Raw genomic sequence first — 121,896 nt, forward strand, 5'->3', positions numbered from 1 at the left:
GATTAAAGCCAAAAATGTATAAGCAAATTTATTCTTTACTCTCCAAACAGATAGCTATTACACATTTGGTAAGAAAAATTAAAATACAGTCATGATTGCTAGCTGGATGTAAATCATTTCCTAGTCCCACAAAAATCAAGCAAACAGCTATTAAACACATAAAAATCTAAAAACTAATTTGTAAATGACATTTTCTCTAGAAAGCTTGGGTGGTCCAGGAGGCAGTAATGTAATGGCCTTCTACAGATTATCTCCACTGCCCAGTTCGCATCTATTAGAGCCATAGTGTACCTGTTGAATGTAAGTTACTTTAAGAACAATTCCTTCCCCAAAGTCAACAGGCTCGATATTGAAATAGTCATCTACTCTGGGGCTTGCTAATATCACAGCATCTTGATTTTCCCAGATGGAAAACAGTGCATATAATTTTATTTATGTATATTAAATATAAGGGAATAGGGTTTTTTTTTAACCTAGACAAGTAGGTTAGCCCTTAACTATTTCCCACCAGCACCTATAAACTCAGGAATGAGATTAAATAATTATTAATGACTCATTAACACAATCACCTGAGTAATTACTATATTAATGTACATAGGTTCATTGGAATGTGTAAACAAGGTGAGAAACCTAATTACATTCATTCCACTAAGTTGTTCTTTTTTTTATCAAAGTAAAGGATCTCCAAGGTAAAATTTTTGCTTAAATAACAGAACAAGAGGCAATAAAACAAAGCATTCTCCATGGACCAGAGTGTTGATTCCTTTAGAGAAGACACCATTCTGTAGAGACAGACCAGGTAAAATGGTTAAAAAATAAATAAAAGCCCTGGTTTCTTCCCAGCACACTTTTGGCACCTGCTCACTCAAAGAGCACACGTGTGTGTGCACACACACACCCAATGTGCCCTGGATACGCCTCTTTTCCTGAAAATTCAATGCTACTTTCATTTACCACTGCCTCTAAACTTAGTGTCTTCAGAATCTGATCTATCCAGAAGCTAAAGAAGAAGTCAATTGAATTATTTACACCAGCAGGAAAGGGCCTGATGGGTCTTCTCCAAAGGACAGTTGCATTCCAGACATAAAAATCTAATAGTAGACCCTCAGGCAAAATATGCTCTGTTAGAAGGGCCTTTCTGTCCTCCTCTAATCACATTCTCTACTTATTTTTTTAAAAAAAAGCTTTATCAATTTTTTTTACTGTTCTCTAACTAAGGCATTTTACCAAAACATTCCACAATACATCTAGACAATATTACAAGCCAAAAACTTTCCTTAACTATTGAACAGTGTCAGTTAATGCTGCATGAAATGCAACAGTTCTCCTTGTGTGTAAATGTCAAAGGCCTGAGCTATTAAAGGGTCATAAAATTAAACAGAACTCTCAAATGTCCCTCGTAGAATCACAAAAAGAAAGTGCTTGTGGGTTTGCTTTTTGGAAACAGGTTGTGCAAAGAAGCTAATTTGGGGAAATCTTGATCATCCAATCCAATGGAGAAGAACACCAGAGTAGCTATGCTGAAGCTGTGAAGCCAGATACCCAGTTGATTTAGGAATGAGGCCTTTTGTATAGACCTGGGCAAAGCTTTCTAAGCAGAGAAGACAATAATACAAATGCCCTGAATGGGAATTGAGTTTAACTTCTCACAAAACAAAAAAGGAGATTAATGTGCAGACAAGCAGAGAGCAAGAGAGAAACTTAGGGGAGAGGAAACCGGAGGGCTGGAGAAAGATCCAGAAAGTGCAACACTTTATAAGCTGATCACTTAACACCTGGGCTTTCAGGATCCTTCAGACAAAATGCATGCCAAATCAATCAGGATCCTCTTTAGATACCAGAAACTATGCTGAATCTTAAAAACAAAGAAAACTCTTTTGGGGAGATTGATTAAACAGATAATCAAAGAGCCCAGAAAGCAAAGAATGAATGGCAAGGCCACAGCAGGAATCTCCTTCCACCCGGGGCAGGAGGACTCGTGCAAGGAAGTGTCATTACCAGAGCCCAGAAGCATAGGCATATGAATAGTTAGGCCTGGAGCTTGGACCTCCATACAGAAGCTGGGCATTGATGTGGACCCGGCTCATAAGGTCTTCGACATAGTGGATGTGACACAAGACATTCACATGAACTACCGGGCCCTGTGGAGGAAAAGGGAGAACATGGCTTTTTCTCTCAAGGGGAGCAAAAAGCCACGGCCTCTGCCATGACAGGCCTTTATTTGGTTTCTCTGCCCATTACATCATGGTCCTTATTTACTATGCACAGGTTGGCTTTAGGTGGTTACCTTTTACAGAAAACAAAGATGCCACTAATCACATCACAGAAGAAGGATATTTGCAAATGAAAAGGCAAAAGTGGTTGAAATGGTTATACTCCATACTGGGGAGTTTTAGCATGGATTTTAGAAAGTTACAGTAAGCACTTGCTGTCTCAATTCAGGGGGAGGGAGTTTTAGCAAAAGCAAGTCTCAAAGCGGCCTAGGTACATGCAGGCCTGATTCCCCATGGGTGAACCTATCCATGGGCTTGGGTCCTGTGTATCTCTGAGTGGGAGCTGGGCCCACACCCCGAGAAACGGTCTCCTACAGAGCATCATGAAAGAAGCTGTCTCATGGGAGAGGAGCCTCAACCAGCACAGGGCAAGAGAAGAAATACCTGACTACTTCTCTCTGGCTCTGTAATTTTCTACCAGTTCCTCCCACTGGCCCAACCTATCTGGAAATTATAATTAATTCCCTGTGGTGCAGAGCAGATCAAGGGAAGTGTGGGAATTGGATCTGAGAGCAAACAGGCAAATGGCAGGCACATGGGTCAACTCTAAGAGGAAAGGTAAATTCCTCCTGCCCTGACCTGATCTAACCATGCAACTCCCAGCAACTCTTGTCTATCTGATTCCATCTGTCTGGCTACACAACTTGAGGACAGAACCAGAGGGACCAGTTCCTATCTATCATCAGTGTGGTAGATTTTGTGTGGTGGGTGGTTCTGTTCTCTCCTAGAACCAGACAGTTGCCATTCCTTATTGACAGAGGTGATGGTATCTGTAGTTGCAGAAGGAGAGCAAACTTAGAAACAAGTTCTACCCAGCACACTTAAATAAGGGTTAGAAATCTTCTAAAATCATCTGAATGTACCAATTAGTTCTTTTATTCCCATAAAACCAAACTCATGTAACTGCTCCTCCCTCAACAACAGCATTATCATCTATCAGTTCTGTTAGCTCAAAACTTGGAGGCCATACTTGTCTCTTCTTTTTCTCCCAACCAACTCTGTTGGTGGTTTAGCCTTCAAAATATATTCCAAATCCACCCATTCCTACTTCAAAATCCTTTCCATAGTCCTATTCACCTTCACCTCTTCCCCAGATCACGGCAAATGGCCTCTCAACCTCTGGCCTGCTTCCATTCTCAGGCACTTGCATCCTCCCTACCCCAAGTCCTCATATGGTGGCTCTTTCATTATTCACATCCTAGTTCTAATGGCATGTCCTCAGAAACGCCTTCACTGACTACATATTGAAAACCACCCTTTATATCTATCATGTCACTCTCCTTTATTTTTGCCATAGAATTCTCAATGTCTGAATATCTTGCTCTTATATTTGTTTCTTCTTAACTACTCCATTAGGAAGGAAGGAAGCTACTGAGGGCAGTGGCTGGTCTATCTTAGTCACTGTGGTAACTTCAACATTAACAAAAGCCCTTAGCATAAACCAGCACTTGATAAATATTTATCAAATAGATAAAGAACTGATTCTGCTACTGTACCTACTAGATTTCCCACCTTGATCCACAATTTAGACAACAGAAACCCATAGTCTAGGACAAATTTATACATTAGAGTTCCACACGTGTTTTGAAGAGCTTATAAAAAGTAAAACTTACTCCCCCTAAAAATGTTTTAAGCCAATTGATCGATCTTAGTCAACCTGGGACGCCATAATGAAATACCATAGTCTGGGTGACTTAAATGACAGAAATTTGTTTTCTTGCAGCTCTGGAGCCTCGAAGTCTGAAGTCAGAGTACCAGCACGCTGGGTTCTGACCCAGCGTGCTGTCTTCCGGGCTTGCAGAGGGCCACTGTCTCACTGTGTCTACGTGACAGAAATAGGTATTTCTCTCTTTCTTCCTCTTATTATAATGGCACCAATCCCATTATAAGAGCTCCACCCTTGTGACCTCATCTAATCCTAATTACTTCCCAAAAGACCCTTTCCTAATACCATTACCATAGGGGTTATGGTTTCAACATAAGAATTGCGGGGTGGAGGGGAGACAACTCAGTCCAAGCATGGCCATTAGAAGGAAATCCAAATGTTATCAGTATGGAATTTAAGAACCTTAGTGAGTTGCCCCCAGCCTTTCATTCCAGCCACATTTCCTGCCACCTGCACAGTTTCCCTGGATTCTAGTAATTCAAAACTCTCTGAAAATGACACACTTTTCCTTATCTCTGCCTTTGCAAATTCCCTTCCTTCTGCCTAGAATACTGTTCTCTTTTTTTCTGTCTGAGACCCTTCAAAATTCAGTGCAAGAGTCACCTTCTCCTAGAAGCCTTCCCACTCTATTCTAGATGGAGGTAGGCATTTCTCTTTTAATGCACTTAGGGGATCTAGCCCAGACCTTTACTCTAGGTTTACCTAGATTTGCATAATTCATCATTATTATGAATGAACATATCTGTCTCATCAATTGGATCATATGCTCTTTAAGGGCAGATGTCATAATATATTCACTTCTGTATTCCTGGCACCCAGTTTTTAGATGCTTAACCAGTGTTCAGTGAACAAACAAATAATTCATCCCTAGACTAGGAATGTCAGGGGTCTAATCTCCAGAGAGTGCATTATATAAGGAATGTGGTGTTTAAAAGACTTGGAATCGTAGCATATTGCCACCCATACCTTTCAACACTGACTACAGGTTACAAAACTAAGAAAATGTGTTTTCTAAGAAAATCCTTTTTCTTCAGCACTCTTCTCTGATGAGCTTTTTTTCACCACCACATCCACCTGTACACATGTTTATAACATGAGAACACTGTAGAGTCTCTTTTATTAATAAAGCTCTCAAATTGCAGGCATGTTACCGTGCTATGCATTTGCTCTTCTGTCACCTTGTGTAAGTGGGTTGAAATTACTTCTCTGATGAAATGCCCATGAAGATTTTTCTCTCTGCCTTGTGCAGTCAGAAGGGAAGAAGGCAAAAGCAACCCCTCCCAGAAGACTGATGTCCTTCCTGAGATCCCCATCTACTTCTGCTTCTTAATAAGTCAGTAGCCATGGCAACATCCAGGGAGCCCCAGAAAGCTGGGAGGCTGCCTGCACGAGCCATCTGTTTTGCTCCATGGGCCTCCTCCCAGGGGATTCAGGCCTCGCATCTGGCTGAGCCACAGGCAAGAATACAAACCCTTCCTGGGGTCAGTCTCTCCTCGGCATGGCCACTCTGGCTCAGGAACTATTGTGGTTGCTTCAGACTTATCTTTGACCATCAGCTTCTTCTTCCTCATTGGCTTCTGACTATGGCTCCCATTTGCTCTTTACTGTTTTCTGAATTTGCACTAAGCCCTTACCCAAAATGCTCTGCCCTGGGTTCCCAGTGTCTGGCATGATACTCCTAGTCCTGGTTCCAGCCTTTTCTCCCCTGAGCTACAGCTGCCCAAGCCTTCGCCCACATCCCTTTAACCCTCACCTCCCTCCAATGACCATCCATCCTGTGTCTACCAGTTACCTACCTGTGCTGGGACCATAACACATAGCTGAGGGAGCATTTCACACCACACCATGAATGAAACAAATGTTCCTGTTTAGACATTTCCATCAGCCAAGATTATACCTGACAAACCCTATCAAGAGCACCATCTCATATCCAAATATATATGTACTTGACTCTAGACTTGATTCTAGACTCCTGGATGTGACCCTTCATAAATGATCATGGAACATATAGCTAAAAAGACCTTTGACTTCATAAGTCCTTAGGTAAAGATTTCTCCACTTTATCAGTGGAAAATTACTCAAAGCTTATGATTTTTTTAATGAAAACATTTTTAAAGATTTTATTTATTTATTTATTTGTTTGTTTATTTATTTATTTATTTTTAGAGAGGAGAAGGTAAGGAGAGAGGGAAAGAAACATCAAGGTGTGGTTGCCTCCCATGTGAACTCTATGGGGACCCAGCCTGCAACTCAGGCATATGCCCTGATGGGGAATCAAACTGGCAACCCTTTGGTTCGCAGGCCAACACTCAATCCACTGAGCCACACCAACCAGGCTCAAAGTTTAAGATTTTAATTTAAGATAGCAAAACTGAGTATTACTCATTTTTATGTTTCAAAAAAAAATGGCATAGTTCCAGCTACAGGGTGAGTACCAAATATTTGACAGTAGATGGAAGAAAGGAACGAACTTCAGGAAGGGAAATTTGGGGAATGTAATAGAGTTGGGTGGAGGTACAGGTAGCACTGTAGAGATGAACCAGGAGTCAGTCAGGAGCCAGGCGCTCTAAACCTGACTCCACCACAAACTTGCCATAGAACTTGAGACATTCTCTCTGGTCTCACTGTAGCCTCAAGGACTGAGAAATGGAATACAGATTTCATCAGAGCCACTGGACCTTCCTGTCTTTTCTAAGTTTCCTGGAGCTTAACTGATTTTAGACCACGTTTGGTTCTTTCTGGACAGATCATCAATCAACTTCAGAGAGTCCCTGAGATTTGGAACTCTACCCAAGCTTTCTTATAGCACCTGCCTCTCAGAAATATGACCCCAACTTGTTAAAGGCCAGCCAAAACCAGTCAGTTCCACGTCCAAGGAATCTAGCTCTGCCCCTCTCTGTCATCCTAAAGGGTTCTAAAAAAGTGCCCCCAGAAGCTTCAAACAGCTATTACTGATGGCCCCTGAATGAAAAACAGAAAATACCAGCCTCTGGGCTTTTAGCCCCCATTTTATAAACTGCCTACAAATCTATAATTTCCCTTTGAATTTAAAATTCTATTTTCTGTTTTCTAGTCTTATGTTAAAATGACTTATATGTTTTTAGGAATCTCTCGACAGCTTTATGTAAGCCACAGGCAGGAGGAAGGATAAAGCACTCATCAAGAGAAGCTTGAGCTCATCACAGTGTCATGAGGTTGTATTTCAGAGATTAATGCTTTTATCTACCTTAGAGCCTTTCATGTTGGGCCCCAGTGGAGAATCATCTTGTTTTTTATAGGCATTTTATTAAGGAAACCATTCATAAACCCTAAGTACAAAGAAAACAAGGATTCTTGGGCTTTCGTTCCTTCCCCCTTGAACTATTTTTCCCCTCTCTGGCTGTCCTAGGTGATGACCCTCCCAAGCACACAACAGGGAGGGCAGTGCCAACTTTTATACTTTGCAGCATGTGCCACCCCTTACAGCCTTGGGAGAAGTCCTTGGGTGCACACAACCTTAGGCTGTAAGATGAATGCTTGTTTCACAGAGCCAGGACCACACCCAGCCCTCAGAAAAAGATGAGAAAGAAAAGACTGCCAAAAAATTAACATCCCAGTGATACAGGCATATATGATATACAAAGGGACAGTGCAAATATTTGTTCATATATATATGAACCATATATATGTGAACCATATATATATATTAACCGAATATGTGTGTATATATATGATTTTTTAATTACATTAAATTTGGGGGAGGAAACTACTTTTTGAAGCTTTGACAAAGGTAAGTTCTAAAGCCCATCTTCAGACAGAGCCCCATCCTCAGTCAATGAGGAAGAGAATGGGACAAACCCATGATATAGGCTGCTGGTCACAATGTGTTCAAGATTCCAACAGTGACTGTAGGATAAGGAGTCTCAACCCTACCACTTCAGAGCCCTTTCTAGACACTCTAGGGCCCTTACAGCTCCTTCTCATCTCCAGGCAACACCATAGGATCCCTTAAGTGCTTTTTCCTTGTATCTCAAAATGTAATTTCTGTTACCACTCTCAGACCCTACTCATCTTATCTGACTTCAGATGCATACCCTTTGCTTCAGACTCTGTCTTTGACTCGTTGCCATCCCCCTTTGGACTTTAGTCTTTGAACAGTTCTTATGAACCTTGGACTATACTTTACCCAGGATGTTGTCTTCATTCCCCTTGGCTCCACAACTGTCACTGTGGATCAGTCCCACTATACATCCACATCCAGCTTCAGAATTGCAGACTGTGCCAGAACCCCAGAATTTTCATAGTCTGGACTGAAAAGTTCACATTGGCTATGCTCAAACACTAAATGGCTCATGTCCCCCTGATACAGAGAGATCTAATCAGACCATGGGGAGGAGAAGGGAAAGGCCATAGGAGGAGGTTGCCCAAGACAATGGTAAACAGTATAGGATGGGATTGGCTGAGAAGCTGGATGCCTCCAGAGCACATGGAATTATGGGCCAGAAGATTTAAATAGAAGGAGGCAGAGATTCACTTCTTTCACTTCCTTGGGGTTGCCTGGATGATCGTGCTGTAGCCAACTGCATGTCCCAAAGGATGGTGTTTTAAATGGGAGAAGGAACTCCAGGTACAGCCCAGGATTGGCCTGGCCTGGCAAAGGATGGCAGTGTTATTTTTGGGGGGTGCTCTAAAAGAGATGTACTGAGTCAGAAGCCTGCCATTCTTCTTAAATTGAGTAGCTTTTGTTTTAGTTTATAAACTAATCTTTAGGAAATAAAGTAATTAAAAACCAGCAAGAGGAATGATAGGGGAACTCAAGAGTCAAATATTTTAGCCTTAGTTAATAGGCTTACATGACTAATGTGTGTGGAAAACTGTTACTCTAAAATTGTGTAGCTTTTGAATAAAGACTCCTTTCCTTTTTCACCAAACATCTGCACCCAGAATTTTGCTTAGAGGGTGGTAGCAGGCAGCAGGATCCCACTTGCTGTTTGGTAAGAACCTCTCAGGACCTAGAGGCCACTGACCAAATCCTATGGGCTTGGGATTCAAAGAAAATCTGCTTTCGACACAGCATGTTCAAATTGGAATCCTCAGAACTCCACAGCTCCCACAAAGATGCCTCAGTGGTTACTCTAGAGTCCAGGAAGGGTGACAAATGAAACAGGCCCTGGCCAGCCTGCCTTCACCTAAAGCAGCAACTCCTTGATCTGTCTTGCATGTTTGCCATTCCTGTGTAATTTTATTTCAAGGAATGACTCCATTTTGGGATTCATTACTTACAGATTACTACTTAAACTTCTTCATGTAAATAATTAAAACCAATTTGAATAATGGCATTTTTCCTCACTTTTTTTTTAACATGACAGTTGCTCTCTATTTTTTTCAATTGCTCAAACTACTACTAAGTGGACTTGGACAGACTCTTCTATCCACCTCAAGTGCAAAGCCAGTTGTTTGAAGTCATTGCTGAGTAGGATCAGTTACCCTGTTTTTGCCTCATTATCACAAAAAAAAATTATTTTCTCAGCAGAATTGATAGGGAAATGCAAGAGTTAAAAATTTTAGCTGTTAGCCCTGGCTGGCATAGCTCAGTGGATTGAGCACGGGCTGCGAACCAGTGTCACAGGTTCGATTCCCAGCCAGGGCACATGCCTGGGTTGCAGGCCATAACTCCCAGCAACCACACATTGATGCTTCTCTCTCTCTATCGCCCTCCCTTCCCTCTCTAAAAATAAATAAATAAAATCTTAAAAAAAAAAAATTTAGCTTTTGCTATAGCTGATAGGCTTAAGTGATTAATGCATGCCGAAAGCTGTTATTCAGGAAATGGAATGCATGACCACAGGACTCCAGGAGGTCCAACAAGCAATTCAACCTTTGTGCCCTGGGGATCCTGCAAGCCATGGAGAGGGTATTTGAGCCATTATGTTCCAGGGAGGGCACATCTGTGATACAAATAAAGAACTATGAATGAACAGATAAAGAAGTAGTAGAAAAATCACAGGTAGGACTGAAACTCTTATCCAATTAATCTTTTTTCCAAACCCCTTACCTACCTTTTCTTACTATTATTAAAAGATAGGCTTGACAGGAGATGTTAAGATGGTTTTTGAGGGTACACAACCCACTGTCTTCTCAGACTGGCAGCCTCTGAATTAGTGCCCATAAAGATTCCATCTTTGTCCCTATTTATTGGTTTCAGTAGTGACAGGCAGCACTGATTTCTCTGGTTTCAGGATCTCTTTAGAGTGTTCATATTTATAACAACATAATTATAACCCATGAGAGAGAAAAACAAAATGTTAATGACTATTTTTCCTGAGAAACAGAAAGTCATTCAATGTTTGTGAATAAAATGCTATGTAAATGATCTTAAAAAAAGATGCATTTAAATTTGAAATTGACCTTTGTAGCAGCTATCCCTGGTTTTCTCTCAGCTGGGAACAGTATGCATAGACATCTACAGCGTGCAACAGCATTTCACTCTGGAAGCCTCCTTCATGTGTGCCGCCCCTGAGCTGCCAATGTAATCCTCATGAAAAGGTGCCACCTCTTTCTCCTTGCTAGTTAACACATCTTCACAGAAATAAGAGAGAAATTAATGTTCCTTTTCCCCCCACCGTGAACACAGAATACACAGTTATCTGAAGGAGACTCAGTGGGAAAGAACAAGCCCCGTTTTCCTAGAGTTGGCAGCTGGCAGGAAGGAAAAGAACTTCAATCCCCCAGGCTGCCTTGCCACAGCTCAGCATTTCCCAGACCACAAACCTTGTCAAGGACCAGTGCGAGGTAAAGGATTACAAGTCTACACAACTGCACATTGGTTCTCTTTCCTAAGTTCGGGGTTCACAACCCAGAGTTACTCACTTGCAAAAAAACATGATCCTTCCTCATTGTATGCAAGTTCACAAAAACAAGTTCAAGGCAGCAGTAGTTCTGGCTTCATTCACTGCAGCCAGCTGAGAAGTCTTCCTCAGCCTGGGAAGAAAGGCTTCCCTCCTCTCCTTCCAGTTTCCAAATTCACCATAACCATGGACATCTGCTTCTTGGAGCCCACTCAGTGTACTGGACCCTTTTTAGTGGCCAGAGTTCCTTCTGATAAGAACAAAAGAAAATCTTCTCTTTATGGGGTACTTTATCTCCCTGCAAAGTACTTATTTTTATCTCATTGTAAATTCTTATCTTTAGCATAGACGATAATCCTAGTCCAGTCTTCCTCCTTCTGGAATTCAAGTGATGGTGTTACAATTGCACCTTATTTTCCAACAACCATAATAAAAACCCTAATATTTTGTCTTGAAGTAATTTTTAATGGTCCTGTGATCCTGGACCACAAGATTATGACTTTATTCTTTATATCTTCAAAGTATATTTCTCAGATCCCCAGGGTACTGCAGAGTGATTGGGTAGGAGATGGGAGTGTCTTCCTACCAACACAGCCCTGCTTTCATCTATGTAATGCGCTGGTGTTGTGGATCTATGCCCTTAACTATTGGAAAAGCACCAAGATACAACCATTTCAAATACATTCACAAAGAACCCATATTTAGATAATCACATGCATACAAAAACAGAGATTGGGAAAAACAACTCTTTAGTCATCCCCTGGGTCCTAAGTCCACCAGAGGTTTTTGTCAGAGGACCCAGCCCTTCTGTTCTCCTTCCCTCAGCTTCTCCCCTCCTTGTCCCCTCCATCTCTTCAATCCCTTCCCTCCCCCTAGAATTCTACCTCTTGTTCCCCTCGTCTCTGGCAAAAGGGAGGGGATGTGAGGGGGAGGCACTACACGTCCAGTGCTCCTGTTGGTAGAGAAGATGAAGAGCAAAGAACTCGCTTCCAAACTCAAAGTGAAATGTCCACAAGATAAACTTTGTTCTGCTAAGGCAACCATGCAGAAACGTCATTTCTTTAATAAAACATTTTCTCCTTCCTTTCTTTTGGATTCATAATGGCCTAATACAGCACCCTGATCCACTCACTTCCCTCTCCCTTGGTCTATTCCCTTAATCATTAAGCCCTCGGGACAATGAAATTCTGATCAGTATCAGCTAATCTTAGGAATAAAGCCTTGGGTCTGTTGATAACAAAAACAGAGTTTTCTTCAAACTAGAGATAACATCTAGGCCTCAGTTGTGTTTCAGCAATAGAAAATATCTACTAACCACATCCTTGTGCAACCAGATGAAGCCACAGCCGCGGCTGAGATCAGGACCAGATGCAGTGATGAACTACCCCACCCTAGCGCCTACCATCAATAAAGGCCATAATAGTAAATATGGCCCTAACTCCCATAATCCCCTATAATTCCCTCCCCTGGGAGCCCTCAGGGAGCCATGTCTTTATGCACTAACTCCCCTATGACTCTGGGAGTCAAATGGTATGGCACCATTTCCTCAATTAATAAACCCTTACTTTTTTGGCTGCAAATTCCTGTTCCCATCATTTTGGGCTTTGACATGCACAGGCAAACAGACTCCTTTAGTCCAGTAACACTAACATCACTCACATTTGTAGCAAAACGACGTGTTATCTCACCAACAGAGATGCTAAAGTTTTCACCTTTGGCAAATACCCTTTCCTTTTATCCCAACCAGTGTTTCAGACTGGAGATCTCATGCAGAAAAAGAATAGGAAGAGGAGGAAACCATGGTCTACCACACTTTGAACGAGGAGTTCTATTCAAAATAAAAAGTCAATTTGAAGTTCTTTTACCTCTGCCAAGAGAAGGCTATAGCTTTAGCCCAAAAGCCAGAATGAAGAAGATACTTGAGCAGGACCACTAGTTAAGAGCTCCCTTTGACCCAGAGTTGGTATACTGACACAGCATGTAGCAAGAATTGAGGCTTTCTTGTTGCAATCCACTGAGCTATGAGACTGGTTCCTCTGCACTATACCTGGAAAAGGCTAACAAATAAAGAAATGAGCTGCTGCTATAACAGCAAACAAAAACCTAAACTATGTGGCATTATCTTTGGAACCAGGTGACAGGTGGTGAGAAACTTTTTTTGAAGTGGCATGTGCCACCTCTGAGCAGAAACTCAAAAGCCATTGCATAGGTCCAGCCACCATTGGCATATTTTTGTTTCCTCTGCCACAAAAACCAAGATTGGGGAAGCTTCTCAGACTAGATTCCAGAACAAAGAAGACACGCAGGGTCAAACACAGAGCCATGGCCATGACATGGACTGGGCAATACACCCCTGTTGCTTTAAGGATCCTCCAAAAAAGTTTGAGATGATATATTTATACATATATCTTTATTATATCTGGCAGAAGAAGGAGGGAGTGGGGGGAGAGAGAGAGAGAGAAGGAAGAGGAAGAAAATGTTTAGGATATCAATGACAAGAGAAATCTTAAAGAAAGTGGGATGTTTGGCATATTGTCTGTCACCAAATGGACTCAAGTAAGACATGGACAGATGGAGTGAGAAAGGAGAGAATTTCAGCAGAAACTGGGTAGGCAGGTCGATTGGGACAAGCAACTGCTGCTCCTGGCCTAATTGATCACAGTTCTCAAGGAGACGTCACAGTGAACAAGTGAAAAATCATCACACGAGCTTTTTGTCAACAGTACTCCCAAGCAACCTCCTCCCTCCCCTCCCCACTCCACCAAAAATCAAAGCTCAACCTAGAATACGTATAACAGCATAAAGACTCTAAAGGCAACGTGATCATTTCCTCACAGTGTAAATGCATCATGAAAATCTTTCTAAATGTGAAGTCCTCGGGAACAATGTCAGTAAAAATTTCCAGGGTGCACTATAAAACCCAAAATCTTTCTCACTTCCCAATGATAAGTGAGAAAGATTTTTTCACACCATCATCAAAACAGGTAGTGGGTGGGGATGAAGCTGAGAAGCAGCAAAGTCTGCAGAAGGGGAGGCTTGTGAGATTGTGTTAGGCCAAGAGGGGCCAGTATTCTTAAGGAACAATTAGAGTTAGACAACCCCAGATGATAAAAGGCAGAAAAGTCATTCTTTTTTACTTCATTGGGGTGACATTGGTTAATCAGATTATACAAGTTTCAAGAGTACAATTCTATGATACATGGTCTGTATATTGCACTGTGTGTTTCCCACCCAAAGGCAACCTCCTTTTGTCACCATATTTGACCTCCTTTACCCTTTACAACCCCCACCCCCTTTCTCTCTGGTAACCACCGAGCTGTTGTCTGTGTCTATCAGTTTTTGTTTGTTTGCCCACTTTGTTCAATTGTTACTTTCAGTTTTATATTCCACATGAGTGAAATCATATGATTCTTGACTTTTTCTCTCTGACTTATTTCACTTAGCATTGATTCTTGATTCCTCTTTCCTGCTTAGGCCCTATATTTAATCAGTTACCAATTTCTACTAATTCTAACTCCACAGCATGCATCCCATTCCATTCACCTCCAGCTCCACCTCACTTCCCTGACAGTACTGAACTCACAGCAATAGCTCTTCCTGGACCATCGCAGTATTTCCAAGCCAGCTCCCTGCTGCCCTCCCCTCCCCCATCCATTCTACACAGTGCTGATGAATTAATCTTCCTAAAATGCTGTTCTGATAAAACCACTCCCCTGCTCCCTAACTCTATGAAGAAACTTCCAAATCCCCATCCTAGCTTCCAAACTCCTCTCTAATCTTGCCCACTGTTCCTTTCACTTACTTAGAAATCTGACCAAAATAAATGATTCATTCCTTTATACAACTACCATATGTTTGTGTGTGTGTGTGTGTGTGTGTGTGTGTGTGTACCTTATTTGAGCTCTTGCCTTCCCTTTATCTCAAATGTCTAAATCTTACAAATCCTTCAGAACCCAGTCCCATTACCACTTCCTCCTTGAATCCTTCCATTGGCTTTCCAGTTAGCAGTCATTACACTCCCCTCCGACCCCAAGCTCACAGATCACATCATCTGAGTCTCCTCTAGGACACTCTTCACTCCCACTGGGGTCACTTTTGTGCATACTTTCCTCCCCCTTATAGTTTGCTGCAAGGCAAGGTCTGTCTTGTTCTTTATAGTAGGAGCAAGAGAAGGAAAGAAGGTCTCTGGTTAGTGATCTGACACCTAAACAATCCAAATGCCCTAGGCAGTCCCCTAACTTAGTCTCTGCTCTTCTGCTTCTCTAGATTTCCCATGTCTTTCTAAAATGTGATGTGGTTATGTTTTCTACTTTCTCCTCCTCTAACTACCCAACACAGTCCCAGACAAGGCTGCCAGATCCTTAAGCATGGGGTCAGCAGTTTCTTGATGACATGAGGGGGAAAACCAAGGAATAGAACAGAAGTCTTAGGAAGAGTCAGACTGGGATGTGGACAGGATAGGGAGGTCACACAGTAGATCGAGGGACTTGCCTGATCATGTTATGCCAGAACCACAAAGTAAAGGCACCGAATTAATTCACATGGCTGCCTCTGCACTACAGCATCAAAAGCAAAACAACCAGAGTCCCAACTTTCCAGGGACAGAAGTACACAGCTCAGAAATGAAGAGTCCTCCCTTAGCTCGGCAGGCATGCTGTCCCAGGGGCATCCATGGGGAATGATAACACTTTGCTGTGTTCCAGGCCCTTTGCCAAGGGCTGCATGTGATTTATTTAATTTAATCCTCAAAATAGCTGCCATTTTCCAGATGAAGAAGCTGAGGCTCCATTCTGTAGCCCTCTCACAGAGATCCAGTTTTCTGGAACTGTGCTTTTCCTTCCCGCAGCTTTGACAGGATACATGCCAGCAACTCAGGTGGCAGGAGGGCCCCTGCCTCCCCAACCACCACTGCCACCCATTTTCCTGGGAAGATCCTCCTGGGAGGTGAGTCTGTTTCAGCTCAGCCCCTTGCATGCAGTCTTTTATTCCATCACCTGTTTTGCTCTGCCAGCTGGCACTTTCAAAGCCCCGGCGCTGACTGTGAAGCTCCTGTGTGACTTCATACATTCGATTAGTTTTGAGCACAGAAACAGTGGATGCCGTCCACCTTCCATCTGCTGTTATCTTTTTTTCTGGACCTACCACATTCCTGATCACAGGGGTGGTCACTGCAGCCAACAAGCACACTCTAGTCATTCTTGTTGGGTTTTGGTAGCCTGTCATTCCACAGCCAAAATTTTATTTCACACTGCCTCCCATATCCAAGCTCTCTCTACTCATCCTGTATCCAGTCGCCAAATGAATCTTGCTCAACAACTTTCAGTGGCTCCCCATTGTCTCAATAATTGTGGGCAAGGGCTATGGACTAATGTTTACAACCCTCTCTGTTCGGGTACAACCCACTTTCTAGCCTCTCTCCAGTGTTTCCTGTGCACATGCTCTCGAGTCCAGCTGAACCAACCTATGGTCCTCTCCTCCAAACTCTACAAAGGCTGACCGCATCCTCCCTCTCCATTTCCATCTCTAGAAATCCCAGCACTACCTCAAGACTCAGCTAACATGCTGGATCTCCTCAGAACCTCCTTCCCGAGCTCTATCCTGGTTCCCCCTCAGGAGCAGGATTTTCTCGGGCCCTCTGATTCCACGGGGCTGTGTTTCCTGAGCCTGCGCAGCATGCTGCCCCCCACCACGGTTGCCCGTGCTTTCTTTCAGCTTACTCTATTGTCCATCCTGACTTTATAACAACCCAGAAGTTTTATAAATATCCCTTAATATACAAGTGATTTGAATATTCTTGGACTTTCCAAACAAAACTGTATCCATGTTGGGGAGATAAAATGTGGAAGATACTGAGAAAGGACTTCTTTTGTTTTCTACTGTGTCCCTTTTACAGCCTGGAAGGCCAATGAGAAGCAGCACCCTCTTTTTATTCCAAAGCTTGTCGTATAGGTTTCACACTTTTCCTGGGTTAGAAAAATTTTTAATTACTTTTTTATCAAAAGGAATGAACTCCAGGCTGCAAGGGTAGATATATACATTTAAAAAGATGAGAAAAAAAACATTAAGACCTCTTCTGCTTGCCTGCCTCACTTCACTGCTTCATCGTGCTTTCTGGGATAGCCTCCTACATCAAACTGAATGCAGAGCCGTGTTTCAGGGTCTGCTGGGGGAGAAACGCAGATCAAGATGGCCAGGCGGAGAGCAGAGAGGGGCAGGGCTGACAAGTCCTAGCAATGAGCTAACTATGGAAAAGATCAGAAACTGCTGCTTACAAGATAACGCATAATGGTTTATGTATCTCTGTTCTTTGCTAGTTTTTAATAAGTTCCAGAATACTTTGACTCTTCTGGAGGAAACTAGGAGAAGGGACTTTGCTTGGGTATGAATCAGAGCCTATCAGGGGAACCAGAATTACTGTAGAGACTCAAGGGCTGTACGGTCTGATGGGTCACAAGAATCAAAATGGGAGCCTCTTGCCTCCGAGCACCTCATGACCAGCAAGCACACTATTGGAGGCTCAGTCTGAGAGGTTGGGGTTTTACCTTAAGAAAAAGATGTTTCCCAGAATTTGTTTCTCCTAATCCATCACTTCCCTTTTTCTCAAGCAAGTTTCCTTAATATGCTACCGAGGTAATAAAATTTATGCTCAACAAGGTTGAGTGCAATTTAGTCTGAGTTGACAGAAATGCTTAAAATGATGAACTAGAACACAGTTGTTGGATAAAAAATTGTGTCTTCTGCTGTGAACATATATTTAGTCCAGCTGCTTCTTTATTCTTTAGTACCTGGCTCCCACAGTGCAGGCACCCACTGAGAATGCGGCACCCATGCAGCTTCCTTCTGAAGTGGTTTACTGCTACATTAATATTTTAGCTCACTTGTTGCAGATTTCACACTAAGCCAAACGGGTGTGCAACTGATAATGTATTGTTGTTGCTCAACTTCCTTCAGATAATTATTCACCTTGAGAATGTTCAGATCAACTTTCCTGCTGGGCTGTCACGTCTAATCCTTTGATCTGGTTTTTTCCATTGAAGTTTCCTTTTTTATGACACTTGCTAATTGGATTTAGATCAGTGCCTATGGTGTCTCTGAAGAAAGGAACTTGGGGAGAATACTTAAGGATATAATGATAGTTCTCTCCCCACATGGCATTCATCGTGGTAACATCAATGGCTTCATTATTACAAAGACATTAGCTTGTAAGGTCTGGGTCTAGGCTTAGGGCCCTAGAAGTGCAGGCAGATTTGGTGTATTGTTTACCCAGAATGGATAAAAACTATGTCATTAAGAACACAAAGTAAAATCTTTGGTCAAGAACAAAAATAGAAAGCAGCCCTGGAGAAGCAGGTGCAAACCTTAGCTTGAGGAGAAATACAGCTTGGGAGGTATAAGTCAGTCAGGAGTCACAAGCTGGGGCTCTCAGGAATGGCCTGGAAACAGAATGTTAAGCCAGGTGAGCAATTTTGTACTGAGGCCATGAACAGTGCAAAAGGGACAAGAGTGCATTTTGAGGTGAGCTGGTCTCATGGCTATGGCAGTAATTGCTTCACGAATTATATGTCAATTATTCCTGGGTCTCTCTGCTCCTGGGAACAGTGTTGAATTGAACTTTCTGGCTCCCTTGTGGTTGAGTAAAGTCAGTTGACTAATTCTGAGCCATGATTAAGCAAATGCTATGTTTCCCTTCCAGGTCAGAGCATTTAATTGCAATTGCAAAACTCACCAGAGCTCCTTTTTCCCTCTGGAATGGAGATTGGCAACATTCAAGGTGGTGACTACAATATCAGCCTGGCCATCAAGTAAGAAAAGGTGGAGCAAGGTACCCAGCTAACCTGCAATAAATGTGTAATATGAGCAAGAAATAAACCTTTGTTGTTTTAAACCACTGAGATTTGGGGGATGTTTGTTACCACAGAAGAGTCTCACTGAACTGTTTAACACAGTGACAAAAAGGTAAGTTTGTTGCGTTCAAAGAGATGAGTTTGCTCCAGAAGTATCATGATGCAGTGAAAAGAACATTGGACTAGGACAGTGGGATGCGTGACTAGGTAAGTGGATGAATAGGCAGACAAGAGATATATAAGATGACTAAATACTAATGGCTGGAGCAGAGCACTAAGACAGGAATTCTGGGTTTACTCCCATTAACTGTGTAGTCTTGAATATCAGTTCATTTCACCTCTCTAACTGGCGGTGTGTCTTCACTGGTATAACAGAGGTAAGAATATCTACCCTTTTTTCTCAAAGGACTAAACTGAAAATTATATGGATAGACTCCAGGTGAACCACTATGATCTCTTTTTCCTGGTGTCCTTGCCTTTGTTTAGTCCCCTCTCCTTGAGTGTGAGCAGGACCTGTGAGCTGCTTCTAACCAATAGAATACGGTGAAAGTTACAGGAGGTCACTGTGGGATTATATTGTGTAAGACTCCATCTCGCCACTAGGCTCTCCTTGCCAGCTAGATGGAGCCTATGGAAAGTAGAAAGTCCCAGCTGCCAAAGAACTATGGGCAGCCTCAGGGAATGCAGTGTCCAGGAGCTTGAGGTCCCAGCAAGAAATCAGGCCTACAACCACAGAAAATTAATTCTACCAATTCCCTGAGTAAGCGTGAAAGCAGATTCTCTCCCAGTTGATCCCCCAGATGGGAATGCAGCCTCTCTAACACCTGAATTTCGGGCTTGTGAGACTCTACACAGGGGTGCAGCTAAATGGTGCCCAGACCTCTGACCCACAGAAACTATGAGAGAATAAGTGTGTGCTGTCTTAAGCTGTCAAGTTGGTAGTAATTTGTTATGCAGAATAGAATAATTAAATGCATTAAGGTATTTCAAAGCATTTAGTAAGCTGAAAAGTACTAAATACAGCCTCAAAGTACAGGAAAAACTTCCTGGAGACTCTACAGGGCACACAGTCAAAAGAGTTACTCAGATGTTTTTGGGAGTCCACAAGTCATTTTTTTAAATACTTCACATAATCCTCTCCAATTTTTCTTTAATTTAGTGCATCTACTCTTTTATTCTGACCTTGGCATGCTGAGAACTATGCCACTCATTGCTTTCTGGCCTATGATATGTGTAACTTCTATATTGCTGTCAATAAAGACAAAATCTGCAGTTTAACTGCTCCTCCTTAGGGAACCATGAAAAGCCCAGGCTGTTTCAACTATGATCCAATTGAACAGGCTTCAGTCTGTATTTCGATGCAATGGATACTTTCAGCATCTTTGTTCTTTTCCTACATGTTGCCATGACTATGAAGAGCATCAGTGGGTGCTCGTACTTTGTGTCTCAGTGTTTCATCTGGAGGCTTTAAAAATGGATATTGGAGTGATATTGTCCATGCCAGATTCATCTCAATTACAGGAGTATAAACAATACACTCTCAATTTCTGTTAGAGTAATAACATTCCTTGCCTTCTGTGGTAAATCTCCTTCCAAGGACCACTGACCTATGAGCAATCAATCAGCTTTGTGGCTCTGGGATAAGGCAACATAGTGCTTTTCTCAGAATCATTTCAAATCTGCAGCATGATGATTATAATGAGGCCCAGGAATGAGTATGCTCTGGGTACCAGGCTCTTTGCAGACAGCTTATTTAATTCTCCCAACAACCTCGCATAGTAAGTATTTCATTTCCATTTTACAGATCTGGAATCTCTGGCTTAGGAAGAACAATGTTCTTACCAAAGGTCACATATCTCTAAGTCATTCAACCACTATTTTATTTCAGCTATGTTAGATCACAAAGTTCACATCTTTCCTCTGTACCCTGCCAACCCCTCTAACAGTGAAAACTGTGAACACATCATCACACCAATTTATTTCCCAGTCTTCTTCCATTCATTAACATTCTCTTAATGTTCCAGTCTTTTTTAGGTGGTACCTCTACAATCATCAGTTCAAAAATAGAGTGGTGCCCAGCTCTATAAAGGGAAGGGGGAAGGCTCTTATGTTAGTTAGGATTATACTTGGCTGTGAGTGATAAAAAATGCAAAGTTACATTGGCTTAAATAAGACATGAGTTTACTTCTCTTTCACATAAGCAGTGTATGAATTTGAAAATTATCAAATCCAGTACCTAACTCTCAGAAAATCTGCAATCTAAAGAAAAAATAAACAACTACTGATAATGTGAAACAGAATGAACACTTTGCTATAATAAAAGTAGGAGAAAAGGACTGAAGAGCATAGAAGTTAGTTTTAATTAGCAGAATCCAGGAAGACTCCTGTGAAGAACTGACATTGAATTAAGCTCTAAAGGTAAGAAAAATTTCAGTACACAACAAAGGAGTTACAGAGATATGTGAAATGCAAGGTGAAATAAAGAACATTCCAAGCTAAATAAACAACATAAACAAGAGTAAAGAGTCATAAAAGTGTTAGTCTATTTCCCATTTATAAAGAGGAGTATGAGTCTGAAAAAGGTTCTTTTATTTAGTTCTCCCAATATCTATTCTTCCTTTTTTCCATAATAATAGAATCTTTGGCAACATACATGGCCACTCAAAATAAAGATTACATTATCAGGTTCCCATATAGCTAGGTGGTCCATGTAATTAAATTCTGATTGATGGGATGTGTGCAGCTGTATCACAAAGCAACCTCTGAAAATCATCCTTAAGAAACCAGCTAGCACTGCCCTTAGCCTCTTCTTCTTTCCTTTTCTTTCTGCTTTCTAGATGGAATGTGGTTGATGCTTAAGCAGCCATCTTGAACTTGAGATGATCTTGAGCATGTAGGTTCCATCATCCTATAATTTCCATAGGAGCCCCCCACAGGTTTAAATTGGTTTTCAGTTAGGAATGGGGTCAGCAGGGAGAATACTTCATGTAATGCCTTGAGATCAGCAATGAGAATGAAAAATGTGCCCTGCTGAAGGCAAACCTTCAGAACAATGTGGAGAAGAGACACAGGCTGCATGAAGCAGACATCAATTCCAGATGAGCTCACATTCTCAGCTGTGTTTTTGAGCACATGAAGAGGATGGACACCTGCTCACAGCAACACTTGTTTAAATCTTCCTTCCCTTCATATCTACTTCCTCCCCCACAGCTCTGTTCTCCCTCAATCTCTAAATTTCCCCAATTTTCCTCCAGAAAGGCCTTCTAGTAACTTAACCCCTCATGCCATTCCTCTTTCTACCCTTCTGAAGACCCCAGGCACGCCAGCAGCACGGAAGTTTTCCATTTCATAAGAATCCCAAACTAGCAAGAAACACAATTTGTCTCACAAAATGTTTCTATACTTCTGTTGGATTCGGTAAGCAATGTGTTCTATCTTAGTCTCTGACTGCAACACCTGAATGTGTCTCCAGTTCAATTAATAGGCAACCAAACAACTTCTAAAAAATAATAGAAAATAGGTGCATCAGACAAAATTGCTTGCCTCCCCAAGAACCATTTCCCTTTTTACCTAACTAATAACACTTATTTTGTTCAGATTTGAGGGGGCAATGTGCTCAACAAAGTTTAGAACCCACCTCAGCCCTGAAAGATTAAACATAATCAGCTAAGCCAATCAAGCTAATCCCAGTTTTTCTACCAGTGATTGGTATGTGAGTGAGTATATGACCCACTCCTACTCAAAAAGGTCTAAGGGAAACTCACTAGTGATTTCTCAGAATAAACTTTCTACATAATATAAAGAAGATGATGAAGACAAAGAGGAAAATGAAGAAGGAGGAGAAGGTGAAGAAAAGAAGCACTGTCCATCCTGTCTGAATTCAGTTTGTGTGAGATTGTGATGCTTGAAGCTGTGGCAGCCACTTTGTGACCATGAAAGAAAAATCAAAAGAAGCACAGAGAAGCTGACCCATAACCCAGACAATAACCATGCTGCTGAATTAATAAATTTAGGAACCACTTACTTCCAGATGTGTGTTATATAAACAATTTATTTTTTGCTCCATTAAAGATTCTATTTCTTAAAGCAAAAAGCATCTTAACTGATAAAATATTCACAAATGACATCCAGTTGCTTCCTTTTTACTCAATATTTCAGTTATTGAAGTTATTATAAATAAAATTATTGAATACTATTATCAATAGAATCTTCACTTATACATAAGTATAATATACATTAGACAAAATTTACACTATTGATAATATTTGATGGCTACAATTAAAGTTCATGGGCATATGAAGCTAAATTTTTATGAAGGTCATCACAGCCAGGTCATTTTACAATGTCTAAAGAAATTCCTTACCATCTCATTTTTATTTCCTCATCTGACTGGCTGAGCCCATCAGCTGCTTAGCCAAGAAGATTTACGGCCATGTAGTACGCCCATTGTGTATGAGCCACACCCTTGATGTTTAACTTGAAACGAAGCATATAGATGGTTCAAAGCCTCTCAACAGAACGAAAAGCCAAGTGGTCAAACTGGAAGATATGCACACAGGGCAAAAGTGTTCTCAAGACCCTTGTTGAAACACTACAACTTTGACATTGGAAAGTTTGAGATGAAAAACTAATGACAATAAGTCTGATCTGCCTTTTCCCAACTAGTGCCGATTTTATCGGAACCCTAGGACATGTTATATGTTTATATGCCGCCTTCTTCCCAGCCACTTTTCATTACCATTGGATCGGGAATATCATACACCCAGCTGTGTAACATACCTGCACTAATGTGCAATACATTTATTTTTAAATGCCATTTGTAGATTATTTTCTCTCAAGCCTGCAAAGGACATAATGAGATAATGTGGTGGAAAGCACTTTGTAAGCTGTGAAGTGCTATAAAAATGTGTCTATTTTTATTATAACTCTTAAATTTTTTTAATTTGAAATTGTTAAAGTGAACAATAGCTTTGTGAAAAGTGCCTCATGGTCGCAGAGAGGCTGACACTCAGACATCAGGGTACACACCTAGAGACAAATCTGTGCTAATGGTTTCCACCACTTTTATAGACTGAAATTCTGTCCAAGAAACAGAAACAGTTCAGGAGGCCTACCTTCCTCTGTTTCTTAGAACAAATAAATATGTAGTGAACACCACCAATCCTGGGAAACAAAAGCAGGTAGCCCTTAGATCATCTGTAAAATGGATGCAACACGGGATCCCTATGTTCTGATCTCATTATTTCATGGGACTAGTTCAGTCAAGCATGGGACTGCCCCAGTATCCAGCTCAGCAGGGGTTCAATAAATATGTGTTGAAATGAGCTGAATTCATGAAAGAATATGCAACTTCTTCTACTCAAAGTCTCATCCATGGACTTGCTATGTCAGCATCACAGGGAACTCGTTAGAAAGGCAGAATCTCAGGTCCCACTGCAGACCTACCAAATCAGAATTTATGTTTTAACAAGACCCACAAATATTTGTGTTCACCTTAAGGTGTAAGAGTTCCGCTGTAGTCAACATGGTCTGTGCTGTGTTCACGTTCTTCAGCCCACCCAGAGATGACTTGAGACCATTCCTGTACACACTTCCCTGCACATCTACCCCTGCCAGCGCTCTCTGACCCAGGAAACCTGCTGGTAGGCTGGTGTGTGCCAGGTAGGCCAGAAATGCTGGGAACTTAACACCTTCACAGGGACAGTGAGTTGGTATATGAACATCAGAGTTTTACCATTCTTCAACAGGGAAATTCTCAGGCAATTCCACATAGTCTTCCAGAGGGGCCCCAGGGATACAGAGCTCCAGCTGACCACAGTGAGAACCCATAGTGCATACTGGCTTTGCTATCTTCCTGTCTCCCTTCTGCATACCCTCAGCATTGATTCTTGGGCTTACCTCCCAAATAAACTATTTTCACTCCAATCCTTGTCTCAGGGTGTGCTTTTGGAAGAACTCAAACTAAGACAAGTGACCTTCCACTTCTGACAGTCTATGCTCTGTATTCTAGCCCCTTGTATTCATCAGCTCAGACTGATGTGACAGAATACCATCGACTGAGTGGCTTAAACAGCAGACATTTATTTTCTAAGAGTTTTGGACACTGGAATTCTGAGATCAGGGTACCAGCCTGATCATTTTCTGGTGAGCGTTCTCTTCCTGCTTGTGGAAAGTTGCCTTCCCTCTTGCATCCTCACAAGTAAAAGAAAAGCCCAGTAGATCAATGAGATCATGTAGATGAAAACAAAGAGGGAATTTAGCCACCTGGCTTCTGATTCTCGTTCCACCACTAAGCTCACTGGGCCTCTGTTTCCTCAAGTGAAGTATCAGGATGTTAGTTAGACGAGGTGAACACTAAGGTACCATAGGGCTGAGTCCAGGACAGGAGAGCAGGTCCATAAACCAGGTCTCCAGGCTCCATGACTAGGGTCCCTTCCAATATACCAAACTGCTTTTCCTACCAATCTTCAAAAGCAACAAAAAAGAAACCGTTATAAAATTAAACTAAAAAAAAAAATCAACCTCACTCTTTTGTTCCTCAAATCTAAATCACTTTGATTAAACCAATTCATGACAATTCACACTAATGACAAAGAGCATTGGCATAAATAATTCAGAAACTCACTAATACTCTGCCCAGCTGTAAGACACGCCTGCCAAGGGAGGCATCCCAGGAGGCCACCAGCCGGGGAGGTGGCAGGCAGATCTCCCAGTGCATACAGATGGTCTGCAGTGGATCTAACTGAATTCATCCTTAGTGGTGGAGGTATATATCTTTGTTCTGGACTCTCTCACAACTTGGAGCTCAATTAAACCTATTTTTACTATCCCTGACCCATAGAAGAGCACATTTTATACCACCACAGTCCTCTGAAGACATCAGCCACCACATGAATTTATACTGAAAACATATTTGTATATGTGGCACTAGCCACAAAAATGTAACTAAGCATTCATTTAGGTAAAACACTGAATAATTGTGTGGCCTCTAGTCTGAACCCCAACATTTGTGAACATTTGATGAAAGGAACTGAAGAGAAACTGGGGCACCCCAGCCAAGACAGGGCTATCAATGCCTCATGTTGGTGTGATTTGAGACCAATAATCCAGACTTTAGGAAATCTTCTATTGCTTGACTATTGTGTGATGATTTGTTGGGGCCACATAACAAGATCACATCTGTATCTGACACCTTTTATGCCCAGTTCACATCTTCTCCTCCCACCTTTTTATTCATCATCACTGAAACAATCAACAGTGCTCAGATACAACCTGATCATACATTATGTCATCTGCCCCAGGTACATTGCCCACTTTCTGTCCCCATTGTTCCCTGCCACTGTGAGGCCATGTGAGATGCCTGCAGACCAGCCGTTCTGATCACACAGATGGCTAGTAGTGGGAGGAAGTTAACACCAGGGAGCAACCCTTGGATAATAGGGAATGAGAGGCAGTAGATACATTCTGTCCTCATCTGTCTCTCAGAGAGAGAATTCTAAGGATCTTTTCATGTGGTTTCTCAAAGGGTTTCTGGGAGAACTGAGACAGAATGCAAGAGATGCAAGAGAGAAGGCAACTTTCCACAAGCAGGAAGAGAACGCTCACCCGAAAATGACCAGGCTGGTACCCTGATCTCAGAATTCCAGTGTCCAAAACTCTTAGAAAATAAATGTCTGCTGTTTAAGCCACTCAGTCAATGGTATTCTGTCACGTCAGTGTCTCACACTAGAGATCATAATTCACCCTTGGACTGACTTCTCCCCTTCCTTCTTTTATGCTTCCCAATATAAATATCCTGAATGCAAGACCTCGTCTCAGGACGAACCTAGGCCAACACAGCTATTACCAAAAGTGGCCCTAGAAAGCAGACCTTCAACACAGGATTCTGGAGCTGAATTTCCCATGATCGGGCGAAGTCCATAGAGGTGTTAAGTCAGGAGATAATGACCCCTGGCATGCAGTAGCATCACAACCACCAAGGGGTTCCTGTGTGGATTGAGGAAAGGATCAAAAGGAAGTATTGGGGTATGCACTAGCAGTACACTTAAATGGTATGGGGCCCATTGTAATTATAATAATTATAAATTATCTGGTTTTATTTAATAAATTTAGAAACATTGACAAAAGAAACTTTTAAACCTTGACAGATTAGCTAGCTAGCAATTCAAGGAACACTGTGAAAGGCATCAAGTCTCCCTTGCAGAATTTAAAGAGACCTTTAAATCTTGCAGTGTGTGCTACAGAGCAGAGATAGGATTTAATCGTAAGGGTGGCAAAGTTGCAAAGAAAGCCAATTCACAGTCTCAGTAGGTGTCCTATGCCAAAGTCAGGGCCCTGGCGTAGAGAGAGTGGGATCTTGGGATACAGAAGAGACTCAGCATGGAGATACAGCAGGAGGTGGGGACAGAAAGACCTGTGGGCCCCTCTCTGTTCCTAAGGACACATGTCGCAGCCCCACATACTCAGAACTAAGTTGGAACAGTGTGACCTTGACTATAAAGCTAGTGGAGGTGCCTATCACTTCACTGTAGTTTGACCTACATTTTATAAATACATCATTATCTTCCTCATATCTTCCCCCAAATTACCCTCAGGCTTCATTGCATATATATAAATATATTCAATCAATACATTTTAATTTCAAGGGATTAAAAAAAAAGAGAGAAGGACTAGTAAAGGAGATAGTTTAGGAGATTAGAAAGAACAAAGTCTTTAAAACCATACAGATGAGAGCCAAGCATAACAGTTTCCTCACCTGTAAAACGGGGATGATCTTGTTGTGATATTAAACAGCATAGCCCTGGCTGGTGTGGCTCAGTGGATTAGGTGCTAGCCTGCAAACCATAAGGTCACCAGTTTGATTCCCAGTCTAGGGCACATGTCCCCAGTAGGGGGCATGCGAGAGACAACCACACACTGATGTTTCTCCCCCTCTCTTTCTTCCTCTCTTCCCCTCTCTAAAAATAAAAAAATAAATAAATAAATAAAATCTTAAAATAAAATAAACAGCATAAAGTATATAAAGCTCCTAGTTCATAGGAAGCATTCAATATATCTTATCTATGTTTTTTTCACTATGTGAACAATTGAGCCACGTCTTTCAACATAGAGTGAGCACTGGCAATTATGAATTTTGTATGTTTGGTGTAAACCAGGGAAATGATTCAATTTACTGGTCTAGATGGATTGTTCCTTATTTTGAGAATAAAATAAGCCAATTTTATCATAGTAATAATAAAGCAATTCCAACCTGGTTAATTTACATATACTAATATGTGAGTCAGTTAAACTCATCTTTAATAGCAAAGCTAGCACAGAGAAATTATATTAGAAACACTTGATTGAAGGTTTGGCTTCATTTTTATGGCATTCGATTGCTGAAATATTTGGACTGTTAACAGTTTTTAATAATTACTGTCAAGGTTGCAAAGCTCCAAAATTGGCAGAAGTGTTATTTTACTCTCCATGGCATAATGTGGAGCAAAGATTTGGCTGTTGTCCAGGGAATCTGATCTTATACACAGCTACATAGGCCAAAAATGTCTACTCTGTAGCTAAAACTACGGCAGCAGACTTTGAATTAGCCATTTCATCCTGAATTTCTCTGGGCAATAATCATGCCGAGGAACATGGATGAAAAGAAGGCTTGGAATAGCCAGATCAGACAGTGAGAAATTGTTGCATAATTCAGTTCAGAGACCTTTCACAAAACAAAGATCTACAGGGGACTGAGTCAGTATTCTCTAGCATAGAGGCCCCCTTCAGAGAAGCTATTTGTAGAGCATTTCTATAGGGGTAATCACTAATGAGAAAAGTCCTGCCAGAGGAAATGTGCGATTCAACTGACAAATCTCATCACTTACGTGAGTGAATCTGAGTATTTAAAAATCATCTTAAGTGAATGTTTCCCCCAACTAAGAGAATCCAAAGCACAAGGTATTTAAAAAGCCATAGTGGTAGGTTAGAAAAGGAGCATAGAACAGGTGATAGAAAGGGAGTTATTGAAAATACAAACCCTGTCTTTTTTCCCATAGAAAATGCAGTGCCCTTCATTCTTTCTTTCATTCAACATATGTTTATGGAAAGTGCATCATGTACCAGCGTCAGAAAAGTAAGGACAAGTAAAAAATAGTCCTGGCCTTCCAGATCCTCACAGTCCCCTCTGTCTAAAGACAAACTGATAAAATATTATAACATCATCTATACCTGTAAATAGAATGTAAAAATATCAAGGAGAGAGAGAAAACAAAGCTATCAAGTCTTATTGACTTTTATACACAAAAGATGAGAACAATAAAAGCTTCATTCATTGGCCAAACACAAGAGGACATCAGAGAACACCTGTACTGGGAACTGCCTTAAATAAAATTGCTAATTACATTGGTTTAATAGGTTAAAATGCTGTGGTGTGGTTATGGAGTGGTGAAAGTATTTTAAAAATTCTTTTGAGAGGAAAAAGAGTTGAGGAAGTTACCCATGCATGATAGAAGAGAAGGTAAAAAAAAAAATTAAAAATACGGAGGCAGTTATTCCTGTAGCATATTGATTCATTTGCACATTTGGACTACAGGAGAATATTTTACCAAAGCCCAAACATGTTCCCTTCAGAGAATTTTTGAACAAGGACCCAGCAATTCCAGTCAATCAAGTGTTTTTCCCACCATGTGCTGGAAGAGTCAGAATAAATCGATTATCATAGAGAGAGGACAATAAAGCAGAGTGAGAAACGGAGTTGTGAGACTAGGCAACCCCAGGAAAAGAAAAAAAGGGGCAGGTTTCAAAGTTCCACCTGAGGCCTAGCTATACTATCTGCCTGTATAGCAGGAAAGAGCCTTGCATCCCTCCAACAAAGTCCCCACTTTGGCTTAAGCCAGGGTAATGATTTATAATAATAAATAGTCTCTGAAAACAACACATCCCTCCAGTAAAACTGATCTGCTCACTAACTTCAACATGCTGTGAGCATTTCTAAGAAATGCAAATTCATCCTATCCTTCAGAGTCCCACCTGTCACTCAAGTCCCTTGCACTCAATAAAGTCTACTCCAATCACTGTAGCCAACATGCCTCCATAACTTTTAGGCAAACTCCAAGGAAGAGGTTGAAGCTGGAAATTAGATTTTTAAGTCTTACTTCACATTACATCTTCCAGATGCACTGCAGTGTGAAAGGCCTTTGAAATTCTGTATGCATTTTCTACTTACAGCACTTTATAATTTGCACTAGCCACAGTTCAAGTTCTCAGCCGTGACATTGGCTAGTAGCTAACCATATTGGCCTGTGCAGCTCTAGAGTTTGAATCCAGGCTCTGCCACTTTCTTATCAGGTGACACTGGGTAGATTACTTAACCTCTCCAGGCCTCATAAAATAGTTTTGTGCATTAAATGGTATGTTATTTGCAAATCCTTTAACATAGTTCTGATACATAGAAAGCTCTCAATAAATTTTAACCACTAATTTTATCACAAAATACAAAGGTAAACAGAAGGGACAGTCAGAGAAAACTCATACTTTGATGACATTCAATAAAAGGATTTAAATTAAAGTAACATGTGAATAAAAATCCTATTATGACTGTTACAATTTCTGTGTGTTTTCTGGTGCTTAAGAGCTAGCTTGAAATTCAAATCTTGATTCTGCCACTTATTAGCTATATGAATTTGGGAGATTTATTTAACCACTTGATATTTCAGTGCCTTCATCTGTAAAATGAGAATAGCAATGGTACCTACTACATCTGATTGTGGTGAGGAACAAATGAATTGATAGATGTAAAGTAATTAGAACAGGGGCTAACAGTAAAAGATAAGTGGTAGCTATCATTATCATTATTATTATTATATCATTATCACTATTGTTATATTACCATACAAGATACTTAATGACATTATAATCATTGGGTCTCAGATCCCTAGTGTTCACTAAATACATGCTGACTTTTAGTTGACCCAAAATCAAACAATCTATTGTACATATAGTCATGAATTTTTGCCTATATGTTATACATATATAGCCAAACAAGGGCAAAAGCGTAATTACAAGATGCATTAGAAATATACAGCTCATACACTCCACAGTCCAATTCATAATTACAAGAATTGAGAAATAAAACCAGGTTCTGGGGACCAGGCTAATACAATGACTGAGGGACTTCTGGTCAAGATGGTGGCATAGGTAAACATGGCTCACCTCCTCATACAACCACATCAAAATTACAACTAAATTATAGAAAAAAATATCACTCAGAACCATCAGAAATCAAGTTGAATGGAAGTCTCACAACTACAGAATTAAAGAAATCACATCTGTCCAGACTAGTAGAAAGAGTGGATATGAAGAATAGGCTGGTCCCACACTCATGTGTGGTGAATAAAAATTCCAGAGGGATGTCTCGGGAACAAGGAGTCCCAGACCAACACCAGGCCCCCAGCCCAGGGTTCCAGCGACAGAGAGAAGTTCTCAAAACTTCTGGCTGCAAAAACCAGCAGGAAGAAAACTTCTGTCAGCAGAAGAAACTTCTGGAGACTCAAGCAGTTCCTATTAAAAAACCCACACACAGACTTACTCAGATGCACTCCCTCTGAGCTCCAGCACCAGGGTAGCAGCTTAAAAGGCATCACTGGCATACAGAGAGAAACTGAAGTATCTGTATCAAGGAAAGAGTTGGGGATAAGACTCTTGGCCAAGATGGAGGCCTAGGTAGGCACACTGTGCCTCCTTGCACAATCTAAATAAGGACAACAACAATTTAGAAACAAAACAACCAGTACTCACAGAAAATTGAACTGTATGGAAGTCTGACAACCAAGGAATGTGTCTATTTTAGTAGACACATTCATCCAAACTGGTAGGAGGGGTGGAGTCAGGCGGCCAGGTGAAGAGGAATCATGGCAAAGCAGTGACTGGCGGGCCCTGGGTGCGCAGGGTGGTGGCTGGTGGACCCAGCAAGGTGAGGGATTGTGGAGGGGTGCAGTGCACAAGGCAGCTGGCTGGTGGACCAGGTGGTCCCACATTGTCACGCAGATAAACCAGGCAAAACTGGGGAGCGAGATAGACCACACAACCCAGGGTCCCAGCGCTGGGAAATAAAGCCTCAAACACCAATTGAAAACACCTGTGGGGGTTGAGTTGCCAGCAGACACTCCCAGCCTCACAGGACAGTACGTTGGAGAGACCCACAGGGTCCTAGAACATACACAAACCCACCCACATGGGAATCAGCACCAGAAGGGACCAGTTTGCTTGAGGGAAATGGAGGAAGTGACTGGAATCCAGCAGAGAGTGGAGCAAGTGCCATTGTTCCCTCTCGGAACCCTGTCCCACAAACGGCGTCACAACTCAGTGACTGGGTTGCCCCACCCTGGCAAACACCTAAGGCTCTGCCCCTCATACATAATAGGCATGTCAAGACAAAAAAAAAAAAAAAGGCCCAAACAAAAGAACAGATCAAAGCTCCAGAAAAAAATACAACTAAGCAATGAAGAGACAGCCAACCTATCAGATGCACAGTTCAAAGCACTGGTGATCAGGATGCTCACAGAATTGGTTGAATTTGGTCACAAATTAGATGAAAAAATAAAGTCTACACTAAGTGAAATAAAGGAAAATGTACAGGGAACCAATAGTGATGGGAAGGAAACTGGGACTCAGATAAATGGAGTGGACCAGAAGGAAGAAAAAACAACCAAACAAAAAAGAATGAAGAAGCAAGAATTCAAAAAATGAGGAGAGGCTTAGGAACCTCCAGGACATCTTTAAATGTTCCAAAATCTGAATTATTGGTGTACCAGAAGAGAAAGAGGAAGAACAACAAGTGGAAAGTTATTTGAACAAATAATAAAGGAGAACTTCCCCAATCTGGCAGAGGAAATAGACTTCCAGGATGTCCAGGAAGCTCAGAGAGCCCCAAAGAAGTTGGACCCAAGGAGGAATGCTCCAAGGCACATCATAATTACATTAGCCAAGATTAAAATGAAGGAGAGAATCCTAGAAGCAGCAAGAGATAAGGAGGCAGTTACCTACAAAGGAGTTCCCATCAGACTGTCAGCTGATTTCTCAAAAAAGACCTTGCAGGCAAGAAGGGGCTGGAAAGAAGTGTCCCAATTCATGAAAGGCAAGGACCTACATCCAAGATTACTCTATCCAGCAAAACTTTCATTTAGAATGGAAGGGCAGATAAAGTGCTTCTCAGATAAGGTCAAGTTAAAGGAGTTCATCATCACCAAGCCTTTATTATATGAAATGTTAAAGGGACCTATCTAAGAAAAAGAAGATAAAAAATATGAACAGTAGAATGACAGCAAACTCACAATTATTAACAACCACACCTAAAACAAAAAAACAAACTAAGCAAACAACTAGAAGAGGAACAGGACCACAGAAATGGATCACATGGAGGGTTATCAACAGGGGAGTGGGAAGGGGAGAGAGGTAGAAAAGGTACAGAGAATAAATTGCATAGATGGTAGGTAGAAAATAGACAGGGGGATGGTAAGAATGGTATGGGAAATGTAGAAGCGAAAGAACTTATAAGTAAGTATGACACATGGATATGAACTGAAGGAGGGGAATGTGGGTGGGAGGGGGTGTGCAGGGTGGAGGGGAGTTAAGGGGGGAAATGGGACAACTGTAATAGCATAATCAATAAAATATATTTCTTAAAAAGAGAGATAGTTGGGGGTCAGCTTTCTCCCAGACAGAAAAGTAGGTAGAGGTCATTGTCCCTTTTCTGAACCCTCACCCCACGGAGACACAGTGCATGTAGGCAATGCCCTATCTGAGACTCCATCAACCTGACTAACACTGTTTGCCCTGCCCTAGAGATCCCCTGACTCCATCATACCCAACTTACAGGCCCACCCAAGCAGTTAACAGTGAATTTTTCATATGAATCGCTGGTCTTGGTTCATGCTTCACAACTTACTAAGTCCTATCAAACTAGGAACAGCTGGCCTCAGTAAGCCCTCAACCCCCATGCCTCTGCTAAGTGACCCCAGCCCACTACCAGCAGCCAGGTGAAACTCATAGCTTGGCTTTACCTAGGAAACTCCAAGCCCAGCACAAGTAGCAGCCATCTCAGATTGCTTTACAGCTCATGCAGGGTGTCCCCAAGAGGAACACAGGTGGGAGCTGACCTTGGCCTGCCCACCCAGGAAACCCCAGAGACTGCACACCCAGTGGACAACTACCAACCACGTTGGAGAACCACCACCCTGTCTCTGCACAGCTGGTCCTCCATGGATGGCAGGATTTGGTGGTCAATAGTCAGTGGTTACAGCCAGGCCATGCAGCTGAGTGGCCTGGGTAAATCCCTCCCGTTGACCTGCCAATAGCAATTAAGGATCAACTACAAGAAGGTGTACTGAGTCCACATGAAGGGCACACCTCAAGTCCCCAGCTCGGGTGATAGGTGAAGCTGTGCCACTGGACCCAACAGGAAACCTACTACATTAGGCCATGCTTCCAAGATGAGAAGTCACAGCAACTCTACTGACTACACAGAAACAAACAGAGAGAAGCTGCCAAAATAAGGAAACAAAGAAATATGGCCTAAATGAAAGAACAGATCAAAACCCCAGAAAAAGAACTAAACAAAATGGAGATAAGCAATCTGTCAGATGCAGTCTACAAAACATTGATTATAAGGATGCTCAAGGAACTTAGTGAGGACCTCAGCAGCATAAAAAAGACCCAGTCAGAAATGAAGGGTACACTAATTGGAATAAAGAACAAGGAAAAACAACAAGAGAGTGGATAAAGCCAAGGATCAAATCAATGATTTAGAACATAAGGAAGCAAAAAGCAATCAAGCAGAACAATGAGAAAAAAGAATCCAAAGAAAGGCAGACAGTATAAGCAGCCTCTGGGAAAACATCAAGTGTTCCAACATTTGCACCACAGAGGTGCCAGAAGAAGAGAAATAGTAAAAAAAAAAAAAAATGGAAACCTGTCTGAAAAAATAATGAAAGAAAACTTCCCTAATTTGGTAAAGGAACTAGACAGCCAAGTTCAGGAAACAGAGAGAGTCCCAAACAATATCCAAACAATATGGATGCAAAGAGGCCCACTTCAAGACATATCATAATTAAAATGCCAAAGGTTAAAGATAAACAGAGAATCTTAAAAGCAGCAAGAAAAAAGTTACCTACAGAAGAGTTCCCATAAGACTGTCAGTTGATTTCTCAAAGGAAACTTTGCAGGCTAGAAGGGATTGGCAAGAAATATTCAGAGTCATGAAAAGCAGGGACCTCCAGTCAAACTGCTCTACTCAGCAAAGATACCATTTGGAATTGAAGGGCAGATAAAGAGCTTCCCAAACAAGAAAAAACTAAATGAGTTCATTATCACCAAACCATTATTATATGAAATGTTAAAAGGACTTATTTAAGAAAAAGATCAAAACTATGATCAACAAAATGGCAATAAATACATGTCCATCAAAAATTGAACCTAAAAAAGAAGCTAAGCAAACACGAACAGAGACAGCATCATAGGTACAGAAAGCATTTTGATGGTTGCCAGATGGAAGGGCAGCGTATAGGAATGGGTGAAGAAGTGAGAGGATTAAGAGGTACAAATAGGTAGTTACAGAATAGCCATGGGAATGTACAGTAAGTACAAGAAAGGGAGTAATCAAAAAAACTTATATGCATGATTGGCCTATGGACATAAACAATGGTGTGGGGATTGCCTGAGGGAATGGGAGGTGTTGGTTGGGTTGGGCAAAGGGGGAAAAAAATGGGACAACTGTAATAATATAATCAATAAAATAATAACAATAATAACAGAATGAATGATAACCAGGTATTGTCTGTTGGCCCTATACTCTTTCCTCCCCTTCTCTCTTCTCTCTGTATCACAAGGGCTGAAAGTCTGGGAACTAAATGTCACATACCCAGTTGTCAGCAGGGTACTGTGAATGGTTTAGATAACAACAAGGAGATACACTCATGCCAGACTTAGAAGGCAGAAAAGGGGTAGAATTATTCTACTTTCTCTGCTAGCTTAAACAGAAAAAGAGGCTTCTCAAATGGGGCTTCTCAAAAAAGAGGTCTTTTTTTACCTTTATTGGGGTGACATTGATCAATAAGATTATACAACTTTCTTTTTTTAATATTTTATTTATTTATTTTTAGAGAGGGAAGGGAAGGAGATAGAGAGAGAGAGAGAAACATCAATGTGTGGTTGCTGGGGGTCATGGCCTGCAACCCAGGCATGTACCCTGACTGGGAATCAAACCTTCAACACTTTGGTTCTCAGCCCGAGCTCAATCCACTGAGCTACGCCAGCCAGGGAGATTATACAACTTTCAAGTGTACAATTTGATAGCACATTATCTGTATATCGCATAATTGCGCAGCACCCAAAATTTGGTATACTTCATCACTCCTTTCCCTCTTCACCCTACCTCCACCCACCCTGCCTGTCTAATAACCACCATACTGTTGTCTGTGACAATGTGTTCTTAGTTTGTTTTATTTGTTCATTTGTGACTTTCTGTTTTATATTTCACACATAACTGAAATCACATGGTTCTTGACCTTTTCCATGTGACTTATTTTGCTTAGCATGATAAAGATCCATCCATATTGACACAAATGGCAGTATCGAATGGGGTTTTTATTTTTATTTTTTAATTTAATCTTTCTTAAACATATTGTATTAATTGTGCTATTACAGTTGTCCCAATTTTTTCCCCTTTGCCTCCTTTTGTCCCTCTCCACCTAGTACCTGTATTTCCTCCAGCAATTAGTCCCCTTAATTCACGTCCCTGGCTCATGCATATAAGTGCTTTGGCTTCTCCATATCCTATATTATTCATAACATTCTCCTGTCTATTTTGTACCTACCTGTTTATCCTTCCTAATCCCTGCACCTTTTCCTGCATTCCTCCCCTTCCCCCTCCCCAATGATAATGCTCCAAATGATTTCCATGTCTTTGATTCTGTTTCTGCTCTGCTTGTTTGGTTCATTTATTCTTTAGATTCAGTTGTTGATAGTTGTGAATTTGTTCCCATTTTGCTGTTCATAATTTTCATTTTCTTTTTCTTAAATAAGTCCCTTTAACATTTCATGTAATGAGGGCTTTGTGATGATAAACTGCTTTAGCTTTACCTTGTCTGGGAAGCACTATATCTGCCCTTCCATTCTAAATGATAGCTTTGTTGGATAGAGTAATCTAGGTTGTAGGTCCTCACTTTTCATCACTTTGAATACTTCTTGCCAGTCCCTCTTGCCTGCAAAGCTTCTTTTGAGAAATCAGCTAATAGTCTTACTATTGTAGGTACTCCTTTGTAGGTAACTCTCTGCTTTTCTCTTGATGCTTTTAAGATTCTCTCTTTATCTTTAACCTTTAGCATTTTATCTGATGTGTCTTGGGGTGGCCCTCTTTGGGTCCAATTTGTTTGGGACTTTCTGTGCTTCCTGGACTTGTATGTCTATTTCCTCCACCAAATTAGGGAAGTTCTCTTTCATTATTTTTTCAAATAAGTTTTCAATTTCTTGCTCTTTCTTTTCTCCTCTGAAACCCCTATGATTAAGATGTTGATAACTTGGAGATATTCCAGAAGCTCCTTGGACAATCCTCATTTTTTTAAATTATTTTTTTCTTCTTCCTGTTCTGATTGAATGCTTTTTTCTTTCTTATGTTCCAAATCATTGATCTGAATCTCAGTTTCATCTCCTCCACTGTTGGTTACCTGTAGATTTTTCTTCATTTCACTTCATGTAACCTTAACTTCTGCCTAGGTCTTTTTTATGCTGTTGCCATACTCAAAGAGTTCTTTGAGCATCCTGATAACCAGTGTTTTGAACTCTTCATTTGATAGGTTGGTTATTTCTATTTCATTTAGTTCTTTTCCTAGAGTCTTGTTCTTTTTTTCATTTGGGCCATATTTCTTTGTCTCCTCAATTTGGCAGCCTCCTTGTGTTTGTTTCAATATATTAGGTAGAGCTGCTTTGACTCTGTCTTAGTAGTGTGGCCTATTGTAGAAAAGGCACCAGTAAATTGTGTGGGGTGGAGCCTTAGGTAATCACCAGTGCGGGGCAACCCATTTTACCACTTTGTAGCTCTTTGTGGGGGGAAAGCTCAAGGAGGAGGCAATTCCAGTGCCTGGTTTCTGGAGGCTTGACAAAAGAGACCTGTCATCCAGCACTCACCCTCTTTCTAGTTGCTTCACTTTCTACCCTTATGCCACTGGTGCCCTTCCAGCTATTGCCCTGGTGCTGAATCCCAGAGGGGGTGGGTCTGCATAAGTCCTAAGCCCCTATAGGTCCTTTAAGAAGACTCTCCTGAAACTCCAGCAGTTTCTTCTGCTGCCCCAACACCCACTGGTCTTTATAGCCAGAAATTATGGGGATTTATCTTCCTGGCACTGGAACCCTGAGCTCTATGGTCTGGCCTGGGGCTGGGATCCCTCACTCCTGAGGTATCCCTCCTGGCTTTTATCCACAACACGTTGTAGGACCACCCATTCTGCCACCTCTCTGTGCCACACTGTGTCTCTGCCCCTCCTACCCATCTGGATGAATGTGGCTTCTTTAAATTCTGGGTTGTTAGACTTCCATACGGCTCAATTTTCTGATGGTTCCCATTGATTTTGTGTGTGTGTGTGGTCTAGTTGTAATTTTTTTCTGTAGTTGTGTGAGAAAGCAAAGCATGTTTACCTATGCATCCATCTTGACCATAAGTCCTCCCTGATTTAATCTTTATTGTATTTTTTTCCACTACCAGTTAGTCCAATTATACCCCACGCTCCCTAGTAATCACCACACTGTTGTCCATGACCATGAGCCCTTTTTTCTTTGTGCTCAATTCTTCCACCCCTTAATCCCCCTGTTATCCTGCTCTCCATCTATAAGCCTGTCTCCACCAAATAAGCTTTTTTTTAAATAATAGCTTCCAAGTTCCCTAGAAATTCACTCCCATAATGCTGCAGAGGAGCTATGAGGCCAGCAGTGTTCCTGACCTCTTCATGGCATTAGAATGTCTCTGGCTTCTTGGATAGTCCACAGCTGTGGTTTTCCTCTTGACTTTCCTTCTTCAGTACTCTCAATAATTGTTGTAGACACCTTAGTCTCCGTATTAAATCTTGTTCTGTTTGAAATACCTAGAGTGATTTTTATTTTCCTGTCTGAACCTTGGCTGACATTGCTTTCATTTGAAAATGATTTTGACTCCCAAACCTACCTTTAAAAGATGCAGGTAGTAAAATTGTCAGGAATTATCTACAGAAATCCTAATTCAGTGGCAAAGTTTAATTTCAGCAATAGCAACTACAATGAAATACAGAAGACATTGTTAATTCTAAATGGTAACGTAAATAAGTTTTTACAATAAAAGAGACCTTTTTCACACTGTGTCTGCCCTTCCTTCAAGAGTCAGTCAACCTAAGACCATCTGTTGTGAACTGAACATTTGTACCTCACCCCCATATACATTGTTACCCTAATCTACAACATGATGGCATTTGGAGGTGGGGCCTTTGGAGTGTAACTAGGTTTAGATGAGGTCATGAGGGTGGAATCTTTCATGATGGAATTAGTGCTTTTAAAAGAAGAGACCGGAGCAGAGCTCTCTCTCTTTTTCTCTCTGCCATGTGAAAACAGAGCAAGAAGGCAGCCGTCTGAAAACCTAGAAGACAGCTCTCACCAGACACTAAATCTGCCAGCGCCTTGATCTTGGACTTCGCATCCTCCAGAACTGTGAAACATAAATGTTTGTTACATAAACCACTCAGTCTATGATGTTTATTATAGCAGCCCACACTGACTAAGACAAGACACTGTCTTACACCAAAGTCCATGCTCTTATCCTGAAACCATATCTATCACATTACACTGTAACTGTCACCCACTGACGAGATAGCCTTGGGCCACATGGATGCCTGCACTCAGACTCCAGAATCAGTGCCATCCCCATGGAGAGATACCACATCCCATAACTCCTCTACTTAAAGTCTTGCTTCCTTGACAATGGAGGACATTAGCTGTGAGTTAGCATAATCATTCCCATTTCTGAGAACAAAGAGGTTAATAATACTAAAAGAACCTACAGGCTCAAAATAAGTCTGAGTTTAAGGTGGATCTACTTGATCTTAGATTGAAATAAATATGTGGTATGCACGATTCCAAGCAGTCCTTTTGAAAACCCTATGACACAGAAAGATTCTGTTTGATCTAATTTAGCAAACCTTACCTAAAATACCCCAAGATTCCCACTCACTCATGAAAAAGTCCAGGGGTGGGGCTCTTCTCTAGAGAATTGGATTGAACAGATATGTGGTCACAGCCTCCTGTCTCACTAAGCTCCTTCTGCTACTGAGACAAAAAGCAGATGGATAAAGCAGCTGAGATTAGAACAGGGTGTTCTTTGAGGCTTTGCACTCTGTGTTTCCACAGCAACGTCATACCTGGAAGAAAGCAACCTTGTGATGAAGCCCAGCTTGGCTGTCTCCATAACAACAAAATCATGGCAACTTGGCCATGACTCCTCCCTCTTCCTTCTCAACAGTGACTGCAGTAGCTGTATAGTTATACAATACACCCTCACATTCCAGATAGACAACTTCACCTCTGAACTTCTTTGAAGGATGTCTTAGTCAGGTTCCCCAGATGCAGACCCTGACAGGATTTGTGTGCCAGTGATTTATTAAAGAAGTGCCCCCAAGGAAAGCCAGAAAAGAAGGGATGGTGGGATGGGAAAGGGGAGAAAGTCAGGCAACAATGTCATCACAGGCACTGTCCTGCAGAAGGTAGCCTCAGCCTGCTTCTACAGAGTGGCCTGTACCCATCTGTCATTAGTTAAGGGTAACACCAAGATGTAACTCCCATGTATTTTCAGTTCTTTGCCTTTATGAAACACCAGGTCCCAAGAGCCAGGATTTCCAGAGAAAAGCTGCAAGTACTGGCTCTGGAAAGCACAGCAAAACCAGGTGGTGTACAAAAATAGTAAATGGTATCCAAGGGGAACTGAACATAGCACCACCATTATCTACTACATTGGAGAAGACTGAAGAACAGGGGAGAAATGGATATAAAAGAAAAGGTGAAGTTGGCAATATTCTCTTTTATATATCTCAGTATTTGCCTAGAATTATCCAAGCAGGCTTTAAATACCAAGGTCTACTGGCAGCTACTGATCATCAACAATGTGCCTTGCACAGAAGTGGAAAACACAGAAACATTATATAACAGGACATATTGTTCCATGCAATAAGCTGAGATTTATGCTACCCTGAAAGAGATCATGTTTTGGTGCAAGAAGCAAAAATTAGGAATGATGCAGTTTTTTTGCATGGCCTCAGTGATCACCGCTTGACATTGGAGAGAGGACTCAAGTTATCAGAAAATATGCTGAAAAAGAATCTGAATCTATCTAAAGACAAACTGGTAAAACCCTGACCTTCAGAATGTCACAGCCTGAGTATGATCTTTCCCTGTCCCTCACTTCCTATGTGACCTTGGAAAAGTTCATTAACATCTTTGAATATCATATTTTTCTTCTGTAAAATGGATATGTTGTAACCTACCTTGGACCTTCAAAGAGAGTAGGCATTGTTTTCTCTACTCCTTCCACTGAGTCTAACTGAAAATCCCAGACATTAGATAGAATAAAACTAATAAGAGACCCTGAAAGGTGCAGAGGAAAAGGCGGACCAACCAGGGGCCTCAGCACTCAAAGACACAGTGGTGAATGCCACAGGTTTCCTTTTTGCCTCATTTATCCCAGACTTGGAGCTGAAGAAGATGGCAACCCAAAAACACAAATAAGCACAGACAAAAAAAATAAAAATAAAAATAAAACATGCTCACACTAGCCAAAGGACCAGGAAAGTGGAAATCTAGCAAGATAAAAAAACTTTCAGACAGTAACTACTATAGTCCAGCCCAGATACCCCAGAAAATGCTGTGGCCCCACCACCATCCACTCCAGAGAAAATAAAGTGGGGACCTGGACTTCCACCCTTACAAGGTTGTAATGAGGGGCCCTACCACTGCCACCAGAAGCAGAAAGCCACCTAGGGAGCCATGACTTTCATTATCACCAGGCAATAAGAAGCTCTCTCTCTCCCACTGCGTCACTGGGGACTAGGGGTTGAGTCAGAACTTCCACCTCCACCCGGCAGGAGCAAGGTATCCATCCCCCTCTTCCTCACTGGGGTGATATCAGAGCAGACCTAGTGGAGAGTCAGAAATTTCCTCATACCCAACAATAGCAAGGCCAACCCATAGTTGTGTCAGTAGAGACCACCTGGGGAGATTTAACTCCCACCCCAACCCAGAGCTGAAGAGGAGCCCCCACGCTAACTTTGGTATCAGTGGACAACAGATGGAGAACCTGGACATCTACCTCTGCCTAGCAGAATGAGGTAGCACCCTCATCCCCCTGCCAGAGCAGTGTCAGAAACTGGTGTGTAAACTCTAGGCTCTGTGTGATAATGGTGTGTCAATGTAATTTCATCAATTGTGACAAAAGTACCACCCTGGTGGAGGACTTTGTAAATAATTTTTTTTATTGATTGATTTCAGAGAGGGAGGGGAGACACACACATTGATTTATCATTGCACTCACTTACGTATTTATTGGGGTTTTTTTGTATGTGCCCTGACTGGGGGTCAAACCCACAACCTTGGTATATCAGGATGACCCTCTCACCAACCAAGCTAGGAGGCCAAGAACTGGTGTAAGATTTTGACAATGAGAGAAGTTATGCATGTGTGAAGCAGGAGGTATATGAGAAATCTTTGCACATTCTGCACAATATTGCTATGAACTTAAAACTGTTCTTAAAAATAAAGTTTATTTTGAAAGAGAGAAAAAAGGAAGATAAAGAACAAAGAAAAAGAAAGGAAGGAAGGAAGGAAGGAAGGAAGGAAGGAAGGAAGGAAGGAAGCAAGAATATTTCAAACAAAAATAGACAGGTTTAACACCAATTCTATACAGGCATGTTCATTTTTTTAAATATATTTTATTGATTATGCTATTACAGTTGTCCCATTTTCCCCCCTTCACTCCCCTCCACCCTGTACACCCTCTCCCACCCATATCCCCCATTTTAGTCATGTCCATGTGTCATACTTATAAGTTGTTTAGCTTCTACATTTCCCATACTATTCTTACCCCCCCCTATCTATTTCAACCTACCATCTATGCTACTTATTCTCTGTACCTTTTCCCCCTCTCTCCTCCTCCCACTCCCCTGTTGCTAACCCTCCATGTGATCTCCATTTCTGTGGTTCTGTTCCTGTTCTAGTTGTTTGCTTAGTTTCTTTTGGTTTTGCTTTAGGCATGGTTGTTAATAATTATGAGTTTGCTGTCCTTTTACTATGCATGTTTTTTCTTTATCTTCTTTTCTTAGATAAGTCCCTTTAACATTTCATCAAATAAGGGCTTGGTGATGATGAACTCCTTTAACTTGACCTTATCTGAGAAGCACTTTATCTGCCCTTCCATTCTAAATGAAATTTTGCTGGATAGAGCAACCTTGGATGGAGGTCCTTGTCTTTCATGACTTGGAATACTTCTTTCCAGCCCCTTCTTGCCTGTAAGGTCTCTTTGGAGAAATCAGCTGACAGTCTGATGGGAACTCCTTTGTAGGTGACTGTCCCCTTATCTCTTGCTGCTTCTAGGATTCTCTCCTTCATTTTAATCTTGGCTAATGTAATTATGATGTGCCTTGGTGTGTTCCTCCTTGGGTCCAACTTCTTTGGGACTCTCTGAACTTCCTGGACATCCTGGAAGTCTATTTCCTTTGCCAGAATGGGGAAGTTCTCCTTTATTATTTGTTCAAATATGTGCTCAATCTGTTGCTTTTCCTCTTCCCCTTCTGGTACCCCTATAATTCAGATGTTGGAACGTTTAAAGATGTCCTGGAGGTTCCTAAGCTTCTCCTCATTTTTTTTGGATTCTTATTTCTCCATTCTTTCCTGTTTGGTTGTTTTTTCTTCCTTCTGGTCCACTCTATTGTTTTGAGTCCCAGTTTCCTTCCCATCACTATTGGTTCTCTGTGCATCTTCCTTCATCTCTTTTATGGTAACCTGCATTTTTTCATCTAATTTGTGCCCAAAATCAACCAATTCTGTGAGCTTCCTGATCACCAGGGAACTGTGCATCTGATACCTTGGCTATCTCTTGGTCGCTCAAAAGGATGAGTCCTGGGGCATTGATCTGTTCTTCTGTTTGAGACATGTCTCTGTCTCTTTTTTTGGTGGGGGGGGGGGGGTCTGGTCATCCTATTATGGTGAGGAGCAGAGCCTTAGGTGTTCCCCGGGGCTGGGCACCCCAGTTGCTAGATTGTGACATTGTATGTGGGGGCAGGGTTGGGGGCAGGAGGGAACAATGCCAGTAGCTCTGTTCTCCTGGGACCTCAGTCCCTTCTCTGGGACCCTGGGTTGCGTGCTCTGCCCTGGTCCACAATCGCCACCTCATTGGGTCTACCAGCTGCTGCTTGCATACTCAGGGTCCACCCGCTGTGATCTTGTGTGCCCCAGATGCCTTACATGCTCCCGGTTGCCTTATGCACCCAGTTCTCCTTGTTCTCCGTGCGCCACAACCCACGCCTGGCTGCTCCTCTCCACCCCTCCTACAGGTCTGGATGAACGGGTCTACTTCAACTTCTTGGCTGTCCGACTCCCATTCAGATAAATTCTCTGTCAGTTCTGGGTGTTATTCTACCTCTAAATTGTTGTTGTTCTAATCTTGGTTGTGTGTGGAGATACGGTGCATCCACCTATGCCTCCATCTTGCCAGAAGTCCCTGCGTGTTCATTTTTTATTGTACTACATTTTATTGTGCTTTGCAGATACTGTGTTTTTGTTTTTGTTTTTAACAAATTGAAGGTTTGCAGCAACCTTGCCTTAAGCAAGTCTATTGGCCCCATTTTTCAAATAGCTTTGTGTCTGTGCGTCACATTTTGGTAATTCTCACAATATTTCAAACTTTTATTATTATTATAGTTGTTATGTTGATCTGTGATCAGTGATGTTTGATGTTACTATTGTATTGCATTGGGGCTCCATGAACCACGCTCATATACCATGGTGAACTTCACCTATGAATGTTTTGTGGGTTCTGACTGCTCCACTGACTGGCCATTCCCCCATCTCTCTCCCTCTCCTCGGGCCTCTCTGTTCCCTGAGACATAACAACATTGAAATCAGGCCACTTAATAACCCTATGATGGCTTCCAAGTATTCAAGTGAAAGCAAGAGTTACAAATTTAAATCAAAAGCTAGAAATAATTAAGGTTACTGCAGAAGGCATATCAAGCCAAGATAGGCTGAAAGCTAGGCTTCTCATGCCAAACAGTCAGCCGATTTGTGAATGCAAAGCAGAAGTTCTTGAAGGAAATTAAAAGTGCTAGTCCAGTGAACACACAAATGATTTTTTTAAAAAGTGAAACAGACTCACTGCTGACATGGAGAAAGTTTTAGTGATCTGGTTAGAAGATCAAACCAGCCACAACATTCCCTTAAACCAAAGCCCACTCCAGAGCAAGACCTTAATTCTCTTCAGTTCTGTGAGGCTGAGAGAGGTGAGGATGCTGCAGAAGAAAAGTCTGAAGCTAGCAAGGGTTGGTTCATGAGGTTTAAGGAGAGAAGCTGTCTCCATAACATAAAATTACAAAGTTATGCAGTAAGAGCTGATGTAGAAGCTGCAGCAAATTATCCAGAATATCTAGCTAAGACAATTGATGAAAGAAGGTGGCTACCCTAAATAAATTTTCAATTTAGATGAAAGAGCCTTATATTGGAAGAAGATGCCGTTTAAGATTTTTATAGCTAAAGAAAATAAATCAATGCTTGAATTGAAAGCTTCAAATGACAGGCTGGCTCTCTTGTCAGGGGCTGATGCAGCTGGTGAAAGTTGAAGCCAATGCTCATTTTGCCATTCTGGAATTCTAAGGGCCCTTAAGAATTTTGCTAAATCTACTCTACCTATGCTCTATAAATGAAACAACAAAGTCTAGATTTTAAGCCCACTATTGAGACCTAGCTCAGAAAAAAATTCTTTTCAAAGTATTACTGCTTATTGAGAAAGGCATGTGGTCACCCAAGAGCTTGAGCATAGATGTACAAGATCAATGTTGTCTCCATGCCTGCTAACTCAGGGTGCATTCCAGAACCCATGGACCAAGGATAATTGCAACTTCTAAGTCTTATTAAGAAATACATTTCATAAGGCTATAGCTGCTATACATGGTGATTCCTTTGATGGATCTGGGCAGAGTACATTGAAAATCTTCTGGAAAGGATTCTCCATTCTGGATGCCATTAAGAACATTAATAATTCATGGAAAGAGGCCAAAATATCAACATTAACAGGAGTTTGGAAGAAGTTGGTTCTAACCCTCAGGGATGACTTGGAGGGAGTCAGGACTTCAGTGGTGGAGACAGCTGCAGAAGAGAACATGAACCAGAAGTGGAGCTGGAAGACGTTGACTGAATTGCTGCAATCTCACAATAAAATTTTAATGGATGAGGAGTTGCTACTTACAAATGAGCAAAGAAAGTGGCTTCTTCAGATGGAATCTACTCCTGATGAAGATACTGTGAAGATTCTTGAAATACCAACAAAAGATTTAAAATATTACATTCCCTTAGTTGATAAAGCAGCAGCAGCTGGCAGGGTTTGAGAACACCAACTCCAGTTTTGAAAAAGTTTTATTGTGGATAAAGTGCTATCAAACAGCATCACATGAAAAATAATTTGTGAAAAGAATAGTAAATGGATGTGGCAAACTTCATTATTGTCTTAATTTAAGAAGTAAGTAGCATAATGTTGAGTAATAAAAGCAAGTCTACGAAGACTGCATTTAACATGATATATGCTTTTTTAAGTTTAAAAGACAGATAAAAACATATTGTTTACATGTGATACATACATATGATATACATATATATGTATACATATATAAAACTTTTAAAAAACAAGGCAATGATATACACAAAATTTAGGAGAGCTGTTGCCTTGGAGGGAAACAGGTAAGTGGGGTGGGGTGCTGGCAGGAAGAGAAGCACATAGGTAGATGTAATCATTAGTGTTTATTCTTGAGTCAGATGGTAAGTTAAAAAAATTAATATTTTTAAAGGATTTTAAAAAATAAACTATTTAGACATTAAATGAATCTAGTATAGAAATTTTAATCATAGACAAAAATGTATAAAATGAAGAACTTCATACGGGATAAATAGGAGTGCTATATATTGGAATTAGGAACAAGAGACCAAGAAGATTTAATGACCATGAACATATATGTACTTAGTAATAGTAAGCTTAAAAATATATGGTACAACAACTGACAGAACAATAAAATTTATCAATTAATCTTCTACTTAGAGATTTTTAAGTCACCATTTTCAGAAACAGATAGTCTAAGCAGAAAAAAAAAGAACAAAGATATAGAATATTTAATTCTAATTTCAGACTAAAACTAAAAAAAAAATCTTACTAAATATAAATGCAAAATTTATATAACCCATTCCAAACTGTGAATTTGGGGATTTTCAGAGCTGCCCCTTTTTCTTTTCACACATTTTAACATTTAGCCTTGACAAACTAGATTCTGCTAACTCTGGTAAAAAGCCTTAGCAAGTTAAGGAGCAAATATTTCCTCTTCCCTCTGAAGCTGCCAGAAAAAGCACAGAATATTCTGCATCATAAAACTGGCCTGACAACTTTAATTCTAACAAAGATTTGTAAGACATCCAGGCTTTAGAAACTGTTATTATATCCCAAGGAAATCGTTCCTCATCTCTAAAAGGCTTATACTGCTGATTGGTTGTTTTACAACGTGTTGCCTCGGAGATAATATGTAAAATGGCATCTTAAAGATATAAATACTTGTTGACTTTCCATGTTAAGCCAGAAAGAGACCACTGGCACTTTACATGACTGGAGAAAACAGGTAAAATGACTTTTAGAATTCTGTTTTACACCGAATTTGATTGAAGATCTTGTCTTAATTCAGTAAATGAATAATGCTTGGGTTAAACAGAAAGTCATGGGGGAATTATAAGCTTCTTAGAACTTAATGACAAAAGTGCTCTATATCAAGATCTGTGATCCCTGTCTGGTGTGGTTCAGTGGATTAAGTGCCAGCCTTGAATCAAAGGGTCACCAGGTCGATTCCCAGTCAGGGCATATGCTGGGGTTGCAGGCCAGGCCCCCAATAGGGGGCACACAAGAGGCAACCACACATTGATGTTCAACTCCTTTTCTTCCTCCCTCCCTTCCTCTCTCTCTAAAAATAAATAAATAAAATCTTAAAAAATAAAAATAAAATCTGTGAGATACACCTAAATAATACTTAGAAATTTATATCTTTGATTATACTGAAGGAAGATTACAAACAAATTATTTCTGTTCTTACTCCTCTGCCTTTCCCTTCCATTTTTTTCCTGCCTTTTTTTCCTGAGCAATTCAGTCCTAAATTTATTAGATGAGACCAAGAGAAGTATTCTTGGTCATAAGATGGGGAGAGGGTGAGCCATGGTGGCCCAGAGCTAAGAGTTGGCCTCTGAAGAAGATTAAAAGGCAGGTGTCTACACAGGGGAGGGGCTCAACTTAGACAAGGAGGGTAAGAAGTCATCTCCACCCTGATGGCACAGCGAGTCATAGCCCCAGCAGGGTGAGGAAGGCACCCCCGTGGAAGGGTAGCCTGGCCTTCAAAGAGAGGAATGGGTAGAGTAAGGAAGACAACCCATGGGGTGGGCATGGTGGCAGGGATGCAAAATTGGTTACATATGGGGGAATAATCAAATAAGTAAATAAAGGGTATCCCAGAAGTCTTCATGCAATTTTAAGTTTTAATAACTCAGAACCATACATTCTACCAACTTATAAAAATGAGTTTTAATGTTGGAATACCGAAATTTCTTCTATATTTATTTAACTTTGTGAACTTCGAAGGATATTTAATTTAAAATTTCTGTTTCAGTCTCTCTGAAGTTGGTAAATGTTGAATAAAACAGAATAAAATGTTAAATGTATTCAAAATTTATAAAAATAAATAAGTATAAAAGAAATTTGAATAATTAAACTTTCAAATGATGATAGAAAGGAAAAAAGCTAGATCATACCTGTGATGTTAGATTGGAAATGAAGATACTTGTGCAAAATCATGGTTCTCAATTTATAAATAAAGAAATTAATAGATGTGTATGAGGGACAGAGAGAGAGAAAGAGAGGAGGGAGAGAAAGGGGAGGGGAGGGGAATACAAATATTCCCCAACTCTGTCCATGAAGACTGGAGACAGACAGCATTATGCCCAAATCAGTGCGTGTACCTAGTACCCAGATAATACCATTTTCCATTAAAAGGAACCAAGACTGCTTGGCAAAATGGCTGAATCAGGACTGGGGCAAGGCAAATGCAGAGATGGTCCTGGATCACACTGTTGTGTCAGAAAGCAAGGCAGCGCTCAAAGAATGATGGAGACATGCAAAAGAATACATGCGCTATCTTGAGAGGACTTCCACTGACCAACAGGGCATATTTTGAACACCAAAATAAATGATAAACAATAATATCTCACTGAAAAATTTGGCAGAATTAGTTAATACAGATATAAACATAAATAAATTGAAAGTTGGATGAGAAATGGGTGAAAGGCATAGCTTTTTGCACAGCTTCAAAGAATCGTCACAGAATATTTATCACATAAAATGGGAGAAAGAATTACTTCAACGTGGAGAAGCAGGGCAGACATCACATTAATCAAGCAATCAAAGTTTGTATCCTTAATAATGGGACAAATATTATGCATATGCCACCTGGTAGGACCCAAGAACAGAAAACCAATTCAGTGGTGTTACTGCCAAAGATACATAACCTGAATCTAATTATGAAGAAACATCAGGCAAATCCAAATTGAAGGATGTTCTATCAAAAAGATAAAATAAAACAAAAATTTTAAAACCTTGCCTGTAATCTTCAAAAGTATCAAGGAAATGAAAGTCAAGGAAAAACTAAGGAATTGTTCTAATTTTTTTCTTTTTTTTAAATATGAATCTCTTTTTTTTTAAGGTTTTATTTATTTATTTTTTAGAGAGGGAAGGGAGAGAAAGAGAGAGAGAGAGAGAGAGAGAGAGAGAGAGAGAGAGAGAGAGAGAGAGAGGGAGAGAGAGAGAGAGAGAAACATCAATGTGTGGTTGCTGGGGGCCATGGCCTGCAACCCAGGCATGTACCCTGACTGGGAATCAAACCTGCGACACTTTGGTTTGCAGCCCGAGCTCAATCCACTGAACTATGCCAGCCAGGGCGAATTGCTCTAATTTAAAGGGACATGACCATTAAATGCAGCACATGATTTACACATTGGTCCCTTTTGTTATAAAGGACATTACTGGGACAATTTGTGAAACTTGAATGGAGTCTGGGTTGAATGGTAATGATATATCAATGTTATTTTCATGAATTAAGTGGTTGTATTGTGGATGTGTAGGTGAATTTCCTTGTTTATTAGAAATAAATAATATACAAGACTACTTATTTCTCTGGTTTCCTGTCAGCAATAGATGTTATTGACTTTACATTTTTTTCCAGTATGATAGATATTGATATCTCACTGTTAATTTAATTTCCATTTCCTGACTGCTCATGAGTTCAGTCGTTCATTTGATCATTGTAACTTGAGAGAAAAACAAAAAACATAGATATACACATGTACATACATGTATAATACAATTTCTGAATTTCTAGTCCTATTTGAGATATTTTCCATCCCTAGATTGTAGATTATTTTCCTACATTCTCCTGCAGAATTTTCATTATTTTCTTCATTTACATTTTAAACAATTTTAAAATTATATTCCCATATATGGGTCCAATTTTACCTTTTCCTAGATTTCTACTACATTTAGTATTAAATAATTCTAACTTCTCCCAACAGAGTAAAATAGCAGTTTATTGCATTTTAAATTTTCTTATATGCTAAGATCTATTTCTGTATTTTCTATTTTGAGGGAGGAAGTCATGAATATCTTCACAGAGGTAGTCCAAAGACCCATCCTGAGGCCAGAGTCAAAACCATGAATCACGCCTCACCCACAGAGAAAAACACAGTGGAAATTCTTTCCTGACAAGAATAATGTGACACCACAAGTGTACCACCAATTTAGAGAAAAGGAAGCCTGTACCTGGCCCTCTAACTGGAGTACTGCATGCTTGCAGGGCAGAGAGATCATTTCAAAGCACTTAACATAATGACAGGCTGGGAAGCACAATTATCTCCTCTCTCCTCGCAACCCACTGCAAGCCGGGAAATGGCTGCCAGGGTCAACTGTAAGCTAAGGTGGCACTGAACAGCAGCCAGAAGGAACCTGCCTATTTCAACATATCCTATGGGAATGCATTTCCAGAGCATCTGACAAATGATGCTAAGTGTCTGGGAACGGCAGACTGACAGGCAACCCATCAGTTCCTGATCTACTTCAGCATCTGAGCAGTGCTTTCCTTTGGTCCTGTCAAGAGCACTTGGCTGCCCATAGATGAGAAGCAGGAATGGATGTTTAAAAAGTGAAAGCAGGCAGTGGGTGCCTGGAACTTCGCACAGTACCAACTCCTACAGAGACTATGTTTTTCCTGTACCTAAGACAAAGTTTAATTTATAAATTTGGTAAAGTAAGAGATTAACATCAATAACTAAAAATACAACACTTCAATATTATAGTGCAATAAAAGTTATGTACAGGTGGTCTCTCTCTCTCTTTCTCAAAATCTCTTATTGTACTGTACTCACTTGCCTTTTCACTTGAAGTGCTTTATAGCTTCTCTTTGGCCTATCCGAATTGCCAGCATCATTACTCTTGTTCTTTGAGACCATCAGTCGGTGAAACAAGGATTACTGGAACACAGACAGTTGGTCTGATAACCAAGAGGGCTACTTAACTGACTAACAGGCAGGGAGCGTATACAGCATGGAGACGCTGGTGGAACAAAGTGAGTTGCACCAGATTTTATTACTACTCAGAACAATGCACAATTTAAAACTTATGAATTGTTTATTTCTGAAATTCAGAAAATTGAGGGGAAGGGGAAGATAAAGTAGTATTCTCATCCTAACAAAGAAGTAGGTATTTTACTGATTTTTATACAATTTTAAAGCAATAATTTATAAAATAAAAATATCAAGCCACAATTATTTACATTACCAAATTGATGTGGGGAGCTTTCTCCTTATTGTAATGTTCCTGCTAATAAACAAAAGATGATTAATAGGCTAATCTTCAGCCCCTAATAAGGTAATGGATCCTAGACATTGATCACCAATGGCTGTCAGTCACTGTGTCTCAAAATGGAAGAGCAAAATATAACCTACCAGTTGTCTTGACAAAAATTTATCTTAAATCTGATCAAGCTCTAGATCAAGCTACCTGTTTACAGGAAATATAGGAACTAGAAGAACATTGTAAATCATATACAGGGATACACTGGTAATATTGATATTCAGATTCTAATTTAAACACTTACTATATATTTAATTATTCATTTGTTTATTTCTTTCAGTGTGATAGTAGTATTATGTTTTTTTACTATAGTCCTTACTTTTTAAAGCTATATCTAAAATACCTGAGGATAATATAACATTGTGATTGGGATTTGCTTCACAATAATGTGAAGGGTGAAACTAAGGGTATAGTAAGGCTGGCCATGAGTTGATCATGTTGAAACTGGGCAATGAATATGAGGTTCATGGTATTTGTTGTTTCAGTTTGGCATGTGTTTGACATTTTCCATTAAAGTTAGAGAGCGGAGTTGTGGAGGCTACAACTGTGGGCTTGTTTTTAAGAACAACAAGATAGGAAGTAATCTGGCACTTCACAGAACCCTGATAGTCATGCTTTATCATAGACTCCCTAATTGGCTACCCTAACCTTGATCTTGAATCTTTCTTCTGTGCTCAAACTCCTTTCTGCTACTAGCTTTTAACTTTGGAAATGCATCTTTGACTTACTCTTATCCCAGACCCTCTGGCTGATGGACCCTAACTTTGTAGTTCAGTTACTATTGCTGAGTAAAAATCACCCCAAAAGTTGGTGAATTAAAACAATGATGATCATTTTCTTATTATCTCTTATGGTTCCGGGGGATTAACTAGATTGAGCTGGACAGTTCTACGCTGAGAGTATGTCATGTGGTTACAATCAGGAGGTGACTGAGGATAGAGTCCTCTGAAGGCATCCTCACTCACAAGCCTGACAATCAATGCTAGCTGTTGGTTGAGATTTCAGCTGAGGCTGTCAGCCAGAATACCTACATGTGGCCTGTGCATGTAACCCGGGCTTCCTCATAGCATGACAGTGAGGTTCCAAGAGCTAGCACCCCAATATATCCTAGATAGAAATTCTATCCCCTGTATGACCTAGTCTAGGAAACATCACTTCAACCACAGTCACTGGGCATGCACATTCAAGGGGACAAAAAATGTTCCATCTCTTAATGGAAGGAGTATCAATGTCACATTGGAAAATGAGCATATGGAAGGGAGATCTTGTTGCAGCCATCTTAAAATTTCAATCTGCCATACCTTGGATCCCCCTTCATATGCACATTTGTTTCTCTGGCTTCACCAGTTCCCAATTATCAGCAAGCCAAATAGCACTTTTCAACTTACAACTATCATCCATCTGGTCCTGCTCAGCTTGAAGGTTCCCTGTGGCACCAAAATTTGCATCACTCCAACATAGGTGCTGCCTGTTCCCAGAGTTCTTCCTCTGCCCCTGACCCCTCACCACTGTTCCTCCCTTCTCTCTTGCCCCAAAATGTATAAGGATATAACATTAGCAGATAACACTGGTCATACACTCTTGAAAGTATTCCACATTTACACATCTGACCCAAAGATTACAAACAGGCAAAAACGAAATATGATAGTAATAAATATGCTTAATTAAAATTTGAAACTGAATTATTCAATGACTGCACATTTTTGGTGTTTGTTTGTGTCATTCTTACATAAGGGACAACAAAAGTACTCAATGTCAGTATACTGGAAAAGCTCTTATCTTTTAAGTACCAGGTAGGGAAAAAAAAGCGTTCTGCACAAAATATTGCTGTCACCAGAAACACTGTGGCACCCTCTGCTGTCAGGAAACAAAGTTTAAAGGTAACCTGGGTCCATTTTGCCTGCAGGATTTGCCAGCTCCCTTGTTCCATAGGCTGCCAGTCACCTTTATCCAGATGTAAAAGCATAAATCAGAGAGGAGAGGAAAGTATGGTACTTAATTCAGCTGAGATGGTGAAGGTGAAGAATGAACATCCAATCAGTGTGTGTAGCTGAATGGCAATAAGTAGAGAATATTAATAGGTAACAGACATGAGAAACGTCCTAATACAGCTCTCTTTGTCTAAACCCTTTATAGAAGTAGGGCTTCCAGCTAAGATGGAGGCATAGGTAGACACTCTTTGCCTCCTCACACAACCAAAGAAGGATTTCAACTAACCTAAAAACAAAAAATATCCAGAACTGCCAGAAAAAAATCAAACCGTATGGAAGTCTGACAACCAAGAATTTAAAGAAGAATATTCATCCAGACAGGTGCAACAAGAGAGGAAGTCAAAGTAGCTCTACCTAGTACACAGAGGTGAGCACAGGGAGGCTGCCAAATTGAGGAGACAAAGAAATATGGCCCAAATGAAAGAACAGATCAAAACTCCAGAAACAGAGCTAAGCAAAATGAAGATCAGCAACCTATCAGATGCAGAGTTTAAAACGCTGGTGATAAGGATGCTCAGAGAACTCACTGAGTATGACAAACACATAAGGGGAGAAATGAAGGCTACACTAGGTAAAGAAAAATCCACAGTGAAGGGAAGTCAAGGTTCAAATAAATGATTTGTAACATAAGGAAGAAATAAATAGTCAACCAGTACAGAACAAAGAAACAAGAATTCAAGAAAACCAGGAGAGAAGAAAACTTTGGGATAACTCCAAACATGCCAACATATGAATCATAGGGGTGCCAGAAGAATAGGAAGAGCAAGAAGTTGAAAACTCATTTGAAAAAATATTGAAAGAGAATGTCCCTAATCTGGTGAAGGAAATAGACATTTAAGATCAGGAAGCACTGAGTCCTAAACAAGTTGAACCCAAAGAGGGCCACACCAAGACACATCACAATTATGCCAAAGGTTAAAGATAAAGAGAGGGGAGGAACACAGCACGAGAAAAGCAGTTAGTTACCTACAAAGAAGTTCCCATAAGAATATCATCAAATTTCTCAAAAGAAACTTTGCAGGCAAAAAAAGACTTGCAAGAAGTATTCAAAGTCATGAAAAGCAAGGACCTACATCCAAGATCACACTATCCAGCAAAGCTATCATTTAGAATTGAAGGGCAGATAAAGTGATTCTCAGATAAGGTCAAGTTAAAAGAGTTCATCATCACTAAGCCCTTATTATATGTTAAAAGGACTTACTTCAGAAAAAGAAGATCAAAACTATCAACAGTAAAATGACAAGTTTACAACGATCAACAACTGAATCTAAGAAAACAACTATAACAGGAACTGAACCATAGAATCAGAGATCGCATGAAGGGTTATCAATGGGGAGGAGGAAGGAGGAGAATGGAGGAAAAGGTACAAGGATTAAGAAGTGTAAGTGGTAGGTACCAAATAGGGGGGTGTTAAGAATAGAATAGGAGGAACCTCCAGCCAAGATGGAGGCATAGGTAGATGTACTTTGCCTCCTTGCACAACCAAAAGGACAACAAATTTAAAAACAAAAAATAAGCAGAGCTGCTAGAATATTGAACTATGGAAATCTGACAACCAAGAAGTTAAAGAAGAAACATTCATCCAGACCAGTAGGAGGGATGGAGATGGGCAGCTGGGGTGGAGTGGACTCATGGCAAGGCAGCAGCTGGTGGACCAGACGGTCCCATATTGGTATGCAGATAAACCAGGAAGAACAACTGGAGAGTGAGACAGACCCCGCAACCCAGGGTACCCACACGGGGAAATAAAACCTCTGGCTGTAAAAATCTGTGGGGGTTGTGTCAGCAGGAGAAACTCACAGCCTCACAGGAGAGATTGTTGGAGACAACCACAGGGTCCTATAACATAAACAAACCCACCCACCCAGGAATCAGCACCAGAAGGGCCCAATTTGCTTGTGGGTAGCAGAGGAAGTGACTGAAAGCCAGCAGAAAGATGAGCAAGTGGCATTGTTCCCTCTCAGAACCCTCCCCTACATACAGTGCCACAATGCAGCCACATGAGTTGCCCCGCCCTGGGGAATACCTAAGGCTGTACCCCTTACAATATAACAGGTACGCTGAGACAAAAAATATGGGCCAAGTGAAAGAACAGATCAAAGCTCCAAAAATAGAACTAAGCGATGAAGAAATAGCTAACCTATCAGATGCAGAGTTCAAAACACTGGTAATCAGGATGTTCACAGAATTGGTTGAGTATGGTTGCAAATAGAGGAAGAAGTGAAGGCTATGCAAAGTGAAATAAAGGAAAATGTGTAGGGAACCAACAGTGGAGGGAAGGAAACCAGGACTCACATCAACAATCTGGAGCACAAGGAAGAAATAAACATTCAACCAGAACAGAATGAAGGAAAAAGAATTCTAAAAAATGAGGAGAGGCTTAAGAATCTCTGGGACAACATTAAACATTCCAACAGCCTGCTCATAGGGGTGACAAAAGGGGAAGAGGAAGAGCAAGAAATTGGAAACCTATTTGAAAAATAATGAAAGAGAACTTCCCTAATCTGGCAAAGGAAATAGACTTCCAGGAAGTCCAGGAAGCTCAGAGAGTCCCAAGGAAGTTGGGCCCAAAGAAGCACAGACCAAGGCACATTGTAATTACATTACCCAAGATTAAAGATAAGGAGAGAATCCTAGAAGCAGCAAAAGAAAAGGAGACAGTTATCTACAAAGGAGCACCCATAAGACTGTAAGCTGATTTCTCAAAAGAGACCTTACAGGCACGAAGGGGCTGGAAAGAAGTATTGGAAGTCATAAAAGGCAAGGACCTACATCCAAAATTACTCTATCCAGCAAAGCTTTCATTTAGAATGGAAGAGCAGGTAAAGTGCTCCCCAAATAAGGTCAAGTTCAAGGCCAAGGAGTTCATCATCACCAAGCCCTTATCATATGAAATGTTAAAGTGACTTACCTAAGAAAAAGATGATCAAAATATGAACAGTAAAATAACAGCAAACTCACAATTATCAACAACTGAACCTAAAAACAAAAACAGAAACAAAAACAAACTAAGCAAGTAACTGGGATGGGAACAGATTCACAGAAATAGAGATCACATGGAGGTCATCAGTGGGGAGCGGGAGGGGAGAGAATGAGGGAAAAGGTACAGGGAATAAGAAGCATAAATGGTGGGTACAAAATAGACAGAAGGTTAAGAATAGTATGGGAAATGAAGAAGCCAAAGAACTTATACGTAGGACCCATGGGCATGAACTAAGGTTGGGGAATACTGATAGGAGGGGTGATACTGGGCAGAGGGGAATAAAGGGGAGGAAAAAAATGGGACAACTGTAATAGCATAATTAATAAAATATATTTTTTATATTTTAAAAAAACAAATGTTAATCTTCACAAAATATCCCCAAAGAAATACATCAAGTCACAAAGAAAACAGCCAAAAAATAGAGAAATTCTGACAAATATTACTCTTTGCCTAGGACATCAATATGATGATTGAAAAAAAAAAAAAAAGTGCACAGATTACACCAGCCAGCACTGCTTCACTCTCAAAATGAGAGTGGGTTTTGGATTTGCTTGGTGCCGCAGACCACCAACCACAGAGGTCAGGGAAGCTTTAGAGTCTATACCAGGTAGAGGTTATTTATCTGCAAATTACATCATCCAGCCCACATGATCTGACCAGATCTAGATTACCTTCCATCCAAAGGATGCCAGAACAACACGGCCGTTTCTGGGTTTTGGAACAGGGATTCCTCCATATTCTTGTCTCAGCTAAACAATTCTACTCCCTTTGGAAATACAGTTGACCCTTGAACAATGTGGGGTTGAACTACATGGGTCTATATATGAGAGGGTTTTCTCAATTGACCAACATTGAGTCAAGAGGAAGCTGAGAATGGGACGCATACAGAGGACTTGCTGATATAACACCTGGATTTTCAACTGCATAGCCAGTCCGGGACCATTACCCCCACATTGTTCAAAGGTCAACTGCATTAGAAAGCAAGCCTCTGTCCTTCTCTCCTTGGCTTCCCCATTTATCCCACCCCATCAGAGGCGTTACCTGATAGTGGTGAGATCTGGGGAAAAGCCATTGCATGTGTGTGGCCTAAGCCCTTTCTAGGGTCCAGCCAGGCCCCTGGCAGCTGCATTATTTAGGCCTCACCAACCTCCTCTCCAAAGCAGAGCCTCTCCTGCAGATGGGAGGCCTGTAGTCAGTGACTGTGGTAGTAAATTCAACTTAGAATAAGGAGGAGCAAACTCAATTTAGCCTTGGTTTCAAGACACAATCTCTTTTCCCCATTAGCAGTGATATCTTACTCCCAAGTTTACTTCTCAATTGATTCAGAACTCTGGAGGAATATAACCCTTTAAAACTTTAAGAGAAGACACAGATCTTATGGAACTTACTAAGTTCCATATCAGGCACTATACCACATGTTCTAAAGGAAATTCAAATTCAACAAGAGAGATTAACATGTAAATAAGCAAAGCAGACTGGAACAAATGCCAGAGACTTCAATCAAATGTTATGGTGCCAAGTAGCAGGTGGGGGTTAGAGGGTGAGGAACAGCAGTGAGGGACAATCAGGGATGGTTTCCAAGGGATCTTCTGAAGTAACCAGGCTCTAGAAGACCCAGAACTGTTTCTTTCCAGACTTGGGCAGGTTCAGCCCCTCAGAGTGCCCACCCAGGAAGAGCAGGAGCCAACGGCCAAGCCCTACCTAAGCCCACTCTACAGGCAACAGTTGGAACTGGAGCAGCTCTAGACAGGTTAAAGGGCTGTTCATCACACTTACCTCATGCTGAATGTTGACTCTAAGAAAAATAGAATATGGAAGAGGAGTGAGAATGGGACAATAGTTGGAAGCAGGTGGGTGGTCAAGGGAAGTTTTGATTCCAATTTGAGTATCATGTGTGTTTGCCTCTGGAAGCAAGTGCCACCAGCCTGATGCTCTGACCCTGATTGGAAGTTTACTGGAGTAGATGCTTGGCAGACCTAAGCAGCAAACTCTGGACAAGGACAATCCTTAATAACTGGGGAATGGCAGGCATTCCAGCAGGGGCCCCGAGTATAACAAATCACAGAGCAGGCCTGTTGACACCCATAGGAATTTAAGCTTAACTACTTATTCTAAAATAGAGAACATGTAAGTCACAGGCTAACACACCTCCCAAAGACGATACTTTCATGTTCAGAACCTGCGTGGCAGAACCGAGCCAAAAGGTTGTCCCGAAGAGGCTGTTTCTAAGGGCTCCTCACGTACTGAGCCACTTGACACCGCTGCTAGAAATCAGGAAAAGCACTCCTGTTGCACTGCCACACACCTACCCACCCTGGGCCAGGAACTTGAGGTCATTTACTCTTACTCATTTTTTTTTAAATTTCATGTATTTATTTTTAGAGAAAGGGGAAGGAAGGAAGAAAGAGAGGAAGAGAAACATCATTGTGTGGTTGCCTCTCACGTGGCCCCCACTGGGGACCTGACCTGCAATCCAGGCAAGTGCCCTGACTAGCAATTAAACTGGCGACCCTTTGGTTCACAGCCTGCGCTCAATCCACTGAGCCACACCAGCCAGAGCTCTCTTTTATTTTTAATAACCTGGCACATAACTGGTACAAAATAAAATTTGTTATATGGGATAAATTCCAGCATGACTTGATTGATTCCTTGCTGGTCTGAGGAAGGTTTGTGATACCATCACATTTTAATCAATACATTCTAGTACTAAACACTTCTGGGGGTCTTTTCAAGGAATTTTTACATATATATGTATATATACTTCTATCAGATATGTAACATATATGTATGTACTTCTATCAGATTCTTAAATACAGTGAAAACTTGGGAACAAGATTTTTTTTAAATCCCACTAGAAATCCAACAAATTCTTATGAGCAAGGTATGAGATAATAATCCTCACCGTGTCCTCAAAACCAGGCCCTTTCTCCCACCCACGCCCACCTTCTTACCTCTACCTTTGCTGCCGTCAGTTTCCGCCCATGTTTGTCTTCCACAAGTCGACTGCTAGAGGGCTTTCAGTTTTCGTTGTGCCCCCAACCCCACCCCTCCTGTGTCCACAGGAAACTTCATATATACTGCTTCACATACAATGTTGAAATGAGAAAGGGTGAGGCAAAAACTGAACCACAGTAAAGGAAATGCTAAATCCTTTAAGACTGCTACAAGTGCTGTAGTGTATGAGAGGGAGAGGTTACAAAAGAATTTTGGATGTGAATTATCATTGACAGTGAAGGTGAACTTTGAGCTGGATTATGAAGAGGCAGGCCTTTGACAACAACATTTTTCTAAGAATTATTGCTCTACAAGGAATCTATGTGTGCAAAGACAAGGACAAAACTTCAGAGGTGTATTTAAGAAATACTGAATATGTTAAGTCAAAAATAAAACTAAAAAGATGAAATTAAAACATTTTGTAAAGATTTCAAAGTGAGGAATCTGGACTTAATTAAATGCACAGTTGGGAACCTGTATGTTATTTTGATCAAAATTATAACAAGTCTAAGCCTAGGAAAAGCAATCTAGTAGGATGGATATGAAGGTAGAGAGTGAAATCAGCTATGAGACAAGCAAGTAGGTATAAAATTACCGGTATTTGGGGAATGAAAAGGGATGTATAAGAACCAAAAAAACAGACCTGTCAAAAGGTGGCATATATGCCCAGGCTGTTGTGGCTCAGCAGTTTGAGCATTGGCCTATGAATTGAAAGGTCATCAGTTCAATTCCTGATCAGGGCACATACCTGGGTTAGGGGCCAGGTCCCCTGGTTGGGGGTGTATGAGGTAACTGATTGATGTTCTCTGGCACATTGATATTTCTCTCCCTTTCATTCTCCCTCCTTTCCCTTGTCTAAAAATAAATAAATAAAATCTAAAAAAGATGGGAGGGGAGGGGGAGGGGGAGGAAAAAGGTGGCATATAACCCAAAGGATTACATGGATAAACACAAGGTAAAAAATCTACACGAAAATGACAGTAAGAAACAAGTTCACTTAGGAAGAAACATTTGATGAATATGATGCAAACAGCAAATTTTCAAAGAGAACTTAAGCAGAGGTGATTATTTAAAGGTGGCATAGATTAAAATATTTAATATCCACTTCAAATTAATTCATTTCAAATTAACTACTACAGAACACCTACTAAGTGCCAGGCACTTGTAGGGATGTTGGCTCCTTAGTACTCACATTCATTTTGATTCGTGACCAAAATTTTTAAAAATTAAAAGAAAACTACACACATATGCAATATGGAAGCAGGTTTTCATAAAATAAGCCAAGGTTGATTTAAAAATCTACTACTCCATAAACATACTACTTCAAACATGAACTAAAGTTAATACTCTACAGAGCTCCATATACTGGGTAGGAAGACTCCAGAAACTACAAGAGATTTTTAAAAATAACCTATGCACACTTCTTTAATGATAAAAGTGGCCAATGAGCTTCTATGCACTAAGAAATTAAAAAACCAGTTACTGGTTTTTAAAATAAGTACACTAAGATACAAACTCTGTGGCAGGGCAATCTTACTTCGGGGACAGACAATTTTACCATTCCTAAGACCAGAGTATGCATCTGACATTCCTGTAAGCTTTTTAAACATCCCTATAAACAGGAAAAGAAAAGAATGAAGCTGCCTATTAAAATGTTAACAGTAGTTATCTCTGGAACATGAGAATTTGAGGGGTTTTTTTTACCTCCTTCTTACATATTTCCCACAATATATTGTTGAATCAGAAAAAGCCAAAAATATTTAAAACTTTCCATTTTAAGTTATTACAATCTGAATGCTTAGGAACTCATGGTGAATGGGAATTGTTAAAGAATTTTAAGCACTGAATTGACATTTTATGAACGAATCCTTGAAGAAACCCGGAGTACTGTAGCCTAGACTTGAAGGGCCTTTGAAAACTGCTTCAGGAACATGATTGGGTATCATAAACAAGCAATTACATACTAATTCTTCATTATTTTTGACAAATCTGGACCCTGACCTGAAGATACAAGTAATCAGATTTTGAATTAAAATAAAACATCTAAAAATGGAAGATCTATCAAATCATGAGCTCCTCCATAATAGATGACTTAGCTATCAATGGTAGTTTAGCAAAACAGAAGTTTGAGTCAAAGGCATTGTTACACAGTGGGTTGGGGGTCATACACCTGGAACTGATTCCCAGCTCCAACATTAGAATCTGTCATTTACCTGAGGATGTCATGTAACCTTTGAACCTCAGTTTTCTCGTTTATAAAGTGAAGACAACACCTACCCTACAGAATTATTGTAGTGATTAACGCTAATGCACAAGCCTGACACACAGCAAATTCTCAAAACACAGAACTTTGGTTATATTCTCACTCCTACTCAAAGATTCAATGATTATGATTAAAAGTAGTAATATGATTTAACTAGTTTAGTAAGATGAGATAACAGAAAAAAAAGTATTACAAGTAGAAAACTAGTTTTTCCTCATCTGTATACCAAGTGGTAACACTTAGCAAGATATCCCACCCCCTCCCCAAACCAAGATGGGCTCCGCTGCTCTGCCCAGGCCAAGGAGATGAATAAAGGAAGAGATCACAAGAGGAGTAGACTATGGAAGACAGAAAGGCAAGAGAGAGAAGACCTGGACCCAAAACTGAAAATCCATGCTTCTGCCTTTATCCAGGTAAAGAAATTTCAACAAAAGAAGAAATAAATGTACCAGAAATGTTAGGATCTCTAGTTATAACACAATCTTCCTTATTCACAAAAGATTCAATTAGCTCAAAGTTAGAGATGTAGTAAGTGTTGACCGATAAGTATACATTTTACCTCCTAATCTAAAGCTTTTTATGAACAGGCTAAGTTGGATACTGGGATACTACTGTAAAACTTCAGTATCATCAAGCATTGTCATGTGCATTGGTCCTGAACTAAGAGGTATATTTAATCCCATTACATGAATCAAAAAAAGTATTATAAAAACAGACATCTTGCCAGGAATATTCGGTGCCCTTTCTACTCATCTTACTTTCAAGCATTCAAGAAAGAATGAATCCAACCACTTACAACAAAGACAACCACTGCACACATAAAGAAAAACAAGGAAAAGAATGGACCACCACAAGGGCAGGGACTTTTGCCTATACTGTTCTCTGTTACCTCTACAGCACAAAGTAGTTGCTCACTGAATACTAACAGAATAAATTATTCTTTGAAGAAATAATTTTGGGCAACCAAAACAAAATTATTTTCAATGTTGATGTTTTCTTAAGGCTTAAAAGAGTTCTGTTATTTTACATTTTTACCAACTACTCTTATGGAAGAATACTTAAAAAAAAAGGAAGTAAGAAAAGAATATTTATTTTACATTATAAGAGTACATTGCCCTAATTGAGCCAAAAACTGATAGCCTTGGAAAAAAGTTTCTATAAAACACTGTTTCAATAAAATTTTATTAGCAGTTATTATGTCAAAATTCACATTTGAAGATCCAAAGGACTGTTTTAGAAAATTCTAAAGCATATGTAGATAAAATTTAACAGTAAGATAGAACATATCCTTATTATAGTACAGCCCTTAAAAAGTCAGGAATAATACTGAGAATTAAGTACAGTTCTGTCAACTTGAAGTGAATCCTGCGTGCGCAGTGCCACTTAAATCAAAGTTCCATGAAAATATAACACATATCTATGAATGTGAATTTCAGTGGCAACATCACTGGCTTCCAAACAACTGACACTAAAGGAATTTTCAATCAAAACACAGCACAGTGGCTTTTATTAAACATAGAGCTATGACAATTCTATAAAGAGACCCTGAACCCTTAAGTATTTGTAATGTGACTTTATGCTGTGAGACTAGTACAAAACCCATCAACTCTAATGCATAGATTCGAACACATGATGACAATAGGATACTAAATATAGCCTTTTTCTATCAGAAAATGTTGAGTTTTCCAGTGCAGTATAGGCTGGTCATTGCTGATCTAGTGAAATTCTACAGCCTCCAGCTTGAGCAGTATTGTAGGATTCACAAATATTACACTTCATGCCCAATATATGGAACTGGACTGTAGATCTTCCATTGCAATCATTGCAGAGAATCTAAAAAGTGAAGAGATGGATTCAAATTAAGTATATTAAACCTTATGGATATAAAGTGACATTGCTCAAAAACAATTCCTCAAAAATCATACTGAAGATGTGAAAATACATATATATGTCTAAACATTTCTGTAAGTAAAAATACCTTTTTTTGTTGTTGTTCACTGAAAGCTCTGAGGCTACTTTGAATTCAGAGAATGAAAATGTGGATTTGTGCCAAGAAGTTTAATTTAAAATAACTCCCAAGTAGTATATAAATAGTACTAGCATGAAAATTAACATAGGCATAATCAGATCATCATCTATATAGATGCTCCCAGACTTATAATGGGGTTACATCCTGATAAACCCATGATAAGTCAATATTGTAAGTCAAAAATGCATTTAATATACCTAACCTACTGGACATCATGGCTTAGCCTAGGCATTTAATACTGAAATGTGTATTGCTTTTATACCACCGTAAAGTTGAAAAACTCTAAGTCAAACCATCATAAGTCCAAGACCATCCATACTTACAATTCAAAATAATACACATGAATTTTTATTATTTTCATTGACACTTAGAAAATTATACTAGTTAATAAAAAATGTTTACATACTTATAACATTTTTGCTTATTCCTTAGGGTTTTTTTCTTTTGTTTTGTTTTTGCAGTGGAGAAATTAGAATTACTTTATTGCTAGAACCACACAAGGAGAACGGGAAAGCTGTTACTCAACAAAAGCCCAAACTCCTCAATGGCTTACATCAGAGGGTTTTAAGGAGTCAGGGAGAACAAGTATGCAGAAACACTAACAGGGCAAGTTTTAATTGGAGAAACTTGGAACTTGGCCACTTATGGTAAGGGACTTCAGCACCAGGTTTTCCTGGACAGTAAACACTCTGCTTCTTATTCTTTAGGTTTAATACCCTAAATTCCTAGTCTTCTATGTCTCACGAATAAATTCAAGTTCAAAAGTAGTTCTTAAAATTGAACAAAGAGAAGCTTTTGACTCATCCCTAAAATGCCAATAAGATGCCACTTTCAGAATCAATCTTTTCTAGTACTGAGATTCTGAAAAATAAAAAAGGTGTTCACCTGACAACTGATTAATATGATGTGAGAAAAGCATTAGCTTTAGAACAGTCACACCTCAGTAAGTAGAAAACTTCCAAATGTATTCTAAATTACAATTTGGAAATAATTCTCTGAAGAATGTAATCTAAATGTAGAGAATTGGATGAGTGGTTGCCTAGAGCTAGTGAACTGGGGAATGGCTACTAGTGGGTGCAGGGATTCTTTCTGGAGTGATGAAAGTATTCCAAAATCGAAGGTGATGATGGTACAACTGCAAGAATATACTAAAAGCACTGAATTGTACACTTTAAAAGGATGAGTGAGTAATATGTGAATTATATCTATTAAAGCTGTTATTTTAAAACATCATCTACATGGAACATAGCACACTGCAGCCTCTAGTAAAACATCACATGGTTATCAGTTAGTAATGCAAAAGTGGTCAATGACCTTACTAACAATTCATTATCCACATGAACTATAAAGTACTCCAGTGTGAATAAAGTAAAAAAAAAAAAAAAAAAATTATTTGGATTTCTTAAGTCGTTCTGACCCTTTTATGTATAAGTATCTGAATTAAACTGATTGTGTTTAGAAAATTTAGAGATGCCCAATAATTATTAAAGCACCAGAAAGCTATCTAGAATTCTAATTCTGATCTGTAATTCAATATACTATGCTGAGAATAGATAGCAGCACATCTCAAGAGAAAAGATGATCGTTCTCCATAAGGCAAAAGGCAGAGAAAAACTTCTATATTTTATGTTGTAGGCTAATAAGACCAAATTTAAAAAGTCTAAGATAGAATGAACAGGGTAATAAATATTTAATACTAAACGCAATCTTCAAAAGTTAGTAAATATGTTTGTGTGAAGTAAATTCAAAATAACTGAAAATGAAACAACAAGCCAGTAATTCATGTCTACTCAGTCACATTACTGACTGATTCTGGCAAGTAAAGTGTAAATAATTCAGAGTAAAGTTTCTGCCTGCCATCTAGTGTTGGGAAGAACTGCACAAAAGTATTCACAGAACTATTTTTTCCTGGTCTTTTAAGTTCAAAGTAACTAAAATTTAAAGATTATTTTGTCCAACCTTCCATTAATCATCACATTGCCATCTATGCCAAAGCAGTATTTTTTAGACAGATTTGATCAAAAGGACAAAAATAAACAAGAATATCAACAAGGAATTTGAAAAGTTTCCACTCACATCTACAGTCATGTTCTGATATTCTGACGGCATAGGAGTCTGTGCCACCTCATCGTCCAGCTGTCTCCAGTACCTGGTCATATCTACAGCAGAGTGCATGCACAATGGACATCTGTAGCCTCTAGAATTGAACAGTTATTTTCCAAACATGAAACTCAGGTATAAAAGATACACGCTAACTGTTATATACACCATCCAAGAACTTCACACTATAAAAGTTCTCAACTAAATCCTGGCACTTTTTAAATGTATTTCTTTTTTCTCAGTTCTCTAAAATGGAGAAGAATTAGTTCATAGTCTTTGTAGAATACACTTTATATTTTAAAAGTCAATTAAGCTGCTTTTTAGTTAAATAACTTTAATTTCTAAATATATTCAAATATAGAAGACACTATAGTCTTTCCAATTTATTCAATTATTTCTTAAAAATTCTGAAAAAGTTTCCTTCTATCTGTAAATCACAACTTCTGCTCAACAATTTGCTGAGCCAAAATACATTTTACTGTGTCCTCTTTCCAAACTCTTTTTATCTCAATTTAACACCCTTCCCCCACAATAAGTCTAAGCTGTAGATAATCTCATCTCTAGCTTTCTCTGCAGGTCATTATGCTGGGCAAACATGATTTAACAGAATTTTGAGCAAAATGCCTCAGCATTTTTACAAAGCTATGACTGCCTCTAGCAAAGAATGTGATCCATGATGAGTACAGCCAGAAAATCAGAGGTTATCTGTCTCAGTCTATAGGATTAGACAACATGGGTACAAAGACGTAGCCCTGCATCCCCCAAGATGCTCTGCCCAGTTCAACCCTACTCATTTACTCTACCCATCTGAGATAAGTATGTGCCATGCCCAATATGCTAACAACAAATCAAAAAAACCCAGACATCTGACATACAATTATAACATTTTAAAATCCCAAATACTCACTCTTTCAACATTTCTTCATAACATGTTCTGAAAAAAATAACATTATTTCAGTTAAGCAAAAATTATCTCCAATATTTTCAAACATTTTGGAGAAAAGAAACCAAAGTTACTTTACCTATGTAAAAGATGTCCACATGGCAAGACATGAGCCACAACACGAGAGGTGTGAATGTCCTGTAAAAAAAAAAAAAAAAAGTTAGTGCTTACATGAAGGCAATGTAAACAGCCAAATATTTTAAATTCAAGATGGGATATTTCCAAAGCAAAAAATATTCTAAGCTACTACTGAGACTTCCAGCCAAGATGGAGGTGTAGGTGGACACACTGTGCTTCCTCGCACAACCAAAATTAAGGACAACAAAAATTTAGAAACAAAAAAACAACCAGAACAGACAGAGAATTGAACTGTACGGAAGTCCGACAACCATTCATCCAGGCCGGTAAAACAGGTGGAGTCAGAGGCCAGAGGAGAGGGGTCACAGCAGGAAAAAAAGCAGTGGCTGGCAGACACGGGCGTGCAGGTGGCGGATAGCAGACACCAGTGGCAGACCCCAGATGCAGGGAGGCAATGAGCAGACCCACTGAGGCTCACAAGGCAACTGGCTGTCCACAGTCACACATTCGCGCACAGATAAACCAGGTGAAAAAGGGCAGTGAGACAGACCTCACAACCCAGGACCCAGTGCTGGGAAATAAAGCCTAAAAGCACTGATGGAAAACACTTGTGGGGGTTGAGGTGCCAGGAGAGACTCCCAAGCTCACAGGAGAGTTCAGTGGAGAGACCCACAGGCTCCTAGAACATACACAAGCCCACCCACCTGGGAACCAGCACCAGAAGGTCCCAGTTTGCTTGTGGGAAGTGGCAGAGGGGACTGAAATCTGAGAGAGCAGAGCAAGCGCCATTGTTCCCTCTCTGACCCCACCCCCAGATACAGCGTCACAAGCCAGAGACTGGGTTGCCCTACCCTGGTGAACACCTAAGGCTCCGGTCCCTCATATGTAACAGGTGTGACCACACCAAAAAAAAAAAAAAAAAAAAAAGGCTCAAACAGAAGAACAAATCAAAGCCCCAGAGCCAATACTTTTAAGTGACCAAGAGACAGCCAACCTATCAGATGCACAGTTCAAAGCACTGGTGATCAGGATGCTCACAGAATTGGTTGATTTTGGTCACAAATTAGATGAAAAAATGAAGGCTATGCTAAGTGAACTGAAGAAAAATGCACAGGGAACCAATGGTGATGGAAAGAAAACTGGGTCTCAAATCTATGGAGTGGACCAGAAGGAAGAAAAAAACAATCAGAAAAGAATGAAGAAATAAGAATTCAAAAAAAAGAGGAGACGCTTAGGAACCTCCAGGACATCTTCAAATGTTCCAACATCCGAATTATAGGGGTACCAAAAGGAGAAGAGGAAGAACAAGTGGAAAACTTATCTGAACAAATAATAAAGGAGAACTTCCCCAATCTGGCAAAGGAAATAGACTTCCAGGAAGCTCAGAGAGTCCCAAAGAAGTTGGACCCAAGGAAGCACACTCCAAGGCACATCATAATTACATTACCCAAGATTAAAATGAAGGAGAGAATCCTAAAAGCAGCAAGAGAGAAGAAGACAGTCACCTACAAAGGGGTTCCCATCAGACTGTCAGCTGATTTCTCAAAAGAGACCTTACAGGCAAGAAGGGGCTGGAAAGAAATATTCCAAGTCATGAAAGGCAAGGACCTCCATCCCAGATTGCTCTATCCAGCAAAGCTTTCATTTAGAATGGAAGGGCAGATAAAGTGCTTCTTAGATAAGGTCAAGTTAAAGGAGTTCATCATCACCAAGCCCTTATTTTATGAATGTTAAAGGGACTTACTTAAGAAAAAGATTAAAAATATGAATAGTAAAATGACAGCAAACTCACAATTATTAACAACTACACCTAAAACAAAAGCACACTAAGCAAACAAATAGAACAGGAACAGAACCACAGAAAGGGAGATCACATGGAGGATTATCAACAGGGGAGTGGGAGGAGGAGAGAGAAGGGGAAAAGGTACAGAGAATAAGTAGCATAGATGGTAGGTAGAAAACAGGGGGAGGGCAAGAATAGTAAGGGGAATGTAGAACCTAAAGAACTTATGACACATGGACATGAACTAAAGTGGGGGAATGTGGGTGGAAGGGGGTATGCAGGGTAGAGGGGAGTGAAGGGGGAAAATGGGACAACTATAATAGCATAACCAATAAAGTATATTTAAAAAAGAAACTATAAAAAAAAATATTCTAAGCTTACCTCCAAACATATTGGGCAGTTCTGGCGAGAAACATTTTCAATACACTGTTTAAAAGAAAAAGTCAAGTTACCAAAAGTTTAATCAGATGTAAATAACAGATAAAACAATGTTATTAATAAACACTAACAAATAAAGGAAACAATATCAATTTACTAAAGATAATTAACATGTAACATGTTTCCTGTATGTCAGTCAAGAACAATTTAACTCTCACAACTAATTCAGACTTGGCATATTACCTGAAACAATGAAATTGTTCAATCCATCTTAATTATTCATTATGTTCATTTTACAGATAAGAAAACTCAGTAAATCAAGACCTATCAAAATTGCAAAGATAGTAACATTTGGAACCTTTCTATTTTATATGTGTTTTACTCCAAAGCTAAACTACTTAATATTGATAATAATAGTTCATATTATTAAGATTTTACTATATGCCATATGCTGAGTTCATTACCTATACTAGCTTAATTCTCAGAATTCTCAATGAAATAGGTATAATTATTATCCTATTTTACAGATGAGTACCTGAGGCCTAGAGAAGCTAAATAACTTCTAAAATTACATGCTCGTAAGAAATGGAACTATATTTGAGCTCCAACAGGAGGATACCTCTGGGGTCTGAGTTCTTAACTTGACCAGACAGTGTCTGATTAGAAGATATGGGGAGGTTTGGGAAAGTACCAAACCACAGATGACCTATGCCCAGGTTTTTAAAGTCAGCACTAGAGTAGATGGTGGGGCCAGTTACTAATACAGACAATAAAAGATAACTGAGAAACAAAACAAAAATATCCTGAGAGAAAAGTGTACATAACTTTTGAAAGACAGCATAGCATATTTTGCTATCACCCCAAACTCAAGCTACACAACCCTTTTACTTAAAACAAATTCACAATCTATTAAATAACTACCATAAGCCAGGGCTAAAAAACTTGAAAGTCATGCTTACTCAGCCCCCTTTTTCCTTCTATCACATCTTGTCACCATATCCCACATAGTCATTATTCACTTCATTTCTTTTACCACTTTACTATTTTAGGTCAGTCATTATCTTCTCCCTATTTTAAAAACCCTCACTAGTTTCTCCATTCTCTAAACTCTTATATTAGACTACAAATAATAGTTTATTACTTTTTTCCCAAATACTGAAAAGTAATTTTAAAGGGTCTGGGATCATGATATAATTGCTACATCCAGATTAAAAATATGTCTAATTATGAAAGAAAATATAAAAAGTTTATGAATTTTCCTGGAAAGCTGGGTTCTAACAGGTCACATTGCTCTATATTTCTCCTGTACTATGCATTTTAAAAGCTATTCTTTTTTTTTTAATTTTTTATTATATTTTAATCATTGTTCAAATAGTTTTCTCCTTTTTAATCCCAATAAAAGCTATTCTTAAAACTACTAGTACCAGTGATAAAAGTCCGTGAGTCAATTTAGAAGTTGTCAACAATATACTAACTGATATAATTATTCTTACATACTAAAAAAAGGAATAGATCAGATATTCTGAGGCATGTAATTTGGAACATCTACTACTTAATACTGCTTAGAAGTAAAAAGTGACATAGTTGTACTTGGTAATATTGAAAATTAAGACTCATAGATGGACAGCAGAATGACAGCTGGGAGGGAAGAGCAGAGATGGAGGGATTGAGCAGAAAAGGAAAAAGGACTCATGGACATGGACAACAGCGTGGTGATTGCTGGGGGAAGGGGGTATAAGGGAGCTAAATGGTAATGGAAAAAAATACTATAAAGATTAAATTAAAAAAAAAAAGAAAACTAGTATGCTTCCAAACATATTAGGATTTCTGCTGGTTTTGAAAAACATTCTTAATACTTTTAAAATTATGCAAACTAATACCTTGTGCTTTCCTTGGAGATTCATAGCTAGGCATAAGTTACATTTCAAACAGTGGAAAAAATCTTCCTTTGGACCAATCCTAAAAAAAACATGTGAAAGCCAAAAGATTAGTTTTTTAAATATATTTTATTGATTATGCTATTACAGTTGTTCCAAGTTTTCCCCCATTGCCACTCTCCACCCAGTAACCCTCACTCCCTTTGGTATTCTCCCCCTTAGTTCATGTCCATGGGTCATGCATATAAGTTCTTTGGTTACTCCATTTCCTATACTATTCTTAACATCCCCCTATCTTTTCTTTCCTATACTGTTCCTAACATCCCCCTTTTCTTTCTTTTGTACCTACCAATTTGTGCTTCTTAATCCTGCACCTTCTCCCCCATCCTCCCCCTCCCCACTCTAAAATTATAGGTAATCCTTCAAAGATCTCCATATCTACAATTCTGTTTCTGTTCTGGTAGTTTGCTTAGTGTTTCTCTGATTAAATTATTAACAGTTATAAATTTGTTGCCATTTTAATGTTCATAGTTTTGATCTTTTTCTTAAATAAGTCCCTTTAACATTTCATACAATAATGGCTTGGTGATGACAAACTCCTTTAGCTTTACCTTGACTGGGAAGCACTTTATCTGCCCTTCAATTCTGAATGATAGCTCTGCTGGATAAAGTAACCTAAGTTGTAGGTCCTTACTTTTAATCACTTTGAATACTTCTTGCCAGTCCCTTCTTGCCTTCAAAGTTTCTGTTGAGAAATCAGTTGACAGTCTTATGGGAACTCAACTGTAGGTAACTATCTGCTTTTCTCTTGCTGCTTTTAAGATTCTCTCTTTAACCTTTGGCATTTTAATTATGTGTCTACCCCGGCTGGCGTAGCTCAGTGGATTGAGCTCGGGCTGAGAACCAAAGTATCACAGGTTCGATTCCCAGTCAGGGCACATACCTGGGTTGCAGGCCACAGCCCCCAGCAACTGCACATTGATGTTTCTCTCTCTCTCTCTTTCTCCCTCCCTTCCCTCTCTATAAATAAATAAATAAATCTTTTAAAAAATTATGTGTCTTGGTGAGGTCCTCTGTGTCCCATCTTGTTTGGGACTCTCTGTGCTTCCTGGGTTTGTATGTCTATTTTCTTCACCAAATTAGGGAAGTTTTCTTTCATTTTCTCACATAAGTTTTCAATTTCTTTCTCTTTCTCTTCTCCTCTGGCACCCCTATGATTTGAATGTTAGTGGGTTTGAAGTTGTCCCAGAGGCTCCGTACCCTATCCCTGTTTTTTAAAATTCTTTTTTCTTCTTGCTGTTCTGATTGAACTTTTTTTCTTTGTGTTCCAAATCATTGATTTGATTCCCAGCTTCATCCACTCCATTGTTGATTCCCTGTAAATTGTTCTTTATTTCCCTTAGTGTAGCCTTCATTTCTGCCTGAGTCTTTTTTTGTGCTGTTGAAGTACCCAATGAGTTCCTTCAGCATCCTAATAACCAGTGTTTTGAACTCTGCATCTAATAGATTGCTAACCTCTTTCATTTAGTTCTTTTTCTGGAGTTTTCATCTGTTCTTTCATCTGGGCTGTATTGTTTTGTCTCCTTACTTTGGCAGCCTCCCTGTTTGTTTTTGTGTATAATGTAGAGCTGTTTTGACTCCGTCTTAGTAGTATAGCCTAATGTAGAAAAGGGCACCATAAGTTGGGTGGGGTGAAGCCTTAGGTAATCGCCTGGGGGGGGGCAACCCATGTGAACCAGGTTGATGGAGGCATAGATGCGGTGTCACTGCTCTGTGTGGGAGAGGGCTCAGAAAAGGAACAATGGCTGCTGCTGGCCCCTGGAGTTTTATCTGGAAGGAACCTGTCCCCTGGCACACCCCCTGATGCCAGACACTTCAGTTTCTCTCCATATGCCACTAGTGCCCTTCAAGCTGTTGCCCTGGTGCTGGAGCCCAAAGGGAATCAGTCTACATAAGTCCTAAGTCCACTGGGAACCCTTTAAGAGGAGACACCTGAGAATCCTACAGTTTCTTCCGCTGCCCTGGTTTTTACTGGAAGTTATGCGGACTTATCTTATTGACCCTGGAACCCAGGGTTGGGTGGTCTGGTATGGGGCTGGGATTCCTCGCTCGTGAGATATCCCTCCTGATTTTTATCCACCACAGGTGGGTGTGGGGCTGCCTGTTCCACATCTCCGCCCCTCCTACATGTCTGAGTGAATGTTACTTCTTTAATTCCTTGGTTGTTGGACTTCCACACAGCTCAATTCTTCTGACAATTCTGGGTGATAGCTGTTTTGTAGTTTAGTTATAATTTTTGCTGTGGTTGTACAAGGAGGTGAGCCATGTTTACCTACACCTCCATCTTGACTGGTAGTGCCAAAGATTTAGTTTTTACTACATTGATAATTTGTTCATCCTAACACAGAGACAGCAACATTTTAGACCAGGGTTTCTCCACCTAGGCACAATTAACTATTTGGGCCAGATAATTCTTTTTGGTGGAAAACTATCTTGTGCACTGTAGGATATTTAGCAGCATCTCTGGCCTATAACAAGTAGATGGCAATGGCAGAATATCTCCCCTCCCAACCCAGCTGTAACAACCAAAAATGTTCCCAGATATTGCTACATATGCCCTGGACAGGGAAAAGGGTGCAAAATCATCCCCGTTTGAAACCACTGCTTAGACTCTAATAATGATGGTGAAAATAACCACATATGCAATAAATCAGGTTACGGTTTTCGGATGCTATCTAGATGAATGGTCTCACTCAAGAAAATCAATTGACAGTATATTTCTAAGGACAAAAAGAAATATGAGCCCTGGCTGGCATAGCTCAGTGGACTGAGCGCAGGCTGTTAACCAAAGCATCGCAGGTTCAATTCCCAGTCAGGGCACATGCCTGGGTTGCAGGCCATGGCCCCCAGCAACTGCACATTGATGTTTCTCTCTCTCTTTCTCCCTCCCTTCCCTCTCTAAAAATAAATAAACAAAATCTTTTTTAAAAAATACTTTAAAAAATAAATAAATATGATACCCTCATCTGGTTACTCAATAGAAAGGACTTCAAGTCACAGCATTTACTAAAAAGAATCTGGACCATCCCATTTTGTTCTAGGCTTTAAGTTAAGACCACTAAGAGACCGTGTCCCAGGAGCCTGAGTATAAGGGGAAACAAAATAGAACAGGACTTAGAAAAACTTAGCCACTAATTATCTCTATCCTTAATTGGATTAAGGTGGTCTATCTCTATATTAATTGCCTACCAACAGAAAAGTAAATTGTCTTCGCAAAATAGTATCCTGAAGTTATACAATTTTTTACATACCATGTCCAACTAAAACAAGTCTCAAGCATACCAAAAAGCAGAACCAAAGAATCAAGCACCAATGGAGAAAAAAATAAAAAACAGAACCGACCCACAAGTAACCAAGATATTGGAGTTATCAGATACAGCCTTTAAATTATATGCAATTAATATGTTCAAGAAAAAAAAGTGAAGAATTTCATCTAAGAACTGGAAACTTTCAGGAGGGGGGATTTAAAAAAGAAAATTCTATTTAAAAAAAAAAAACTAAAATGAAAAAACAGATTTAACAGCAGATTAAACACCGTGGAACAGAGACCTAGAAGAAACATTAATAGAAACTACTCAATTTAAGCATGAAGAAAAAAAAAATGGTAACACAGAAAAAAAGATAACAGGAATATGGGACACAGTGAAAAGGTCTGTACCAAGAGCCCCGAGAGAGGTAGAGAATGGGGCGGAAACATTATCTGAAGATAATTAGCTGGCTAAGAATATTTCCAAGAACATTATCTGGCCAAGAACATTGCAAAACTGACAGAAGACATCAAGCCACAGATTCAAGAAATTCTACAACCTGCAAAACAGATAAATATCATTCACATACCTGAATACACCATGAGAAAACTACTAAAAATTAATGACTTAAAAACATTGAGAGGGGCATAAAACACAGATTACCTTCAAGGAGGCAATAATAATCCTGATAGGTGACTTAAATAGAAACCACTGCACCAGAATAAAGTGCTGAAAGAAACTGTCAACTTAGAATTCTACACCCAGCAAAGATAAAAATTTCAAATGAAGGCAAAATAAAGCATTTTCAAAGAGACAAAAAAACAGAATTTGTCACCAGCAGAGCCTCACTAAAAGTAATACTAAACAGAATTCTTCAAGCAGAAGGAAAATAATCCCAAAAGTAAAAAGAAGAGAGAGACTTGGGTCAAGATAATGGTATAGGTAAACACAATACTCGTAACCTTCCACAACCATATTAAAATTACAACTAAAATACAGAACAATAAGAATTCCAAACTGCCTGAAACCAAGCTGAATTCCTACAACTAGGGATTTAAAGAAGCCATATCAATACTGGTAGAAGAGGCAGAGACTCAGAGTGAGCTGGTCCCACACCCACATGTGGCAGATAAAAATCAGGAGGGATATCTTGGCTGCAGAGGTCCCGTCCCCCCAGAAGAATGAGGGTTCCCAGCCCCACACCAGGCCACCTAGCCCAGGATTCCTGTGCTAGGGAAAGAAGTCCCCATAACTTCCCCATAACCAGTGGGAACTGAGGCTGAGTGAGGAGGGCTTCTAAAGTCCTAGGCAGCTCCCCTTAAAGGACCCACAGAGAATTACTGTGACTCACTCTTTCTGAGCTCCTAGCCTGGGAGAGCAGCTCTTAAGGCACCAGGGACATATGGGGTGGAAATGAAGTGTCTGATATCAGAGCAAGAGCTGGGAGCAGCTTTCTCCCAGACAAAAATGCTGGTTGAGGCCATTTTTCCTTTGATGAGTGTCCCCTCTACAGAATTGGCAGGCAGGTACCATATCTGAGTCTCCATTGACCAGGCTATTATTATTTGCCCTGCTCTGGAGATTCCCTGAGACCCCACCTCATCAAACTTGTTGGCCCACGCACCACCCTAAGTATTTCCAACAGCTTTTTCATATGAATGGCCTGTCTGGGCTCCCACTTTAGGCTTTCCTAAAATCTATCAAACAAGCAGCATCTGGCTTCAGCATGCCCTGTACCTCTTGATAGCGGGCCCCAGGCCAGGCACTAGCAGCAGCCAGCATGTTTCACAGCCTGGCTTCTCCTGGGTACCTAACAAACCCAGCACAAGTAGCAGGTGGCTGGAGATCACTGTAGCCCAGGCAGAACATAGGCAACAGTTGACTTGGCTTATATCTCCCAGGATATCTCAGAACCAGAGCACCTGGTGGACAGCATCAGAACACTACAAAACACCACCCGCCACCTCCACAATGATACACTCAAGCAGCAGACTCAGTGGGCACTAAAGCCCTGCTGAAATAAGTCCTGCTCTGTGGGGTAGGCCCCTGCACAACTGATCTTCCATGGTTGCCAGTGGTTGTAGCCAGTACTTGCAGTTGATTGTCCCTCCCAGTGACATGCCAACAGCAATCAACGCTCAATTACAAGAAGAGGGTATATATAGATCCTACAAGGGCCATACCTCAAATGCCCAGCTTGGGTGATTGGGGAGGCAGTGCCACTACCCTACAATAGGCCATTCTATCCAGTCTGGGAGATGTGGCAGCTCCACCTAATACACAGAAATAGAGACAAGGAGGCTGTCAAAATGAGGAGACAAAGAAACATGTCCCAAATGAAAGAACAGAACAGAACTCCAGAGAAAGTAGTAAACAAAAAGGAAACAAGCAATCTACTACTAGATGTAAGTTTCAAAACACTGGTTATAACTTTGCTCACTGAACTTAGTGAGAACTTCAAACAGCGTTAAAAAGGACCACTCAGAAGTGAAGGATACACTAACTAAACTAAAGAATAATTTACAGGAAACAACAGTAAACTAGATGAAGTCAAGAATCAAATCAGCAATATGGAATATAAGGAAGCAAAAAAAATACCCAATCAGAAAAGCAAAAAGAGCCCTGGCTGGTGTGGCTCAGTTGATTGAGTGCCAGCCTGTAAACCAAAGGATTGCCAGTTCCAATCTGTCAGGGCACATGCCTGGGCTGCAGGTCAGGTCCCATTTGGGGGCACTTAAGAGGAAACTGCACATTGATGTTTCTTTCCTGTTTCTCCCTCCCTTCCCCATTCTCTAAAATAAATAAATAAATAAATAAATAAATAAATATTTTTGGAAAAAGCAAAAAGATAAAAGAATTCAAAAAAGGAAGATAGTGTAAGGAGCCTCTGGGACAACACATGTGTAGCAAAATTCACATTATGGGGGTGCTAGAAGAAGAGAGAGCAAGAAATTGAAAACCTATTTAAAAACATAATGACGGGGAAAATGGCGATGGGAAAATGGAGACAACTGTATGTAAACATCAATAAAAATAAAATAAAATAAAAAATGACAGAAAATTTTCCTAATTTAGTAAAGGAAACAGATATGCAGGTCCAGGAAGCACAGAGTCCCAAACAAGAAATAAGATGAACCCAAAGAGAGCCTCACTAAGACACACTGTAATTAAAATGCAAAAGGTTAAAGACAGGGAGAATCTTAAAAGCAGCAAGAGAAAGGCAGTTAAGTTACCCACAGAGGAACTCCCATAAGTCAGGTGATTCCTCAATAGAAACTCTGCAGGCCAGAAGAGATTGGCAAGAAATATTCAAAGTAACCTACAACCAAGATTACTCAGCAAAGCTATCATTTAGAATCCAAGGACATATAAAGAACTTCCCAGACAAGGAAAAGCTGAAGGAGTTCATCATCACAAAACCAGTATTACATGAAATATGGAAGAGTCTCTTTAAGAAGAAGAAAACAAAGATAAAAATATCAGATGGCAATAAATACATATTTATCAACAAATGGATCTAAAAAAACAAAATAAATAAAGCAAAACAGAAACAAATTCATAGATATAGAGAACATTTTCAGTCACCAGATAGGAGGAGGGCTGGGGGCATGGGTGAAAAAGGTGATGGGGTTAAATAGTATGAATTGGTCATTACAGAATACTCATGGAGATATAAAGTACAGCATAGAAAATACAGTCAATAGTCTAATAACTACGTACAGTGTGAGATGGGTACTAGATTTATAAGGATGATCACTTAGTAAGTTACATAATGTCTAATCACTGGGGTGTACACCTGAAACTAATATTGTATGTCAACTGTAATTAAAAAGTAAAAAATGATTTAAATTTAAAAAAGCAAAAAAAGATGCAGAAAGGATAAAAAGCAATTGAAATTGTAAATACACAGATTAATATAAGAGTACTGACTGTTCAAAACAATGTCTTATAGAGTTTAAAATATATATAGATTAAAGTACATGACAATAATAGCACATAAATCCTCTTAGTGTTTAAGATTCTTGCAATGTCTGGGAAATGGTAAATGTATTACATGAGTAAGCCAAGGATGTATATTATAATTTCTAAAATTAGACACTGAGATTAATGAAAGAATGTGCAACTGATAAGTTTATAGAGAATAAAAATAAAATAGAAAAGCCTGATTAATCCAAAAGAAGGTAAGAAAGGAGAGATAAAAAAGACAAATATGCAGATACTTTGGCAACAGAAAACACTAAAATTGTCAACTAAGTATAATTATATTAATAAATGGACTAAATAGTTTAATTTAAAAATCAGTCTTTATCAAACTCAATAAAAACATTCTTATATTCTGCTTACAAGATATACAGCATAAATGTAAATATACAAAATGTTTGACAATAAAGAATGAAAAAGCAAAACAAAGCTGATACAAGCAAAAACTAATCAAAAGAAAGCTGATATAGATACACTGGATCTTAAGGCAGGAAACATTACTAAAGATAAAACCAGACACATAATAATAAATAGGTCAATCATAAAGGAAAATATAACAAGTCTATGTAAGCACCCAATAATATTGCCTTAAAATATATAAAACAAAACACAAAAGAACATGTACAAAAAGTCAGTGGAGAGTGGTTATCTTGGGGAAGTAATGACTTAGGGCAAAAGGAAGTCTACTCAAGTATTATGAATACTCTATTTTTTTAAATCTGGGTGGTAGTTAAAAGAGTGTGTTCATGCCCTGGCTGGTGTACCTCAGTGGATTGAGCATGGGCTGCGAACCAAAGCATCACAGGTTCAATTCCCAGTCAGGGCACATGCCTGGGTTGCAGGCCACGGTCCCCAGCAACTGCACATTAATGTTTCTGTTTCTCTCTCTTTCTCTCTCTCTTTCTCTCTCTCTCCCTCCCTCCCTCCCTCCCTTTCTTCCCTCTCTAAAAATAAATAAAATCTTAAAAAAAAAAAGTGTGTTCATAATCAAACTCATAATGCTGTTTATGATTTTTGCATCTTTCAGTGTGTTTGTTATCCTTCCTTAAAGACAAACTATAAAACAAAATCAAGAAAGTGATTTAAAATTTTCAAAACAGTCATTATCTCCAATGGGAATATAGAGAAAGGGTTAACATAGAACACTAGAAGTATCAACAACATTAGTAACATTCTATTTCTTAAACTGAGTGGCTTTGCTTATTACTATACTTCAAAACATACATACATCGCAGATATGCTTTTGTATAATTCAGGGTTTTTTAGAAAGAAAAAAATTCCTACACACCAACATGTCAATAGCAGCTTGTCAATGAGTGGTTGGAATGTAAGCTCTTTTTCCTTTTACTTTTCTGTATTTTCTGATTTTTATCAAAACTTTTGATAATCTTTTTAAAAACTAATTTAAAAAGGAAAAATTCTCCCTGATTTTCTACCTCAGTTGCCTGCCAAACCCTTCATATACAAACATATTTTATATCCCAATTAAAATGTTAAATAGCCACACAATAGTTGGTGGGCTAATTAAATGATTATTACAAAAAAGCATGAAGAAACTTTTTAGAATGGAAAATTTTCTTTTATCTTGATTGTGCTACTAATAACATAGATATAGATATTAGTCAAAATTTACTGAATTGGACACTTAAAATGCATGTATTTTACTAGATGTAAATTATATTCCAATAAAGTTGATTTTTAAAAACTATTATTGTCCAGATACATTAGAATTAGAAAGGAACATTTTACATACAGTACCTACAAATTCCACAGCTTTCACAGTGGTACTGCTTCTTGTCTTTGTCAAACAGATGGCATATACTGCAGTAATATTCTCCAAACAATGTGCTACATTCTTCACAAGTCTGTTGGGCCTAAAAAAAGGTACATATAATTAAAAATTGGGATAAATTTACCAAAACATTTTGAATTATATTTGAATATCCAGAATTTATGTTAAAGTGTATGCAGTTTTATTTAAACAAGTTTTTAAACCTTTTAAATCAAAGGTATTGCCTATTTTGAGAGTTTTCTTACTTGGCAATACTTGATTGAATTTTTAAACCACTTCAGTAAAAATTTTTTAAAAATAAAGAAATAGAAATGTGGTAAAATCTTACATGTTGAATTTTTTCACAGTTTATGCACTGCACTTCCTTTACTTTAAAGCGATCTAGCTGATGATCTTCCTTGTTATCATGACACAACCGGCAAGTATACAACTTGTCGCAGCAAGGCGCCTAATGACCAGGGGGGAGAAAGAGTTAAAAGAAGCAAGAGAAGACAAGTTGGCAATGCAAAATGAAATCTTCTAGTGTCGCAGGTTCGATTCCCAGTCAGGGCACATGTCTGGGTTGCAGGCCATGACCCCCAGCAACCGCACATTGATGTTTCTCTCTCTCTCTTTCTCCTTCCCTTCCCTCCCTAAAAATAAATAAATAAAATCTTTAAAAACAAACAAAAAAAAGAAATCTTCTTCCTCCTCCTGGAACAAGATCGAAGATTGCAACCAATGGATTTATTGGGTAAGCTAATCCTAAGCATAATATTTCACTATTTCTTGGTATATTTTAACTATTCTCTTCAACATCTATATGTCTGTATGAAGTTGAACACAACCTTGTCCTTAAAGACAAAACAATCATGATGAATAGAAATCCCTAGACTGAAAAAGTAATCCTGCAACACCCTGAACACATTCTTAGCCTAAATGGCAAGCCACCAACTTCTTATAGACATTTCCAGATAAATTCATTTACTTACTTCAGTACCTAAACATTAAATATTGTAAAGATTGTATTTTAGTTCATTTGTGTTTATTAATCAACTACATGCCTGATGTTTTAGAGGATACAATGTATGTGACAAATAGTCCTTGTTTTCGAGAGTGGCAAAGACTGTGAGTTGTCCACCAAAATTTGTTCCCTCCTTCCTCCTGGGTACATGACTGCCCAGCTGTACTATAGTTCTCAGCCTTCCTTGCTGTTAGTTGTGGCCAAAGACATCAGTGTCACCCCTGGGTCTGAATATTAACAAAGTAGGCATGACTCTTCCTTCATGCTCCCTTTTCCCTTTCTGTAAGATGAAACCTGGACATGGAGTAACTCAGCTGTTGACTATATGCCCTAAAACATGGCAAAATAATACAATGGTAAAAACTGACCCTGGAGTGATCACTCACCTTGGAATTGTAAATGGAAATAAACTCATTCTTTAACCCACCTTACTTGAGACTTTTTGTTACAGCAATGTTGCCTGACCCTAACTAGTACATTAAGTCGTTTCCAGGCTACTAGACTAACCCAATACTTTCCAGTACACTGTGACCTTTTAGCTCCACTCATTTCTGAAGACTTCCTGTGCCATGACTTACCATAATACAGTTCACTCTTTGAAGTCTTTAACACTCAACTGGCTACCTTTCTCTCCAACACTCTCTTGTCCTAAATCTTAGTGATTTGAACATCCACAATGATAATCCTTCCAATGCCATGAACTTTCAATTCCCTGACTTTCTCACTTCCAATGGCCTTGTCCTCCAACCTCCTCAGCCACATATGCCCAGTCACACTCTATAACAGTGGTTCTCCAACATTTTGGTTTTAGGACACTTTTACACTCTTAAAAGTTGAGTGTCCCACAGAGCTTTTATGTGAATTATATCTATTAATACTGTATTATAAATTAAAACTGACAGGTTTTAAAAATATTTAATACTTTTTAAAATAACAGTAACAAATCCACTACATCTTAACATAAATAACATTTTAATAAAAAATAAGTTGTATTTCCCCAAAAAATAGCTGGATTCTCAGTTCTGCTTCTATATTCAATGAGTTTTGGTTGAAGTACATGAAGAAATTTTGGACTCACACAAATAAGTACATGGAAAGGGACTACTTTAATAGTCTTTTCAGAGAATTATACTCTTCTCTGATACTACACCAAAACTCAACAACTCTTACAAATGGTTGGTTGCAACACAGACTCTGACACCACATCAGTAAACTTTTCCCCATTACATTAAAACCCACTGACCTATCTTGAACTTTGAATGTATCTTTTGCTCATGTGGAAAGTATCAGTTCACCAAATTATGCAGATCTTTCCTCTGTTAACATATTTGACATGCAATATCGAAAAATCACATGTTAATATCACTACCCACTTCATCAGAAAATTATTTAGGTATTGGGAAATATTCAAGCTCATTGGAGCAGAGATAAAATCCTACTTTGTACATGAAAACTCAAATTTTATCACTGTTGGTTGTTTACCTTGTAATGGCAATCTCACTTCACTTTTTGAGAAAATGTCCTCCAAACACTCAAGCTTCAATAACCATAGTTCAAGTAAAAATATGCTGTACTATGAAAAATGCAAATAGTTCATTCATAATTCAAATGCACAACAGCTTTTCCTCACACCAAACTACCTAATTTCAGTTTGCAGAAGTCGTTGATGAAAACATCCCATTTCCTCAAACATGTGAAAAGACGTATTCAAGGGACAAGATTTTATAAAATCAGTAATTCTACTGCTGTAATTTTATCAATGACATTCTTGAATGAACCTGGCTTATTTTATTTTATTTTACTTTATTTAACTGTAGGTGTAGCACAGTTCAGTGCCACTGCCTTGCTTCCTGCTATAGTGCCAGAAGCTTTAATCATTATTTTTGCACATACTAAAAAAAATGAAACACAAATAATGCCTTAGTATCATTATCAAAACGTAGTTTTGACTCTGAGGATCCCCAGAAAGGGCCCCAGGAATCACCATGGGTCCATTTCACACTTCCAGAACACAGCTCTAGAACAACTGAATACTATTTGTAACTTAATCACAAGCGTGGACTTCTCTAAACATCTCTTTCTAACTCACTCCAGTCCTTCCTTTCTAGGAGTTCCTTCTCTCTTCCTCTACATGCTCACCAACCCAGAATCTCAACTGGTTAAATCCAAGTCTCTCCTATTTAACGTATATATGAACAACTGAACACAGCCGAAGAAAAAGCACTCCAACACTGACTTGTCTCACTTTAAAGTCATAACCACTAAAAAAAACAGTGAGCTCTTACTACCATGTTTCCCCAGTTGCCCTCTTTCTTTCAGAGTTTAGGACCTGTCTTAAACCTCAAACACCTCTTCCTCCCTCTTTACAATCTGCTGATGAACGACCTTGCTTATTTCACTATGAAAACAGTAGAAATAACAGAATATCCTCCCACAGATTCTATCAACCTACTTACAAATACACCTCATACTCTATCTTCCCCTCTGTTACAGAACCAACAGTCCATGTTATTATTTAAGGCTAACTCCTCCTCTTGTGCACTGGATTCCATATTCTCTTTGGATGCTCAAGAACAGTGCCCCTACATTTTCCCCCCTCCCTCCTGCATTATAAAATAATTCTCGCTTTATTGGGTCATTTCCAAGAATATACCAACTTGCCACAATAACTCCCATCTTAAAGGGGGGAAAATCCCATAAACCCACATCTCCCAGCAACCAGTTTCATATTTTTGTTCTTTTACAAGAACGCTCCAAGAGTTGTCTATAAAGATCGCTACCAGTTCCACTACTCCCATTCTCTCTTGAATCCACACCTCTAAGGCTTATCCCAATATCTGCACAGGATCACAGTTACCTCCTCCTTGATCAATCTAAAGGTCAATTTTTACTTCTTATCTTACTCAAACAGCACCCCTTGATTTAGTTGGTTACTTCTTCCTAAAAACTCTTCACTTGGCCTCTGGTATTTATGGAAGACAGAGGGAAAAAGACAAAAAAGCATTTGATAACTCAGAGCCCAGTTATCTTAGTACTATGAAACACAGAATCAATATCTGCATAGTTTCTTGGGGTTTGAAGAGAAGACCAAGATGTTGAATTCAGTTTTAGATCTCAACCTTGGAAGAGTAGCAGAACAACTCAGTGGAAATGAAATCATAAGGATAGTATTTAATTCCTTACACAACATTGGGTGAATGACCAACTTTCAAAGAGCTCATTTAGTGCAGCAGAGGAATATTCACCAAACCATGGCCTGCAAAAAGGTTTTAGATTGTCCCTAAAGACCTCGTAGTTCTAATGAAACAGGAACTTCTATTACTCGCATTTTACATATGGGGCACTTAAAGGGTAGTTTGCTCAAAATCACTGCGTTATTTACCAAGCAGTGCTAAGATTTCGGTGTACGGCTGTGGGACTCCCAATCTCAAGCTTTCTAAACAAAATCTTTAAACTGTTTCTTGCACGAAAAATCAGGAAATTTGAATTAGATGGGTGCCAATTTTAAAAATTCTAGACTGACTAGGAATTTTTCTCAAAGTAAACAGCAAAAATAACAATATATGCATACCGGGTACTGCCCTTTCCATAATTTTCTACTTACTGGCAGTTAAATGACTGTCTTACTATCTCACACATACATTTTCTCCTTGGCAGGTTTGAGCACACTCACTGACTCTAAAATGAAGCTGGCAAGCCGTAAAACTTATCTACTACAGGTGCTGAAATCATAGGCCGAGTCTCTACTTGCTTATCCCGTTTCCATTATTTCATCACAGCCCCGAAAGGGATCCTGGGGAAAAGAAAGCACAGGCCCAAGGCTGCCTCAGTCTACTTCCAGCAGCGAAAAACCCACTCATAAAATTATCATTGTGCAACCCAGGCTCTACCCAAGCAAGAAGGGCTCTGCTTGCAAACTACAAAACGTGAGGTGAGGTAAGGTAAAGCCTGTGGACGCCTTGCCAAGAACGTTCTCCGCAGTAGAAACCCAGTTCGAGGTGGAGAATGTAGCCTGACAAACAGCCTAACCTCAAATTAAGCCCAAACCTAACCCCTTCGCCCACCCCGCCCCCAGCCCGGCCCGGCGGAAGCTCGTAGAGGAAGAGCCCAATGAAGTCGTCACCTTCAGGAGACATCCTCTGTCATAATGCTCGCAGCCCCGCCGCCCTTTCTCTGGGCCTCGGGCGCCATCTTCCCGCACCAAGGCCGCCATCTCCTCTACCTCCCCTTACACTCCAAGGACCCTTCTCCTAGGATGAAAACTACGCACAGAGAAGCAGTGCCGCCCTAGCACACCCCCTCCCGGAGACAGCTGCCACCAGAGCCAGTATGGCGACTGAGCACGTGACCCGGGGCAATCGGATTTCCGGCTGACGGACGGAAGCAAAGGAAGACGCAATCTCTGTCGTCGATGTTAGTCTTTGCCTTCGCTGCTAACGGTAATAACTCTTAGGTTGCCTCTTCTTTCCCCACCCCATGGCTTCCCGCCCGAACTCTGGGCGTGGTTGGGGCGAGGAGGACAGCAGCGGTGCGGAGATGCCCGGCGACGTCCGGCGACCTCCGGGGAAGGGCCCCTCTCCTGTCGCGTCCAAGCTGTTGACAGGGCGGCCCCTCCCTCTTCCCCTGCGGGAGCTGGGAACCTCGAGAAAGGGGCGGAGCTCGGCCCGCCTCTCGGCTACGAGTGGAGCCTGAGCGCGCTCCGCTTCTGCTCGGCACCGCCGCACTCGTGCGTGGGGCTGCGTTTTTCTTTTTGTCCTCCCCTACCCCTGTACTTGCTCTTCATTCCTTCAAAATATGTATTAACATTTACTGTGTGCCAGTCACCCGCTAGGTCACGGGGACAAACAGTGAGGAAGAACACGCCTCACCGTGCCGTCAGGGAATTTACAGGCTGGTGGGGGAGAAAGACCTCAGAGAATATCTGAAATAAATGTAAGATTACAACTTTGAGAAGTGCTAGAATGAAGTGTATGCTCTACGAGAGCTAATGCCAGGGGGGATCTGATTTAATCTGGGAGTCAAGGAAGGTTTCCCCGGGAAAGCAACAGGGGCTGAAAGTTGAGGATGGGTTAGAATGCCAGGAGAGGTTAAGTGTGCTAAAGCCCGTGGAGAGAGAACGTGGAAAGAAGCAGTGGAAAGGAATTGTACAAATAAGCCCGTGGAATTGAAATCATATGCTTGAGCACGTGCATAGCTAAATAGGACTTGCCTTATTAAAGGGCCAAACCCCTGGAAATTTTTATGAGCAAAACTGCAGGTGTGGGAAGAAAATTTTTGCCTTTGGCTGTCTAGCATGATTTCACTTTACCTGAAATGTACTGAGAAAGGTAAATATGTTCCCCTTAGCTTTGAAGTTACTAACTCTGAACTTTAATTTTCTTTCAGTTCTGTTATGAGTTGCTAAAATCATGGTGAAATGTTGCTCGGCGATTGGATGTGCTTCTCGCTGTTTGCCAAATTCCAAATTAAAAGGACTGACATTTCACGTGTAAGATTTTGCTGAAGTTAAGCCAAGTACTTTAAAAAGCAAAAAGCAGTTTTACTTAATATTTCAGTTTTGAACTTTAGTTCCCAAGTTCTTTTAAAATAACTTTTTAAGTTAAATTTGAAGTGGCAGTGATACCTTTACATTTTTATAATTTAAAGGTTTAAAATACCTGCCAAGGTATCTGTCTGGTTAACAAAAATATCATCCAAGTCATGTTTGCTAGCATTACTTTGCACTTCAACATACCTACAAAGAAATGCAGTGTTGTTTTCATGTAGTTTCTAATTTGAATGAAGGATCTTTGCCCAAATATATTCTGTCCTTTAAGTTTAGAAACATCAAGTTTAGGCTGTAGAGAGAAAATATAAATTACAGTTTCAGACCAATAATTCTCTAGCTGTATTGCACATAAATCAAGATTATTCTAATTTAGTATTTTAGCCACTCTTCTGACAGTATAGGAGCAGTAAAATTTAATAATTATTCATTTGCTAAAGATTTATTTTGCTGCTTTTGTGCCAGGCACTGTGCTATGTGCTAGAGAAAGATCTAGTAAGTACTCTGCTTGGTATGAGGAAATCAAAAGTGAGTATGTGTCCTCTACCTTATTCTGGAAAGGATTTGAACCAGCTTAGAAAACTAGAAAAGGTATAAGGTTTTTGGCCTCTAAATCTCAAAATAGTTCTGATCCCAAGAAGGCCAAAATGCAGGTGTTCCCTGCATTCATTCACTAAGCTCTTACAGACTAAGTTGTGTATTAAATGCTTTACTTTGCAATGCTGACACAATAAAAGTACCAGGGGCTCTTTTCCAGGATAAATTCTGGATATGACTTCAAATAGGAAAAGGCCCAAGTGATATTCTTTATCATCTATGGATAAAGACAAACCTTCAGCTGTCTTTATTACTATATTACTACAGAATATTACTATACAGTATTAAATATCCTTTGAAACTTTTTTATAACATGAGAAAAATTTAAATGGGGGTCATTAATCTACAGTATGATTAGTAGAAAAATCTATTAAAACTGAAAGCATGGATCTTGATGGTTTCCATAATATTTCCCAAGAGTAATAACAAACTAGTTAAGGAATTAATTTAGTCACAGCCTTAATAAAAAATAATATCAATAGTATTTAATTTTAAAATACTTTTTCTATTTTTTTTTCTAGATTCCCCACAGATGAAAATGTCAAAAGAAAATGGGTATTAGCAATGAAAAGACTTGATGTAAATGCTGCAGGCATTTGGGAGCCTAAAAAAGGAGATGTGTTATGTTCAAGGCACTTTAAGAAGACAGATTTTGACAGAAGTGCTCCAAATATTAAACTAAAACCTGGAGTCATACCTTCTATCTTTGATTCCCCATCTCACTTTCAGGTTTGTTTATGAGGTACCATTCACCATCATGACTCACTCTTTATGGTACTATTAAAGAAGCTTCACCATACTTGCTTTGAAATCCTTAAGCTTTTAAATATGTAAAGTGTTGCTTCACACTTTGTAACATGTAGTAGGAGTATTTTACCAGTAATATTTTATCTGAAATATTTGTACTTTACTAAGGTTTGGTGAAGTGGACCCTAGGATTTAGCATAACTCAAGATTTGTAACTGAAACAGAGGAACATCAGAGGGTGGACAGCCCTCCTCACACTTGAGCAGAAGTCAAGAGCAGAGCCTCAATCAGGACCAAAGTATACTTTTAGAGCCACATACATTCAGACTTAAAGCCTAGGTAGGACTGAAAGAAGGAAAACCAAAATGTGATAAGAAAAGGAGAATGTAAGTAGTTAAGAGGTCAGAAAAAGAAAATAACAGAATTGGGTAAGTAAATTCTAGTTGAATTCTGTTTTTTCTCAGTTATATTAGTGCCATGGGCTGGCTGCCTCCTCAATACCTTTCCTGACTTCACACACCTAGAAATGTATTTGCTTCCAAAAACTAAACTGCCTGATTCCAGTGTGGAAAGTTTCATTTCAATAGCAGGGAAAGGCATCTCCTTCCTGGCTGCTGGAAACAAGGGCAGTAGTCCCCAACTGTGAGCTGCACCCATGCGGTCTTGGCCGCTTCTGCAGTCGTTCCCATTGTGGCACCTGAGTTATCGAATCGAGACTGCCTCACTTTCTTTCCTGCTAATAAATGTGCAGTGTCTTGTGCAATTTTCTCTAAAGGTCTTTTCTGTATAGTAAGGTGTCATCTATCTGTAACGTTAAAAGGATCTTAAGTAATGTGGGCGTAATCATCCAAATAAAGCCTAAGCTACTAACTTTCAAAAACTATTTCCTAGTCACAAAATGTAGAAATAATACTGTTAACACTCTGTTGGGTATGTTTTCAGTCATTTGTACATCTGTGTTTGTGTATGTCCTCTTTCTTATTTGCTTCTATTTCTTTTTTTGAAAAGAAATTACTTATGTTGTGCCAGGCATCATTCTAAGCACTTTACATATATTATTCATTTAGTCCTAACAACAGTCATATGAGATAAATACTATTATTATTCTCATTTTACCATTGGGGAAACTGAGGTCCAGAGAACTGGAATAGGTCACACGGCTATTAAAAAGGCAGAGGCTGGAACTGAACCCAGGTATTTTGGCTCCAGAGTGCACTCTTAACTACTATTTTCCATGATGTTAAATACAGACTGGGGCAAAAGTAGGTATACAGTTGTTCCTGTGGAAAGTAATACAAGAATAAACTGTTTCACATACTAACAACTGTAAACCTACATTTGCCCTCGTCTGTATTTTTTCACAACAGTGGCTTTCAACTGCTAGCCTATGTAAGACTTATCCAGAAGCTTGTTTAAATGCAGAATCCTTTGCCCCTCTTTTACAGAATTTGATTCAATAAATTTGTGTTAGAGTCTAGGTATCTGCACTTTACAACAAGCACCCTACATGCTTGTGTTGCAGATCTGTAGATCACAGTTTTAAGAGAATACTTATATAGAACATCAATTTTTTAACTAAACTTTACATTTAAGTATAACATACATGGAAAAGTGCACAAATCTTAAATATATATACATACACACACACGCACACACATAACAGTGAACTTGCACAAAATGAACACTCATGTAACTCCCCTCGGACCAAGCTATAGGATGCTACGAGTGCCCCAGAAGCCTCCCTCACACTCTTTCCCAACCCTACACCCACAAGGGTAGCTGCTGTCACTGTCAGTAGTGTAAATGGAGTCAGACAGTGTATGCTCTGGCTTCTTTAGCTCAACACTTGGTGTGATTCATTCACATTGTAGCATGTGACAGTAGTCCATTTAATTTTTTTTGCACTATAATACTCCATTTTATAAGTAAATTATAATTTCCCCATTCAACTAGGAACATCTTAGTCTATGTCCTATGATGCACTTATGTACACTTTTTTAAAGAGTATGTGCACACTTCTGTTGGATGTGGGATTTCTGGGACCCAGGGATGTGTATGTAAATCACTGCTATAGGACATAACTTCCCTCATTATCACTCTTCTTTTTTAGGAAAATTTGTGTTTCTAGATGAACTTTAGAGTAATTTGGGGAAAGTTCCTTTAAAATAATTTCAGTGGAATTTAAAATTTGCTGACTTAATAGCAGTTTCCATGAAAAGAAATGTATTAATTTTACTATAGTTAAGAAGGAATAAAAACTTTGAAAGGACAGAAGTATCTACCATAATTGTTATTAACAATTCTCAACAGGAGAAAAGAGAAAAACTTCACTGTAGAAAAAACTTCACCCTCAAGACCCTCCCAGTCACAAACCACAACCGCCAGCTTGTTGGTGCTTCCTCGTGTATTGAAGAATTTCAATCCCAGTTCGTTTTTGTAAGTAAAATTACTTACTGAGCTAATGTTGGTGTTTTTAAGATGAACTTCTCCTCTCCATTAGTATTAAAACTTTTGAAATCTTATCCAAAAAATTAGGCATTTGAGAATTACTTTTAATCTGTAATATCCAAAAATAATAGTGTTTCCCTGGGCCGTTATAATGCAATAATAATATAGAGGTAGTTAATCCTTCAGTTACATATCTAGTTCAGATAATGCTTTCACAAGGATATTTCAACCAAGAAGCTACAGTAATTACTTCCTCCCCTTAGGTACTATAGTTTTGTATGGAAATATCTAATTTAAGAAATAGTTACATCTTTAGGTTTTAAAGAACAGTCATACATGTGCAGAGTAGTTAATCTTGCATACACTGATTCATTTTACTGTGTGTTCATATTAGAAGCAGGTCTGGAGTCCACATCTCTTTTACTACCTTGATTACTGTAGCTTTATGATCATTCTTTAAATCAGGGAGTCTTCCAACTTTGTTCTTTTTCAAAGTTGCTTTGATATTCTGTGTTCTTTGCATCTTACTTGATGAATTTTAGAACCACTTTATAAATGTCTACCAAAAAGCCTGCTAGAATTTTGTCTGGGATTATGTTGCATCTACAGATCATTTGGGAAGAATCATCATCTTAATAAGACTAATTTAAGTCTTTCAGCCCATGAACTGATTATATCTCTTCATTTACTTAGGTTTTTAACTTTTCTCAGTAATGTTTTAGAGTCTTCAGTGGACAGATTTTTCACTTCATTTTTATAAATGGTATTGTTTTATTTACTGCTACTATATGGAAATACAATTGATTTTTATATATTGATTATGGTATCTGGAAAACTTGCCAAACTCACATGTTAATTGTCAAAGCTTTTTGTAGAAGCCATTAGATTTTCTACATCATGGTGTGTATCATTAAAAGCAGTCTTAATTCTTTCTTTAAATATGAATAACTTTCATTTCTTTTTCTTGGTTTGTTGTACTGCCTTGAACCAAGCGCTATGCTGAACAGAATTACTAAGAACTAATCTCTGTGCCTTGCTACATTTAATTTTTAATTTTTATTTATTGATTTTAGAGAGAGAGAGAAACATCGATATGTTGTTCCACTCAGACATTCATTGGTTGATTCTTGTATGTGCCCTGACCAGGGTCAAACCTGCAATGTTGGCATACTGGGATGATGCTTTAACCATCTGAGCTACTTGCCCATAGCTTCATGCCTTGCTCCTAATTTTAGGAAGAAATTCTTAAAATTTCACTATTAAAGACATTAATATGATATTAACTATAGTTTTTATAAATGCCCTTTATCAGATTGAGGACATGCCCTTCTATTCCTAGTTTGCTGAGAGTTTTTTATCAGAAAATAATGTTAATTTTGTCAAATGATTTTTTATATCTATTGAGAGATCATATTGTTTTTCTTTTTATGTTGTTAATGTTTAGTTACATCAATTAATTTTTCAATGTTAAACCAGACTTGCATTCCTAGAATAAACCTACTTCTTAATGATGGATTATGTCTTGTAAATATAATTGGATTTGATTTATTGAAATTTTGTTTAGAATATTTTCTTGTATGTTCAAGAGTGACATTGGCCTGTAGTTTTCTTTCCTTTGTGTTTTTGTCTGGTTTCAGTATCAGAACAATGCTGAACTCAAAAGAATGAGTTCGAAAATATTGCCTCCTTTTTTGATTTTCTTGAAGAATTTGTATAGAATTAGAATTAATTATTTCTTCTATAAATATTTGGTAGAATTCCCTAGCAAAGCTATCTAGGCCTGGAGTTTTCTTTGTGGAAAAGATTGTTTGGTAGCTTGTATTTTCCAAGAGATTCGTTCATTCTATGTCAGTTGACATGTTTATTAGCTTAAAATTGTTCATAATATTTCCTTATTATCCTTTTAATATCTATAAGATCACCCTGGCTGGCGTAGCTCAGTGGATTGAGCACGGGCTGGGAACCAAAGTGTCCCAGGTTCGATTCCCAGCCAGGGTACATGCCTGGGTTGCAGGCCATAACCCCCAGCAACCGCATATTGATGTTTCTTTCTCTCTCTCTCTCTATCTCCCTCCCTTCCCTCTCTAAAAATAAATAAATAAAATCTTTAAAAAATATATCTATAAGATCTATAGGGATATCATCTCATTTCTGATATTGATAATTTGTTTCTATTCTCTTTTATTGCTGATCAGTTTACCTAGAGAGTTATCAATTTTATTAATCATGTCAAATAACTAGCTTTCATTTTCTCACTTGTTTTTGTTGTCTTTGTTTTTTACTTCACTGATCTCCACTCATCTGTGTAATCTGATTTCTGCTTATTTCAGTAAAATTTTGTCATCTTTTTAGTGTCTTTAGATGGAAGCTGAGGTCATTGATTTGGGGCTTCTTCCTTTCTGATATTGGTATTTAGTGATATTGATTTTTCCATAAGTATTGCTTTAGCAGCATTCCACAAATTAAATGTTATATTTTCATTTTTATTTAGTTTAAAATGCTTCTAAATTCAATTTTGATTTATTCTTTGATCCATGTGTTTAGAAGTTTGCTATGTAGCTTTCAAATATTAGGGAATTTTCAAGATAGGTTATTAATTTCTAATTCTGTTGTGGACAGAGAATATACATTGCATGGCTTGAATCCCTTTAAATTTTTTGAGGCTTATAGCCCGGAATATGGTCTATCGTGGCAAATGTTCTCTGTGCATTTGCAAAGAATATATGTTCTGCTCATGTTAGCTACAATGTTTTATAAACGTCAGTGTGATCGAAATGTTTGATAATGTTCAGGCCTTCATCATTACTAAATTTCTGTCTATGTGTTTGTTATTGAGAGGTGTTTAATCTTCTAGTATAATTACAGATTGTCTAATTCTTGCAGTTGTCAGTATTTTCTCCTTACTTTGTGCAGCATTGTTATTAGGTACTAAATATTTAGTATTATTATAGCTTGATAAACTAACCCTTAATTATTAAGAAATGACCTTCTCTATTCATGGTAATATCCTTTGTCTGAATCTACCTTGTCTGGTAGTAATATACCCACTGTAGCCCTCTTTTTGTTAGTGTTATCATAGTATATCTTTTCCCACTCCTTTACTTTCAACCTATTTGTGTCTTTTTATCTTTGAAGTACATTTTTTGTAAGCAGCATATGCTTTTGGGTCTTGAATTTTGTTAATGTAATCTGACAATTTCTGCCTTTTAATTGGGTTATTTAAACCCTTTACACTTAATATGACTATTGATATGGTTTAGTTTAGGAATCTTGCTAACAAGTAATCTGTAATTGTAGTCATCTCCTATTTTTTCTATTTATATTCTTTGTTCCCATTTTCTTCGTTTTCTGTTTTTTAGTGAGGGGGGATTAATTTAATTCTTTTACGATTCCATTGTATCCCCCTCCTTTTTATTTTTACTCATTAGCTGTAACTGTTCTATTTTAATAGTTGCTTTTAGGTCTATAGCATCCATCTTTAATTAGTCACAGGCCACATGATAAGTAATATTAAACTACTTAACATTTAGTATAAGAATCTTACAATAATATACTTTATCTCTCCAACCTTTGTGCTACTGCTTGTCATACATTTCATTTTTACATATGCTATGAACCCCATGCTGCATTATTATTACTTTGTTTAAATAGTAAATTATCTTTTAAAGAGATTTAAATAACAAGAAAAAATCTTTTATGTTACCCACGTAATAGCCATTGCCAGCGGTTTTTATTCCTTTGTTGCAGTCCGTGTCATTCTGTCTGTCTTTAACGTTTCTTACAGTGCAGCTGTGCTGGTGATAAATTCTTTCAGTTTCTATATGTCTTCAAAAAGTCATTATTTAGTCTTTATTTTTGAAACATGTTTTCACTAGATATCAAATTCTAGGTTGACAGTTTCAGAGTTTGTTGATTTTAGTTCTTTAAAGATGTTGCTACTCTGTGTTCTCACAAACATTGTTTCTAATGACAAATTTACTGTTATACTTTATCCTCTTTACCTACATTTCTTTTTTTCTTTGCTTTTAAGAATTTTTCTTTTCCAATGTTTTTTAATAATTTGATTATGATGTACCTTGGTTTAGTTTTCTACACATTTCTTGTGCTTGGGATTTGTTGAGTTGTTTTGTCTGTGGGTTTATAGTGTTTATCACACTTGGAAAATTTTTGGCTATGATTTCTTCAAATATTTCTTTTACCTCAACTTTTCTTCCTTCTCCTTTGGTGAATCTAAGTACATGTACATTAGGCTGTCTGAAGTTGTGCCACCACTTACTGATTCTCTGTTCATTTTTTTTAAATACTCCCTTTTCTAACCCTGTAGTCCATTCTGGACAGTTGCTATTACTATATCTTCATCTTCAGTAGTCTTTTTCTTTTGAAATGTCTAATCTGCTGTTAATTCCCTCCAAAATATTTTTCACCTCACACCTTATATAGTTTTTATTTCTAGATGTTCTGTTTGATTTTTTGTATATCTTTCATGTCTCTACTTAACTTTTGAACATACAGAATACAGTCTTAATAACTTTCTCAATTCCCTTGTCTACTAATTCTAACACATGCATCAGTTCTGGGCTGGTTTCTGTTGATTGGTTATATAGTACTGTGGCTCATATTTTCCTACCTCTGATGCCTGGTAAGTTTTGTGTGCTACACATTGTGGATTTTACTCAGCTGGATGCTGGATAGTTTTGCATGCTGTATTCTTGACTTTGTTCTGGGATATAGTTAAGTTATTTGGAAACAGTCTGATCCTTTCAGGTTTAACTTTGGTAGGCAGGACCCGAGCAGTGCTCAGACGTTTTTGTTCTCCACTGCAGAGGCAAGACCCTTCAAATATACTCTGTGCCCCACGAATCTTGAAGGTTTCTAGTCTGGCTGGTGGAAGCATGGCTATGCCCTGTGAGCACAGTGCACTCCTAATCTTTTTTGGTCGTTCATTCTTCAGCCTTGAGCAGTTTCCCACACACGTGCTCTGATCTTACTCAGAATAATGTTGTGGGTGGAGACAGGGAGCTTCTGTGGATCTGCAGAGCTCTCTCTGTGCAGATCTCTCCTCTCTAGTTCTTTATCCTGTGAACTGTAGCCACCTCAGGCTCCCTGGATGCTTTGCACTATCTTTCCAACTCAGTTCACCAGGCTCTGTTGTGTTTCCCTTCCCTGCACTGAGACCTACAGTCTCTCTCAAGGGAGTGAGCCACAGCGGGCGACCAGAGGGCCAACTCTTTGTTTCCCATCTCTCCACCATCGCTTCCTTCCTTGCCTGCCGTTCATTATGTCAAAATGTTTTTTAGGTGGGAGTCACTCCAGCCTCTATTATTTCTGGCTGGAAGCAAAAGTCCTCCTCACTAATTTTAATATTAAATAAAAAACTTTTCAAAATTATTATATAGTACCTTTATAAATGTCAGTGTTATTTTCCCTATTTTCAAATTAAAAAAAGGTATACCCAGCAAACATAAGCATAATCATAATAAATATTGAGAGAACAAATTATCTCTTCAGAAATTCAAGGCCAGAGTCCTCTCTAAACCCATAACACCCAGCCCAAGGACCTGCTTCAGTCAATGCTCCTTCCCTTATAAAGTCAAATATTCATCAAAATAAAGTAACTCATTTACAAGTTTAAGAATGGAAGTTTGTTTTATAGATGAAACTTAAAATTAGCAGCCCCACACTTAGGGAACAAAAGCTGTGTAGTCATTGTGAGTACCATGGTGTTCATAAGCAGATACCTACCTCCGAAGGAGAAGTTCATCCCACCCAGGTACTCTGCACTCCCCAGGTCTACCTAGGCTTAGCCCAGAGAAAGAGTCCCCAGGCACCTGAAACACTGCTGCTGCCCTCATCCTCTCCTTCTGTTCTTTAAACTTCTTACTGTCACCAACTTGGAGACCTTCTGTAAGCACAGTAAATTTGGAGAAACAGCTGAGCCTAGTTATAAGCTTTTAGGTACTTGTCTGTCTGGTTTACTAACTTGGTGTTTATGTTTTTAGGAACATAGCTACAGTGTAATGGACAGTCCAAAGAAACTTAAGCATAAATTAGATCATGTGATCAGCGAGCTAGAGGATACCAAGAAAAGCCTGCGGAATGTTTTAGACCGAGAGAAACGTTTTCAAAAATCGTTGAGGAAGACAATCAGGGAATTAAAGGATGACTGTCTCATCAGCCAAGACACAGCAAATAGACTGGAAGCTTTCTGTTGGGAGCATTGTCAGGAGAGCATAGAACGAGACTATATTTCATGAATAATCTTGTGTTATGTTCTGCCTAAAGTTGACATTGGTACAGCTTTTTAGAAAGTAATTCTTATTTATCATCATTAAACAATATCCATCATTTAGAGTGCTTCTTTGGATCCTCTGCAGCATTATGCATCATAGTTGGTATCCAAAGACTTTTTTTTGAAGACATACAGAAATATGTGCTAGTTATCATGTTTTTGTGTGACTTGTGACAATTATGTTTTTATAGATCTAAACTAGTGCCAGGTCACTATTGTAAGGTGTTAAAAAATCAAGAAAATTTCTCAGGACTAAGGAAGTCATATCAAATCAGCCATAGTAAGCTGTAATAATGGGAAGGAACTGGGTACTTCTTCAGCAGCATCAGATTTTTTACTTCAAAGGAATACTTTATTATTTTTTCATTATTGAAAAATAATGAATTTTTTCATTATTGCTTAGGTACTCTTTATGGTAAATATGTTGAATTATACTTTTTTTGAATTGTACTTTAAATGCATCTTACTTCATTTATAACAATGTCAATCTTGAATCTAATCCAAGGTGCTTTTGTTATCAGTAATACCAAAAAAATACAAGACACCCTATGGTACTGACCCTGAGAACAGCATATGGTACAGATCTTTTGGCTTTCAAAGTCATCTAGAGACAAGCTATTTCCAATATAGTACACTATTCCTCCTCACTAGGAGCACTTTGATGTTAACCTGCATAGCTTTAAAATTTTTTAGAAAGGGTGATAAGTCTGATTTTTTAAATAGCTAGTTATTCAGACACTTCTTCTGAACATTTGGCTTTATGACTTATTTCATCATAGAGATACATCTTCAAAATCTGAATGCCAGTACTAGATGAACTTTTAATGCTGCTTTGTATTTTACAAAAAGTATTGTAATATTGCCGACATTTTAAAAAATACAAAATACAGAAGAAACCATTAAAAATAATGATGTGGCTCTTCCAGTTGAAATAGGAATTGTAGAAAGGCTTACACTGTTTTTCTTTAACTAAGAGAGTAGATTACCATCCAAGAGCTTTTATTTAGCAAAATAGGTAAGAAAAACAGCAGCTTTAGAATAGTTTCTTACTGTACATACAGATAATAACTCTTAACTATTTTCTGATTGAGCCAAATGTCAGAAATTTTGGTTTTTTCCCCCAATTTCTTAGAAAAGGAAACTGAAATTAAGAGTCATAAATATTGTGGATTAGAATAAAATTTACTAGCCCAAAGTCAAATTCTGCTTTGAAGCATATGTACATATATGAGTCTCATTCAGACATCTATGCTATAGTAATTAGAATTTGAGTATCAATTGTTTCAGTGTTTTAACTAGAAATGAAGTGCATTTTGTGCTAAAGTGTTCATTATTCTTTTATTTGTGTTATATTAATATCAGTAAGGATACATGGTCACTTGAATTTTTTATATTTAAGAATTTTTTGTTTTAATGCATGTTATGTTTTTGTGTAGGATTCCAAACCTTCCTTTTGAATAGGGTTTTACCCACATTTAAGAGATCAGCATTATGCTAACAAATCACTAAGGTCATATATTTTTACTATCTTAAAAAAAATTTATTAGCTACCCGTTATTTATTTTAGTTATTTAATTTTGAATTCATAATGGACACTCTAATTAGGAAATTTGGGTATGACCTTAGGTTTTATGGATATTCTGTGATAGAGATGGAAAATGTTTCCCTCGCTCTACTTTTGGGTATAAAAATTAAAGTCAAAGGACAATGGAGAAAAGTAAAAGGATGGATCTAAAACAGTGTGTCCAAATTCTACCTCTCTACAGGTTGCTTAGAATAAGTCAAGCCTGGGAGACCTTTGCAAAAGTCAAGCCCCAGCTTCAGCCACTCTCACAGTTGCCAGTCACTTTCACTGCCTGTGTTCACAGTGATTGCAGCTCTTGTGTTCCTTTTCACTGGTCTTAGTATCACTGAGAGAGAGAGAACCGTGAGGAAAGTATTGGTATCATCAGTGACCTGGAGCTACCCAGTTGCTCTTTATTTTTGTGGAGAAATGATTAGCATTAAAGACATGACACAACAAACAAGGTCCTCCCCACCTGCCTCCCCATGCAAACTTGAACACTGTAGGTACCTCAGTCCACTGTTCCCAGAGAACACTTCTTAGCCTGGGGTGGCACTGTCCTGTGCAGAGCAAAAGCAGTCATCCCCCACCCAGAGGTTCCTCAAGCAACCAAGGCCAACCTAAGGGTTTCGCTTTGTTTTAAAGCTTGGAGTGGCCTCTGGATTCTGGAACAAACCGATACACCAGTTCAGCCTCAGCACCAAATCAGGTACGAAGGACCTGACATGACATTTTTCTCCATGTCAAGTTTAGGTCTTTAGACTTTGGTTGCTAAAGACAGTCACAATTATATCATACTCTTTAATTTGAGGGAAGTATTAAAATATATAGTTTTAATAAATAAAAAGATAAAATTTTGGGACAATTGTCATAGAATAACAAAAATGATTTTTAAAAATTAAAAAATATATTAAAAAGCAAAATAAAAATAAAATCAATAAACATTTAAAAAAGATAAAATTATTGCAGAAATAATTGGGGGTGAAGAATCCATTACACGTTTAAAAATAAAATATTTTCTTTAGTAATGTGCTCTGTGTGGTTTTTATACATTTAGTTATTCAGTAAAATAAACAGAAAAAGGAGTTTATATACAACGGTTTTGCTTTAATTTTTTCCACATTTTTCCCTCCACCAAGATCTCTAATATCACAGAGTCTGCTAGGTTCGATGTCCCAAGTGGCAGGCTGCTTCCCCCACCATGTGGACCAACCATAGAGCCCTTTTCTGCTCTGGGCCCCACCCAGAACCGGCAGCCTTTCATGTCACCCAGTATAGAGAGTGGTACTCTTCAGTATGAAATATGCTGCCTTCAAAACCCAACGAGGCCTGTTACGCATTGTGCTTTCACCTTCATAGTGAGATGCCAGTTGTACTAATGTGTCTTGTGCTTCAGTGGGGATGTGGTAGCATGCCCTGATTGCTGGATTGCTGGACACTGCCCCCAAATTTTCCTGACGTGGCCCCTGATGCCTTTCTCCTCAGTGCACACTATTGTATTGGGTGACATACATGCTCAATAAATTTCATACCACAACATCTTAAAATGTAAGTGTCTGAGCCTCATTCAGTCTCATTAATTTACCTGAGGCACATAAAGAAGTTTATAGACTAACATAATTAATGTGCTAACCCATCGAGTGTAGTATTTTCAAAGCCTCATATACTACTATGAGGAATGCAAAGATGAGGCATTCACACCCAAAGGGACACACAAGTAAATAACATAAGTACAGAGACGTGGGCAACTGGCAGAACTGTGGCCATTACAGAGGGCACTGACATCATGAAACTACGAGAGCCTCAACGTTCCTTTTAAAGTTCTGTCCTAGGACCTGAATTCTGTTAGCAACCTTCTTGGATGTGACAATAAGACACCAAACCACCCAGGAGAGAACCAAACAGACCTAGGTTCCAGTCCCAAACCTGCCCTTTTATTACATATGGAACCCAGACTAAGTTAACTGAACCTCTCTGAACATTTACAAAGTGGACAATAATACTTTGCTCACACACTCCTATGAGAATTGTGTGAATTGTATTCTCTGTAAAACATAACGCCATACAGTGAGCCCTCTGTATATTGTTTTTCTTCAAATCCCATGCCAGACATAACAGGAAGACAGGCAAAAGTAAGAGGGGGAAATTCGTTTGACAGGGAACGACAGTGGTACAGGCAGCAAGGAGTAGCCAGGGAGGCTGTTTGTGTCTTGACTGTCTCCTCCTGTGGCAGCTCAAGAGCAGGGAAGGAACACTCTCCAACTGAAAAAGAAAACTTTATTTAATTACCGTCCTCTCCATTCTCCCAATCTCCATCCTAAAAAGCCATTTAATCCATCGTAGATATAGCTTTCATTCATTCATTCACTCATTCATTTAACTTCATGAAGCACATTAGATGGTGCTACTCAAAGTATGGTTCACAGACAAGTGTACAGGTTGAGGAGCTTGCACCAGAATGTAAATCAGCTACATCTGGAAGCACACACACTGTTTAGTTCAGTCAACAGTTTTTTCATAGCAAGACTTTCTCAGTGAATAAAACAGTGTGTTGATTTACATTCTGGAACAAACACCTTATTCCATTCTGGACCAGTAAAAAAGAGTTCACAGGGCAGCAATTTTGCATAACACTGTCTCAGAGTATCTAGGCACTAATTATGTCTCTTTGAACTAATCTTAGCTCATTGATTTGTGGACAGTTGACAGCAGAAGAGTCCCCAACAGATTGGTGTCAGGTAACAAACTTCCCAAACCTTTGTGATAGAACTTGGGTCGTTGAAAGATAACATCACATCTGACTCAGCAGATCTGGGCCTCGTGCTTTTGAAAACACAAGTGTTTTATTCAACAGAGATAGTGAAGTGTGCAGGCTGCTCAGAATGCTAACCACAAATACTGGGATGAGCACCTTGTGGAGACGGGCATTCCTCTGCAGACCTGCCAGCAAACTACTCAGCATACAATTTAGCTAGAAATGAAGGGTCCTGGTATTTATGGAAGAGAGATTGTGTAATGGCACAAAATGTTGCCAGGCTATGCAACAAATGTTCAGGAAATTACTTCTGAGATCCTGAACATTTCAAAAAATATTTTTGTTGCCACTCTTACTATGACACTTGCAGATGATGAGTCTTAAGAATAGGGAATGTTTGGGGTGTACATTTCACCTTTTTGTGGCCATCACCATTATCTGGCCACATTTTGTTGAAAAGATAGGGAATGATTTTAACCAGCATTAAGTTGTGGCTATCCAAAAAATCAAATAAGTTCCCATAGGGACTGGAATTTTTTTTTTTTAATGTTAATCCTCACCCAAGGATATGTTTATTGATTTTTTAGAGAGAGAGGAAAGGAGGGAGGGTGGGAAGAGGATGGAGAGACAGAGAGAAAGACATCGATGTGAGAGACAAACACTAATCAGTTGCCCCTTGTACATGCCCTGACCAGGAATCAAACCTGCAGCCTTTTGGTGTATGAGATGAATGCTCCAACCAACTGAAAATTTTAGAGTAAAATGAAACTATATAATTTAAATTTTGGCAAGTTATTTTTCAATGTACATTATGGCACAGGAACTGGGCATGTGCCCAAAGAGGGCTATGGGAGGATTTTTCATAAGAGCAGAAAATGGAAAGCAACCCAATTCCATCAAATGGTGAATAAATAAATAAAACTATGGTGCACCCATATAAGGCTGTAGTCAACAATTCAAAAGAAAGAGATCGATCTGTATGTACTGGTATGAAGAGAAAAGACATTTTAAGAGAGAAGAAATAATTTAGATATTAACTCAGAATATCCTGTTTACATTAAGAAAGTTTTAATCCACCTACAAAACAATTTCTAATTGTGTATGTGTATAAATATATAGAAAAAGGAATTAAAGGATATCTGCCAAATTGTTAAAAGTGCATAATTCTGGGGAGGGGAGCAAGTAGTTCTTGTGACAAAATCAGAGAGAGATGAGAAAGGAAGGGAAAAAGGCCAACAGGGAGGGAGAGAAAGAAAATAAAGAAAATTATAACAACGGCAATCTACATATTTGAACAAAAACCACTTCACCCCTGAAAAACTAATGGTTCCTTGTTATCATTACCCTCACCATCTTGATATATTGGCTAAAGCTGGATCCAGGTCTTGAATTGCTACCATTTCCTGTGAAAATTGGATATTTCAAAGAATGCTCTCAAACCCCTGCCAGCTTAACTATTGAGATTTACAGAAACCACTGTCTGGGTAGGTGAGGTTACAGATTTTAGTTGTCCTACCCAGAACCACACCTACCAAGATCCCTAAAAAAGAAGTACCTGCCCTCATTCCCTGCTGAGAACTTTCAATACAGCTTTCCAACTGACTCAGTACCTCAAAAAACTAAAAAACATCACTTCAAAGTGCTGATATCTGAAAGGCATGGCACACTCTCATAGAGCTTTTCACAATTTCATAAATCCTCATATTTCTGCCTTTTCTTTGTTTTATTTCAGATGCCCAGGTTCTAGAGAAAATGTTTGTCTGAGGAGAAAATTATTAATTTTCAGTAATAATGATAACTAACATTTACAGGGTGCCAATTTCTATTCCAAGTGCTTAAATGTTATCAACTCATTTCACTCACAATAATCCTATGAGCTAGGTACTATTATTATCCTCATTTTGCAGATGAGGAAATTAAACAGAAATGTTAGGGAACTTGCCCAAAGTATAATGACCAGTATTCTCATCCTCATGCAAGGAGACATGCAAGGTCAACCCTGACCTACCATGCCAGACCCAGAGGTTTCGATTCACTAAATGTTGAACTGCTGCTGCACATTCACAGTAGCTGAAGGCTAGGCTTCAATCACTCATTCAGAAGCTCCAGCTGGGGCAGTTACAGGTCTATGGATAAAATCTGAACTCATCCTGTGTCTGAATCTAGAACAGCCCACAGTTACTCATTACCACAATCTGGATCTGTCTGATGCTACTGCCAAGCATACAGAGGGCATCTGAGCACTAGGGTGAAGTCATCTTACCACATACATACGCAAGACGGTCAAGCATCCATGGGTTTCACCTGCACAGGGGTTCGTCTAGTCACCTGGCTTCTCTCAGCTCTCAGGAAGAATGCATGGAATAATAAAAAAGATTGATCCTAATCTGTTAATACTTTACCCAACCACTACATTGACATAATTTTCTACTCTGTGTCTACATCTATAATAGTTTCTAATCAAATTCAGGAGTATAAAAGTTAATAGCTCTTCTTTTCCACTCAGCAAGCAACACTAGGCTAAAAATAGAATCTTCATTCCCTATGTGTTTTGCTACTATGAGACAGTGTCAGTAATATTTCAGAATCAGTTTCAGCAAACCACATGTAGTACACTGTATATGGTTTCAGGTACAGCTGGATCCAGGGGTTCAAATGTCAGAATCTGATCTCTCTCCACTCTGCTTTATCAAGTAGGCTCTCTCCTCATGTAAGTATGTCCCTTCACAACTTCAAGTTCAAAGGCACTTGTGTGACTCTTTTCCAGTCACTCCCACAAAAGTCCCAGAACTGAAAATGGAAAAAAAAAAAAAGAAAATGAAAAAATGTAAAACAAAAAAGAAAAACAAAAAGTCCCAGGACTGATTTTGACTGGGCCTGACTGACTTGGCTTGAGTCGAATGCCCACCCCTAAATATATCACGATAGCCGTAGGACTGTATGCTATGATTGGCAGATGCACGTCCCAGGCAGTCCTGGAGACAGATGAGTAGAAAAATGCTGGTTCCTCAGAGGGAACTCAGGTAATCAGAAAAACTGGGATGGATGCTGGACTGGTGACGGGTTAAAGAAATGTTAAGAATTATGCCCAAGCCATGACCTCTTATTGTAAGAATTAAATATAGGTGTGCTGTCTCCCGGGGAGAACTAGCCCTTCTCCACAGAAGACTAAGCACCATTAATTTTTAACTCAGTACCTGTAAACACTGATCATTCCCTTGGGGAAGAACTGGCTATTCTCCTGGAGGGTACGATTGGTCAATCAAGTCACGACAGGCCCTTGGCGCGTAGCCACTTCTGTCTAAAACATGTTTAACCAGAGCCCCCAAAATGAAACTGTGGAATCCCACCTGAGGGAGGGATGCTTTGCTCACAACTGTTCCCAGACAAACCCCGAATGCAGCTGCCTCTGGGATTCCCCAGTGTCTGTGTTGGGGTGTTGGTGATTTCCTGTCTGGTGATGTGTGCTCTTAATTCTTGCTGTCTCTTTGCTCTGGCTTAATACATTGCTTAACCACCTTTGACTTGGGGTTTTTATTGTCTGCGAATCTGAACCTCCAAATTAAGCAGCCCCTTAATGGCACAGCTAGGCAAGCAACAAACCATGGCAGTGGCACTAGGAGATGTGCAGAGGAGTTTTGTGTTAAAGAAATTTCTTCATGTACGTTTGTCCCCCAGAATAAAGAGGAATAGTGGAGTGGTATTTTGGTTCTTGTTATGATTGTGGTAGATGAAGCTGTCTTTAAATGCACTATTTGGTTAAACGGGAAACACGCAGAATCATTTTATCATTATATGTGGCCCAAAAATTAGATTCTATTTCTAATCTTGTGACAGAATGGTTCTCCAACTCACTGTAGACCAATTCGCTCACCTTTGTTGATTCATATGCTCATGTATTCATGCAGTCTAGAAGAATGCTCTAAGAATTTACCATATGGAAAGCCCTGGGGATCACCCTCAAATAAATGACACCCTTTGGAGGTGAGTCTTGAAAGCAGTGTCTTACACACTCTCTCCCCACAGACTGTGTTCTTCCCACCAGCCCCGGGAAGGAGGTCCATGGTACTTGTGACATTTCTGAGAGAATAAAAAAATGTATCCTGGGTGATTTTTTAAAATTTTTGCTATGGAAAGTTCCAAACAAAAGTAGAGAGTATAATAAACTGGAATGCACCATTACCTAGCTTCACCAATTATTAAATATGGGCAATCTTGTTCCTTCTGTATCCCCACTCACTCCCCTCCTCTGATTGCTTTGAACCAAATCCCAGATGACATATGATCTGTAAATATTTAGCATCTATTAATTTTTTGGACAAAGCCATTTATTATTGTCACACCTACAATAACCCCTTAATATCAAAATATCCAATTAGTGTTCACATTTCCCCAGTTCTTTTTTCCTCTTTTATTATTAAAATGTGTTTATTTGAAATAGCACCCAAATGAAGTTCAACATTATAATTGGTTGCTATGTCTCTTAGATCTCTTCTAATCTATAGGTTCCCCTTCTCCCTCTTTTTATTTCACTTTGAAAAAAGTTTTTTTAACCAAGACTTTCTTCCTACACAACATGACTGAATTTTAGGGGTACTTTCATGGAGCTTTCACAGCAATAAGTGGGTGGCCGGGGTATCAGAACACACCGAGCACAGTGAATAAGAGCAAGAACTCTGGAGCCCAACCACCAGGGTCCTGTCCTGGCTGTGCCCCTTGTTAGCCACGTGACTTAACCTCTCTGTGCCTCAGTTTTCTCATCTTTAAAATGAGGGTGACAATAGTACCTATCGCATTGTATTAATGAGGGTTAAATGGCCTAATGCATGTACAATAATTAGAACAGTGATGCTTGGAATACAGGAAATGATATATTATTAAACAGATAAAGAAACTGAGGGGCAGTGAAGCTGATTTATCCCACTGGTTTGATACTGTTTCAAACCACTGATAGATAAAGGCTTTCGTAGTGGGCATCACGCTGACTCTGCCGAGACTGTATTGCCATCCTGTTGTGAAAGCAGTGGGGTGATGTGAGGAAACTTCTCAGGCTTCACCTGCTCTGCAAAATGGGAGAGTGGGAGATGGGCCTAAGAGAACTGAAATGTCTCTTAGGAGAAACCCCAGCAGAAGATGCCCTAGCTAGCCTTGCAGGGGCATCATCCCATCAAGCCACCAGAAAGAAGCACCTCCAAATCAGTACCAACCACAGAACCTTCAGATTCCCCAAAGGAGCATCTGCCCATCCTGCCGACAGAGAACCCTGGGCCACCGCAGACCTCCAGGGATAAGCCTCGCAGCGCCAGCCACTGCTTCCTCAGCCTGACTCAGGGGCCAGGCCTGGTACCCACCACTCCCCAGGACACCTGGCTCACGTAATCCTGACTCATGGAGGCCCTAATGGCAGCTTTCCACATTACTCACTGTGGCTGACCATGTGAGGGGAATGCCTTTCCCAGACAGGTGGTTTCCATAGCAGGAGACTAGCCTCATTGAACACAACCATAGCTTGCCTTTGTTTCCCCAAGGCCTGGCAGCCAAACGAGACCTTCATCGCACACAGATGAGCGAGGTGAGGTGCGGCTGATCCACCCTCAGGCAGATAGCCAGGTGAGGCCTCGAGGACATGAAAGGCCGTCTTGCAGAGTGGCTGCAGAGCGGCCGCAGAGCTACAGAAGGGCAGCTGGCACAGTCCAGCCTTTCTGCACACAGCTGCGTGCAGGTTTTCCCCTCTCGGGCTCCTTGTTTCCATTTCAGCTCATATGGAAGGATGATTTATATTATCGCAATTTGAGCATCTAAAATAAATTACTTTTTATTATAACCATTTTTATTATATTCAAACCCAGTATCTTCAGAATTTGTGCTCCCTGAAATTCTAAACACATTTTTGAACCACCTGGAAGGAGGGCCAGGGAGACTGACAGGAGAAACAAAGCAGGAAATTCACTATGAGATTCCCCCGCAAATACAGTGTTCAGCCTCTAGTTAAAAGACAGGCTGCCCTGAGATGGGGGCGGTGGATACCCGGCTCACAGAATCCTTCTTCATTATATGTGTTAGAGGCAGTTCAGTGCTCACAAACTAGCCAAAAATTCCTAAAGTCATAGCACACATCTCTGGTCAAGGTACACTGGGCCTTGCCCTGCATTACCTACACACGCCCAGACTTCTGTTTTAGGGGAATTTTGTTTTTTGTCTGTTCATACGTGTTTGTGCCCCAAACCTGCAGAACAGCACATATGTATATGACAGCGAGAGACAGAGAATATGGGCATGTATTCATCAGGGTTCTCTGGAGAAACAGAACCGATAGGATGCTTGTATAAAGAGGGGGAAGTTTATTTTAAGGAATTTGCTCACATGATTATGGAGACTGGCAAGTCCAAAATCTGTGGGGTCCCCAAAGCCTGCCAGTCTGGAGGCCACAGGAAGTGCTGATGATGCAGTTCAAGTGTGAAGGCTGCGTGCCACAGCTCCTTCTTTCTCTTGCTCAGAGGACATCAATCTTTGTTCTATTCAGGCCTTCAGCTGAAGGCCTACCCACATTATGGAGACCTACCCACATTATGGAAGCAATTGCTTTACTCAAAATTCACCATTTAAAAACATTAATCTCATCCTAAAGCATCCTTGCAGAAACATTCAGAATAAAATTTGACCCAATATCTGGGCACCACGTGTCTGCCAAGTTGACACATAAAAACTAACCATCACAGTGGGAGTGGGAAGAGGGAGGAAGGAGATGAAAGGTCCTGAGCTCAGATTCAAAGAGCAGGGTGCGCCAGAGATGAAGAGACCCTGGGTAAAGCCACCTTCTTGCCCTTATGTCCTTTCCTAACAAGTACTTGCCAGACACAGACAAGATGCATGAACTCTTGTACACAGGCAGAGACCCTTCTCTTCCCCCGTCTCCAGACATTCCTCTATCCCTGGTTTCCAGACTAGTTATTGGGTTTCCTATGTGTGAGGCACTGAGGCCATAGCTGGAATTAAGACTCTGTTCTTCTGTACACTTAAAAGTGGTTAAAACGGTCATTTTTATGTTGTCTATTTTATCATTATTTAAAATTTAAAAAATTTAAAAGCCTTGGCTGGTGTGGCTCAGTAAATTGAGTGCCAGCCTGCAAACCAAAGGGTCACTGGTTCAATTCCCAGTCAGGCCACATGCCTGAGTTGCAGGCCAGATCCCCAGTAGGGGGCACTCAAGAGGCAACCACACATTGATGTGGCTCTCCCTTTCTCCCTCCTTTCCCCTCTCTCTAAAAACAAATACAATCTTTAAAAACAAAATTTAAATATTTTTTAACTTTTTTATTGTTGTTCAAGTACAGTTTGCTGCCTCCCCACACCCCCTTTAAAAACAAAATTAAAAAAAAAAAATAAAACAGCTTAGTTCTCACCATCAAGGATCTCAAGTCCAGAGAGAGAGAAGACAGACACAAAGCACATTTTTAATGTAGGGCTCACCCATGTAAAACAGGGCAAGCCAGAGAATCCAGAGCCCTCTTGGGTCAAGAGAGGCTTCACTCACCTGCTCACCTCATCCTTTCTCTCCCCTCTGAGCAAAGCTGCTCTGGACATAAGAACCGTCCAGCACACCATCAGTTGGGCTGCAAGCCAGCTCCTCTTACTGCCCCGACATGACTATCTCACTTCTCCGGGCCTGCCACTTCACAGGACCGCTCCTCAGACTAATGACTTGTCTGAAATGTTAAAGTGTGTTAGTATTGGGTCACTAATGAACTAATGTATGCTTTTCTTCCTATTTTATTGATATAAAAAGCAATATTATAGCAGCATTTAAAAATTTAACCATAATCTCACCACCTGATCATGTCCAACCACAGCAGTCCAACCCTCGGACCAAAAACCTTGCTGTGATTCATGACTCCCCCGTCTCTCACACCCTACTTCCAGTTCACCAGGAAATCCTGTCAGTTCTACCTTCAAAACATGTCCAGAATCTCCCTGTTTCCCGCACCTCCGCTGCTACCAGCCCAGTCTGAGTCACCGCCATCGCCCCCCTACACCACTGCTACAGTCCAGTCTATCATAACTGGACTTCCCGCACCCAGCAGTCTGTTCTCCACAAGTGGCCGGAGTTGTCCTTTCAAAATGTAAGTAAGATCACACTGTGCCTCCCCAAAATCCTCCAGTGGCTTCACATAATGACCCATTGCTCCTTGACCTCACCCTGCCTCGGTCCCCCTGGACTCACTCTGCCCAGTCACAACACCTCTTTGTGGTTGTACATTACACGGCGAGCCTGCTCCTGTCCCAGGACCTTTGCACTGGCTGTCCCCTCTGCCCGAAATGCTTTCTCCCCATAGAGCCTCATGAATAGCTTCCCTACCTCCCTCAAGCCCCTATTCAAACATCTTCTACTTAAAACTGGGACACCCATCGTTTTTTACTCTTATTTTTAATTTTTTCTATAGTACATATTACAAAATATTGTGACATTGTAACACAGTCTACCATATTATATAATTTACTCCTTTGTTACAATTATTGTTTACTCTCTGTCTCCATCCCACTGGAATGGTAACTGCACCGCAACAGGTACTTTTTTCTGTTTCACTCATCAGGAGCAGTGGCTGACACATAAATAGTTGTTGAATGAATGGTGAAAAAAAGTACACATTCATGAAGCAACACTCTCCAGCCCCAAACTCCCTGCTTCTCCCCCTGACCGTGTGGCTCCTTTGATTGGGCATCATCCTGCAAAGCGAAATGTTGCCAGTTTGACTCCCAGGCAGGGCACATGCCTGGGCTGTGGATTTGGGGCACGTGTTTCTCTTTCACATCAGTGTTTCTTCCCTTGTCTTTCTCCCTCCCTTCCCCTCTCTCTAAAAATAAATAAATAAAATCTTTTAAAAAAACCTAAAACCAAAAAACCTCCATGCTTCTCTGGGTTCCAAACCTGGGAGAAGGACATGAGGATGAGGGACGCTTCTCTAAAAAGTCCGGAAAGCCTCCTTAGACCAGGATTCCTTCTGCGCTGGACCGTGCCACTACAGAGTATGGGAAACTTTTTATCCGGAAAGCCGAGACGCAGACCTGGGACCCAGTGAAGCAATGAAAATTCCATCTTGGTTGGCATTGGTTGGAACAAGGTCACATACCAAGAGGTGGTTGAACCACGTGACCCTTCAGTCACCAACAACTGTTTCTCCCCAAAAATGCATGATAAATATTGCTGTATTTTAGCAATCCCAGCCATTTAGTAATAAAAAGTTCTTTTTTATTTTCCACAGGAGCATTGATTGGCCTTTGCCTGTTGGCAGGCATTCTGTGTAAGTGACACTTACTGGAGATGGGCAAGGACACATCCTGGGGTCACGTGACACTGTAGGTGTAATGGACACAAATCAGGGTAGCTCCTTGGCCCAAATCCCCCGTGGTCCGGTCTCTGTCCATGCCCCCTTCTTCTAGTAGCCAACCCCTCTCTCCCTTCTGCAGACACAAACTCAGCCAACCAGAGTTCTTTCCTGGGCCATTTCTAAATGGTCTGGCTGGGTAGAGCTTCTTTCCTCACAGACTGTTAAACCACAGGATATAAAACAAAAGTCCATTAAAATAAGAATATGAATTAATTAACTAGTTAATTAGTGAGTAAATGAATGAATGGATTTTTAAATCAAAGTAAACATATGCGTTAGAAGAAAAATCTCAGTTCTGAACCCAGCCCCACAGTTAATAGCTGAGTCTTTGGGAAACAAATGTAACTACTCTGGAGTTCTACATCACCTCCTCATAAAGTTATTGCTATAAAAATGTCAATGCCAACTGTCCACACGGGCCTTTCCCCTTAACACGCTGGACCAACCACAGTGACCCAGAGCCATTAGAGCTTTCTTGACCTTGGGAAAATGGAAATTTGAATCTCACTCATAGGCTTTCCACTAAATGATACAGTTATGGTTCACAGATTTTTAAAGTATATGACTGAAAAGATACTTTTATCAAAAAGTTTTCACATTTGCAATAAGTTTTCAGAAATATTTCCTTTTTAAGTTAAAGATTTTTGCACATGAATTTGATAACCTGGTAACCTCACAAAAGTTTTATTGATTTTATATAATGTTAAATATTTGGTTTCACTCCACAGATAACATATAAATAAATAAGATGTGGCAATTCTTAGTTATTCTATATGTCAACAGTAAAGAAATATATAAGGATTTTATGCCAAATAAGAATTTAAGAAAGATTTAAAAATTCGTCCTTTTTGAAGTTGTGTTTCTTTATTTTATAAACTTCAGGACAAAGATGCAAATGGGGAAAATGTGTCATTTGCTTTTGTTATTTATTTTCATCAACATTTAAATTGGAAGCTCCTTAAAAACCTAATATTGAAAAGAAAGACAATTGAAAGAAATAATATAAATATCCATCAACGGAAAGTTTGGTTAGTGTACAATAAGTCCCTAAAACTGAACACTGGGCGGGAGAGAAAGAGATGACATGGATCTGACTTTATTGGCACCACACGGTGTTTCCAACGCAGGGGCCAAGGGGGCACCTGTAATGCGCACCCGGTGACGTAAGATGACAGATTTTGTTGCTCCGCTTCAGAGGCTCCAGTACTTACTCCCTCTCAACACTCAAAACCCCTTACTGTTATTACTCAGTTAACATTTCATGTCCCGGCCAGAGTGTGCACTCGATGAGCGTGGGAACCCCGTCTTCAGCCCCGGCACCCAGCCCCTGGTTTGGCACGTGACAGAGGGTCAGGAGAGACCTGCTGCAGCTATGGAATGCCTTCATCTGAGGAGAGGAGCTTGAGCTGGATGATCCCTGCTTCCTTTCCAAACTGCTGACAAATCGCCTGTTTAATCCTCTGCTCCAGAACTTTGCCCAGGATTATCATCAAACCTGTGGAATTTGCCATTTTCTAATTATGAGTATTTGCCTTCTTACTCATTCTGGTTCTCGGTTCACATAGTCTCCCTAGTTAGACTGTCAGCTCTTCGAAGTCAGGGACTGCGTTCTGCGTTGTTCATTCTGTAACGTTCAAGAAAACGTTCTGCCCAAAGTGGAGGCCTTTTGAGCAATTGAATGATTTGGCAGGTATTGCCTCCAAGGAGAACAGGAAATTGGAGTCAGTTTAACTTTGTAACAACCCAACCCCTCCCTTCCACAGGCCAGGTACAATGGTTGGTTCTATGTCAATCAGTTGCCTCCCACAAGCCCCCAACCAGGAAACTGGCCTGCATCCCCAGCATACACCCAGACTGGGAATCGAACAGGAGACCTTTCAGGCTGGCGCTTAGTCCACTGAGCCACACCAGCTAGTGCTGGAGCCAGTTCTTTGTAACTCCAAGTCCCACACTTTTAATCACTTGTGGCCATCCCCTCCACTGCCCCGGCAGTTGACAGTCCTTTCAGGAAAAAAATGGGTACAGATGTATCATGTTCATCTTTTTGGCAACTTGATGCATAAGAAGGAGCCCTGGAAGGGCAACTCTTGAAGTTAATCTACCCAGACTTTTGTGTTTGTTTAGACAGTTACCATGAAGGCTATTAGGGAAGATAAATTTCTGCTGCCCTTGGCCCCGGGACAAAAGCAGAGGAGAAGAAGCCCTAAACCCTGCTCAGAGGCCCTGAACAGCTGCTTTAAAGAGCCTAAGTCAGGAAGCCTTTAGAATCTGGGTAATGCACACAAGTAAAAAAGGCACAGACAGTGGAGAAGACTTGAGGGAATCACCATAAGAGAACAGGGAAGGCGTGGTTGTCTCGAGTCTGACTCCGAGGACGGATGAATGATGTTTGGCTGTCATTACAAGAAGCTTCTGGTTGGTAAATACTTTCTGGCATTTCCTTGCTGATTTCTCAGCCTCACACCGCAGGCCCTGACCACGGTGGGCCACTATGCACATGCACATTACCTGACTCAGGCTGCTGGTGACTCACCAGCTCCCCTTTAAATCAGGGCTGGGTTCAAGGCAGCCACTGCTCAGAGCGGAGGCCATGGCTCACAAGCTCTGCTTCTCCTACTGGCTGTTGGCCTGCTGGTTGGTGGTAACTGTGGCAGAAGGTAAGGGTTTTGTTTTCATCCTACTGTGGTCCCACTAATCAATAAGTTGTGTGAGAAGATAAAATTTCACTCCATGATTATACACGTCCATAAACTGAAAATATTTATGTCGGCTTCTACCAGCCTGTGTGGTTAAAGAGGAAGAGGCTGAATTTTATCATCTGAAGACCTTGGTCTTTGGTCTCACCACTAACTCTGTGACTTTGGACATACTTAACCTCTCTGACATCAGTCTCTTCATTCGTGAAGTGACAGTATGAATATCATGCATTATGATGGGGTAGTGAGGACCAAATGAGCTATCATGCAAGAGAAGCTCTTCAGTCTTAAAATGCTATATGAATTCAAGTTACCATTGCTCTAAAGCTGCGAATTTGCCATCCTGGGTTGTAGCAATGTCCACCTCTTTCTACCCCCAGAAGCACAGTAATTTGCACATGGCGGGTGTTTAGTCTCTGCTTGTCAGCTGCTTTAATTAATCACATCTATTTACCTGTGTTTCGGTGCTCCTCCGGTGAGCAGATTTCTTTCTCTAGGATTACATTAGATTCCATTTCTCCCCTCCTCCTATTCTTTTCCCTTTCCTCCACTAGGAAACTTCCAAGTGGCCTGAGCCTTCGAATTGGTTTAGAGACACCTGAGGAAATGAAAGACAAGGACCGGGAAGGGAGGAGAAGGGGCAAGAGAGAGGAAGGAGATCCTGGGAGACTTGGGTCTGATGTCTCAGTTCCCCTCAGCTCTGGAACCAGATGCGGTTCAGGGACTAGAGACCCTGGAGTCGAAATGAATCCTTCTCCCATCACATGCCCCTGGGGGCTTTGCAGGGACCCAGCCAGAAGTTAGTCAGCCCCAACAATTCCCTACTTTCACTGGCCAATGCTCACAACAGAGCAGAGAACAGAGTTGCTGGACAGACCTCCAGAGCTCATCCTGAGCCATCTCTGCGTGAACTCTGGTGATCGGGGGCAAGGGCACAGAGCCACACCTAAGCCCTTTCCCAATCGATTCCAGGACAAGGCCCCCAAGCATCACTTGCTAATGGTAATGAGGCACCATAAGACAGAACTAGCCACCTTCTTTCCAGAAAGCGAACCATTCATTCATCAGGAAACTCTGTAATGTGTAGCTAAACAGGTTCTAATGAAATTAGAACTTTATTCACACCTAAAAAAACACCAATTAAAATTTAAGAATTGATTTCTGAACTTGACTCGCTCTTCCCCTCTGGCCCTCAGGCTGGCATCGACTTCCTTCAGCTGTAGCTTCCCTCTACCCAGGCCACCCTGGTTCCCCCCTCCACTCCCACACACCCTCGCCCTCGGCCTCTCTCCTCTCTCTGGCAGGCTGTGGCTGCCTCCTCCTGTTTTCACCTCTGTTTATTGCAATTCTGCTTCACATGATGATGTTTAAATGTCACCATAGTATTTACAATTTTAAAATTGCAACCTCTCCCTTTCTCTAACCTCAAAGCCTACTTATAAAAATTTGTACATCACCCGTGAACTTGCAGAATATCTGTACTTCTGAGCTCAGGTCGTGTTTTATCATCTCTGCATTTGCCGCAGCACCTAACATAGGAACCTGCACCCTGCTGAATAATGATTAGACTCTTAGCAGAGAATTGAAATAGGCTTATGTGACGCTTTCTGGGCTCTGAATTATTTACCTGTAAAATCAGAGATTTGACCAAGGGAGCCAGTCATTCTGTGAGCCTACAAAATGAAATGAGTTGCAGTTAACAAAGTTAAAATCAAATTGAGTTGAGTCATAAGTTAATTAATGACAGGATTTATACTTCTTTCTGGTTCTACTCCAAAGCATATAAGAATGTTCCTAATACTCCATGTTCCAAGTAAAGGGAGAATTTCATATCATAAGTCAAGCATGAAGCTTACTTATCTTAAAATCAGCATAGTTCGCTATGACCCAGCTATTGTCTGCCCAAACAACCACAGACTACGTGTAATTATATATACTTTTTAAAAAAGGTCTTCTCATCTTACTTTTTAAAAAAGTACTAGTTGTTGGTATGGCATGAGTTTTATGTCTAGACTATGATAAACCCATTTCAAATTGATATACAAATTCTAAGCAGTATTTTGGTTTAACTTTTTACTTTACTCTAATTTTAAATCTAAGTTATTGTGCATTTTCTAGGACTAGAATTAAATACTGAGCTTTACAAAAATCCACAGACAGTAAAATTCAGCATCTGCTTGGCCATTCATTCAATTTATCAGCTATGCCCTGGGTACCACCGTAAGCCAGAACTATTCCAGGTGCTAGGGACATAGTCATGACCAACAAAGTCAATAGCCCCTGACTTCATGGAGGTCCTTTGTAATAAGATCAGTATCCTTCACTCCTGTCGACAGTACACAGATTTTATGTATAAAGTACAACCAGATGGAACCAAGAAAATGCAGCTCCTGCCAACAGAATCTTTCCATAATATTCAAGATGAATAATAACAGTAACTAACACCTACTAAATTCATACTGTGGGTCAGGGATGTTCTGAGCACTTATTTCAGATAACACAACAAACCTGTTAGATGGATGGTATTAATTTCTTCATTTTACACATAAGGAGAAGGAGATTTGGAGGAGCTCAGAAACCTGTCTTGGTCACAGTTATTAGATGGCAGAGCTCAGGAAACCTATAGCTCCAGAGCCTACACTTTTAGACACGATGCTGTTCTGCCTCTCAAAGTGTTTTTAACCTGCATTTAAATATTTGACCTACTTTGGTCTGAATAAGGTTGCAGATGAGCTCCCGTCTTTGACATTGAGAACTTTGGTATTTCAGTATGTCACATAATGAGAACTATTTGCTTATTAGCAATCACATTATCCCTGAGAGATAGAAGCATGGTAGCTTTGCAGTTATAGAAATTGAGATCTCTGCCAATCGATGAATTCTATTCTAGGCACCGTGCTGGTGATGAGGTCTACAAGATGTGGTTAAGTGGATATTTCAGTGGAGAAGGAATATAACCTCTGTAGAGTAATCATCTGACTGATGAGGGTTACCAAAGCTTTCTCTCTGAAAAAGGATGCTAAATAATCTACTTAGAAAGGTAGAGAGAATTTGAAAGAGAATTCTTCAAATAAATGAAGATGAATGAGAATTTTGAAGTGGCTTTGAGAAGAGTATTAAGGGTTTAGAAGGCAGTGGGAACTGCGCACAACCATGATAAACAAAAGAATTAATGAGAGGTATTAAGTCAAAGCTGGAGACTGTGAAGGGCATCCACCCACTCACTCAGATGGGTGACCTTAACCTTATAAGGAAACTGCGAGTTTCCCAGATCAATCCCTATGGCTCCCACATTTTGGAACACTTGTGCTAGCCCATCAGTGACCTGAAATAGCCACCATGTGTCTAGTCTGCTGGGAGAATGTGATTTTATGTGGTCCTGCACACATTCTTAGGTTGGCTAATGGGACAGGCATGTTTGATCTTGAGCCCTTAGAAATTCCCGGAAGAGAACACTGAACACTGCTGGACATCCCAGACTCAGAAAAAAAGCAGCCTAGTGGGCTCCAGGACCCCTCTGTCAGCTGGAGGATATGGATAGTAGCATTGGGTTTTAAGAAATGAAATAAGCACAAGGGTAGGTCAGTTGGCTGATTGGTTGGTTGGTTGGCTGGTTGGCTAGTTGGCTGGTTGGTTTGAACAGCTGGATTGCAGCTTCCTGAGTTGCAGTGCTCAAGGCCTAGCTAAACCTGATCTGATAACAAAATATCAAGATGCGCATGAAGAGTAAAGCTAACTTCCCCCAAGCAACTGGATCCTCAGCAGAAGGTTTTTGTGTTACAATGTTCAGAACTGATCCAATTACATAGGTGGAAAGAATGAGTAATGTGGGATTTAATCATCTTCTGTAATTTGAAGTGTCTTAATCTAGTTTCAGTCATAGAATTTCAATACTCAGTAGCCTGGACTGTCTGGGAGAAAGAGTCAGTATTTTCTTCAAGGAATAGACATTCATTCAAGTGAGCTTTTAAAAAGAGTAAAACTGGAGGTGGAGTGATTATTATAAGAATGTCTCCAAGAACCTTAAGTACAGCCAGCCCTCAGTTGGACCAGCCCTGAAAAGTCAAAAACCAAGCTACTTTCATCATCACTGTTACCAAAGGTTCTCTTTGAGAGGCCTTCCCCATTTTATAGTTTCTCTGGAAACACTGGCTTCTCTGCTTATTCCACAATGAACTGGCCAAAACCTAACACTCCAGCCCCTTCCCTACACCTTCCACTAACTGTATCTTTTTGTTAAAATTATCAAATGAGAATCTGATTGGTAAATGGCCAGCCAATGAATGAGTTGAGAGTCTAATAGCAGTACAATCAGGCCTAGCCAAAGGTGTGCAGGACTGACCTTTTCAAGGATTGTGAGTGAAACAGAATCTCTGTAAGGGGCTGTGAACACAGGGGGTAATAAGCATACCCAATACAACTAAGAAACCTGAATTCAGCTTGTCTAACAGTGAGGGCCATCTAGCCCTTTTTAAATGCCTCAGAACTCCCAACTTCCTGTGGGGAGTTCATTTTCCCATCATTCACACTCAGCAGTCCTTTCCAGGCCGACGTTTCCAGGCTGCAGTCTCTAGGGGAGTGAAGGAATAATTTTCTAAAGGGAAGCTAACTTTGTCATAGCCAAATAGATTAGACGATACAGCCAAAGGGAAGAACTTGACACTTGAACTTGATCCGAATTTTCTTCCCAGACGCTAATGTCATCCTGGTCCTCAGTGCTCATTCTGCTGCTGCACATAGAGACTCCCTCCTTCCTCCGAAGGGAATGATTTCCCTGCTGGGGCTAGAGAAGCAGGCCTTTTGGACTAATGGAACTTTGGGGAGGGAGGTGGGGGTGGCAGCAGTTATTTTTCTTTTCTTTTTTTAAAAGATCTTATTTATTTATTTTTAGAGAAAGGGGAAGGGAGGGAGAAAGAAAGGGAAAGAAACATTGTCTGGCTGCCTCTCATACACCCCCGACTAGGGACCTGGCCTGCACCCCAGGCATGTGCCCTGACCGGGGATCAAACTGGTGAACTTTCGTTTTGTAAACTGGAACTCAATCCACTGAGCTATACTGGCCTGGCCTATTTTTATTTTCTTAACATTAAGTTCTTTTTTCCAATTAATTTTCTGTATATTTTAAATAAATTCGATTTATTGGGGTGGCATTGGTTAATAAAATTATGTAGGTTTCAGGGGCACAATGCTATAATACATCATCTGTATAGTTTATTGTGTGTTTACCACCCCAACTCAAGTCCCCTGCCATCACCATATACCTCCCCTTTACTGTCTTCTACCTCGCCCCACCACCCTCTGCCTCTGGTAATCACCATACTGTTGTCTGTTTATGAGGGTTGTGGGGGGTTTTTTTGCTTAATCCCATCACCTTTTCCAACCCCAACCCCTCCCCTCTGACAGCTGTCAGTGTGTTCTCTGTATCTATGAATCTGTTTCTATTTTGTTAGTTTATTTTATTCATTGGATTCCACGTATAAGTGAAATCATATGGTACTTGTCTTTCACTGACTGTAAAATGCACAAAACTTAAAGATACTGATTGATCACATTTTACACATACAAACATATGTGTGTATAAACATATGTGTACACATGTATATGTAAATATAAATGTATACAAGTGTATATGTGGTGTGTGTGTATATATAATATATATGTAATCTTCATCTCCACATCTATGTAACAACCTAGATCAAGATTTAAAGAGTTCCCTGATTACTTTTTCCACTAAGTAACAACTACCCTAACTCTAAGCTATTTTTTAAAGTTTTTTTAAACTCTAGGTTAGTTTAGCTTGTTCTTGAACTTTATAAAAATGGAAACTTTTGCTCAACATAACATCCATTGAATGCATCCATGTGCTTATATTAGTAACTCTTCCTTTTCTTTGCTGAGTAGTACAGTATTTCATTTTATGAATATGTGCAGTCTGTTTACATAGCTTCCTACTGATGGACATTTGTACTGATTCCAAGTTTAGTCTAACATGAATAAGGCTGCTATAAAAACCCTTGAACTAGCCTTTTGTAGACACATGCACTCATTTGTCTCAGGTGAACCACCAGAGTGCAATTGCGGGGCCATAATGTGTATCCACATTTCATCTCACTGAACCTTGGCAGTTCTTCCAAACATGCTTTGAGACCACTTCGTTTCTCTCTTCTAATCTTGCTCCCCTGCTACCCCTCAAGCATCTCCCTTCTGCTTTCATTCTCAGGCCTGCTTTCTGACTTGTATTTTTCTCCCCACAGGACAAGAGGCAGTCACCCCTCCGGGAGGCTCACAAGATAATGTGGATTCTACAGACTGCCAGATCTTTACACTCACCCCTCCTCCACCTACCACCAGGAAACCAGTGACAAGGATCCAGCCTGTCACAAGGACACCCAAGGGTCCTTTCTATTTTTTTCCAACATGGAGGCCCGGGGTCCACATTGGGTTTCCAAACAGACCCTTCCTTCCTCCAAGGTGCAACCACCGTTTTCACTTCCGTCCTTTCTTTTGGCCAAACAGTCACTTTATTCCACATTATAGATATTTCCCCAGAAGAAGATTCCGGAGAGGAAGCTCATCTGAGGAAAACAGATGGAAGAGAGAAGCTCCAAACCTGCTGAAGCAAAAGAAACCAATACCTCAGAAAAGACTATAAAAAGATTTCTGTTTTCTCTTTCCAAACTAAAACTATTGAATTTGAAAATGATCTTAAACACCACTGACTATAAATGGTTCTCACTGTCAGCATTGAAGGTATTGCTGTACAGGTTGTTCAAGTTTGCTAACTAGGAGCAATAGCCACATTATTCTTATTCCCAGTGTTTTATGATCACAGAGTATTTAGGTAGATAAAATCCCTAAATGAGTGGTTCTAGTCATTCCCATCCATACTGAAATGCCAGAAGAATCAGCTCGGTCTTCAAAATTAGAGTCAGGAGCATTTAAATAAATTGAGATTGTTGTAAACCAAGTGAAGACTTAATGACACCCTTTTATATTCACTGGAATACTTTGCAAGGTGCATTACAAAGTGAACTTTAAAAGAAACTCTAGAAAAATGAAAGCTTTATTTAAAGCATCTCTGGCAGTGATATAATAGTAGTTATTTATTCGTTTACTATATTTTATTGAGGCACAATTGACATAACATTATATTGGTTTCAGATGTACAATGTAATGATTCAATATTTGTATATATTGCAAAAAATGATCACCACAGTAAGTCCAGTTAACTTCATCACCATACACAGTTACAAATTTATTTTTCTTTGTGATGAGAACTTGCAAGATCCACTCAGTTGTCTAACAACAACAAAAGAAATTATAAAGATAAAAGCAAAACAAGGTTATGGGAAGTTTGACTATATGACCATAGATAATACTTTAAAGCTATCATAAACCAAATGACCTAGCCACCCAACTCGTGTTTATTATAATATCTAAATGTACTTTACTGTTAATTTTTTAAGCAACCAGTGCAAATTAGCTTGACAAGTATCTCACATTCTCTCCTTATCATCATATAGATACTAGCTTGAATAATATCCTTCCCCTAGAACTTTCAACATGGTTCAGGACTCGAAAGTCTGATGAAGTTTACAGGATGTTCTGCTAACCCTAGGACTCCGCAGACATGAGTTTACTCAACTACAGGAACCTTGTATTCCTAGGGTGCGATGTAAGCAACACACCCTACAGACTGCATTCGCTGGCTATTTCCTCAGCCATTCTGTGAAACACCACCTCCTGTTTGTGCCGCTTGTCTTGCCTGTAATGTAGACACTTGGTTTTGCACAGGTGGTCTGTGTCTGACACCTGTGCCTCCCAAAAACTAGTGCAAAAGTTACTACTGTTGCTGCTGCTTCTACAAAAGGACAAAAAGAACATAAAGATGTGAGGTCACTGGGAATGTTGCCTGGGAAATAGAGATGGCTGTGCTTCCTTGCTGCACTAAGACAAAAATGAAGAAAAAAACCTATTTCCTTTACTCACTTCATAGCAACTTTTCATTTTAAGAACAGATATTTGCTTCAAAATGACAGGCTTCAATAAAACCTGTACTTGAAATCCTCATTAAGAAATTTTATATTGTGTCAATAAACTTGCTTCCTTTTTTTGCTTTCTCTTTGGTTAGTGAGGCATAAGTAGACAAGGGCCAACTTCGGACAAACTTGAAGACAGAGAAAGGTTTGCATGTGACCCTCACTCCCTTTCAGAACCACACCCCCCTCCCACCCCCATCGCTGCCCACCTAGGCCCTCAGTGCTCTTGCAGGAGCTCCGACTTTCCACAGCCGATCTGATTTGACTGGGCTTTCTCTCCCCAAACATTAGAACTTTGGCAATCCAAAAGTTAACTGCTCTGAAATGAGTCCCTGAAGGCCTTGCTACGTGACATTCAACATCAGGAAAACTAAGACAAACTAAAGATAGATGAACAGCTTCAATGAATTGGTCATTGCACCTAATATAGAAAGCAGACTACTGTGGTTGGCTTTCATAGTGGGGGCCATTCACAAAATAACGCTAGG

At 39.7% G+C, this 121,896-nt stretch overlaps 3 protein-coding genes and 2 long non-coding RNA genes across 10 annotated transcripts; 2 read left to right on the plus strand and 3 right to left on the minus strand.

Moving 5' to 3' along the window:
• Nucleotides 1-59,388: 59,388 nt before the first annotated feature.
• On the minus strand, nt 59,389-60,584 carry LOC118499797. The gene is made up of 2 exons (XR_004902331.1): nt 59,607-60,584; nt 59,389-59,573 (listed from the first exon to the last, which is right to left on the minus strand). It is a non-coding gene; the product is annotated as an uncharacterized LOC118499797 (long non-coding RNA).
• Nucleotides 60,585-63,222: 2,638 nt separating this feature from the next.
• On the minus strand, nt 63,223-85,982 carry RCHY1 (ring finger and CHY zinc finger domain containing 1). Of its 4 annotated transcripts, none has more exons than XM_028506394.2 (9): nt 85,466-85,967; nt 80,668-80,787; nt 80,306-80,421; nt 71,262-71,340; nt 69,385-69,429; nt 67,222-67,280; nt 67,107-67,133; nt 66,176-66,296; nt 63,223-63,903 (listed from the first exon to the last, which is right to left on the minus strand). In XM_028506394.2, exons 1-9 carry the CDS (start codon nt 85,553-85,555, stop codon nt 63,775-63,777), a joined length of 786 nt encoding a protein of 261 aa, XP_028362195.1. In that variant the 5' UTR covers nt 85,556-85,967; the 3' UTR covers nt 63,223-63,774. The 4 variants fall into 4 exon arrangements, with proteins under 4 accessions (XP_028362195.1, XP_028362199.1, XP_028362197.1 ...); XM_028506398.2 differs by having other exon boundaries at nt 63,294-63,903; nt 85,613-85,982; XM_028506396.2 differs by lacking the exon at nt 80,668-80,787 and having other exon boundaries at nt 63,743-63,903; nt 85,466-85,668.
• THAP6 (THAP domain containing 6) lies at nt 85,695-97,030 on the plus strand. 3 transcript variants are annotated; one of them, XM_028506399.2, is made up of 5 exons: nt 85,695-85,781; nt 86,728-86,830; nt 88,006-88,213; nt 90,542-90,667; nt 96,679-97,030. In XM_028506399.2, exons 2-5 carry the CDS (start codon nt 86,751-86,753, stop codon nt 96,931-96,933), a joined length of 669 nt encoding a protein of 222 aa, XP_028362200.1. In that variant the 5' UTR covers nt 85,695-85,781; nt 86,728-86,750; the 3' UTR covers nt 96,934-97,030. The 3 variants fall into 3 exon arrangements, with proteins under 3 accessions (XP_028362200.1, XP_028362201.1, XP_035878080.1); XM_036022187.1 differs by lacking the exon at nt 85,695-85,781 and adding an exon at nt 85,926-86,274; XM_028506400.2 differs by lacking the exon at nt 86,728-86,830 and having other exon boundaries at nt 85,700-85,781.
• A 5,260-nt stretch (nt 97,031-102,290) lies between these two features.
• On the minus strand, nt 102,291-121,556 carry LOC118499806. The gene is made up of 3 exons (XR_004902340.1): nt 121,546-121,556; nt 115,257-115,260; nt 102,291-104,528 (listed from the first exon to the last, which is right to left on the minus strand). It is a non-coding gene; the product is annotated as an uncharacterized LOC118499806 (long non-coding RNA).
• On the plus strand, nt 112,500-120,056 carry ODAPH (odontogenesis associated phosphoprotein). Its single transcript, XM_028505387.2, has 2 exons — nt 112,500-113,330; nt 119,624-120,056. The coding sequence occupies exons 1-2, from the start codon at nt 113,264-113,266 to the stop codon at nt 120,019-120,021; spliced, it is 465 nt and encodes a 154-aa protein (XP_028361188.1). The 5' UTR covers nt 112,500-113,263; the 3' UTR covers nt 120,022-120,056.
• Nucleotides 121,557-121,896: the final 340 nt, after the last annotated feature.

Source organism: Phyllostomus discolor, chromosome 1 (genome assembly GCF_004126475.2).
Source record: "Phyllostomus discolor isolate MPI-MPIP mPhyDis1 chromosome 1, mPhyDis1.pri.v3, whole genome shotgun sequence".
In the NCBI taxonomy this organism is placed as follows: Eukaryota; Metazoa; Chordata; class Mammalia; order Chiroptera; family Phyllostomidae; genus Phyllostomus; species Phyllostomus discolor.

Excerpts from the sequence above, each read along its gene's own strand:
- THAP6 (XM_028506399.2), top strand. The coding sequence starts at position 86,751 with ATGGTGAAATGTTGCTCGGCGATTGGATGTGCTTCTCGCTGTTTGCCA. Across the intron at positions 86,831-88,005 it reads AAAGGACTGACATTTCACGT|ATTCCCCACAGATGAAAATG; the intron begins GTAAGATTTTGC and ends TTTTTTTTCTAG. Across the intron at positions 88,214-90,541 it reads ATTCCCCATCTCACTTTCAG|GAGAAAAGAGAAAAACTTCA; the intron begins GTTTGTTTATGA and ends AATTCTCAACAG.
- ODAPH (XM_028505387.2), top strand. The coding sequence starts at position 113,264 with ATGGCTCACAAGCTCTGCTTCTCCTACTGGCTGTTGGCCTGCTGGTTG. Across the intron at positions 113,331-119,623 it reads GGTGGTAACTGTGGCAGAAG|GACAAGAGGCAGTCACCCCT; the intron begins GTAAGGGTTTTG and ends TTCTCCCCACAG.
- RCHY1 (XM_028506394.2), bottom strand. The coding sequence starts at position 85,555 with ATGGCGGCCTTGGTGCGGGAAGATGGCGCCCGAGGCCCAGAGAAAGGG. Across the intron at positions 80,788-85,465 it reads ACAGAGGATGTCTCCTGAAG|GCGCCTTGCTGCGACAAGTT; the intron begins GTGACGACTTCA and ends CCTGGTCATTAG. Across the intron at positions 66,297-67,106 it reads TATGAAGAAATGTTGAAAGA|AGGCTACAGATGTCCATTGT; the intron begins GTGAGTATTTGG and ends GTTCAATTCTAG.